The 135,321-nt window shown below is 49.3% G+C and overlaps 3 protein-coding genes across 4 annotated transcripts; 1 reads left to right on the top strand and 2 right to left on the bottom strand.

The window, feature by feature from the left end:
* The first annotated feature begins 56,676 nt into the window (after positions 1 to 56,676).
* On the top strand, positions 56,677 to 105,018 carry ACAN (aggrecan). Its single transcript, XM_088172613.1, has 17 exons — positions 56,677 to 56,985; positions 78,095 to 78,171; positions 78,696 to 79,067; positions 79,714 to 79,888; positions 80,413 to 80,540; positions 81,133 to 81,426; positions 83,680 to 84,219; positions 84,729 to 84,903; positions 85,325 to 85,452; positions 85,574 to 85,867; positions 86,746 to 86,937; positions 87,058 to 90,225; positions 101,031 to 101,189; positions 101,535 to 101,617; positions 101,941 to 102,085; positions 102,640 to 102,822; positions 104,243 to 105,018. The coding sequence occupies exons 2-17, from the start codon at positions 78,102 to 78,104 to the stop codon at positions 104,329 to 104,331; spliced, it is 6,195 nt and encodes a 2,064-aa protein (XP_088028739.1). The 5' UTR covers positions 56,677 to 56,985; positions 78,095 to 78,101; the 3' UTR covers positions 104,332 to 105,018.
* Positions 105,019 to 106,100: 1,082 nt separating this feature from the next.
* On the bottom strand, positions 106,101 to 110,431 carry HAPLN3 (hyaluronan and proteoglycan link protein 3). Its single transcript, XM_014886319.2, has 5 exons — positions 110,363 to 110,431; positions 108,650 to 108,809; positions 108,036 to 108,407; positions 106,637 to 106,939; positions 106,101 to 106,466 (listed from the first exon to the last, which is right to left on the bottom strand). The coding sequence occupies exons 2-5, from the start codon at positions 108,774 to 108,776 to the stop codon at positions 106,186 to 106,188; spliced, it is 1,083 nt and encodes a 360-aa protein (XP_014741805.2). The 5' UTR covers positions 108,777 to 108,809; positions 110,363 to 110,431; the 3' UTR covers positions 106,101 to 106,185.
* Positions 110,432 to 114,060: 3,629 nt separating this feature from the next.
* MFGE8 (milk fat globule EGF and factor V/VIII domain containing) lies at positions 114,061 to 125,168 on the bottom strand. Of its 2 annotated transcripts, none has more exons than XM_014886335.2 (10): positions 124,777 to 125,168; positions 121,357 to 121,482; positions 120,967 to 121,092; positions 120,345 to 120,458; positions 119,767 to 119,948; positions 119,228 to 119,383; positions 118,199 to 118,343; positions 117,159 to 117,343; positions 115,731 to 115,886; positions 114,061 to 115,459 (listed from the first exon to the last, which is right to left on the bottom strand). In XM_014886335.2, the coding sequence occupies exons 1-10, from the start codon at positions 124,847 to 124,849 to the stop codon at positions 115,316 to 115,318; spliced, it is 1,407 nt and encodes a 468-aa protein (XP_014741821.2). In that variant the 5' UTR covers positions 124,850 to 125,168; the 3' UTR covers positions 114,061 to 115,315. The 2 variants fall into 2 exon arrangements, with proteins under 2 accessions (XP_014741821.2, XP_014741820.2); XM_014886334.2 differs by having other exon boundaries at positions 117,159 to 117,361; positions 124,777 to 125,167.
* Positions 125,169 to 135,321: the final 10,153 nt, after the last annotated feature.

Here is a 135,321-nt window from a genome sequence, read left to right as displayed (position 1 = left end):
AAGGCAGGAGGAGCAGGGCATGGGCTCAGCCAGAGTCCAGGGTCTGGGAGCAGGATCACTGTGGGAATGTGAGCTGTGGCATGGGCTGCTGCCATGGTGTGGGGACAGGGTAATGCCCATCTGCAGTAACTGCCTGTAGGTGACGTGTAGGTGATCTGTGGCTGCAGAAATGTGCCCCAGCTGGGTGTGTGAGCACCAGAGAGGGGTTTGGGGCTGGACACAGGGAGTTACCTGATTCACCAGGGAACTGAATAGCCATGCTTTTTGAAAAATTTATATAGATACAGATTTTTTTTTGCCATGTGCCTTAATGGCAGCCCTCTGGTGCATCCCTTGAGCACAGTCCCACTGCCTGGGCTGTGAGATGGGAGGTGGCAGAGCAGGCTGGAGGGCTGCCAGCACCCTGGGAAATTGGGGAGCTTGGTGCAGCACGGGGTAAAACAGCCAGCACTGGAGTGGAGTCCGTGACCCCATCAGCCAGGCTAGACTATCCCAGGCTCTTCCCAGCAGCCAGGGGAAGGTAAGGAGAGCTCAGCCCCAGCCTTGGGAAGCGGCCAAGGCAGCAGGGTGACGTAGACACACCTGACGCACACATCAGTGCCATTAGCAGACACATCTTGCACTTCCCATCTTAACTCCTCCCTGCCTAGCAGAGGAAACCAGGAACAGCTCAGAAATGCTTTGAAATGTGTCAGACACGTCTAAAAATCTTTGTCCTCACAGTGGCCCAAACACAACCATCCTTCAACAGATACAATAACCTGGGCTGTGCCATGAGCTTGGGGTCTGGACAGGAAAGGAAACGTGGCCCCATGGCAGGCCTTTAATTCCTGCTTGTTCCAGTTTGTCCCAGGTGTGTTCCTGATACAGCAAGCTGTAAAACAGGGCCAGCAACACCCTCTGTGCCAGCCTCGGGGTGCAGCTCAGCTGAGCTGTGCAATGTCAGCAGGACCTGAACCCCACAGGGCACACAGAGGGGTGCAGGACGAGCACAGCTGGTGCAGGTCTGTTTTCTCCTCTCTGACATCTCCACCTCCCCCAGGCTGGCAGGAGAGAAGTGAAGCTGTAGGAAAGCTGAAAGCTCTGCATCCCATTGTCAGTAGATGGTGGCATTCCAAAAGTGATGCAGCAGTGCTGTCTTTGCTCCTGGGCAAGCAGACCTGGAGGAAGGACAGAGCAGAGCTTTGCTCATGGCCATATAACCTGGCCCTTGTAACCATATGCCTCGTGTACATGAGTTTGTGGAGAGCTTATAGGGGGCAAATTATTTGTCCACCTGAGGCCCAACCTATTGCCCCTCCAGCCCCCCTGTGTCACTGCCTTGTACTAAGCCCTGTGATGGTCGATGTGAGACACAGCCTGGAGAAGGCTTTAGCAGCCCATGACTCAGTCTGCCGTGCCATCAGCCTAAGGTATAATTAAGGAAAAAAGCATTTCTGAAATCTTGACCATCCACTGATTTAACCCTCCTGCTGAAATACCCTCCCTGCTTTGGAGGCAAATTTGGAGGTAGCCATGCCACCGAAGGGCAGCTACCCTTTGGTGCTGTCATGCCCTGCAAGCTTTGGCTCTATGCCATGATCTCCACCTCTTGAGGAAGGCGAGAAAAACCTTGAGGGTTAATCCCTATTTGTATCAGATTTGAAGGGCTTGGAAAACCCCAATACTGTGTACTGCAGCCCCCAAAAATAGGGCTGCTGCTGAGCAAACCTCACATGGACGATTAGGAGGTGGTGGCAATCTGCTCCCTGCCAACAATGTTTGCTCTGAATAATCTAAATGGCAACATTCGCCCTGTTTTCAGCCTCTGAGAGCTAATCGGGATTTTCACAGGTGTTTGTGAATATTCACCTCCATGCCAGCTCGGAGTTGCCATGGCTGAACAAACTCCAGCTCATCACACGCTCTGGCTCATCTCAGGAGCAGCCTGCTGGAGCTCGTGTCGGGAGGCTGAGCATCTTTAGGCGGGAGAAGGAGAGCTGGGCTGGCTCACCATTTACGCGAAATTTTGTGATAATTGAAGAATCTGCCGAAAACTCAGCTGTTATCTCAACAACCCCTGAACAATGATTAACCCAAACCCATGAATCCAGCACTGGGCTGTTTTATCAGAGGGAAAACATTGTCAAATGAGTTTTTTCCAGCCAGCTGCGAGTGCAGGTAACCGATAAGGCCGTCATTGGAGTGGGGCTGAGCCAATGGGAGCTGATGGCGACGGCTTTTGCTTCTGTCTAGCAACAGCTTCTCCTTGAGCAGCAGGCACAATTCAATGCTTTGTCTTGCTTTTATTGAGCTTCCCTCCTGCTACATGGGGGTTTTCATGGGGGGCACTCAAAAACTGAGGCTTGTGTGGATTCTCCACCTTTTCCTGCATGTTTTGGTGTCTGTTCCTTTCCTGCCATGGTGAGAGTTTGCAGCTGTGAAAGGCTCCATCCTGCTCACACCCTGGGCTCTGCTGGCTCCCTCCCTTGTCCATGCACCAGAAATTCTGCTGTGTGGGTGTTGGACACCCACAGGGTACTTGGAATAGCACCATGGCAGAACAACAGCTGTACCAGGAGCCCTGTGGCAGGATTGTGTCTGACCTTCCTGCCCTGCATCCCCAGTGCCTGACCATGGTCCAGCACCTTTCCCAGCTGCCAGGGACTGCTTGCATGGGGAGCACGGCTGGGAGCAGCATCCTCTGATCAATCACCTGCCTTGCTTTGCTGCTGGCTCTGCTTATCACCAGTACCTATGGTTGAAATCCCACATAAAACCCAAATCACAGAATCACAGAGTTGGAAGAAGCTCACCAACACCTGGTGTTGGACAGGACATCCCTAAAAATCACAGCATTGGTGTTTTGGGGTGGAGCAATGCTGGTACCTAATAACAGCCCGGAGCAAGCTCCTAACCTGAGGCTCTCTGTCCCCTCGCTGTGGAGACACAGAGGGACGAGTCACCCTGTTTGCAGAGGCTTCACTCGATTGTTTCACCAAATATTTGGACCAAAGCAGTCCCAGCAGAGAGAGGATCCACGTTCCTGCACTCCCGCCCCATCAGCACCCCCACCCACCCCTCTCCTCTACTCCCCGAGGGTAAATTAGAAGGCAGAAAACTCGCAGCCAACTCTAAATTAAAATCTCAGGAGCCCTAATAAGCGGCTTGGCCGGAAGAAGCAGATAGGTGTGATGTGGAAATGAATAGGCACATCTGGCAGGCGCTTAGCACCTGGGCTGCAGGAGGGGTGTGCGTGATGTGTGCGTGTGCAAACCCCAGCACAGCCTCCCGGATTGGCTGCCAAACCCCTTCCCGAACAGCGCCGGGAACAGGGTGGCCTAGCAACAGGCTTTTCCTAATGAAAAACAAGCCACTTAACAAACCATCGTGACTGTGTGCATACGAGAGGGAAAGGCAATTCCCAGCAGCTCCATCCTCCCCAGGGAGCTGGCCCCAAAGGCAAAGAGTGAGTTGGACAAGGTGGGGTGACCTGACCTGAGTGCCCCTGTACCCCTCAGTCCCTGCTCCACAAATGCTTTGGGTGCATGGCAAAACACAAAGAAGCCCCCAAGGATAACCCCCCTCCATTCTCCACCCCCAGAATGGCTCACCCCACCACAGGCACCCCACAGCCCTGCACTCACAGGGTGAGCTGGGGCTGGATGCCAACAGGTCATGGGGGCCACGAGCTGCTGAAAGGGCCACCTTTAGATCAGGAGGGACTTGTGGGGTGCAGCACTGGCGGAATGTGGGGTGTTCCCCAGCACTGGCAGGAGAAGGAGGAGCTGAGGGGTTGGTCGCTGCTGTTGCCTTGCTTGGGGATGTTACCTTTCCTTGTTCCTGCCCTGGGATTCTCTCCTCCAGCAGGAAAAAGGCTCCAAGGACAGTGAGGATGAATGCATGAGCATAAGCCCATGCCATGCCTTAACCACAGCCTCTCTGAAAGCCAGATAACAAAATAACCACTAATTATGGATGAGGGGACTGGGGCTGGCCCTGGAATCAGTGGGAGCAGGAACACTTTGCAGGAGTCAGGCTGGCAACAACGGCAATGGATATCATGGCAGAGAATCGCTTTTGGGCTGCAGAAACCCATCTTCCTTGGGGAACAGCAAGTTACAGGACAGCTTTTTCCTGGCAAGGTGTGCAATTCCCAGTAAGGCAATGTGGGGAGAGGACCAGCTCAGCCCACTGGCACTGGAGACAGCAGCAGTGTGGTGTGGTGTTTCCTTCATCCCCATTTGAGGCATCATTTCAGAGAGCTTGAAGCTGTACACCAAATCTGTGGTCTTTCAGCCTCTCCTTTTGCCTTCTCAGCTCACCCTGAGGATGATGGGGAGATGTTGGAGCACCTGTGGTGCTTTTTAAATTTTCTTCTTAAAGGGAGGTTCCATCTGAGCTGAAAGAACAGCCCATGGCTCCAGCTCAGACCTGCCCCACAACAGAGCTGCCTCCCCCACTCCACTCTTGCACACCTGCATCCCCTCACAAAACTTTAGAAAGAATCCTTTTTTTTTTTTTCCCTGCCAAACAAGAAAACATAATGCCATCATCTTTGCAATGGCCAGTGCAGAGCCGGTGACCAGGGCAGAGCAGCAAGTGTGGTGTGCTCCAGGCCAATATCCCTCCACTAAGGGTGAAGTGTGGTGAAGGCTCTTCCCTGGGGGAACCTGATGGGGAAAAAAAAATTAAAATAACAGGAGTAGAGGGAAAGCACAAAGCATGACTCCTCAACGCCCTGAAGTGACCCCCGGGGAGCCCCCAGTCCCAATTTTCACTCAGTTTCTGCCTATTTCAGGTTTTTGCAGTCCCGGCTGTTCACTAGGTGGTGCCCTCGGGCTGCTGGTTCCTGAATTATCCCCTGGCAGGCTGGGATGGGATGGGATGGATTGGGATGGGAGGGGGCCCGGCTCTGCCCTGGGTTCCCAGGATGTATTTAGGAAGCTCACAAGCACGAAAACAGCATGAAGGCCACTTATATCACTCAGTAAATCCCTGAGTGTTTTGGGGTCTTTGAGGTCTGATAACGCACTGCGAGCACTGGCCTCTCTCCCATATCCCAGGTCTTCCTGAATCCATTAGTATTTTAAAATTCTACTGCTATTATAGTGACAGCCCCAAAACAGGAGGAGGAAATGGACAGAGGCAATTCCATCGTGAATGCATTTGAGTAAAATAGTGACTAACCATCCATTAACTGTCACAAAAAACATGTACAGCTGTAGTTCCTGAGCACCAGACGGGGAAAGAGGAGGAAGACAAGCTAACACCCATTAGTGTTACTCAGAGGGTAGGAATTCATTTAGGAATGTAAAACCAGGGGCATAAAGTAATATTAACTGTGTCTGTTAGGGAAGAGCCCTGCCATGGGCAGGAGGATGTGGTGGGACAGGGATGCAGGACCACCCATGGACCCAGGGCAGGAACAGCCAGAGATGCTCCAGGGCAGCACTGGGGTCTGTTTGCATTTGGCCTTCACCTGGCTGGGATGGAGACTTCTCCCTTTTATTGGAAACCACTCCTGCCTTTATAAAATGGGGATCCCAGCCATGAGTGGCAACTTCCAGGGGCCAAGTCACACAAGGCCACTCTGTGGTGGCACTGTGGGACAAGACACAGTCCCCGTTAATCCTCTGCTCTCCTAAAATAGCTGAGTGATGGAAAGCATCAAAGCCAGAGCTACACAGAGCAGCACTTGTTGTCCTTTTAAGATGACATTAACATGCAGTTGAGGGTAAAAATTTTCCCCCCAAAAATGGTTTCTCATCTCTGCTCTGCCTCAAGCAAACCCTGAGTGCTGTCCATTCACAAGGATTCACTCCAGGTCCTGCAGAGCCATCCAGACATCAGGGCTGGAGCAACAAAGGCCAGGAACTGTGCCAAGTTTTTATCCTTATTTTTATACTGTTGTTTTTTAAGGTTAGGGTTTTTTTGGTACTGGGCAAATCAAGCTGGAAATAATGGAGAAGAAATTATGTTTGCCTTCAGCATCAGCAGCCTAAATGTCCTGGAGGGAGACACCTTTTCAATGAGTTTTGAGGAGCTAATGTCAGCAGGAGGCAGGAATGGTCCTCTTGGCCTCTAGCATCACTGACTGCTATAAAAACAGGGCAAAACAGCACTCAGAGACCTCCTTAGCATCTCTCATTTTGGGGATGAATGGAGAGAACGAGCACATGAACAAAACAACTGCCTACAGAGCCTCCTTTTGATCTTTTAGGGCCCCTTCAGTGAAGCAAAGTTTGACCAAACCAACCCATTAAATTGGGAATTCAGTCCCAGGCTCCTCCATGGGAGCTGCCCTCCAACAATCAAATGATGCTCCTGCCTTGGACAATGCATGTTTATGTCACATCTAGGAATGGCACCTTCCTCCCTGGCAAATCCCACCCTCAGAAACCTTCACCTTCACCCTTTCTGCCTGGGGACCTGACAACCCACTGCCTCCAATCCTGCAAATAAACCCCCAAATTTTACAGTTATGTCCAGTGTCAGGAAAAACACCTCAGTATAGCTACACACCCCTGTCATATCCAAAATTTACCTTTGTGCAAACCTGGGTTACCCCCTTGTGAGGGAAGTGCTTTGTATACCATGCTACATTGAGCATAGCTGCATTTTCCACATTTACTTCTCACTCAGGAGAGAAAATTTCCTGCAGAGAACCAAGTCTCAGGTGGGCTCTGTCTCCTCTCAAACCTCTTTTGTTGGCACCAGGCAAGCACTGAGCTTTGAGGGGACCACCAGGAGGGGACAGGGGCAGTAGCTGTGGGGAGAGAGAAGATGGAGCAGCTGATGGGAATTTAAGGGGAGGGAGTTTTCCTCTCGGACTTGCCTCTCAAGCTTCTGTTGCTTCCCCCAGGGGGCCCATTGCACTTCCCAAAAGCTTTGCTCATGGGAATTGGTGCACTGGGAGCCTATGGGGCTCTGCCAGCCTTCAGCAAGGATTCTGGGCACTTACTCACTCCCTCACCAGGAGCAGGCACAAAGCCTGAAGGCAGAGAGAACTGACTGCACCCCCAGCCCTCCAACAGCCCTACCAGGCAGGACCAGCATCAATCCTGACTGCCAAAGCCAGGACAGTGTGTGTGTGTGCACCAGTTTGGGCTGTGTCTCTGTCCCCACAGTGGGGCTGACCTGCTCAGCAGGTCCCAATAAGGGGTTTTGAGCAAGAGCCTTATGAAACTGCCTTTCACAGGCAGCACAGAGGGCAGTTGTTCCCAGGGCCAAACCTCCTTCTCCCCTGCTCCTGCTGCGGGATACTCGGCTGCTCGAAACCCGCAGAGCCCGTGGCAGGGGAGCAGAGGTGGGAAAGGGGATTTACAGCTCACTGAGAGGCAAGAGGGGCAGCTGGAGGAGCCGAGGCAAAGCTCTGGGGAGAGGGAGGCATCAAGGCAGGGCTGCAGCCGGCTGACGCCAGCCCTGCTCTGCGGCCTGAGACCCTTCCAAGGCGCCAGCCGAGGTACAGATGTTCCCATTGTGCATCTTGGGAGCCTTCTCGGAAAACTCCAGCAGCTCTGTTCCTCAAGCTGCCTTTTGAGCTCCAGCTTTTGGGGTTTTTTTCTCTTTTTTTTTTTTTTTTTTTTAATAATATATATAAGTTTGGAAGACAGCCTTCTCCCTACTGCATTTCTTTGCCTCATGCCAAGCCCTGCAGCATTTTAAAAGCTCCCTCTCCACTTCGTGGCCCCTCCAGCTGAACCATCGTCACCATCCTGGGGCTGGCACTGTTGGACTCCTGTACAAAGCAACCACAGCCTGTTTGGTACTGCAGGGCTGGTTAGGGGGGTGAGGCAGAGCAGTGGGAAGAGTGGGCTGTGCAGTGGGGATTCTGCAAACTGGTTCTGCTCTGGTGCTCCCGGGCACTTGACACCTGAAATGCACATGACCCCATCACTGCTCCCTGACTCAGTTTTCCCACCACCAGAACAAGCAGCATCACGGTAGGGACAGAAGAGCTTTGCATACCACTTTGAGGTTCTCAATTACAGGGTTTTCCCTCCACCCATGCTTCCTATGGGCAGAAGCAGCTAAGCTGGGACAAGAAATGAGATGTGCAATGAGGATGTAAGATGAGCCCTCAGGTGCAGTGGGAGAGGCTGTTGTGAAAATTCAAGCTGAGAATGGAGCTGAAAGTTTGTGGAAGCATTTGGAGAAGAATCGGTGTCTTAGGGCAGGATGAGGACAAGGAATCAGAGCTGCAAGGTGCCTGCTTCTGCCTCAAGCTCCATCCTTATTGTGTGCTTGGCCCTTGCAGGGAGAGGGACTGACCAGTTCCTTGGATTCAGTCTAGATATGAGGAGGAAGAATTATAAACCCTGCTTTGGGACCTGCTTTGCTTCTCCGTCTCACCCTGCCCTTGCTTAGAATTCATTTGGGCCAAGCCACAGACCACTGTGAATTCCCCACAGCTGAAGTTCCTGATAGCCTCCAGGTACAAACACAACAAGAGGGCAAGGAGAAAGCCCTGCAGCACTCTCAAACCCTCATCCTGGCCTGAATCCTCTCTCAAGTACAGCATCCTTAGTGGTAGATTCAGGTGTAATTTTAGTTAGGAAGTGGAGCTTAGAAAGGGGGAAATTACCCCATCTCTGCTTGCCCGCCTTAGCAGCTTATGGATAAGAGGGTAATAAACAAGAATCAGCTTACAAAGAGAAAAACAACACTGCTTAGAGCCAGAGAGCAGCTGAAAGGGCACGTTTGTAACAGGAAAGATGTTTACAGCCCACTAGAAACAAGAAAAGCCATGGCTTTTAACGGGAGTGGGAGCAGAGGGCATCTGTCTTTCAAAACAATCAGGAAAGGGAATCTGAAAAGCAAACACAGTTCTCTGAGACATTAAAGAAAAAGGCAGCAGCTGGTGGAAGTCACCCTCAGATCAGAAGGACAGCCAGAGCAGGGATCACGTCAGAGGCACAGCAGGGCAGGGTGACAGGCAGGGCTGGCGACAGGAGGGAGGGCAGGGCTCCCTCGAGCCCCTTGCTGGAGCCAGTCTGCCTTGGGAAACTCCACACCAAGGGTTTAATCTGCTCCTGCAGATAGGCTCTTCCGTATCAGCTTCCCTTCCAGCCACAAGGCCCTTGGGATTCTTGGGCCAGCGTGTCCCCCCACTCTGTTGGTGGCAGGAGGCAGAGGGCAGCAGGGGATGGCACCAGCACGGTGCTGGTTTCACAGTGATTTGTCTCCTCGGATCCTAAAAACAGAGTGGGTAACTCCAGCCAGACCCCCAAGCCATGAGCACAACCCAGAGCAGTGTCTGCTATCCTCCAGAATAAAAACTTAAGTTTTACAGAGACTCTTCCACAGCCTCTAAGTTGCGTTTAAATCACCCCAAGCGTAACCTCCACCCTCCACTTCCACCTTCGAGGCCCCTGTGCCTGCCAGGAGCTCTGGCCCATCCACACTGTCTGTGCACCCCAGGCAGAGCACAGGCACCATGAGGTGCCAAGGACAGCAGCATCAAAAGCTGCCCTGCTAAACAGGGAGTCACTTAGGCAAGGCAGGGGGAGCCCCAAACCTTTGAGTTATCAGATCTGAGAAGCTGAGAAGCACCTGTAGGATTAAGGAGCAGTGCAGAAGCTTTGAGAACACCTTCAACTCCAAAAAGATGAATAGGAGCCATCTCCCTTCCTCTGACACCTACACCCCTTTTGAAGTCCTGGCTCGTATGCTGAAAAGCTAATAGTTATAAAGAAAAGCAGAGAGAGAGGAAAGCAAAGAGTAGTGAACGTGCACATCCTACTGCTGTTCATTAAAAGTAGCTAATAATCTCATTTTTTTCCCGCCCAGATAAAGCACTCTGTGTAAGTAGATAAGAGGCTTACATACCCAGGAGGCTCAATTAACGTTCTTAGTTCACATGGCCTCAGGTTGGCAGCATTGCTGACCCCCAGCTGCAGCTACTAACTGTTTAAAAAATATCTTTCTTTTAAGTTCTTAGAATTCAAAGATTTTTATTTTTAGTTATTCCTATTACCCTCCTCGTCTCCACAGCACTTCAGCACAATGTTCCCTGGCTCTACAGGTACTGCTGGCTGTACACCAGCAGCCTGACAAAAATTCTCTTCCCTCCCCTGTCACCTAAATCCTCACACAAAAGGAAGAGGCACTGATGAGTTCCTATTGAAACCTGATGCTGGGATGGGCAGGCAAAGGTAAGGGCTGCTCTGCCCAGTCCTCTGTCCTGTAGAAAGCTGGAGCTGCCTCTAGTGCAATTTTAAGTGGATTCTAAGAAGCATGTGCCTGTTTTTCCCAGTTGTACCCTGACCCGCCTTCCAGGCTTGGGTTCCCTTCTGGCATCATTGGTGACCACATGTGAAGGTGACTTTTCAATGCTTTTAATTCACAGCCTTATACTCCCCTCACCACTCCACTCCACCTTGCAGCTGACATCTCTCACAGGGGGATGAACCTGTCACAGAAGTACAGGAGCTCTAAAATAAATACTTTGTTCATCCCTAGGTGAGGTACACACTATCCCAGTGCTCCTGGACACAGCGTGCTCTTGGTTTCATCCTGCATGTATAAACTGGTGCCTGTTTTTGGAGCCAGCACACACCCTTCCCCTCCTGCCCTGCTCATGTCTGCCAGCTCAGCCCTCCCCTGGGACTGTCAGAGGACAATATGGGTGAGCTCTGCTGGCTATCATGGCAGGGAGGCTTCAACAGCATCTGCACTCAATGGGCTAGAGAAGATTAAGTGCTCTCTTTGCTTCTGAAAGGCCCATTTAATTCACTTTCACCCTCTCTTCACCCTCCCCCAGACCTCCCTGGCATCCAGGACACAGGGACTTTTATTACACTACTGAAAATCTTGAAGAGGATTGATCTAATTTTTTTTTTTGCCACTGTTCCACTCCTTAGAGAAATATCTCCTGCGATGGGCCACCAAGCTTTCATGCTTGCTGTCACACACAGGTGGCTCCAGTCCCAGTCCCAGTGTGCCAGGGGGTCTCAGCCAGAATCTGCCTTGGGCTCAGATGGCCCCAAGTGCAAAATTTAAAGCTTGGCTATGGGGAGGTCTCTGAGAAATGCTGTATTATCAGCCAGGAACAATTGTCTCTTCCTACTTGGTCCCCTTCAGTGTTTCAGAGGGACGTGGCAGAGCCCTGAGGTGCTGGCTGGGTGGCAATAAGATGGGCAGGAGGCTGCAGCTGGCACCAGGATGGGACCAGCCTGCCCTTGGCCTTTCCACTTCTGTTTCTCCTGTGCTGAGCTCTCAGCTTCTTTCCTGCCAGCCCTTAGTACTGAGCACCTGTGGCTGCTTTATGAAGTAGCTGAAATTCCAGAAATGTCTGAAATTCATTTCGTTTCCTCAGCTTATGCTGGGGCTGCCGAAACCCACTTCACTCCAGATTATCCTGCTGGATGTGAGCTTTCCTCAGCGTTGCACAGGCAGGAAGCTGGGCTGGGTTTATGGAAGAAAGCAGGCTGAAGGAATGAGAGGAATTTGCATGCATGTACCTTCCTGTGGCTCAGCCCAGTAGCAAGTTTGCTGTGTCCATGGTGTAACAGCCCCAGGGACAGCAGGAACACGGGTGGGAATGCTTTTGCTGACAAAGCAGCAGTTGCAGCTCAGCATCCCTTGACCTGCCAGGTGTGAGGGTTTAACTGGGAAGAGGTTGGATCCCCACCAGGGCAGACAGCTGCAAAATGTGCTGGCTGTTAGGTGCTTCATGTAGGCCTCTCTAGACCTACCTCATTAAAACAAACTGGGAATCCAAAGATTTCTATTAGGAGATACGTGAACAGGGAAATGCACATCTGCCTGTTTGGTGAGCTCCCCATGCCAGAGTGGCTTCTCTCTCTCCACTGCCCTTTACCAGGAGGGTTTTTGGATTCATCCTGCATCCCATGCTTGCCTTTAAAGTCCAGTACCCCTCCAGCCCTCTCATGACAGATGCCAGTGCCTGATATGGGTGTGACAGTGACTCTGCACTGCTCTGATCTCAGCTGCTGCAGTGGAGGAGAGCACCTGCAGAGAGGGATGGTGCTGCCTTCAACCCTGCTCTCAGCCCTTTGGGTTACACCAAGATTGTGTCCTTGTCGAAGACTCTGGCAAAACTCCAGCTGAGCTTGAAGGTCTCCAGTTTCTTCTTAGGAAAACTTGCTGAAAGAATAGTGATAAAAACAGTATTTCTGAAAGAAAATCAAATGCTGAGCAAGAATAATATTTTCTCCTAAAGATGAGCCAATAATGAGAAAATCCTGAGTCAATAAACTGCAAGAGAAATGCTAAGCTGCTAGAAATCAGGTGGGGCTGTCTCCAGTCAGCCTGTTACCATGTGAATGCAGCACATCTGGATTTTCTTTTGTTGCTCTGACATTTCTTTTCCAAAAGCCATAAATGTCCAACGTGATTTTGTTTTTTGGTTTGTTTTTTTTTTTCCCTCCAAGACAGTCCAGCCTTTCCCAGTGCTCAGTCCTCTGGCAGTGCTTTCCTACTGTAAGCAGGTGAGGTGCCAGCTCTCACCCCTGCTGGGCTCTGGAGAGATTGTCCCTTGTCCCAGGGAAGGTCTGGCAGGTGAATCTGAGCTGTGTAAGAAAATCTGAACCTGGCACAGCACTGCCAACGTGCCCTAAAGCAAGTTTTGCACATCTTCTGACCTCCACTGTGTGGGAAAGGCAAAGATGTGAGTAAGGCAGGGTGCAATGAGGCTTTCTGTCTCGAGACAACTGCAGGCTTTGAAGGTCAAGGATTCTTCCATAAAGTGCCTGCCATGTGCTTACTCAAAGGCTCCTGTAACTCTTGGCTCTGCCATGGAGGTTGCAGAGGGGACACTTTCCACCCAATAGGCTCTTGAAGGATGAGTCAGGCTATGAATATGGGCAGAACTTTAGAAAATCCTGGCACACCCACAGTTTGGAAAAGGCATGTTTGCCAATATCTTCCCTTCAGTCAATCAAAATGGGGAGAAACCTATCAGCCAGTGGGTCGCTAAAGTTTTTGCCTTTTTGCTTGCTCATTACTTAAGAAGAAAACACATCTTTCTGCACCCTATGTGTTTATTCAAAATGAGTTCTTGAACTCCTTCTCTCCCCAGGTTTGGGACTGTAGGACCTCTGTGGTGACAAAGCTAGCATTGCTTGCTCTGATGGGATACAGATCAAATTTATTTCTCAATCCCTCACTCCAAACACCTCTCCAATATTTGCTTTTAAAATCACCCTTTCCATGTCCATTCTGCCAGTAATTGCTCCTACTGGAGTCTGTCATAGTTCAAGTGCTGTCAAAAGAAGAAAAATTGCCCAAATAATCTTATTCCCTTAGTGTTATCACACACTGACTGCTCCATCCAGAATGTGTCTGCAGTAAGGTAGAGGTGGAGTCACCATAATAATTTCTATAATGGCACAGCTCAAAGTTTTTAAAGGAACAGTGGTTATGGGCAGGAAAACCTGCAGCTAGCAACCAGGTCCAGTTTATGCAAACACAACCTGACTCACAAAAGCTGTAGTCAGAGGAAGAGTTGAGAACTCCCTCTGTCATTCCAGGGCTCTTTCCAGCTTTCACTTGGCTGGCCAAGCTTTAGGATGAGCCATAGTCTGGGCTATGCTCTGTCCCAAAGCATGCTGTGTGTGTCCCAGCAATGCAAGCCCCTCTGTCCCTTCCCCAGGCCAGCCTGAGCTTGTCTGCACAGCACAAAGTCCTCTCACCACCCAGCCAGCTGCAGGGCAACACACAGGCCTGAAACTTGGGCACTGAGACCTGTCACCATGCTAGGAGAGCAGCAAGAGAGCCCTGAAGGATTGTTCTTCAAGTAGCATAAGCATCTTTCAAGCCTCAGTACAAATGGAGGATGCTTCTGTTCCCAGGTCTGTCCCATCATGTCAGGGCTGGGGAAAGCTGGGGTATTCTTGACCTTCCTTGGGCACAGTCCTTCAAGCCCACACCTCACCTGTTCACACTGTCTGTAGCAACAATTATCTCAGTGATCTGGCCATTCAGAAACAACTGTCTGATCTTTCTTTTTAAAGACACAAACTCCAGAAGGTGCTAGAAAGAAGACCCCGAGCTTTCTTTACAGCACAGCATATGCTGATGTGCTCTGAGCAGCACCCCTGCCTTGAGACACTGCACAACACTCATCAGGTGATGGGTGGTTAGTGCAGCATTTGTACTTGTCTCCTGGCCAGCCTATCCTCTTGTCCAACACCAAGTACAATCTCCTCCTGGTCCTCTCTTTTGTTAGGTGTTTTGGGTTGTTCTTTTTTTTTGGGGAGTGGGGGGCGAAGCAGAGGAAAAGCCAGATGAGCTTGTTCAGCTCTCATGGCAGAGATGTGACTACCAGGTGCCTGCAGCCTGTGTCCACATCAGGGATGATCCTGCTGGGCTCCCTTCCTCCAGACATCCCTGTTACTTTGATTATTATCCTTGCAGCCAGGCACATTGACCTGTCAGGACCTTGTTCCTACCTCTTGTGCACATCTCTCTGTCTTCCCTTCCTCTGGGAACAGAGCTTTTGGCTGAAGGGTCAGGGGAGATTATACACCATGGAAGTCTGGGGCTCTTATATTTAGATGAGAATTTAATGTACACGAGTTTCAGAGCCATTATCTAAGCAGGAGAGGAGTAGGGGTTTGATATCAAAATCACCTGCCTCTACTTTTATCCTGCTGCTTTGCTGCCCAGGCCAGGCAGCCAGGAGAGGGATGAAGGTCTCTAAAAAGACCTCCGTGTGTGTGTGCAGCTGTCAGAAGCTGTTGGCTGGTCACAGAGCTGTTTCTGCTGGTGAACTCTGTGAGAAGGGGTAAAAGGTGATGCTGAAGGCAGCACTGCACCCAGGGCTGAACCATCCATGGCTTGGGGGCAGACAATCTTGGCGAGGTCTGTGGTGTTTCTCTGTGTGCTGCATCATGCCAGAGACTCCCTGTTCACGAATGAGGGGACAGCTACCAGGACTCTAAAACACACCACTGCCATCTTTCTCCCCAGACATCCTGGCTCCAACCTCCTCAGGTTACCATGGAAGCCACAAAGCGCTGCCAAAATTCGCACCTTATAAGAACTTTGGAGTGGAAACTCCAAATCTGTGCAATTTCCACACTTCCAGTGGCAACCTCTCCATCCTTCTCCACACCCGCATCCTCCCTCCCAATACTTTGTTATCCTGCAGATCCACAGACTGGGCAGGCCCCCTCATTTCAGCATCCCTGCCCTGCAGCTGCGTGCTCTGCCTGCCCCAGCCCTCAATGGAGTCATTGATAGCAAACCCTGGTTTGCTTTGGCCTCTGGTTCAGCTCTGAAAAAGACACCAGCATTTCCCCAATGTATATCTAGGAATTAAGCATTTCAGGAAGGACACACAGCCCCAGGCCTAGAGGTGCAGCAGGACCCAGAGGATTTGACTTCATCTCCTCTCTGTTCCTTCTCAGAGCTCCTCAGGGATGAAGAGCCATCACTTTCCCAAAGCAGGCATCACAGTGTCAGTACTGTGGGCACAGAGACTCACAGCTACTGATCTCCAGCCCAGGCTCTCCACCACTTGTTGGCCAGCTCGGGGGCTGCTCTAATTTAGGGACTATCTACATGTGTAGTGGGACACCTCCAAGTCCCCTCCTTCTTGCCCCTGAAGTGCCCTGGTGTAAAGGCACGTCCTGCTGGTTCACTGGCTGATGCTTTTGGCTTTATGCTAATGGAAAGTTTTCTTTCACAAGGCAATTTTTTCCCCTCCAGCCAGTCACAATTAAAGTCCAGTCCTCAACTTAGCAAGGACAGAGCGAAGGTCTCTGTATATGACTTGTGGGTTCTGGCTGGCAAATATTAACATCATATATGGTTGTTGACTTTCCAGGTTTACAAATGTACAAGTCACACACTTTGTAGACCAGCTGGTGGGAGATATTTTCTTTAAGCTCTTTGAGAGCACCAGTGAAGAACAGTGAACGTTTCTTATCCCCAGGCTACATACTTATTTTATCCTTAAATGTTCTTAGTAACTATTCACAGATTAACTCTTTCATTTTCTTGAGGAGGAAAGGCCAATAGATCATAGATAGCCAGAACTACCAACAGAGATAGGCCAGCACAGGTGAGAGCCTTTTTTATCACTACAGGGTGATGCAGAGATTTTAACAAACTGCATGTTGCAAACTGAAAATTACACAGACCAACATTTTGATGAGTCAGGTAAAGATTTATATATCCATATTATATATGTGTAAAAGCGCACATACATGGAGAAAATGCACTTAGCCAATGGTTGAGCCTGGCATTTACATTGCCTTGGTCATATAAGGAGCCAAGAGTGTTTTTTCATGCTACACGAGAGCAGTTTTCCCTCACCACTGAAAAATGGGGGGAGTTGTTTCAGTTTTTCATAGCAACAGCTGGAAAGGGAAAGCACAGTGTCCAAGCAAAGCTGCTGGCTGGATTGGCGAGGCAGCTTTGTTGGAGGCTGCTAGTGCAGAGTTAGTGCCTTTCAGGTGCCAGGGAAGTTTGAAAGGTATTCACCCCATGTGTCTACAGTGTGCTAGAGTCCAGTCATCCCAATCCTGCCCAATGCCCCACTGTGTTTTGTTCTTACACAATCAGCAAAAACTCCCTGGGTTTTATTCCACATCGTGCCATTCCTCATGAAGGATGATGGTTGATGGAGTTTTGGTGTCTGGATGTTCAGCCTAAGCTGTTGCTGCATGGACCAGTGTTCTCCTAACCCTGGGGCTACTACTCCACCCCAGGGAGCAACTTTCCATCATCTGGAGAGCCATGTGGTGCCCACAGAATGAGACCATACCGCTGGTTCTGTCTTCATCCTTACTGTTGCCCTCTTCTCAATTCTAACAGTTGTTCCTTTTTTTCCCTGCTTGGTTCCCCTTTCCCTTCCCTCCCTGTCTCTTCTCCCCATGCCTGCTCCAAGCCATCTCTTCTTACTTGCCTGCCTGTATTTTTTTTAAATGAAAGAGCTATACAAACAGAACCCTGTGAGTGCCAGGCTAAATTCCTAAAACAAGCTTTCTCTTCCGGGAGGAGACCCAAACACATTCACTCATTGATTGGGCAGCTAGCTGATACTCAGCCTACCCCCCTCCTCCTGTATTTCAGATAGGTTTTCTTTTTTTATTAAATGTCTCTAAAAAGACCAACAGATTGCCTGTGAATGACCACACAGTAGAATCCTACAAAGCTCCCATTCATGGCCAAGAAACTTGTACAATCCCAGTGGTGCAACAGAAAGACAGCTCTTTATAAACCTACCTGAGTTAAAAGGTCAATGGCCATAAACTCCCCTTCCCTCCTTTCCTGCAGGGTTTGGGTTTTTAATAGTAATCAGTGCTTTTTTACTATCACAAGGAATAGGTCTTTTGAAGGGTTTTGAGGGGGGAAGGGTTATTTTTTTGCAGGAGGGCTGCAGGGAAAGAGCTGTATCATGCTGAGAGATGTGCCCCAGGACCCGTCCACTGCTGTTCCCTCTATCCAGGAAGGGACGGATGGATTAAACCTAGTTTGATTTGATTTTTGCTGCTGGGTTTGGAGAGCAGGAAAATGCTTTGGCTTGAACATAACCTGAAGCTGAAAGAACCTCCTGTAGATGATTACCATGAGCATGGTCTCTGAGAGAAATGGAGCTATGTGATCAAGAATCCTAAAATCAGGCCAAATGTTTTGACCAAGAAGAGGCAACTTTTGACAGTGTCAAAAGTACTTCCAGCAGCATCCTTTCCTCTCCATCATCTGACCATGAAAAAGCTGCTCTGGGTGCCTGAGACCCCTTTTAGCCTTCTGTTGCTTTTCTATAATGTACAGACAACATATAGGTCTCTGCACTTCAATGTGCACTAACAAGAGGCCATAAAAGAATGTCTGTAAAAGAAAAAAAAAAAAAGCAGAAAGAAAACAGGTCATCATGGACAGAACATCCAGGTGTGTGGGCAGCTAACACTGATATGTCTCTCCACAATGGCAAAGCTATGATAGAATTAGGTGCTTCCAAGAGATACTCATGGAGAGGCAGGTACAGCAGGTTAGCTTTGCTATATCTCTATGAACACAGACTCTGCCTTCTCTGAGCAGATTCCTCAGTCAGCAGGTTAAGAAGAGCCTGTGAACATTGCTCATTAAAACCTGGGGTGGATGGCCAAGGAAGAAAGCATGTGAGTACTCTCTGCTGTGCTAAGTCAGGACCAGTGAGACCCTTCAGCAGACAACACTCAAAGGTCTGTCCAAGAAGGAACATTTGCCACCCTCTTGAACTTATAGGGATTGGCTTGGTTACTTTTATATCTCTGATAGCTCTAAAAAATGTAACTGATTCTGAAATTGTTAAGTAATTTTTATAGAAATTATAAAATCCCTTTCATAAACATCTCCGAGGAGAGTCCTCCACTTCAATAAACAGCTCATGGGACCAAAAATAAGAGGACTTGCATGTGAAGTGTTTATGACTGTAGCATGTATTTCCTGTCCGAGAAACACATTTTTATTCAGGAATTATTGGGAAAGGACTACAATTCCCCATGGCTGTAGGCATAAAAGAATGGGTGGGTCTGGATGAAGGCAGGTGCATGTTTGTTTGAGGAAACTTCAAAGGCATCAGAACACAAACATACACACTCACTGTGGTGGGAATAAAAGGTTATTTAAGTTCTTCCATTAAAAATATCATTCTTCAATTGTTTTAGCATGTTTAAGATGTTTAAGCCCTTATTAATATCCTTTAAATCTCCCTTTCACACACACTGTAAAGCCTTTCAACAAAGGACTCATTTGAATGGACTTAAATGCAATCTTGTTGTTTAGCAAATAAAATTAAGGTTTCACTAATTAAAAACGTTACAACATTTAGACTGGTCTTTTCTTTCCACTTCTTTAATTAAAAGGCCTCTTGGGGGAAGGTTTTGAGAGCTGTATCAAGTTTGATTTATTAATTCTAATACCAAGGCCAAAAAGGAACAAGCTGTTCTTGTAAGAATTTCATCCAGGAGATGCAGAGGGTGAGAAATAGGAAATGTAGAGGGAGGGAAAGGCTTGGCTTAGCTCTGAGCCACTGGTTCAGGTGGTCTTAGCAAACCCTTCACAAGAACAACAAGGGGGTACGTGAGGCAGAGATGGCATTGCTTGTCTCTGTTGCCATGGAGAGCAGGGTTAAAATAGACACACTTTGGAGCTCAAGGACGAGGAATGTGCTCTTTGGGTCCCTGAAGAGCAACCATAGCGACAGCAGCTCCAGCCCCATGTCCCTGGCTATGCATCCCCCCAGCTCTCCATGGGCTCTGCAGAGCATCACCCAGCACCAGCGCTGCCTCCCTCCCAGCTGGCCAATGCAAGGACACCAGCACGTGCTTTGCAGGCTCCTTTGGCCACCCACACCACCCTGGCAGGCACTTCAGGCACAGGGTGCAGGAGCAGGGCTGAGATTTGGTGACCCCTGTGTGTTTGCTGAGAACAGGTGGGTTACCTCTTAGTGGGATTAGCTTCCTACTAATCCTAGGTAGCCTGAGTGCTCCCTCCAGAGCCCCTGCTCACTCCCACATGCACTGGGTTTGAATCCATGTTTCAGTGGAAAATTAGCCAAGAGAGGTTCTATTCCCTCTGCTTTTTCCTTCCCTCACTCAAACTCCTGTTGATGAACACCTGCTTTGTGCTCAAGATCAGTGAAATTGTCAAGGTCTGTAAGAAAGCTTATGTTTGTTCTCAAGGGCTATTTTTATACACAGATCCCTGACCCAGTTAGATGTGAGCTGGCACAATGGAGCAGGGTGGCCAGCTGCCTCACTTCAGAGAGGAAGGAGTAGCTGGAGGATGTGAACTTCAACTGGCTTTGCCTCTAGGAAAATTGCACTGGTACCACACCCTGCACCTCCACTCCCTCCTCCTCCTCCTAGCAGAGCTTGAACAAAGACCAAATTCCAGCCTGTTTTGCAATGTGCCACTCTGTGCTTGACTCCAAATCCCACTTCCTTGGCTTTGAGATGATGTAAGGAATTGGGTCAGTGTTAAATGACAGGGAGGCAGAGAGGTCCTGGAGTCCCTGTAGTGCACAAGCTTATGAGGAAAGATGTCCTAAGGGCTGCAGCTGTTGTCCCTTTCAGAGACTGGCAAAGGGTTAGGGCTTGCCTTTCCCTACCCAAGGAAGTTGGGCTAGATGATCACTTTAGATCCCTTTCAACTGAAATATTCTATTCTATTCTATTCTATTCTATTCTATTCTATTCTATTCTGTTCTGTTCTGTTCTGTTCTGTTCTGTTCTGTTCTGTTCTGTTCCGTTCCATTCCATTCCATTCCATTCCATTCCATTCCATATCATCTAAGCCTGTTTCCTTTGATAAGTGCAGAGATAGTTGCAGTCATGGCTGCTGCCTTATTCTGAGGAGCAGGAATGGGTGAAGCCAGGTGATGAAGGTGAAGCTTCTCTAGCACTGGCCTAAGCAAACACCCACAGCTCTGACCATGGCAGGGGCTGGCTCTTCCACCTCACAGCACTGAATGTCTCCTTCATCCCTGGGTGGGGGAGCCCTGAAGAACTCTTTACAACCTTCACCTCGCTCAGCACCTGAGCTGAAAACATCAAGGATGAGATGGTGGGAGTCTGAACCTCGGATTCAGCATGGCACCTTGCCACTAACTAACACAGATCTCTAGGTTCACTCCCTCATCCTTCCTAGACTATAAAAGCTATTTTCAAAGCTTGGCCTCATGTGTCTTTACTGGTGTTGAGCAATGAAACCACTTTCCAGCTCAGTCACTTGCATCTCTCCCACACATCTGTTAAAGGACCAGCAACAACTGTTAAAGGGAGTATGAGACATAATCCACTTCTGGAAAATGTTAATGTTTTCCTGTCTGATATGCCTAGCTAGGCTGGACTTATGAAAAAAAAAATAAAAATAAAGGACTTTTCCACAAGATTTCTGGGAGGGGTCTGCAAAGAGGAACTTGTTGTCAGCCACAGTTCATGACTAATGTAATATAAAAAGCAACTGTTTGGCAGGACTTTTGGCAAGGGAATGTTTCAGAAATGAGGGTATTATTTTATGTGCAAGGTTATATTTAGAATTTATAGACTGCAGAGTCGCAAGAAAATAATTGCATCAAGGAAATGTGGTGGAATCACAAACCATGAGAATGCAAAGCCTGAATCACCCTAGCCCTCAGGAGCCTGGGATTCATTCCACCAGTGCTCACAGCAGCTCATCCAGTTGTTGGAATTTCCTTAACTTTAAAGCAGTTTATGCTTCTCTGTTGATATATTTACTAAGGCAATAACTGCAGCATGTGAGAATGACTGAAGCTGTAAAATGGTTTCTAGAGCCTTAGAGAACAGATTTCAAACTGTCTAATTTTGAATTATACTTCCTCCTCCTGGCACGAGTGCATCTCAGAGGTCTGAAGATAGGAATCCTCAAGAATTTTATTATTGTTCAGATGTGGCTTTCCACACGATGATTCACACGCTCCTCATTTGTGCATCCTGATGTCACTTCTTCCTAAGAATGTGCCTAGAATACAAAATGCCCCAAGATGAGATGGCAAAGCATTGGGCTGTGACACCCTCACCCTTTCACCCCACAAGGTCCTCTCATGGCAGCTAAAAGCCCCTCAGGCAGCTGTGGGCAGTGCTGATATTAGAGGCCACAAGGAAAGCTAAGAGATATTTCCTTCCAAATTCTTGTGCTGGATCACAAAAGTGATCTGGTCTGATGGTTTCATGTGTAGTCTTTAAGACACCTCAATTGTTTGCAGTTGGCTAAATGGATGCCTGATTTTGTTCTTAAATTAAATTGGTATTTTATTGAGGTTTTACTCTGGTTGTACAATGATGGGTCAGGTATGATCCTGACAGTCACTGATCTCACCTTTTCTAACTAAAAGCATGTGTTTATCCCAGGGAAGTGTGACATGTGAATAGTGCCAAGGGTTGACTCAGGTGAACTGGCCTTGCAAAAAACCCATAATGCCTCCTCTTCACTCCTGCATCTGAGCTGAAGAGCATAATGGCTTTCAGTTATTTTTATTTGGTCAGGGAAGACAAGACCCTTGTCACAGCATCCCAAGGGGCAGATGAATACAAACTGTCCATGGCTCCCAACCTCCCTCCTGCTGAAGGGCACGTATGGTACCTAAAGAAGAGTCTCTTTCTTCACAAGTCAATACACAGCCATAGTGTCCTCTGTGAGCAGGAAGGAGGGATGGGGCAAAAGAGGGTTACAGAGAAAGAGATGAGAGTGGTGGTGACATTTATTTCAAGACCTTCATGATGAAAGGTTCCCCATGCTGTGAGGACTCATTCATGCTGTTTCAGAGCTGGCATTCAACCAGGGCTTAATCCTGTGCAGAATGAAATCAGGCATTATGAAGAGATGGATGGTTCTAATTGAAATAATAACATAAATATAATTGAAATATAAATATATATGTGAACAGACACATGCACACTGTGTAAAACCCCTGTGGAAGCAACAATAACCTTTTAGCTCTGCAAGGCAGCCAACCTATTCCTGTAACCACTTCTAATCTGTATGTTTGCACCTGGGGTTCTTTAAGGAAATGCAGAGTTGTAATTAGCTGGGGGTGTGGAGAAGTCAGATGAGTGGGATATTCACACTCTGAGACCAGAGAGTGAATGTGCACTAGGTCACAGGCAGAAAGAGCTGGCGTGCCAGCCTCATCCCAAGAGGACGAGTTACGTGCTCTCCACCATCAAACAGCCACACACTGCAACTCACAAATTTCCTCCAGTGACCATAAAGCTTTTCAAAAAACTTTCCTTCTGAGTTAGCCATTCAAAAAGTTGCTTTGTGACACTGAAAAAAGACCCTTGGATCTCGCTGGGCTCCTGCACAGCTTTAGCTGAAGCTGGTACCAAGCTGCCATGAGGCCTCACAGTGCCTACATTGTTGGTGGGAACCTTAGGGAAAGAGGTTTCTGGACATGCCCTAGCGTCCACTTTCAGGTGATAACTTCTTGGCTAATAAACACATTTAAAAAACAAAATATGAATTTCCCTTATTGCTCATGATGGAGTGGCTGCCAAGCATTGGCAATTAGGATTATGTCTGGAGAGGGAAGGGGCTTAGCCAGCACCTTTGGATGTTCAGCACAGGAGTCTTGGCTCACGGCTGAGACTGCTCCCACATCTGGCTGAAAGGGCTGGCTGGCTGTGACACTCAGGTGAAGCTTTAAACTGGGCCTAGATCTGGAGAGGAAAGGCACAGCTTGCCCCAGGTTCCTACACGCCAGTTCCTGGGCAAGTGGTTCCTTCTTTTTACTGTTTCTTTCCTGGTTTTATCTTGGGAATTAAAGTGGTCTACAGAGTCTCCAAATCCACACCAGCAGTGTCAAAAGTGTTCAGGAGGTTTCATGAACAAAACTGAGGAGTTTAGAAATCCAAATTTCCAATCAGTATAGCACAGCCCACAAATGAGCTCTTGTTTGTTCCTCTCCTGTACACTGCAGGCCACAAAGAGACTTTTGGAAGGAGATGTTTATGTTGTTTGTGAGAAGGATGGTCTGTAAACAACTGAGACCTGTAGCTACCCTGAGGTACATCGTGGTGTGACTAGTGGGGCAAGCAGAGAATTTGTCAGAGTGAATGGTGGAGCTGAGAGTAATGTGGAGACTTCATTTGGTTGAGGCAGATGTTGCCATTGGGTGGAGTGACTGGTTTGTGTTCTTGTCAGTGACAAGTCTGAAAAATGCCAAAAAATTGTCATCGGTGATTAAGCTCCCTCATGCAGGGAGGCTTTGGGAATAGCAGTCAATGGCTTTATAATTAGCAAAAATTACTGAGAAAAGTGTCGTTTGGATGCTTCTTTTCACTCATCAAAGACTTTCTGTCTCTAAGTCCCCTTCTGAGCTGGTCTGTCTCCCAGCCCATCTTTCCTGTGATGACAAGGGACAGCAGACTGCCACAGATCACACGAGGCCGGCCGGATTCACAGTTGCCAATGTGTGAATCATACAATGACTAAAGAATCTCTGCTGGAGTCTGTTCCTCTGAATGCCAGTCAGCATTTGCATTGCACCTGATCCTGGCTGGGTGGTCAGTCCCAGTTCCCTACTGGGGCTCACTCCTGCCAGCTAAAGCAGTGGATGACTCTGGACTTGGAGCTGACTAACACAGCCAGAAGCCTGTGCTTCTGAAACTCTTTTATCCTTCCTGCCTGCAGCCCAAAGATCCAAACTAGAACTAGGACCACATCAGGGCCTTCCTCTCTGAGCTGGTCTTGCTGGATGGATCATGGCTTCTGTACTGGGTACCATTAAAGCCTCTTCTCTAGCTGGACCACATATATGTGGCTGGAGGAACACGAGTCTGGCAATGTTTAGAAGCAAGGTTGCTGACATTTTAGGCACAAATTACACTCAGGAAGTATATCTAGTGTGGTTTGCATGCTTAGCTCCCCACCATACACATATGAAGCTTGGCCAGCACAGCCCAGCTGATGCACAGAGCATGCAGAAGCCTGAACTTTTCCTTCTGGAGATGATGAGCCCAGATGAGCCCCAGGGAACTGCGACAGATTCACACCCATGCTGGATGAGGCCCCAGGAGGATGCACAGCACCCCTTCCACAAGCAGATTGCTTATATTAGTGTAGGAATTTCTCAGGAAAATCCAATCTTAGAGAGAGCTGGCTTCTATTTAGCAAATACCACATGAAATGAGCTGTCATGAGACTGCTGTCTTTTATAGCATGATGAAGCCCTTTATTTCTTGACCTCTTTTTTTTCTTGAAGGAGTTCTCTTGAATATTCAGATTTTATCTTCTCCTCAGAAAGAAATTCACCATCTTTGTATCTGAGGCTATATTCTCCTTCCTGGGGGGCTGGACAAGTCTGACTCTGAACCTGAACCCAGGGAGTGTCACCAAAAAAATGTAATTAGGGTTCAAGGGAGCTGGAGGCACTGTGGTTGTGTGCTGGCCCCAGGTGATGCAGTGACAGCCAGAAGTGACATGCTGAAGTCACATGTCAGTGTGTAAAGCATGTGTTCAAACACCCACGGGTGGGCTGGCTCTTTGGATGTTAAATCAGCACATTGTAGGGGTTTGGGGAACTGCAGTGGATGGGGGAGCAAAAAGGAAGCAAAGAGGGACACAACAACACGTGGAAGTGGCAAATACTGCTTCTGCTGCATTCGATGGCTGTTCCTGTGAAACATACCACTGGAAACACCAAATATCTGGACAAGATAAATCCCTGGTCACTGCTTCAGAGACACAACTGGGAGAGGTTTCCAGAGGCATCGGTGGAGTCTGGGGCTCCCACTGGAGCCAGCACTCAGCCTCCCCGAGTCCCACAGCCTCCAGCAAGCCCTGAGCAGCATCCTGCCAACAGACTGGAGCTTCTCAAGGCTCGAAGACTGGAAGTGTTGTTCAAGGCACAAGGCAGCAGTGTTTAAGCCCCTGCTCCCCAGGGCTTTCTTTCTGGAGCTCTGTGATTGCGTCATGTCTCCAGTGAGGTCAGCGCTCAGCTATCCACACGGAGTTTCTGCCACTCCCGGCTCGAAGGCACAGGATGTGGCCAAGCCATCACCAGGAGGGTGCAGTGGGATTGTCCCTCCTCAGTAGTCCTTTCTTCAGGGGCTGGCTTCCCCCTGCACACCCATGTAAGTCCTGTGGTGGGAAGAAAGGGGCACTTGTTTCTTGCCTACCGTTAATAGAAAGGGCTGGAAGTGTAACCAGAAATGACAACCTGAGTGAAATGTGATGCCTCTGGAGGGGCCCAGAAGGCAGCAAAGTGGTGCCTTCCAGCCATGCCAGAGACCCTTTTCTCCCCCTCTCCAAAGAAGCAGTCAGCTTGGGAAATCTTGTGCTCACAAACGTATATTTTCCCTCTAAAAACAATAAATGGTGTTATTGATGGGCAAAGCTGAGGTCCAATATGGCCACACACTGTGAGGCTTGGCAGGCTTCCTGTGCTGTCAGCAGGGTCTTCGTTTCCCAAGGAGACTTTAGACACTTCCTTCTGCTGCAAAGGCCACACATAGAGATGGAACAATCCTTTGTTCCATCGTTCAATCCATTGGATGGTCTATACCCCATCCCACCCAGGATCTGGGCAGAGGATATGACACGAGCCCCTGACTGGAATTTGTGCTTCCAACTCCTTGTGCCACTGCTGACCTGCAAAAGCAGAGCCTGCCTGAAGTGTAAAGGTCCAGTCCAAGCTGACCAACCTATTTCTCGATGCCAAATTTCAGTGAACAAGGCTGTAAATTCGTGTGTACGACCATCATGTGGAGAAACAGCTCTGAGCATCAGCTGCTCTTTCAGTCTTACACACTGAATGGGCTGGGCTTACTTAGAGTCATCCTTATCGCTCAGGTACAAGTGTTCTGGGAGCTTTTTTAGGCACAGATGTTCAGGCAAAGGTCCAATTTCATCTGAATAAGGTGTAAGCAAAGAAGGAAACATTGCTTAGTGTCTGGCTTCAACAATGTACAATTCTCAAGAGCTGTCTTCACAATGTTACCCCAACAGACTCTTTGACCAGTAGTTGCCAAAATCAAAAACCCAAAAAAGTCATACCCCAGACAGATGTTAGAAAAGTTAGAGCAAATAAATGGTACCTGGCTTAATATCAGGAATCCAAACTATGAACAAAACTCAATGTCTGGTTGCCATTCAAGCAAACAAAGGGCAAGAAAACAAAAACTGACCAGGACCTGGATCTCTTCTGCACATCTGCAACACCAGCCTGCTTCCCTGAGTCACATCCCCTCCCGGGATCCCAGCACCAGGCACAACATCCCCTGCACAGGCTGACCGCTGTGCAAGCACAGGTACACTCACACACCCAGACACTCTGACACACTCACACACACTCAGACACACTGAGACACAACCAAACACACCCGGGCACACCCAGACACACCCGGCCACACTCAGGCACACCCGGACACACCCTGGTACACTCAGACACACTCAAGCACACTCAGGGACACCCGGGCACAATCTGGCACACTCGGGCACACCCGGGCACACCCTGGTACACTCAGGCACACTCGGGCACACTCAGGCAAACTCATGCACACTCGGGCACACCCGGACACACTCGTGCACACTCGAGCACATCCAGGTACACTCGGACACAGCCGGACACATCCAATCACGCTCAGACGCACTCGGGCACGCTCAGGTACACCCAGGCACACTCAGGCATACTCCAACACACTCAGGCACACTCGGGAACACCCAGGCACACTCAGGCACACCCGGACACACTTGTGCACACTCAGACACACCCAGGCACACTGAGACACGCTCAGACACACTCTCACACACTCATGCTCCCTTTCCCCTTTCACCCCCAGCCCGCAGCGCTCTGTCCCGGCCGTGCTGTGGCTGCCAAGGCAGAGATGCTGCTGCTGATTCACGTGTCGTCACCGGGGCTGCCCTCCCGCATCCTTTGGCTCTGCTGTGCCGCACGTCGCTGGCACACGGCGGGGCCAGCAGCAGCTCCTGGTGTGAAGTAGGGTACTGGGGCAAATGCCCGCTGCATAGCAATGAGGAGAGAGCCACCCGTGAGCAGACACGGAGCAAAGGTTCCCTATTCTCTTTTCTTGGCTGCCGGCACATGTGGGGCAGCGGGGATGTGGGAGAGGAGGGAAGGAGCCAGAGACAGCAGTAGGAGCTCTGTCGCACTTGGGGATGAATGCTAAGCAGACCCCACCGGGCGGGAGTGCCCAGATGAATGGGATCCTTTCACATCAGCCTGACAGAGGAGGGATTTCATAGTTCTCCGAGCAGCACAGAGCTGCCTTAATCCAGCAGATACAATGCCCTGCTCATACGGCTCAGGAAACAAAATAAATATGTTCTTGCAAGGACATCACAATGAAGCTTTTAAGGACTCAACACACGAAGGCTCTACCTGGTTCTTGGGTCTCCTTGCATGTGTGCGAGCTAAGAGCAAGGATTTTTTTATTTTCTCGCTCTCTTTGCTTTTCTCAACATTTTCCCCCATCACTGAACCTGGCCCTGGGATGGAGGAGGAAAATAACATTTCCATATAGGCTGTCCTCTAAAAACAAACAGCAGCAGTCACCCCCAGGTTAATTCTAAAGAAAGCAATCACAGATACTACTGAGAAAAAAATATATACTCTGCAGATCAAGTAAAAATAAGCAAAAAATACAGGAGCTGAAGGGACAATGTGTTGGGAGTACAAAGAAGGTGTTTGCTCCCCATGTCTACTATCTTTGCCATCCCTACCAAACAGCCATTCTAGCACCAGCAAGGATGAAGTAGTTGTGACTACAGGTTAACCATGGAGTGAAGCTTGCTGTCAAGGACCAGTGGCTATTCCTTCCACTTTCCCATTAATCCCACATGCAGGGATGCAGCCAAACAGTCCAACAGGGTGCAGTGTAGCGATACCAAAGCCAGTTTAATTCAAAAGCAGCTGTGGAGCTGGAGATGAGTCCTTTGCTGTGGCTCAGTCCTTCAGCACACACCTTGGCCTGCAGGACTGCAGGCTGCTGCTGATCAGCAGAATCTGGTACCCAGCAAACTCCAAATGCCTTTGAGACTCTTTCTACATTTCCACCCAGCCATGGATAGAGAGGAGTCTTTAGCACTGGTGGCCAACCCAGCTGCCCTACTCTGGCCACACGCTTGGCTTTCGATATTCTGACCTTTTGTTGTGTGATGCTGCTGCAGCAAAGAGCATTTACTCCATGGTATAAGAGTGATACTGTACAGGCACCCTCACTGTGCTCATGGGGCTGTTTATGGTGCTGCCATCAATGATGCTTCAGTCCATCCTTCCCTTCTAAGATTTTTATTCTCCAGGTGGCATACAGCCTTGAGAAGGGGCTGAGTGACTTCAGCGCTTAAGATATATGTGGGTAATTTCTTATTTTTGTGCTGGTTTGGGTTCTTAGCTCAAGGTGACCCTTGTTGTGCTGGGAGAGGATATATTAATATCTCTGCTAAGAGGTCATGAAGGCTCTTTGAAACACTGCAGCTGAAACCTCTCTGAGGAGATGGGCTTGTAATACCCAGAGGTTGCAACAGAATTATACCACATACATGGACAGGTGACTGTCTTCACTGGCCATCTGTGCTGTCCCTGGTGTGGAGGACCAGGTACACGGGGTTATTGGAGCAGCCTTTGGCACCTATCTGGAATGAATTTCCAGCCTGCAGGACTCTGCTGTCACACATCAGCTCAGCAAGCTTCCTGCCTGTTCTGCACATGGCAGGTACCACACAGCAGCATAAAATTGTCAAATCCACCCCTCAGATAAAGCACTTGTGTCAAACTAATCGAAGCATAAAGACATTAAAAAGCACAGAGGCAAAGGTTTTACGACCAGAACTGGTGGCTTTCCCACCAGACCTCCCTGAATAGACCCAGGCCATAAAATGTGACAAGGGCAGAAATTGTTCTTTCTATCAATGAGCAGAGACATATCTTTTGGAGACAAAGCTCTGCTTTCCACAACCTTAGCAGCCTGCTAGCCCACTGCAAGACTTCTGGTCACATTTTGTTTCCCAAAGCATTAAGCTCTGTTGAGAACCATTGCTGATTCCCATTGCTGGTGCCCATCGCTGAAACAGAAACGCTCTTCCCAAAATGAGCCAAACTGTGGCTCTTGCTGTTGGACGTGTGCTCGCTCCCATGCTCTTCAGCCTGTCTGGATGCAGAGTGAAATGCCCATTTTCCTGCCAGCTTCCCGTGCCCCTCTGTGTGCGAGCACTGCCATTCCCGTGCCAGAGCTGCTGGGATGAGGCGGTGGGCTTGGCTGGGACAGTGGCAGCCCCACCATTCCCCAGGCCCACGAGGTGCCAGCAGTGCCAGGCTGTGTCAAACAACGTGTGAGTCACCACTCAGCTCTGCTCAGCAGCAAGGCAGAAATCCACAATTCTGGCAAAATTTAGGCCCTTTTATTATTCTCTCTAGCAGCCTTACCGAGCTGGCTTCTTTAGTCCCAAACCAGAGTTGAATAGAGCTGCCAAGGGCTGTCATCCCAAGTTTCTGTTTCTAATTTCCTTGCAGTGGAGATGCTGAGATGGCTGAGAATATTTCATTTTACCACCTGGCCGCCAAAAGGCTGGGTCTGCATTTTGGGTGATGTCACATTTCCTGAGCTTTGGTTGTCTCTCCTTTCTCTTTTGGCGCAAAATGAGCTCAATCATTCAAAAAAAAATCCCTTATGAGCTGCCAAGGAAATACCAAAGAGAGAGACAGGAACAAAAGCACAACTGTAAAATCAGAGGAGACAAAAGGATTCAATAAATCTGATTTTTTTTTCCCACACAGACTGTAGCATCCATGTCAACTAATGACAAGAATTATTTGGTGACGTTGGAAGGAGCTGAAACTAATCTGCTCTTCCTTAACAGCCCTGTGTCTAAACCACCCATCCCAGTGGGTTTGTGGTTAATCTGGCTGAGGTCTGTGCCCTCTTGGACACATGCTGTAGCTCCCATACAGCCCTTCCTAGCAGGATTCATCTCAGAGATGTCAGGGATATGACTAATAACTAAATGTGCTCTCAAGCCCAGAGACTGAATTCATTTGTGTGGCCAAAAGCCCCATTAATAGTCTGCACACACAATATATATAGTTACCTTTTAAATATAGAGGCTTTGTCCAGAGGTATTTCCATTAGCCCTGTTTACTCCCAAACCACTTGGGCTCAGACATCTCGACGGCCTGAATCTAAATGTGGATAAAGTGCAAGGCAGCTATCCAAAGGGTGAGACAGAAGGGAAATCACTGTGCCAAGCAGCTTTAATGGAAAAAAACATTTGGAGTTGCCACAGTTCAGTTTTGTTTTTTTTAACCTGTGTAGCCCAAAAAGTGCAATGTCTGGGTTACATCAGAGCTAAGTATTAGGTACTCAGGATTACCACCACATTAGGTGCTCATGGAAAAGGAAGAGATATCAGTCACAAAGGGAAAGATTTGGTTATTTGAATATCTCCCTACTGGAAAAGTTTGGAGTCTGATTTGCTGGGAATTCCCACAGGAGCAACAATCTCCTCTTTGTCATTATTTGCTGGAGCATGGTATTTTTATCACTTTGCTAGTGAAGTGACCCCAGCTTCTTTAAGAACATTTTCAACTCCAAAGCACCTATAAAAGAACCTCTCTTCAGTGATTTTTGGGTTAAGAAGTATTCAATGGCTCCTTCCTGTTTGCTCCTTATGCTGTGCCACTCTGGAGCTGAATTGCATGAAGTTTTGATTTTGGTTTGGGTTCCGTTTTGTTCTTGAGGGTGTTGACTTTGGTTTTTTCCCCTTTCTGAATTAAGAACAGGAAATCAGTTTAAAAGAGCAACAGCAAAAAATAACACCTCTATGGTGAGGACATGTGAGTAGAGGACGGGTAATGCTTAATGAATACAGGGGTTTGCAAATATTTTCACCCAGAAACAACGTTCCACCACCTGTAAATAGCAGCAATTCAAACAGAGAGCTCAAGCTCAGAAATAAATACATGAATCACTGTTTTTATTCCTTAGTCACATTAGTTACTAAATCCTCAGGAACTCCAGATCTTCCACTCTCCTGGTTGGGCTGGGAGAAGCAGAGGTGTAAGGCCAAATGCTGACTCAGAGCAGCAAAGTATACATGTGACAGGAGGGCTTTCAAGAGCCATTCTCCATGAGGTCTGCTTTGCTCCTGATAGAGTTCTTCTGAGGCTCTTGCTGGGGACTCACAGCTATAGAAGTGAGGTTTGGTTTGATCAAAATAAAAATGAAGCTTTCCAGCTAAAGGAGAGTCTGTGGCTCTGGGGTGGTTCTGCTGGCTGGTGGAAAAGGATGCAGTAGGGGTCTGATCCCAGCCATGGATGGCTGTGGGACTGCACTCTTCTGTGTTGCCATCACTGCCTTAGACAGTCCTTTTGGCTGGCTGATCAGTGCAGGTCCCAGCTCACCAGGGAGGCTTCTGGAGCACCTCCAAACGTGCCAGGAATGGCAGCCACAACACAAGCTTTTATTCCCACATTTAGCCCCATAGAGAAGCACTGTTGGTGGTTTTGGCAACAATGAAAACATATGGGAAAAAAAAGGATTATTGGGAAAGGAAATGGGGAGAAATTAAAAGGAAGATCCTGAGACTGAATCTCTGTCACCTAAGGGATAAAGAGAAATAGGCATTGCTAATTAATGGGCGTTTTTCAACATTATGTAAAATGTTTTATAAAGTCTCCTTTGAGCAAGAGCTGCCCTGATGTGCTGGGGGATGTTTGAGCCTTTTCAGGTCTCAGCTGGCTCGCTCACACCTCGGCCCTGCCGAGCCTGCTGGCTGCTCCTGCAGAAGTGGGGCATTCATGCTCCGGGAGTGTTAATGATTTCACCCACCATAAACCCGGCCACTCAACCACGCACTCCATGGACACACACCGAGATGAAATGCTCCTTTTGAGGGCCAGGACAGGACTGAAGTTTCTTCCTGGGAGAGTTTCATCTCCATCCCCAGGGAGGTGCCCATGGGAAGCATTGTTTCGTTCCTACCAGCCACGGGAAAATCTAACCCTCTTAGCCTCACTGGTATTGATCTATTTTAACATATTTAGACAGCCTTGGGCTCAGGAGGCTGTTAATGCCTGACCTAGAGTATTTTCTTGGCTCCTGCACTGAGAAAGGGGTATGGGGGCTCTGTACAGCAGCAATGCCAGCATTGAGGGGCAGAAGACCTTCTCATTGCTGAGCTCTCCACCCCAGACACACACAGTTAATTTCTTCCTCAAGCACTCTGTTGACAAATTTTACAGGAGGCTGGGAAAGTAATGAAAATAGTCTGCACTGCATGTTTATTTGAAAAATGCTATAAAACCCCCTGAATAATTTTCACACTGAGGTGATCTGACCAGCCTGACATGGAATATTTAAGTGGGTAACAGCCCCGGGCCTGACTGCATCACTCATCTGGGCACGATGCTCTCTGCTGCTGGTGCTGCTCCAGCCGTGCCTGGGGGTAAGAGAGAGTCTGCTGCTGGCTCTGGGCTGCTCCCATTTGCATCCAGCTGTGGGATTTACCATGTCACTGTCAGGAGGACTGGTGCACTGTGGTGCTCCATGATCCCTCACCCAGAGCATGGGATACAGGGATTGAACCTGAACCAGGAATGCTCCTGCACTGGGAGATTCTCATGTGGTGACTTAGGGTAGCCAAGCATCATCCCAAGGTGAGGTGAGTCAAGGGGAAAGGAGGCAGCAAGGAAAAAACAGGATTTTCCTTCTCTTTTTATGGAAAGAAAATGATAAAACCATTTAGATGTTGTGAAATAAATGTGATCCTATCTCAGGAGCCATCCCTTCAGATAAAACTTCCTCTCCCTAAAAATTGGACATTTGCAGCTCAAAGGAACTACAGATTCCAGTATGCAATGGTCCCTCTCTCCTTCTGGAAGGTCTGAAGGAATTGTGGATGCTGCTGGACTGAAGTGTTTTCACTAGTAATGCTCCATTCCACTGCAGATGTTTCTCTAGCTTTTATCCTCACTCCATCCACCGACCTCAGAAGTATTTCCCTCTGTGATACACTAATGCTTTTCCCACAGATGTTAACAGCAGGAAGATCCAAACCCACCATCTCCACTGGGACATGATGGCTCCCTTCCACCAGATCCTTCATGGATATGCTGGGGCAGTGAGAGGTGGGACTGAGAACTGGTGAAGAGATCAGAATTTGCACCAGTGTATAAGACAACAACTCAAGTTGTCCTGTGCTTCAGGAAGACCCAGCAACGCTTCTTCCAGTGACCAAAGCTCTTTCTACCTCTTCTGTAGCAATGAATGCCAGTGCTCTGCCTTCCCATGTCAGCACCTCAGCCCCCCAGCCTCGGGAGGATGGGTGAAATCCCTTGGCTGCTGGCACTGTGAACAGGACGTGTCACTTCAGTGCAGGAAAGGGACACACACTGCAGACTTCCTGAGCAAACAGGGAACTCCATCCTGTGCCTGACACAGCCCCTCCAGCCTCCTTTGCATGAGCCACCCTCTCTCCTCCACGAGACTGACCATCTGCCAGCCTTCCTGCCTGTGCCTCCCATCCCCTCCTTCCTGCCTGCCCAGATAGGCTCTCCCACTGAGGGAAAGCAAACAGCTTCTATTTATTCCCTTTCCTCCATCTGCCAGGGCTTAAAATGAGCCCACTCCACCATTTTTCCCCTTCTTTTCCCCCTTTTGCCTTGCTGAAGGAGCCATTCTCCACTGAGCCAAGGGACAGCCACCTGCACTGCTCCACTGTCCACACTGAGACAAAGAAGATCATCCTTGGTCCAAAGAAGAAGATGTAAAAGCAAACAAAATCTTTCATTTGGCTTCACCACCTTCAGATATTTGTCAAAGGATCATAAACACAAAATACTGACGCAACATGAAAAGTATCTCTTCTATTATTGACCTTCCAAGGTATTTTTAAAAATTATACCTATCACCCAAATTAATTAAGAATGGACTTTTCAACAGAAGGAAAATTTTTAAAAACCCTAATAGTAATATCACTCTGTACTGAGCTGGACAGCCTCATGCTGGACACTGCAAAGCTGTGTGGGATTTTGGGTCTGGGATGCAGTAGGAAAACATCACAGCTCCCTTGCACAGCTCCTCCAGCACACAACACCACTGTTATGGACTCAAAACACGACACTTGTGGTGTTTGCTCTGTTCCTACACAATTATCTGCAACTTTCTGTGGAGCTCAAGCATGTTAGTCCTGCATAAACACATAAATTGGTTATTTCATAACAAAGCGTTCTGCTCATATTTTTTCTAGGAAGAAATGGCTCAAGAACAGCTGGGGGTGGGGAAGGCTGAAGGTTCATTCTTTTTTCTTTCTATTTACCCAAGTCATATTCTCTATATGGAACATCAGATTAAGGTGTCCCTTGCAAGACTAGAGCAGGACCCCAGCAGGGACTTGCAGCAGAGCCACATTCAGCACAACAGTATTTCTGTGACAGTGTGACATCTCCCTGGCTGGATGTTCCTGCTACACTGTACGTGAGTCCCACCTCATATATTTCATTAATTCTCCCTGCAAGCCTCACCCATGGGAAGTTGGGAGTGTGTTTGTTACATCTAGAGGTGGCAAAACCCACCCCAGCACCTGGGAGCAAAAGGAGCTGCTGGAAGCATTTCTGCACTGCACAGGCAGCTCCCAAAAGCAAGTAAGGAGCCTAAGCCTCCTAAAATTAAATTTTTTTTGGTAGTGGGTGGAGGTGGGAGGAGCTCTCCCACCCCTGCTGCGAGTTATCCAAGGTGAGTCTCAACTATATTGGTCTGCTTCCAAATAAAAAATATCATTGCTTACACATAGTATTTATATGTTCCTCCACCCTGGTTTTGGCTCTTTCCCACTTTTCTTCAGAAACTGAGGCTGAAAAGGGCCATTCAGGGAGGCTCAGCAATGCGAAAACGGCTCCAGCCCCTCTGCCAGCTCCCTGCTCCAGAGTGAGCACAACAGATTTTCAGCAGGAGAAAAAGCTTTCTTGGCCTGTGTTAACATTTTCACTTCTCACACTCAGACTAAGTTCCCTTGAGCTTTTTATTTTTCTTTTTTCTCTCCTTTCCTCTTTTGATACTAATCATTGTAATAGAGACCATAGCAGCAACCAGGCAGCAGAGCTGCAGCCCATGTAAACTCCAGCTGAATTCTGTATATCCACATAAGCCTGAGGAAGCAGCACCTTCTTCCCACGACCCTGCTTCTGAGATTACACTAAACTGACGTAGGTGGCCCTTGATTTCTGCTCCTGAACCATATTTCTAGCTGGTTCACTACCAATAAGTGCAAAATGGAAAATAAATATGCATTTCCCTGTTGTGGATTTGGGCATATGATTCCTTTGTGGGGTTTTTTTTCCCTTGTTGGAAACTGAATTTCTTGCTCTCTGTAGTATATTAACTGTGTCCTAGTGATCAGATCTTCAGCCAGGACACAACAATGTGGTCTCACTCACTGGAGCATGGCTGATTTGCATTTCACAGCCAATTCATCTCTCAATTCCAGTCCCCTACAGGCTTGTATGAACACACTTCCAGTGTCTCCATAATTGCTATGAAGCTGATTTTTATGGGAAATTTGAAATCTCTTCACTGTACATCAACTCTCTGAAGATATTCTTAGACTTTAGGATTGATACCCTCTGGTTATCAGTGCAGACAGTCTGGGCAGAACTGGGAGAGAAGCTTTTCATTGATCAGTTCAAAGATAAGCTGAACCTGGTGGGAGAAGCACATGGAAAACTCTGGAGCACACACAGTGACCTTGATCCTTTTGCCAAATCACCAAGCCAGGCAACACCAAACTCCACAGCTGCTGGTTTTTAAGCATGTTGTCACTGGGATCAAAACTGGGATTTCCCAACTTCTGCAACCAAAACTACTACCAAATTGTAATGGCTTTTGGACATAGCCAGTGTCAAAACAGAGGATGCTGCTCTAGGGAAAAGCTGTGTTCCTCTCCCAGTACTTCTGCTGGCTGTGTAGGAGACAACTCTTCCCCCCTTGCCACGAAGGCACCAGGGTCCATTTGCTGTGATTCAGGGTCATGTTTATTGTACACAAACACTCCTCCAGCCTTTGGGAGCCTGCAAAAAATATTGAGAGTGCAATGACAGTACACACAGCATCACAAATATCTACCTGTGAAGGAAATGTCTATGGAGAAGCATGACATTATTGTCCTGTTTTTTGAAAATATGCTTTATACAACCAGGGCACTGGACTCTGGTGGCCAATTGCCAAATGTAGATGCCAAGTGAGTGAAGGATGCAGCACACAGATTACCCATGAGCTGGCTGGGGTGATTCAATAACTCCTTAAAAACATGAAGGAGAACATCCTGAGGGCCTGATGCCATGCCAAGGTTTGTGGTGAGGATGCCAGGATACTGAACAGCCATTTCCATCAATTCAATCCCAAGCTGCATCTCCTCTCCAGGTGGACTGAGACAAAGAAGCCAGAAAGTAAAGCAGGGTTTATGCAAGATTTTGCACGGGAAACAGGGAATAATGGCAAGCTGGGGGTAAATTCTGCAATAAACAAAACTATGGGATAGACACAACCCTTTTTGCTCCCATAGCATCACTCAGAGCTACACCATCCCCTGAGGACTGTCATAAATCCCAGCCCATCTTCATTCTTCATAACATCCCTGGAGCAAAGAGTGCTGCTACCTGCCCTGATGTAACCTGACCTTGTCCTGGTGAGCTTGGCAGAACAGCCCCTCAAGAGCAAAACCAGGCCACAGTGTCTCCTTGGCATCTCCCACAGCACTCCAAGTGCTGCCCAGTTTCAGGGATCTTACAAGTTTTTCTTCTCCCCATGCGCTTGCAATGTGTGTTTTCTTTGGCTGCCTTGCCCCAATCTCCTTTTCATTTCTAATTTTTGTATTCAATCACTTTACACACAGCAATTGGCTCCAGTTGGAGCAGACACAGGTCCTCACTTGTTCCAGGCAGAGCCATAGACCACGGAGTGTTCTGAGTTGTGAAGAGAAGGAAAATTATGACAGAGAAGAAGTGACTGACAGACCCAGGTAGATAAAGGGTAAGGTGAGTGGAGGGGAAAACTCCACTGGAGGGAAAGCTCCACTTTCCTCAAACAGCTGCCTGTTGTCCACCCAAAGGAATATCATGTTTTTTAAAAACCCCAGTAAATAACAAGTGCCAGTTGAATACAAAATACAGTGTTGTTCATGGTTGGTTTTTCATCCAGGACTGGTTTTGACTGTATTTTTCCTGTTGTTTATTGTCACTTGTGGTGTGTGCGTAAGCTGGTGTCGGCATGCTCCAGTGAAATGAGACACTGGTGGTTTGGTTTGCTTGCTCTTCCCCAGGAAATGTGGCAGCCTGGTCCTGTTGCTCTCTTCTGCCTCATCATGTAAATGCAGAGGTTTGTGATGGTGTGTGTGCTAAAAGCCATTACAGAACTGGATGGAAGGGATGTACCCGAGACCATACAGAGGACTGTGGTGAAGGTGGGCACAGGATCCAGCTCTTTGCCTCAAGTACAGCCTCTGTCCTCACACGGGGACACGAAACTCATTGCCATGCAAGCCACTGAGGGAACTTTGAAGGGGAAAAGCTCTGGAGTGGTGGCCATCCATACACCACACTCTGCCTCCCACCCTGCATCTGCACTGGGACAAACCTCATAGTCCAATGGCAGTGAACAAGGTGCACAGAAATTGGCTAAAGAATTATAAAACAGCCTCTCTCCTCTAGGAAGTGCTTGTTGCTTGTGAAATGTCTACTGTGAGACACTGTCAACTTGGTCAAGCAGGATTCTATAATGATCTTCACAAACATCAGTGCTCCCATCTGTAATGTCACCAATGTCCTTAGGACTAGGGTAAAAATCTCCAGGTCTTGAGGCTAACGTGATTTCTCAAGACCTCTTTTCAATTTTGCTTTGACAAGTGACTTACTATTAACTTCTATTGATTTTACAGCATGGAAGGGTCCCATTATGAAATAAAACACCTCTGACCAAAGACACATATTGCTTCTGAAATGATGCCCAAACACAGGATAAAAACTGTCTCAACCACTCAGAAAGGCTCAGAAATGAGCCACAGAGCTTTTCTCTGCCCTTGGGGAAATTCCCAACCTCCTACTTTTATCACCACCTTTCTAAACCTCGTGTCACAAGCAGATGAAAGGAGATGCCTTTTGAGAGGGAAAAGACCAAAGTCACCCCTGTGACTGTGATAGCCTGGCTCTGGAGGAGTTAAACCAGCAGCACCTCCGAGGGGCTGGAATCCACAAAGGTGTGTAAATGGCAGCCAGCCCATCAGAAGTGCTGAGTTTGCCCAGGGACTGCTAAATTCCTGCCTCTCCCCATGCAGTTGACATCTCCATCCCCACCAGCTTGCTGGCTGCCTTCCCTTCCCTGCAGTGCTGGGAGAGAGAAATGAAAACACAGATGACTGTGAGGGAGAAAACGCTCTGAAAAGGTGGTTTCTGGCACAGGGGGGTTTGCCACGTCATGGGCACTTCTTGGCTTCAGCCCTACAAATAGCTCCCACCGAGGTCGCCAGCAGCCTGTGAGGAGGAGGATGGAAAAGTACCAGGGAGTGCTCACTCCCAGCCTTCCTCCTCCCGTGGGGAGCTCTGCAGACACCCCACACACACACAGCCCTGCTGTGGTATTTAACACAGAGCTGTGGTGCTTTCAGAGGGTCTCGAGGGGTCACAGACCCCTGCAGTGGGAGCAGGGGGAGCACAGGGAATACATGACCCGGTGTTTGCAAAGCTGCTTTGGAAAAAGGTCTCCAGCTGGCCCTATTCCCACAGCTGATCCAGTACATTACAAGGACAATGCAGGGGTCACTTGGACAGTCTCAGGATTTCCAAGCCTGTCTGCAGGCAAAGGTGCTAAATCTTTAGACAACTCTTACCAAACTCTTAAGCCCAAGAAGCAGTAGATGCCCCAGAGAGGACAGACAGCCTGGTCTGAGAGCTGGATGAATATTTTGCAGCCACTATTTAAAAACGGAACATGAGCAATTTATAATGAAGCAGTGTCACCAGCTGGCATCTGAAAAGCATTTCCTCTCCGTCAAGAAGCAGGAGAGAAATTGGAGGGAATTGTGTGAAACCAAATTTCATTTTCTTTTATTTATAAAATTATTCCCCAGCTCAGCAGCTGAGCAGCCTCAGAATCGGTTTTGGGATCAGGGTTCAGATCAGTGTCCCCTGATCCACCTGCAGCAAGTGCCTTAAGCCCTGTTTGTGGTGTGGCATGATGCAAAGTTTGCCAAGACAGCACCTGTGTATGAATATTGGCAGTGGAGTCATACCCATATTTTCTTAAGCTGATGCTATGTAGGAGATAAGAAAATTCAAATCTCATGTTTGTGGGCTTCATGCAGCCATGCAGAGAAACAGCTTTTCTCTACCTCTGAATCTGATTTGCCCATTATCTCCCAGCTCCTGTCCTCCAGCCTGGGGAATAATTGGGAATACAGATCTCTTTATAATTCTCCTCCATAAGCACATGAGTCAGAGCTGCTGCCTTCATTTGCAGGTAATCACACTAGTGAATGCAGCCACACTAGTCCCTCGCCTTTTAGCATCCTTAGAGGGGGTCTTTGAAGTTTTAATGCTTTGGATCTGAATTACCTCTTTCAGCTCATTATTTATGGTCATTTCTCCCAACCTGAAATGGGTCCCACGAACTCTCTGATAAGCTGGATCAGAGATCATCTAATTCCAAGGGAGTTTCTGGAAGTGTCACTGCCTTCTACTCAAAACAGCATCATCAAGAACATTCAGCTTCATGATTTGCCCATCATTTAATGTCACAACTACCCATTCCATGCCTCTGTAGCTATCAAGGAGTCCTGGGGCCTGTGCAAGTCACCATTCTCTGTCACAGAAACACTGTGCAAAGTGTGTCCCCTCTGTCTGGGCAAGGGGAGGGCATTGCTGCACAAGTGAGAAATCATTAAACTGGTTCCCTGTTCAGCATCACCGGGCAGTAGACAGTCAGTTCTGAATTCACTCCTCAGTTTTCATTACTCCTGTGGCTCTGCTCTTCAAAGGCATTTTCATCACATACCTGTGCTAGGGCAGTGCTACCACTCCTCTTTTGTCATAGGAAATCCAGTTACTGAGAGGACAAGACTCGCCAGAGGCCACAATATCCATTCAGAAGCAATGCAGGGAACTGAACAGGTCAACACTGTATGACACAGAGCATCCTTCCTCCTACCAAGGTGTAGGTAACCCATGGAGGGAGCAGCACTGCAATTTATAACTGCCCCTAAGTACAAAGCACTTAATGCAAGTTGCAGCCTGACTCATACCAGTCCTTCAAGTCATTTATGAGTGGTGATTTGCTGTCAGGTTCCTGGTGCTGGATACCAGGAAAAATTTCTTCACCAAAAGGACTGTCAAGTGTTGGAGCAGGCTGCCCAGGGAAGTGGTGAAGTCGCCACCCCTGGGGGTATTTAAAATCTGTGTAGATAGGGCACTAAGGGACATGTTTTAGTGGTGGGCTTGGCATTGCTGGGTTAATGGTTGGATTTGATCATCTTAAAGGTTTCCAGCCTTAATGATTCTGTGATTCCATGATTTCCCAGTGCCATCAGTGATCCTGCTCTTGTGTCTGAAGATCCCTGTGTGGTGACATGGGAGGGGAGGGAATTGGAGACCAGCACTCCTCACACCTCCCAGCACTCCTGACACCTCCAACCACCTCACCAAGCTTTCAGCTTTGCTAATGCAGGAGAAGCAGCTCTGTCTCCATTAGATGCCATGGGTGGCTGTAGCCTGACTTTTGCATTGCCCAAGTGCAAGGCTGCTCTCAGAGCCCACAAACAACCATTTAACCCCGGATAACAGTTTAACTCCCACTGAATTCCATTAAAGGATTGAACAGCATGTGTCTGTTGAGTTCTACGGGGAAAAATACAAAAGCAGCAAGCAAAGGAGCCTGTTGATTTAGGAAAGGTGACAGGTAGAAAACAGCTGTCCAGCCAAGCTGAGGAGCATGCAGCAAAGTGCAGGGCCCACTCTGAGCCTTGCTAGACAAGAGTGCTCTGTGCACAGAGAGCTGCAGGACTTCCAGTTCTTCCACAAGTCCAGGTCTTCAGTCACTGCTCCCTGCCAGATGCCTGTGGTCACCAGCTCCAGGGCACTGGCAGCCAGGCCAGGACAAGACGACCAGAGCTGCCTCTTCTCTCCTCAAATCACAGAGTTATGCAAATTGCACGCTGGCTTAACAAACTGCTTTAAATTAAACATAGATTTTTATATATTTTTTTTTATTATTTTTTTTTTTTTTACCTGAAGGTTGCAATGCTATCTGTGCTACCACTAAGACCAAGAGGGTATGTTAAATTCTCATCCTCTTGCCCAGGGCCTGAAAGAAAATCATGAACAACAGGCAGAGCTAAACCAGTTTGTACTCTAAGCCTACGCAGTCCTCAGTGGTTTTGTTTTATCACCCAGAAACCCATCTCCATGCACTTCCATGCTGTTTATCTGATGAATCTTAACCTTTTCCCAAAGGACCTTTTCATCCTGCCATCATTGCTGGGAGCCCTGGGCTCATTTGTCCTCATTGGTACCTTCAAACCCGAAACACGAGTGTGTTTTAAGGCCACTTCTTGTGCTCCCATAATATTTCTGCTGCTTTCCCCACACAGGCACTGTTTAATGAGACTGCCCTAAAACCCCTGTAGATCTCTGGTTAAGAGCTTCAGAAGCTTTGGCCATTTTCACTCCAGAGCACCATACTGCTTTAAGTTCTGTTCCTGACTTTTCTGAAGCTGGGGAGTTTACCTCCTCTCCAGCCAGGACATCTCATGATAACCTATTATAAGAGACTCACTGATGTTTTTAGGAAGATTCACTGATGAGTTGCTGGAACAAATGCCTGGCAGCTGGAGCAGGGCCTGGAGAAAAGACAACCTCCATAAAATCCCTCTACAGCTGATTAGAGCTCAGCTGGCTTTTCTGCTGAGACACTAATGCAATCCTTGGTCTCAAAGAGGGACTTTTCAATAGTCTGAAGTGGATGGTTTAGTGAACTAAGCACTGGGCTGGGAACAAGACTCCTACTTTTCAGCCCCAGGGCTGTCTGCAGCTTTGGTCCCATCCTTTAAAGCCATTGAGGCAGTTTTTCATGAGTTTCTGTAAAGAGGCTGCTCTCAGGCCATGTGTGCCCTGCCAGCAGCACATCCAAGCACAGTTATCCCAGGAAGCTTTAAATGAGTTACCAGGAGTGCTGAAAGGAGCCCAGCCCCAGGTGTGCAGCTCGCAGTGCTGTGGGCTCAGCCCTCTCCCCCCAGTAATGAGCCAGAGTCCAGGCTCACCCCAGGGAGCTGTGAGTGTCACCAGAAGAGACATCCCACCACACCCCTCAGCCCTCGGTTCACATCACTGCAGTCTGGGGCTTTGACAGTCAGGGCCACCTAAATTAAGGGCCACCTTAATTTAATGTGTGAGTGCAGTAATACAGACCTACCCAAATTCTGCTGCCTGCTGCACCTTCAGCCCTTCCTCCCAGACATGCACCTGGCCAGGCAGGTGCTTCTCCAGCCTACTCAGCAAGGGGAAATGCATCTCTGATCAAATCTTAAAATCTCTTTTTCTCTTACTCTTGCTTTCTCTCTGCTGGTATTTTTTCATCCCACTGGATGCTGGAGCTTGGTGCAGAGGTGTCTGATGTGTGAAGTAAAGTATGAAGGCAGCCACAGGCCCTGCAGTCAGAATCTGTGAGTCTCCAACAGCAGCAGGTTGGCAAGTTCTCAGAAGACAGCACTAGCAATCTCCCCAGGACACAAAATTCTAAGTATGTTTGAGGTCAGTCTGCTCTGAGCTCTGTCAAGTGTCCCATTGAGGCTTCAGCTCCTATTAACCAGTTCCTTCACTCCTCTGTAGCTTATGGTCATGCCTAGAAAGGAAATCTCTTTCTCCATCTTTACACACTGAATTCCCTCAGCAGGAGCTCCCTGCAGTGCAGACTAAGCCCCCATGGAGAGGTTGGATCCAGGGTGGGGGAGGCAGATGTATTGCTGTCCAGAAAGCCAGAAGCTATTATACCAGACCAATCTCTTCTCCATCCAGCCTCATAAATCTCATGACATTTCTTTTGCTGTACTGAAAAGTGACCATTTATTCCCAATCAACCCAAATTCTCTCATCTGGATTCTGATCCTGGATCTCTGATTTTGATCTTAAGGCAGAAGTTTCCCCTCTCTCCAGGCTTGCTGCTTTGAGAGACCTTAAAATAATTGAATTGTTGTTTCATATTATATGCTTGTATTCATTTGCCAAGTGTTTTTCAAACAAGTTTCCTGCTCAAAGTTGGGTTTCAGAAAGGGTCCTTGAGTCACTCCTTATCACATAGAAAGGAGGCAGTTTTCCTCCTGTGCTCAAGCTGCCTTTAAGGTTAAAGTGATGCAGACAAACTAAAATTAAGATGTCTTTCTTAGGAGACTGTCAGAGAGGACAGAAGTGAGAGAGTTTGGCAGGGCCAGCAGCAGGGAGGCAATGCTCTCAGCATCCACTTGAATAAATGGCAGGGAGTGTGCTGGACTCTTACTCTGAGTGGTTAGGGACCACGAGCCTTGAGCTGGGGCAGGGATCATGCACCTGGCCCAGGTATTCTGGAAGCAGGGAATGCCTGAGCCCAGCACTGTGGTTTGTGGTTCTGTGGGAAGGACCCCTGGGGTGTGGAGCAGCCTGATCCCAGGCACTGGGAGGGGAGGATGTTCTGGGGCACTCAGTTTGCTGCTCTCCCTTTCCCACCATTCCTGCTGCCCTGTTTTGCTCTGGTGCCTGCTCTCTTCTGCATGTGGTGTGCCACACTCTGCATGGCTGTGGCAAAAGTGCTTTCCTAAATCAGAGACACACCAGCAGCTTATTTGCCCACGTCAGCAGAGAAAAAATTAATGTCACAAACCAAGCTGAGTACTAACGGACATGGAAAATTGGCAAGGAAGAGAGTGCCATAATTGCAGTGGCTGCAGCAACATGGAACAGTGCTGCCCAGAGACACACATCAAAGGAAAATCCCTGCCGACCTGGCTGGCTCTGCCATCAGCTCTGCTTCCCTCCTCCATGCTTTGTCTCCTGCCCTGAGGCTACCATGAGCCAGCCCTTCACCTCTGCATCCAGACTGGGGCTTTAAATAGGGGAAGAGTGGCAGTGAAGAGACTGACACTGCCTGAGTGTCTCCGGTACTCCCAGGGATGGGTGCTGTCCTCCCCTGCACCCCAACCACCTCCCCACAATCCCATCAGTGTTAAATAGAGAAGCCTCTTTGGGGACAACTGGAGCCGGGGCTTTTCCAGGACTGGCACGAGTCAGGGGACAACGATGAGAGCCACACACAGGGCAAATGGAAAAATCCAACCAGCACACCTTGCTAGTGGCTAACAGAGAGTTATTCTTGGCCACCTTCACCCTGTGCCAAGTGAATGCTGTAAACACTGTGCCAGGGTCTGCCCTGCCTGCTGGTACTGCTTCCCAATTAATCAGCATCCTGAGTTACAGGCAACAGCTTAGTAATGGGAATAAACACTCGTTTGCTTCATCATTTTCCAAGTGCCCAGCTCTCCTTGGCCAGCAGGGGTTTGATGCATGCCGTGTTCCTCAGGTCCATTTCAGCCCTGGCAGCACCAGTGCAGCACCTTCACCTGTCACAGGTGAGTCCCCAGGGCAGATCCTCCTGCCTAAGCCCGAGTACCTTTCCAGTCCCTGCACTAAGCACCAGGCACTGCTCCTCCCTAATGGCTAATAGCAACCACCACAAATAGGCTTCACTCCTCTCCTAAGCAGAGCAGGAAATAAACAGCATCAGTATATTTTTGCCTTCTGCTGTAAAGCTGGCACATGGAAAAACAGAGAAAACATGAGCTGGGAGTCAGGGATGTGCACAAAAAAAATGACCTTACAGATTGGAGAGAGACCAGAAGCTTCAGGAGAGCCTAAGAGATATTCCAGCAGGGAATATTGTGCAGAAAAAGGTATAATGTCAAAAAGGAGAAGAGGACAGTTGAGCTCACACAGAAAAAGGGATAGGCACAACTTGAATGTAGTGCAGAGTGGCTTTTTGCATTGCTTTACTTCCACCGTCCTCCCCTAATGTATGTCCCATGCCAACCACCACTATACAGCCAGAGAACACTCAGTGACAGCTGAGGTGACACACAAACAACTGAGCTGCTGTTGAATTCCTGAATTATCCAGGTGCTGCCAGCTCACTTGTGGAATAGTTAAATATACTGATGTCCCTGTCAAGGATGAGGAGCCCAGGTCGTGTCACTTTGCCCCTCAAAGTCAGTGGCATTGCTGTGAATATAACCCAGGAGCCTGTGCCCATCCCTCTGCCAACCACCAGGCACTGCTCCTCCCTGATGTCTAATAGCAACCACCACAAATATGCCTCACTCCTCTCCTAAGCACAGCAGGAAATAAATGGCCACAGTATATTCGTGCCTTCTGTAGAGTTGCTGTTCAGCCCTGGCGTTGCCCTCAGGTAACCTGGGAAAAAGTGGCTCTTGTATGACACCCAAGACATTGCTGGCCACGGAGTGATGTAAGCTTTCAAAACCAAACAAGCAGAAACAATAAGGAAGACAAACCAGCCAGCAGCAAGCACATTATTTTCATAGCAAACAGCAGGATTTGCGAGCAGCAAAGTCTAAATGCTGCTTCCCCTGCCTGGGAACAATTGTACCAGGGCACTGTAGTTGATTTGTAGGCAGCTAAATAAGTGTGAAGCAGAGATTTTTAACATGGCCTTGGGCAGGGCTGTGCACTTCACATCTCTGCTTTTAAATAATGGTACTTCTGTGTGTCTGAGGTTAAAGTGACACCTCAGCATGGGTGGAGAGCTCAGACAGTTCAACAGTAGGTGCCATGCAGTGAGATACCAGTGTGACACATGGACAGGGACACATCAGTCCTCTACTCCTGTATCAGTGTCCCTCAAACTGGAGTAAAACAGAAACTAAAGTTCTTCATTTTCAGACATCTCACTGAGCCCCAGGGATCAAAAAATGCCACCTGAATAAGATCATACCTCACTCACATAATTCTCTTTCTGGATGTAAGCAAGGTCCACCAGGAAACTCAGAACTCCAGGGAATGCAAAGATCCCAATGACTGGTTTCATGAAAACACCCAGGGAGAGAGAGGCCTGTGATGAGCTTTTTCACTAGAGTATGGACAAGGCTGAGCAACTTGGGTTTATCTTGGAAGTTTTTGCATTAAAATAACTCCTGTTCTCTTTGGAGTGAGTTCAGCAGATGGAGGAAGCAGGCGAGAGCTCTTCTATTATGTTGGAGAGGTCTTCCAGGTAGGACTGGCTGGTTTTATACACTGACACGGGTAAAACTGAAATTGGGTGGCTATAGCTGAAGCAGACACCAAGGATTCTGATACTGAGCAGTAAGTTGGGCTCCTTGCTGTCCTCCATCCATGGGAGTGGAGTCTCCCCCAGAGCTGACCACCCAGGCTGGCAGCCTGCAGCCCTGGCAGGGGCTGGGGGAGGGAGGCAGGAGCATCATGGCCCGCAGTAGCTTAGTTTAATCCCAGCCCCTGATGCACATGCTGCCCTCCTGAACAGTTTCTTTCTTGCAGCTTGAACACTCCACATTGTCCTTCCCCACCGTTCTGCAGGCAAGGTCCTTCTCCTGGCTGCTAGTGTTAACACAGGTTTCCCTTGTTCTGTCCCTTGAAATTTCCAGTAAAGCACCTTTAATACAATCTCTCTGTGGCTGCGCTAATTATGTGTGAAATACTTTCTTCCCCCATAAACCAAAGAAAACAAATCAACACAGTAAGATCCTTTCTCTCGGGCTGTTTGGCAGGTCTCACAGTCGTCAAAAAAGTTACCAAAGGTCCACACAGTCTCTGCTGTCTTTTCAAAACAGCTACTTTTGGGTTCCTGTAAAAGGACCCAACAAAGGAAAGGGTAAAACAAATCACAAAGCTCTGAAAGACTATTTCCCACCTGAGTAGTCCCAAGCCAAAGGCCAGGCTGTCTGCTGAATGTTTGTGCTACGTGTGGGGGCTGAAGAAAGCAGGGAAAAGGGGTAGGGTAGCACATCCCCACAGCCCTCACTCCCTAGTGTGAGGATTTCCTTGGTCTGCTAACTGTGCTTCCACCTTTGCAGCCTCAGTTGCTGCTCAGTTCCACTTTCCCATGCAGTGGATCTGCCTTTTCCTCACCACCCAGGAGATGTATCCAGCCTTTTTCTAATAATGAGGAAAAGAGGGGACAGAAGGTGAAGCACAAGACCCACAAGATGAAGCAGGGATGCCACTCCTTCCATGCGAGAAAACATTCTTATATCTCTTTGGTTTTTTCTCCAAAACCAATTCCAAACAGTTACCACTTAAGGGAACACTATGGGTGGGTGGGTGGGTGGGTGGGAGGGAGGAAGGGAGGAAGGAAGGAAGGGAGGGAGGGAGGAAGGAAGGGAGGGAGGGAGGAAGGAAGGAAGGAAGGAAGGAAGGAAGGAAGGAAGGAAGGAAGGAAGGAAGGAAGGAAGGAAGGAAGGAAGGAAGGAAGGAAGGAAGGAAGGAAGGAAGGAAGGAAGGAAGGAAGGAAGGAAGGAAGGAAGGAAGGAAGGAAGGAAGGAAGGAAGGAAGGAAGGAAGGAAGGAAGGAAGGAAGGAAGGAAGGAAGGAAGGAAGGAAGGAAGGAAGGAAGGAAGGAAGGAAGGAAGGAAGGAAGGCATTACATCATGTTTGGGCTCCCAGCCCATCCTCTCTGAGGTGAGGTCCCCTCCTGGGGACAGTGACATTACCCTTGCAGCCTGACATCAGTATCACTACATCAGGTCTCCTTTCTTGCCCACTCTCAGCTGTCCCAGGGCAGTGATAGTCATTAATAATTTGTCCCTCAGAGGAAGCTGTTTTGACACGGTTTTGGCACAGTAACTCTGCTGGGGCAGCATCATTTCTGAGCAGATATAAAGGCTCTTGCCTCCAGGCCCTCAGACCACTCTGCTGCAGTATCAAAGTCAACTCACTCGTGCATTTTGCTGAAACTACAGCATCAGAGCAGTGCTTGCTGTCTGTTTCTCTGAAGAGCAGGATAAATCTCACCCAAACCTCCAAGGGGCAGATTAGGGCTGTGAGTAGAGCCATCCCTCTGCCTCCCCCAGCCCCACAAGGCAGGACTGGCCAGGGACTTCTGCAGCAGTGTGGGGTGTGCCAGGCTGAGCCCCAGCAGCTGTGCACAGAGGCTTGTTTCTGGGAATGCTGCATCTGGCAGGGCCCTTCCTACTTCACAAATATTGACACTGGGATCTCAACATCCCAGCCGAGGAATAACATTTCCAGAGAACTCTTGATCTGCAGAGATGCTCTGATGAAGATGGGGGAATTTGGATTTTAGTCCTTTGCTTTCCTCTCCACTGTAGCAACTCCTCAGCTCTCATTGTAGCAACCTGTCCAACCCTGACCCAGATTCAGGCACCAGGAACCTCTGGAGAGAGGCACAGAAATGCCTCCTTGGATCTGCAGCCACCTCTTTGCAGGCCAGTGGGGGATGTTTCCCAAAAATGTACAGATGCCAGGAGGCAGCAGTTGTCAAAGAGAGACCTGTTTAGAGCTCCAAGCACGGTCCCAGCTGGGTTTTTAAGAAAGCAGCAGCAGTCAGTAAAGCAGAATTGTACAGATTGCTGGGAAGGTGTTCTGAGGACTTCTCCCCTGCAGCCTTACTTGGTCCAGCATTTGGCAGTGAGTGCAGATCTAATCCCAGCATGGACACAAAAACCTGGGGCAGTTCAAAATGTTCTCTCCTAAGACAAGCACAAGCCAAGGCAAGTTTTTCTTACCAGCCACACCACATGTGCCTCAACTCAAACCTCTGTTGTCCATCTTTTCCACCTAGAAACTCAGCAGAGGGCAGAAAGAGACATCAGCCTGAGGGAAGGGCCCAGCAGCACCGAGCTAAGGAAGAGGAGGAGGCTGTCTGGAGGGGTGTTTAATAATGGAGACCCATATGAGCATCTCCTCACATCTGGATGCTTCTCTGAGAACCCCAGTCCAGTGCTGGGGGAAGGATGGGAAGGGTCACAACCTCCTCTCTAACCATGGTGTTATTAATGGAAGGTTTATCTATTCCCCCTGAGTACTCAGAGCTAAAAGGTGAGACAGGTTATTCCACTGACAGAAAAAGCAGAGGTGTGCTATTAGGAGTAACCCTGAGGATATTTCTGGGCCTTCTGACCTAAAACTCCAGCTCCACCTACCCAACCTACAATACAGAAAGAGAAATATCCTCTCTTCTACAGCAAACAAAAAGACACATTTGCTGAAGACTGGAAAACAAAGAGAAATGATGGAATCAGAGGAAGAGATTTCATAGTTAAACTGAAAAAGAAACAGAAAGACTAATAATAAATGCAAGAGAAGTGGAAGAAACAAGCTACCTACTCACTGCCAGCCCTGAGGTTGGATAATTTATCAAGGTTTTCATGTGTCATGCCTCAAGAAGCCCCCTACACTCTTTTCCATTTGTACACGTTTGCAGCTGAGTTCTGACAGCTCCAGCAGTTGCAGATAGCAACATCCAGCACTGATCTTACATCCACATCTGTTGTATGTGGGTCTGTGTAATTACTGTCCAGCTGACTGAAGCTTTTTGTGGAGTCTTGGTTTTGAGATTGACTTTTTTACAACATTTTCTTGTTTACCAGAATGAAACCTCTTTCACTTGCAAATTAAGAAGTGAGATATAAATGGGAAAGGGAAAATGAATATTCTGGGCAGGACTGAGAGGGTTAAGAGGCTCAAGGGGATTCTTGTGTTAATGGGATGACAGGAGAGGCCAAGAGATGAGTATACACTCCTTGCTGAGGACTGAAAACCAGTTAACTGCTGTAAGAAAAGCCCACTGCCTGCTGTGAATGTTCTTGGACAGTCTGCTTAAAAAATGACCTCTGGGCAGTTGTATGCCAGCAGAGCCAAGTCTCCTTGTGATCCCTTTATTACTGAGCTGAAGCTGCTCAGCGTGGAGGATTCCTGGAAAGCTCTTTGCCACCAAGTGCCTTGGCCTAATCCTCTGCAGAGGCTTTAAATTACAAGCACAGTGGCTGTGACCTTCAGGGTGGCAAGTACAGAAGGTGTTTCTTCCAGCTTTCAGGAGAAAGCCTTTACCCCTCCAGAAATAAGTGGCTCTGGGTAGGGAGCACCTCAGTCACCCCTCAGCACAGGGTCATTCCTCCTGTTTCTCAGCAAAGCCTGTCCAGAGGACAAACCATACCCCGAGCTGTGGAGCAGCCCTTTCCATGGGTCAGGTTGCTGCAGGTGTTTCTGTTGAGCTTTATTTTCACCATCAACAAATCAGCTCAATATTTCCTTGTGAGGGGGCACTGGTGTGCTCAGGTCAAAAGCCTCTCCTGTGACCTCTCCCACCTCCAAAGCACCTGGCACATCCCACCAAGCCCAGTGAAGATTTTTGAAGAAGGCAGATGAAGCTACACCTGCTACCAGGTCCTATTTGCTTCCTGCTCTTTGCACTCCCACATCCTCTCCCTGCCTCTTCCTCACTGACCTTAGACAAGCAAACACTTTCTCCTGGAACAAAACAAATGCCATAAAAAACCTTCTTCCACAAAAAGAGCAAACAAAGCTTCAGGAGAAACTCTCTGCAGAATTCCCCTGAACAGCAGATTTCATTGGGGGTCAGGGAGAGCTCCAGGCTTCCCTGCTGCCACAGGCAGAGGTGGCCAGTCCCCCTTGGGAGCCAGGCAGGGAGCTGGGAGTGCTCAGTGTACATCACTTCTTGCCAGAGCAAGGGGGTGCGAGACTGTAAATACCCAGCCCAGCAAACCTGCCGGGCTTGACGTAACCCCTCCCCAGCTTCCAAGGTCAACAGCAGCCTGTTTATACTGTGCAGGGTGAGAAGAGGCATTCTGGGAGAAAAGCAAACACAGGAGATGTCCCATGCCCGTACAAAAGGGGCTGTATTCCCGTGTTGCTCCGTCCCAAGTTGGGAGGAACATAAAATTAGCACTGTTTTCATTTATTCATTGTACAAACATTCTGCATGGTGCCCACCCCCACGTTCCCTTGCTGAGCCTGCAAGTCTCCATCAGGGAGGCTGGGAGGGGGGCAAAGTTAGGCTCAGTCCAAGCAGCTGATTAACAAGGTGAGGTGAGGGCATGAATGTGGCAAAAGGGGAAAAAAGGAGAAAGGGACAGGCGTGAGTTGTGTGTGAGGGCAGGGAGCTGTGCACAGCATCACCCTGGCCAAGGGAGCAATCCACACTGTGCCTCCTGTACAAAAGCTGTTCCACTGTCACCCAGGGATGGCCAGGAAGGCTGGACATGTGTCACACAGTGTGAGCATGGAGCTGGGCAGCGGGAGGGAAGTAAGTCCCATGTGCACCATGGACTGTGAAGTCATGTCTCATCCCATTAACAGCCCTGTGCCACCCCGGCTGCCACCTTGTCACTGCCCTCTCCCCTCACCTTGGAGATGTCAGCCCTTCCCTGCACCTCAAAACACAAGAGCAAGTATGCCTGGGGAGCCCTCCAGAAGTGCAGAGGGATGAGCAGCCCCAGGACACTGGCCATCCCTCCTGTGTGCAATGCTGGTGTGAGCCCTGATACCACATATTTTAAGCTGGTGGTGCCCATCACCTCCAGACCTTCCCTTTGGCCATCCAAGGATAAAGATGAGATACTGGGAAGCCAGGATAAGCATAAGAGGCCTAATCTTGGTAATCCAGTGTTGCCAAATCTTTAACCAAGTGTGTCCATCCCCACTCCCTTCATACAGCCCTGTTGCGCAATAGGAAAGACACCAAGAGGACAAGAGGAGCAAAAAGAAGAAAATATTTTTTAAAAAATGCCCTGCCAAACAAACCTGAGTCTGTGTGCACCATCCCACCCTCCAGCCTGAGGTTCTATTTTTGTCAGGGGATGAACAAGCCACAATATGGGGGTGGGGGCGAGCCCCGCTGTTTACGTCTGCCAGCACTGGGACGGGCTGAGAGCAGAAGGCAGCTCATTCAGCAGGAGCTGGAGCCTCCTGGCCACTGCAGGTTCAATAGGTACTTTGTCCAGCACAGGAGGTGCAGGAAGGGCACTGTTTCCAATCCTGGATGCAAACAGGGCTGGGAGAAGTTGTGTGTGTGTCTATGGGGTTGGCTTTTTAAATGTGGGGTGAGTTTTCCACCTGCACCGACAAGGCTGATATTCACACTGGAATAAAGGGGCACAGGTGCTGTGTTTGGTGGGGAGGTTCTTCTTTGTCCTTTTTACCCCCAGATGTTGACTCATTTCTTTTCAGTCCCCTTCCATGCTTTCAGGATAAATTTTCAGCAGGCAAAGCCTCCCCTGGGAGGTTTTAGGCCTTTCCCAATTTTTAGCTAGAGATGTGTCAGCACTGTCCCTTTTCATCCCTCCAGTGGGACTCCAAAACCATACAATGACCTCCTCATGGACCCAGCGACAAAAGCCATGACATGGACATTTTTATATTACACCATGCTTTCCCCATCATGGGATCTTGGCTTGGAGAAATGCAGAACCCAAATGTGAGGGTCAAAGCTGCCATTTTGAGGTGGCAGCTTCACCCTTACAGAGCATCACTGCCCAGAGACACAGAGCAGCAAACACACTCCTGAGCTGCTGCAGCAGATAAGGGCTTTGCTGGCTTTGAAAGAGGGAAGAGGGTTGGGAATGGAGATATTCTGGCTCTAACACTGGCTTCACCCATAGCCTTGAGCAAGGCACTTTGCTTCTGTGTGCCTCAGTTCAGCGTGGTGTCAGAGCTTCCATAGCTCTGCAGGGCAGGGAGAGCACAAGTATCGATCGCTGAAGGAAATCGTGGCAGCTGATCAAGGAGTGTCTGTTGGAATGTCAGACAACTGACTGCAAAAGCATGAACAACACTATTGGGACACAAGCCCAAAGGTCCTGGATTGACCCTAAATCTTCAGAACCTGAAGAGTGTTCATAGACTGAATTCGTGCACAGATTGAATTTGTGCATTAATTATTTAAAGACTGAAATCGTGCACCCCACTCAACTACCTGTGCACAGAGTAGCTGGGATCCCACAGCCCCTTCTCATGTCCCCAGTGGTTTTTTAAAAATGCCAAATCAGCTTTAAATAGAATACAATAATTCCAGAAATGTAAGTGTTTTAGGGAAACAATACCCTCCTTTTCAAGCTGAGAGCTGTGAGATGACTGCTCTGATAGTTGTAGGGAAGGAGCAGCAGTTCACAACCATGAGTGGTTTGATTAGCACAATTTTTCAAAGCAATTTGAAAGGTTTATTGTTTATTCTACTATTTTTCTATTTATTTTTTTCTCTCCTTCTCTTGACTGACAATCCACTCAAGCCCACCTTTCACTGGTTTTGAAAAACTGCAGCTATCACCTTAATTGACACAACCTTCTTCTGTCTGATGTTTTTCCCTTTTCTGGACATTTTCATTCAGTGACTACTTCCACTATATAAATTCTGGATATTCAATAGTTTTCACAGAAAAGCTATTATCCACTTTTCCTTGGCCACAGGGTTTGTTCTCTGTTCAAATATTCATGCTCCCTGAAGGCTAAACTTGACTGGGAATAGACATAAGCCTCTTTTTAATTTTATAATGACATGTAAAAATCTCACCTAACTGCAAGGACTTTTGCAATGTGTCACCTGTATTTCAAAGAGCCATTAACTGTTGCTTTCCTTCTTTAAACAATAAACAAAAGTCATCTATGTAACTTTTTATTGACCTGGCCACTCCTCAGCTTAAAGAACAAGCAAACACAAGTGCAGTTTATGAATCACAATTTCTCTGAACATATTTAGCTATTTTTCCAATCCTTCCTGATGCAGACAAAAAACTGGGACAGCCAGCAGGTACTGAGCAGTTTCTATCCCTTTTCTGAAGCTGCTAAGAAACCACTATGTGTGGAGCATCACATTTTCCTAACTGGTCAGCTCTGAAGTGGAATTTTCTCTGTTCCCTGGCTTAAGCTCACCAAAGGTTCAAATGAGGTTTTCTTTGCCAAACCACGGCAGCAGCAGAGGGTACAGAGGGCTCAGTTATTCCACAGCAAAACAACTAAACATGTACATTTCCCAAAAGATCTTTATGTTACGGGGAGAAAGGGCTGTGGTCAGGCATGAGCTGTTTCAGAGTGTCTCACGTACGTGAGTCTGAGCAAAATCAGCCAGGTCACATTTTATAGATCCTGTCGCTGTGTCTTTTACACCCAGCTGGAAATACCAAGTCCTGCCTAGAGCATGAGCTGTCATGCCCCATTTGCAGTGTGTTTTGCCTGTCTCCTTTCATTGCCATGGCTACGCTGTGCTGCCCATGAGGAAACACCCCAGCTAGTGATGGGGGGAGGCAGGTGATGATCCAGCACAGCCCTGGCTGCCCCAGCCCACCCAGCACCTGCAGGTGGTGGCAGCCCTTGGATGGATCCCATGTGCTTTGAGTAGGTGAGAAGGGCCCTGGTTTATCTCAGCAGATGAAGAATTAAATTTGATATGAGCAGATAGCACTCGTATAGACTGACAGGTTTGTGAGGTGGGGGAAGCAAGCACAAATACAGGCTGGGCAGAGAACAGAGTGAGAATTTATTCTCACTGAGGAGCAGGACTTGGTGGATAAGAAGCTCAGAATGACCCAACTTGCAAGTGCAAGTGTGCACTTGCAGCCCAGAAAGCTAAACATGTCCAGGGCTGCATCAAAAGCAGTGCTTCAGGTGGCAAAGACACTGTCCTTTGGACTTTTAACATATGGGCACCTGGAAAGTTTTGAAATGGATATCTAGTGCTGCACGCTGGGGAAGAAAAGAATGGGGGCGGGGGGGGGATAAGGGAAATCCACAACCAAGGTTTGTTATTGAATCTCTGAAATGGAATAAGGTACCTGCAGGAAGAAGTGAGGCTCCATGCTCTGTGGTATGGGAGCATTACCTGTCAGGATGATGGATGCATGGCTGGTGGTTATGAGCCTCAGGTTAAAAAGTGAGGCAGTCAGGGAAGAAAATTTTGAAGTGAGGCATAAGACAAAAATAATTTATGGGGAGAGGAGAAACTATTATATCGCAAATCAGACAGAAAAGCAGGATCTTGGGAAAAGAGCGGGAAGTGCAGATATTAAAGGTTGTATTAAAAGAGAAATGGAAGGAGAGATACTGAGGGCAGCTGTGTGGTTTGGGTGCAAGGAAGGCACAGGGGGACCTGCCTGTCCTCAGTTTCAGACTTTACCTTTACCTTAGGCTGGTGGTGCTCTCTACAAAAGTGCTTTTCTCAACTGTGAACACCTCAGCAGTTTCTCACCTGCTCCCAGCTGTCATCTGGCCCCTTCACAAGCCAAGGTGTAGGTCTGCAGTGACAGACTCATTTCCTCCTCCCCACTCACAGGTTTTTATTCATCTCAAAGGTACCAGCAACCCCACAGGGAAAAAAAAAATACAGGAAAAAACATTACAGTCCTCTCAGCACTTCCTCACAACTTCACTACTGCCAAGGATTCTGTTATGGAATCCTCCTCAGTTTTGGGGTAGCCTCTTCAGACTCCCCCATTACTAGGTGTATGTACAAGCTCTCCATTTCTCCCCAGTTCACCCCAAATAACCTTTATGCAAACTCATTCCCAAACTCCTCCTTTCTCTGCCTTTATATCACTTATCAGTTACTGACGCTCCAGGTGCTTCCCTTTTCCTAATGCTGAGCATCCCTTCCTTCCCTCCATCACCTGCCTCCCTACCTCAGCAGCAAGTCCCCTGAACTGTCCTGTTTGCTGCTGTCTTTGGGCTTCCCAGTGGATCTGCTCCTTTCTGCTCAGACTGCAGTGATATTGACTGCACTGCAGACACACATACTTTGCTCAGGTTCCTTAATTAGCTTCATCTTATTTTAGTTTGCATAAACCACGTTCTCTTTTTATTAAACAAACTATTTCTTCTCTCTCAACCACTTGTGGTGCCCCAGCCAGTTTGCTTCCAAACCAGAGGGCTAAATTTAATCCCCCACTCCCCATTCGGCTTTCTCCATTTACAGGTTTTTTTTCAGTAATGCTTTTTTTTCCCCCTTTCTTTTCTTTTCTGGGTTGGGTGTTTGGTTTGGTGGTTTTGTTTGTTTTTTTTTTTCTCCTTCTTTCCAAGAGGCTGGGCTTCCTTTTTGGTCCATAAGCCCTCCTATTTCCCCCTGCCCCCTGGATGCCTGCCTACCTTTACTCTAAAATCCAGAGGAGGATCCAATACCCTTAGAGTGCCAGCTCTTCAAGAGGTATCTAAGGAGGCTGACAGGAGTTTGATGGTCTCTTTTGCAGCCAGTGGCAGCTAATGTGGTCTGAAACCCTCTCTCTCTTTTTTGCCATTCACACACAGTACTTACTCTTCAAGCTTGCTGCTGCTGCCACTGCCTGAAAGGACCTGAAATACCACATAGGGAATTTTGATTTCTTCTGGGGAACCGGGGAAGGAAAAAAAAAAATAAAAACGCAGGAAAACTCATCTGGAGATTGTGAAGAAGACATACAGTAACAGCAAGAAGTGGCAAGCTCTTTACTTCTTGAACATCGAAAAAGACCTCATTTCTCTGCCAGGTGTATGGGACTTAGATTCTGGAAGCACTGCACTGAACTGTTAAAGGTAATGTATCGCACTTTCCTCCCTTCTCTCTCTTTGGTGTCTTTTCCTTAACTTTCTTAAGTGCTCTACAGAAGCAGGCTCTCATTCAGTGGATTGGTTGTTTCCCTGCTGAGCAACCAGCAGAGAAATGTGAGATAAGTTGTAAAATTGATTGAGCCAGAGCTTTTCCCTCCTGCAAGCAGCGCTGCTGTGAAGGGGAGCCTGTGCCTGAGGCTTCACCCGGGCAGGATGGGTCCTCACCAGCATCCCACACCTTATGGGGAGCAGACCTGCAGCCAGGGGCAACAACTGTGTGCCAAATTTGTTGGTTGGCTTGGGGAAGAGAGGGAAAGCAGGGACAGGTTCAGAGATCCTATAGTCAGAACCATGAGGTGGGAGAGCAGACAGGGCTATCCTCACTCTCCCTCCCCACAGACCCTCCGACACATGGGTGTTTGTTTGTGATGGATTTCAGGAGCTCAGGTGATGTGTCTGATCCTTTCCCGAGCTCTGGGGATGGAGGCTGCTGTCCTGCTGATTTGTGGCGAGTGTCCCAACCAGCTCTGGGATTTCCTGTGGTCATGGCTTTGCTCGGTGTCACTGCTCTGCCACAGGGCAAGCAAAGGGTGACCCCTGAGCTGGAGGGTGCTGAGCTCCGGAGGGGCTGACAAATTCAGAAAGAGAATGAAAAGAAGCAGGGTGCCCGAGGGTTTGACAGCTCTCCCCGTACGTGAGGATGTCAGGACTGGCGGCTGGCAGAGTCCCCTGGGCTGCTTCCAGTGAGCTGCTCTGGGTGTTCCTCAGTATCTGCCCGTTTTCCAAATCCATTCGCAGATGAAGCGTATTTTTAGCAATAGTTTTCAGGGAGCTGAGCTCTTCTCCAGAAGTAGACTGAGAAAAAAAAAAAAGGTTTTATTTGTCTCTATCAGAAATTACTTCTTTCCATTCGTTTACTACTCTTTAAGACTTCTTATTTAAATCTGCTCAGTAGAGCTCTGCATGCAGAATAAAGAGTGCATTTTAACCTTTCCCTTTTGAGTTGTTTAGCCAAAAAAGTGTCAGTTTGTAAAGCTTTCCTTGGTTCTAAAATAGCTTTGCCAGATGTCGAAAGGGGGAAATATCCCACAATGAAATAGTTGGGAGAGAGGAATTTCTTAGCATTCCTCACTACTTTGGTTTTCATCTATAAGTTCCTGGTAAAGGACGTCAGCTGGGCAGAGGGGCCAGTGGTTTGGGGACTAAAATTTGTACGATTTCAAATCCTGCAAAGGAGCTGTTGGAAGCTGAACTATCTCTTTCTTTGCTTTGGTTGTTTGATGTTATATTTTCCTTCTGACTTGAAGAGACTGTATCTGCCTGACGGGTCAAAGGGGACACTGCCCCTTTCTGAGATGTTTCAAGTTGTCAGAATGGAAAAGGGGAGGCATCACCTCCCACCACCACTGGACGGGACAGAGGCTGAGCTCTTTCTGCAGCCTGAGCAGCCTTTGGGGGGAAGCTCCATCTGTTCCACTTGAACTGCTGTTTAATGTTTCATATAATCACCTCTGTGTACAGTAGCCAGGTTTGACAGCAGCATGAGGCCTGGAGGATGAATGGGCAAAGAGAGCAGACAGGATAGGAAATTGAGGGTGTGAAAGAGGCGGAGGGGAAAACTTACTAAGGAAAAGAAGACACTAAACAAAATTCAGCAGACTCAGATTCTATCAGAGCAAACAGCAGCTCATCACTGTAAAACACTCCCAATAAGTGAGGAACATTAAGGGGTTTAAAGGAAAAGATAATGGATGATATCACTTAAAAGACAGAAACAATTGAATATACACGAGGAAAAGGCTAGATTTTTGTTTAGTGCTCTGGTCTCACCCAGGAATACACATAATGATTAGGAACCCCAGAACTCCAAAATCCACTCCATTATTGGTCTTTCCTCTTCCCTCTCCGGGGCAGATCCTCTGCAAGTGTAAGTTGCACGGACCCAGTGACTTCACTGCCTTCCCTGACACCCGGCGGCAACGTGGGCTGGTGGAGAGCCAGCTGGTCCCATTTGAAAAATCAACGGGACCTTTCTTAGCTGCCTGAGGCATCTTTTCCACCACCACCACCACCCGCCTCCGTCGCCTTGCTTCCCCCTTTCCCTTGCCAGCGGTGGGATGGCTGCTCTACCACAAGACATCCTACCCCAAGCCGCTCTCCTCCTCCTCCTCCTCCTCCTCCTCTCCCCCCTTCCCGAGCCCTGTGCAGCCTCCACGTGTGGAACAAGCCGGGCTGTGTGTGCCGCTCTCCGGCAGCTTCCCAGCAGCAGCAACAAAAGCCGTGTTCATAGAGCCCTGGACCACATAGGGAGCCAGCGCACGCCGGCTGCCGAGAGCCCGGAGCAGCCGGGGCTGTTTAAAGAGCGAAGGAGAGAGAGGCACAGCAAAGAGAGGGAGCTGTTATATATTTAAAAAAAAAAAAAAAAAAAAAAAAAAAAAATTACTTGAGCCCAGCGCAACAACGGAAACCTTAGAGTTTACTTTGAAAAGCTCAGAGGTTCCTTGTGCGCGGGCAGAACAGCCCAGGCTGTGTGTGCGGGGCAGGGCTGCGGGCTCTGCTGTGTGCACAAGGGCGGTGTGTGAGCGCTGCCTCCCTCCCCTCCCTTCAATGGGCTCACAGTATCAACCTAAAGAAGCTTTTTGTTGGCCTGATGAATAGCCAGGGGGTTTTGTCGCGCTACCCGCGCAGCCTTTTTTGAGACTCTTCACACTGAGATTTTTTTTTTTCCCCTTCTGTGTGCTTTTCACTGGACTTTCCTTTTTTAAGAAAAATTTCCACGTCTCGCTTGCATGACATTCCCCCTCCCCGATGATTGCTCCATACAGAGCAGAGAGCTGAAGGGTGGGGGAAGGATGAGAAAGACCAGAATCATTCTGCTTGGGCACCCCAAGACCCTCCATGTGCTTTAGCTGCTGAAATGCCCTGAGGTGCTAAGCAGCAGCCCCATGGACTGCCTTGCTCCCACTTCCTTCCCCTGCTTTACAAGCCCAACTGCTGTGCCATCGGCTGGAGTGATCCAGTGCTCCCAAAGGCTCCAGCACATGGATGGAGGCAGCTGGAGCCGTGTCACTGCTGCTGTGACCAAGCAAGGATAAGGGACATGGTGTGACTTGAGCATGTTGGTCACACAGCGATGTCCAGAAGCCACCAGGACCCCATTCCTGCTGTGCACACTGCATGGAAGTAGCCTGGAAGCTGGCTTTGCCTGTGGGTTTCTGTAGTTCTGGCAGTTCCTGAGGCTGGCTGAGGGGGAAACCTTGCTGTGCTTGGGAGCTGGGCAGGAGGACAGCCACAGAAAGAGTTCTGCTGAGAGAAGGGAGCAAGAGATGAAAAGTAGGGTAATGAAAGACCTCTGACAAGCATAATCCTCTGGGTGTTCACCTTTGTAGTTGCTCTTTTTGTTAACCAAGGCATAGCAACTCATAGCTTTTCCATAAAACCCAGTTTATAGAGCAAGCCAGAGGGCACTTGGGACAGTTGAAGTAGGGAGAACTTTGGGCAAGGCCCAAAATTAACTCAGGTGAATGAATAGCTCTACCTCACTGCTCAGTTCCTGGCAGGTTGTAACTGTGTCCTGATTGCCTGGGGGATTGTGATGGAAAGGAGCAGTGACTGCTGTGAAGAACTTGGGTCAGGGGATGTCCCTGGCAGAGGCAGGTCTGGACAGCTTGACCCCAGTGCTTGCTATGATATTAGTGAGGCACCCTGAACATGTGGATAGTCCTGTTTGCCACCATGTTATCAGGGAGCCACCTGGGAGCCAGGGATGTCCTGACACACCTTGGTGTGGGGGAGCTGAACCCAGCCTTCCTCTGTGCCCAGCACTGGGTAGGGCAGGTCCTGGAGGAAAGGGACTCACTTCAACAGAGCCACATCAAGTGACAAGAGACAAAAGGGCATCTGCAAGAGCAGCCACCTCATGTCATGGAAATGAAGTGATCAAGACAGGAAATTTCTTCTGGCAGGGTAATGCTCACGGGTTAGGCCTGAGAGGAGTAAAATTGTCTATTAAGCCATGCCAAATAAACCTAGTGTACATTAGTGGGAGAATATGGAATGTAAATACTCATGCTTCAAGGCAGAAGGTAACCACTAAATGCCTTGTGTTAAAAAGAAACTTCCTCCTCAGCAATTTACTCCCTATTTTTCGATGATGAGAACTTTGCTCTGAAGTTGGTTATATGGGTATATGTCTAAGACAGAATACTGGTCTCAACACACACCATTGGTTTCATCTGGTCTGGCAATTCCCATGTGCCTACACCATTGGTTTCATCTGGTCTGGCAATTTCCATGTGCCTCTGGCTTCTCCAGTGCCCTTGGTCAGCAGTAGGCAGAAGACTTAGAGACTTCATTATTTGTTTATTTAGTAGTGTAGACAACCACTGAAAGACAAAAGGAATAATTTTTCATGGGCTGTAGGACATACAGATTTGACATAATAGAATAATTTGATAGGACACAAAAATCTGTAGGGGAAACTAAAAGGAAATAACCAAGGAACATCTCTTGCCTGAGGTTAGATCACAGACTGGATGAGAAAGGTGTGTGGAAAAAAATGCAAAGGCCAGCAGCTGATAAACAGATGAAAATGTTGCTGATCCCTTCCAGCAGGAGCTCCCATCCATCATTTGCACCTCTGCTGAGAGAGCAGTCGCTGGTGATTCAATAACCTGTAATCCACAGCAAAACCTGTGGCTCCTGCTGGGATCTTGCACAGGGTCAGGGATAAACACCCCTGGAAATCCCCAGGCACCACAGGCTTTGCACAGGGCAGGGCAGATTCAGTAGTTTTGCTGGCATAAATCTACTGACTGCAGAAGATTATTCCAGCTTAGCAGTCCTGTGGTACAGCAGCTGTAGATCTCAGTATAATTAAGATTACATCATCCATACCACAGTTTCAAGGTTGAAATAATAATGTGGGTTACATATTGGAAATTACAGAATGGCATTCATAGAAATGATTAACTGTCACTGTTACTTACCTCCCAAAAAAATAGTTTCTCTGGTGTTTGGTGTATAAATAATACCCTGTACCTCTAAAGTGCTCAGCTTCAAAGTAATACTTCAGTGCTCTACCACCACAAACACCCTCCCATTCTGTAATAACCAGTCTGAAAATGATGTCTTTTCCTCTGTTGTAAATTATACCATGCAGTTACTGCCACTGCTGCTATTGCATTCGATCTGGTTAGTAAATAATACTCTTTCCCTACCATTGTATCTGGGGTTTAAATAATAACCTGTCCTCATACACTAGTTGGCATGAAAGCATCACCCTCATCCTGCCTGGCACTTTGGAGTGCACAGAACATCCTGCTGCTGCAGAACAAATTGTAGCTTTCCTGTCCATAGTATTTGCCCTCTAAATATTGCTCTGCTGTTTTGTATAGCACTTATTGTATAAATAATACCCTGCTGCCTCGTAGTAATTCATATGTAAGTGATCCCATCAGGCTGCAGGGTTCTTACTCTGCCAATATTGCCTACTACACCAGCACTGTGCAGAGAGGGACACTGGGCTCTCAGCTTAGCCCTCCACCACTGATACTTGGGCTCTCTCTCAAAAAACAGGGTGGTCAGTGGCCACGGAGCTAATGCTACCCTGCAACCATCAGTGTGTCAGCAGGAAAAGGGATAACCCCTTTGCTTATCCAGCTAGCCCATGGGATTGTGGTCCTTCCCAGTGTCCTTCAAGATCAGCAGTCACTTTTCCAGAGTCAGGACAAAATCCTTGTGCCTTCACGATTCCCAGAATCCCTGCAGTTTGTCTCCTGAAAAAAACCCTTGATGCTACTTATAGCAGAGATCCCCTGCTAGTTCTGTAGTGTGGCTTCCTGCCTGTTACAGGAGACATGAAAGGATTCAGCACCAGCAATAACGTTGAGCTGTGTTTAGCAGAGGACAGAAGGGTCTTCATTGCTCAGCTCTGAATCTGCCCAGCATTTTGAAATGCTCCAGACCAAGCCCAGCATGCCCTTGATCCCCTCTGCAGTGCTGTACCCATTTCACCTGTAAAATCATTCACTTATCCACACAGAGATAGGCACACACACCTTCCTCTGTAACCATCAGCACAGGAATGTGTTTTGAACCATTTTGGCCATTCTTTTGCCATATCCAGGTAGGAAAATGGGTTATAGACATGAAGAACTCAGAGTCAACCAAGATCTTCATTTCAGCTCACCTTCAACACTGTGCTTCCAGCTCTCACTGGCACATACAACATACCTGAATTATCTCAGCCAGGTACCATCACCCCTCTGAGAAATACAGCTTCAAGTTCAGTGTGGGCAACAAAGCCTTCCTGAGAAGTAAGTTCTCAAGTGAGCTGGCCTCTTCTGGATATCACACTGCCCTTTTTCCAGCTTTTAAATCCACACAGGATACCTCACTTCTGCTCTTGTTTTGGTCATTTGCATACAATTGCCATTGGCCTCCTACTTGAATAAGCACATCGAACTGACATAAACACATGTACTTTATGAATGTTATGCTCAGCCCTTTCTTTCCTAGATGCTAAGGTTCTCCTCTCGTCCTGCACATTCCTTGGCATCTCATCTGTTCAGATATTGAAGGAGAAAGGGTGTTTTAGCAACATCAGAATCACAGTCTAGCAGAAAAGACAAGAAGGTTGGGGTTTTTGTGCTTGAAATGGAAACTTTCTCACACTGCAGTCTCAGATTAACACTGAAGCTTTACTCATTTCTCCATTATGTGTATTGGCAAAAGTGAAGATAAATCATTGGTTGGCACCTTCTCTTCAACCCTGGCACAGTTCATTTCCAGTTTCTTCTGTTCTCCAACTGGATTGCTTTCTGCTCTGTACCATCAAGTGCAGCTGACTGGTTTTCTGTAAATCTGCATGCAGTAGCTCACCCATCAGAGATGTCTCTCTTCTGTGCTGTTGGGTATAATTAAATAATAATATTACTAAACTGGTTTGGTATGAGGATCATTAGATGCTCAGATAGTTGTGGGATTTATCTCCCGTATGAAATCAGTCCTTTTCCAGAAGTTGCTTTAGGGATTCAAAGCCAGTTTTACAGCAGAATATCCAAAGACAGAGAGAAGCAGTTCTGCAAACTCCATTATGTGCCTTGCTCATCCACTTGCATCTCTAAATTCTGAAATACTGTGCACAGTTTGGCAGACCATCTGAGTTTTACTAAAATTTTGACATTCCCAAAAATCTCACAGCATCTCACAAGAGAGCACCCTTTGCTGTAGTGTCAAAACTTGTACTCAAGATCCTTGAAAGCACCACATAGAAGCAATCTGTTAAATTTGTCAATGACCAGTGGGTCTGGTGTCTCTTGATTTCCAAAATACTTGCTTTTAGTTTTCATTCCCTTTTGCAACATCATTTTGGTGGGAAGGAGATTCACTGAGTATTGCAGAGAGCAAGCTCAGGGCTCACAGCCTGAGGGGAGAGGATATCCAGCATGGATTTTGTACATTCCCAAAGCCCACAGGAGGCTCCAGGGACTCCAGGGACTCCAGAGACTGGCTGGACAAGGCTGGAGTGTATGGGCCAAACTTAAGGGGCCAAAATGAATATCACTGTAGGCCCTCACCTTCCCATTATGCTTTCATTAAAAATCGTTAACTGAAAGCATGACTCATTCAACCATGTTTGCAGGAATGCTCATCCTAAATGTTAGAGAATATTTTTGGTTTGGATATTTAGCTGTCAGCTATTTTTCTGAACATCTCTCCTGTTGTGTGGTTTATTTCAGGGGTGCATCAATGTCCACTAATGCAGTGATGGTCCTTTAGTTGCAGCTGTAGAATTTGCATGATCTGCAGGCTGCTGTGTGACAGTGCCCAAATGTTATGTATGATTTCATCCAATTCTCACATTGTGTGTAAAAGCCATAGAGCATTTTCCTTGCTATATTGTCTTAAGGAATCAATTCTTCTTCTGTCTGAAAGCAGTGTTCTCTGTGCCAAATTGTGAGGATTTAGACATCTTTTTGAGGGTTCTCCCTGCTGTCTTTTCAGGACCTGCAAGCTGTTACCTGTCTAGACTAGGTTTTAATAGAAGAATTTGGGATTAATGTTCCCAACCTCAGAGGTAAATGGCATCTTTACTACTGATTCCAGTGGTAACTGGATCTGGCCACCAGAGAATTTAGCTGCCCATCTTATTGGAAGAATGACAAGATAGGTTAAAATAAATCATCATTATTACTTGCCTTTGAATTGGTCATTTATGCCAACAGTACAAAACAAATTTACTTTTATATACTTTCCCTTAGTATGGTTGCATATCTGAGTTAAAATACCAGCATAACATGCTCCAGGGTTCGTTTTAAAGCCCACATCTCCTCCATCAATGCTGGACCATATTGCAGATTTATTTTTTGCAGGCAGTTATTCTGCTTACAAAGGAATCTGTGTTGGTGCCTTTCTGTTCCTCAAAATGTGGGCACTGTTGGTTTTAAGGTGTTCCACACATCTCTGTAAAAACAACATTTTCTGTTACCCTTACAGAACACTTCACCAAACACTGGACAACATTTTGGAGCTCTCCCTCAGCCACATCTTGTACATAGGAATTTATTTACCTCTCAGAAAACTTGTTTTTCCCATCTAATTGCTGTTTGAGTTTCCTCCATACCTCACTTTCTCTTTTTGAAGGTATGGCATATGGACTTTGCTTAGCAAACTGCAAATTTGGGCTTAGCAGCAGCAGCTCTCCAAATGTCTGTGGCTTGCGTTAAGGTTACATTTCTTTCCCTTCACAGTCTACACCTTACAGAATAATTTTATATTTCATATAAGAGCCTTGCTTTTATTCAGGATTCCCGTGGTCTCCCCACATTCACATTTGGGCTCTCTAGGCTTGGCCAGCAGCACCTTTCTCGATTCCAAGATCTCTGAGGCAGAGACTGTCATCTGTCTGTGCTGGGGTTATTCAGTGGAGCCCAGAGATGTGAGCTGTAATGAAAAGATTATTGATATTCATTCACTGACCCTAGACTAAAACCCATTTTGGAGAGGGTAATTGTCTTCCTCGTGCTCTCTCTTTCAATGTCACATCCACACAGTTTTCTCCTAAGTTATACCATACCTAAACCCATTTTTAAGATTTATAAGATTAAAAGATCACTATATACAAAATATACATTCAGGTCACAGGATTTGGCTCTATTTCTAGTGCAATGTCTCTGTTCTTCAGGGTAGTTTCACCATGTTTTTGAAGGGAACAGACCTTTCAGTGTGGGCAGAGTTTCAAGAAGGCACTGAGACCTCCTTTGGAAAAAAAAAGGAAAAGGCTGTGATTGAGTTTTGGACTGAGCAATGGGTCCTTAAAATTTTATCCGTTTATCTTTGTTGATTTTTTCAGGAAGTGTTTGTTTGAAGGGTTTTCTTGGTTTTTTGGCCTGAGGGAAATCTCAAGATGGGAATCTCAGGACAAGAAATTGAAACTCTTCTGCCACTTATTCTCTCTCTTATGATGAGGAGCCCCACTATCTTTCCTCCTGGGTGGGTGAATACATCACCCAGAGAACAGCATCCACTGCAGGGAGGGGTCAGAGGCTGAGAGAGGACAATTTCTTAGGCATATTTTTCCATCACCTTACTCCTTTCTTTCTAGCTCCCTTGCCTCATAAAATAGGACTTAAAGCTTTTGAGGTCTCTGATGGATGGTCCTTCTCTGTGGCAGCCCCAAAACAAGCTTGCTTGGCTGTGAATCATTTTGTCATTATCTTCTTTCTTGTTGTGGCTTGTTCTCCGCTGTACAATTTGGCTTCGTTCTAAAGCATCACTATAGTAGAAAAACACAAGAGAGAGATTTATTTTCTGCCTGGAATCCCTGTTGGTTTCTTCCCAAGAAGAAAAGGACAGTCTGAACCAGAGGCAGGAATTACTGTTTGGACAAAGTGACCTGACAAGTGAATAGGAGCAGTGGATGAGTGTCCATGCCCCATGGAAGTGCCCCTAGCACGGAGAGCTGATCATCCCTTGGTGTTCCCTGCTCAGTGAAATCCCCTTGGAATGACTGGTGCAGGACAGGACAGCTGACTGCACTCTGTTCCCCAAAAGGAACGGAGCAGTGCTAAATTAAACAGAGAACTTATTGAATGAGCCAGTTAAATTATGTTAAACACACACTGTGTGTCTTAGTTAAGAGTGAGGAGAGCCCTGCACACCAGAGTGGTCTCCTGGTACATGAACAGTTTGAGCACACAAAAAAGGAAGGAATTGTACAGGAATGCAATGCTATGAAGATGCTAAATGATCTAGAGCACTTCTTCTTTAGAGACTGGCTAGGAGTGCTGGGATTGCTCAGCCTGGAGAAGAGAAGGCTCCAGGGAGACCTAAGAGACCTTAGAGCACCTTCCAGTACTTAAAGGGGGTACAGGAGAGCTGGAGAGGGGCTTGGGACAGGAGCATGTAGTGACAGAACAAAGGGGAACGGACTCAAACTGACAGAGGACAGTTTAGATTAGATATTAAGAAGAAATTCTTTCCTGTGAGGGTAGTGAGACACCAGTACAGATTGCCCAGGGAAACTCTGGATGCCCCATTGCTGGAAGTGTTCAAGGCCAAGTTGGACAGGGTCTAGTGAAAAGTGTCCCTGTCCACAGCAGAAGGGCTGGCACTGGATAATCTTTAACATCCCATCAAACCCAAACCATTCTATGATTCTATGACTGCCAGGTGCCATGAGTTGGCAATGACTGGAGGAGTGACTGGGGATGAATATCAAGGGAAAACATGAAAGAAGAGATTATCTGCTGAGATTTCAACAGGGCCTTAAGCCATCCACACACTTACAGGAAAGGCCCTGGTTTGTACAGCCAGACAGCAGCCTCAGGCATTGCCCCTGCTCAGCACCCACTGGCTGCTTGGCTCCATCCCTGGACAGGACCAAGAGGCAGTGCTTTGTCCATGGCCCACAAAACCTTTCACCACTGCTAAAGCTGTCAAGAGGGGGACAAAGTGGTCTGGGAGAGCTGGTCAAGGAGGAAATGAGAGGAGACAGCAAACCATTCTCCTGCTGTCATGCATGAGGCAGTTTGAGGGGATGCAATGCCCAGCCATTGATTAAGTTTTCCTAGAACCAGAGATGGGAGTGAAAAGCTTCTTCTCTTCCTTAATCCTTCCTGTACCATTCAACCTCCTAGAGAAATACAAGCTGGCATGGCTGTTTTGTGCTCAATTTAGTTGTCAGAGGTTTGCTGGCAGAGGAAATGGAGAAGTAGGAGAGTCTTGTTTTACACAGCCAAGGCAGCAAAACCCTCATTTATAGTCTGAATGTGAAGCTTGTGGTCTCTTTATACTGTGTGCCCTCTCCATAAGGTGGAAGGCAAAGTGAGCCCAGTACCTTCAGAACTGAGGGTGACCATGTCATTCCCAGACAACAGACCATTTTGTTGAAAACCCACCCCAATGCTCTGGGAAAGACCCTTCTTTTGACACCAGTGTGTGAGATCTTTCAGCAGCAGTAGCAAAACTCACACTCGCATTATAGTTGGGGGTTCACATTGCTGCCAGAGAAATTATCTGAAGTCCCAGTGAGTAGAAGCTGAGAGGAAAAGCTCTTTTACTCCTAGGACTTCCTCTGCTTGCCTTGCACAAAGAATGTGTGTGAACATTTGATATGCATGTGCCTTTCTAAGGAGTCACAAATACTTTGAGGATCTGGATACAGGAGAAAATGGTCATCCCTTGCTTCTCTAATGAAAATGCCAGTGATCTGCTCAGTAAGAAAAGATTGTTCTCCATCTTCTTGAGTTATGAAGGAAAAAAATATGCCAAGAAATTGGTAGATTTCAGAAGTTGCAGATTATTTATGGCAAATAGTAACAGTCTCTTGGAGCACTGGCACTACATCCTGAACACCACATGGCAGGATGGCTCCCCTCTTTCAGCCAGTAACCAGAAAACCCCAGGCCCTCTTCCATGCCATTTGCCCTTTTGTCTTCCAGGTCATCCCAAAGAGAGTATCAGTCTGAGATTCCACCTTCCTAGCAAAACTAAACTGTTCATGTCTTGAATTTATGAGACAGGAAATCTACTTGGAGGAAAACTGGGGCTGAAACAGCCTCATTTAAGTAAATCTAAGCACAGTGTTTACACAATGTCTGGAATTAATGCAGAGAAAACTTTCAGGTGCCAACTTTGGAAAGAGAAAATGGGGAGCAAAAAGAGACAGATACTGAGACTGTGATGAAGCTGGAAGCTCTTCCTCCAAGTTGGATGAAAGGTTGCTTTTACTGCTGTTAAGCAGCAGCAGCATGCTGTACTCTCTAAGGCAAGGCCCAGATAGGATATGATTGCTCACCTATCTCTTGTGTCCAAGATGTGGCACTAGGAGGAGGTTTAATGTCACCATCTGTGTGTATTCCCAGCATGGACAGCCTCACCAAAGATCATGGTGGAGTCTGATGAGTGTAGCACATCAGTGGAAAGTGTCCTTAGCAAGAGGCTGCTGGAGTTTTGTGCCTTGTGAGAGGTGCCCATTCCCATGAAGGGACATTAATGCAATGGGGCCATGTGGTCACAACATGTCATTAGTGTGATCCAGTGTGTAGAGAGACACTACAGCCACACACGGTCCTGAGGCTCTCACCTTGAGTCTCCTGAGGTTGTTGTTATTCCAAGCTAGCATGAAGCTTTCTGTCTACCTGGAAAAATCATTGTGAAGTTGGCAGGAACAGCTTTGCAATGTCTCTTCCAGTGCCACCCAGTGCCCTGTTAGGTGAACTTCCACATGGTATTTGTTAGGAGCATTCAAGGTGATTTTGGGTAGCAGAGTATTAACAGTTACCAGATCTGGGCAGTAATGAGCAGAGTCTGTGAAGATTCAGGTCTCCATGCCTACAGATTGTCTAACAAAACACGGTTTCAAACACTTTATTACTTTGTGGAAAGTCTTCCTTCTGAAGGGCTGAGCTGGGTCAGAGCAGAAGGGTTGGCCATGAACTCTCTAAGGGTTGTTCCAACCCAAACTATTCCATGGTTCTTTGGAATCTTCTGCCAGCAAAGAAGCATTGCAAAGATTTGCTGTTCTGCAGTCACATTCACATCTTGTTCTGCAGCTAGAGAGAGATGATTTCTCATTGTTAGGGCTACATCTTTGCACAAATAAGGTCTCAGCCTTCTCCTGAAACAAGTGAGAAGTCAAATAATGCACGAGGGAAAATCTCCAGTGCAGGCTGTGCATCATCCACACACTCCAGCAGAGCAATAGGATATCCTGTGGTGAGTACAGTGGATGCTGCCACTCAAATGAGCTTTACCCATCCTACACAAGGTTCCTCACAGGATTTTCCAGGTCCCTCAATCTTTTCTTCCTCCTCCTCCATGCTGGGCTTTGGTAGCTTAGATCCTAGGTGCACAGAAACAACAGCTTTTGTGGTTTTCATGGGATTTATAGTGAGCCAGTGCATTGGATGGAAAAAGTTGTCAGTTGAAGGATTTGTTATTGACTTTCTTGGATCATGGCCCAAGCTGCCATCTTCATACCTCATGTCTGGGGAGGATCTGGTTTCTCTTCTTTTGTGTTGTGTTGGTTTTGCTTCCCATGTCTGGGGGAGTTTCACTTAAGGCTGACAGCTGTTCTAGGAAAAAAAAGTGTACAGAATATAAGAAGACTTTATGAAGTGCATAATCACCCACCAATTTCTAAAAATTAGATATCTAACAGTGCTCCATACTCCCTTGCTAGCTGACAGAAAAGTCTGAACCTCTCTTTAGAGGTTCTCAGCTGAGACACCTATTTTATAAGGAGATTAACTGCTCTTCAGAAGTTTCAGTTCCTCCTCTTGGACGAGAGAGGATTTTGAGTGTGAGCTTCAACCAGTCTCAAAGGCTCATTGTTCCCTTGAATTCAGAGGCTCCAGTGCCTGTTTGAGTGTAGCTCTGGCTTCCCATATCAAGCAGACACTTGGAGCCATGGCAGCCCAGGGCTTAGTGCTGATCCCACACCTTGCCTGAAAGGCTCCAGCTGTCATCTGCCTGCCATAATGGGTATTTTGCAACCTCTCTGTCCTTGAAGGATAGAAGAATTACCGTGGTGGGTGTTGCTAGTGGCAGACAGTTCTGGTTTTCCTGCAAGAGGGATAGTTTTGGAATGGCTGGTGGTATGGGCTTCTGCTGTCTTGGTGTTTTACTTGTTGCTGAAATCAAAGGACATATAATGTAAAATCAATGTAAATCAGGGAAAAAATGAGAGCTGTTCTGTGGCAGATATCAGAAAATATACAAATGCTTGGGAAGCCTTTTGTGTTCAGTAGTTTTGTTCCAGCCCATCTGTCTGAGCTTGGATCACCAGCTGAGCCTAGCACAGGACTGTTTAGGTTTTGTTAAGATTTCCTCTGGCATCTTGCTCGTTGAAAGCATGAGCCTACAACCTTGAGCATTTTGGTTTTTCCTGTAGTGTGTGAGCAATATAATCAGATAAACAGTCAAACTACAACAGACTTTCTATTGGAAGAGAAGTCATGAAGACACAGAGCAGGGTAGAGCATAGCACCAGCTTTGGGTGTCTGTGTCAGAGGACAAAGAGGAGCTCTGGAGCTCATGCCATGGCTAAATGCACCCTGCTACCATCACCAGGGTGCATCAACAGAGCACCAGGTGTCTGACCATGTCCATACCTGCAGTGGCGAGGGGTGCTTGAGGACAGGAGCCAGCTGAAACCTCACATTATCCCTAATCTTCAATAAATGTTCTCTGTTTTGTGCACTTAAAAGTTCCTCAGTGCCACCAGTTTGCCACCCCGTGGAGCAATCCAGGCAGCCAGTGCCACAGGTCAGGACCACATCCCTCCATGTCAAAATATCTAAAATATCTGAGCAGTTGCTGCCATGTGTCTTTCTGATTGGGAAAAAAAAGAAAAAAAAAAAAAAAGACTTTATTGCTGCAGGGATGGTTTCAGAAATTGAGCAGGCAGGAGCAGCATCCAAGCTGCTCTGCACATAAAGACCTTACAGAATGGTTAGGAAGCCAGACAGAATGGAATATTTCTCCTATTTTCTTTACAGCTGAAAAAACATGAAAAATCACAGGAGTGCATTTATTGCCATATTTCTGTTCCAAAGCTTTGCCGTATTTAAAAAGAGAAGAAGAAATAAAATGGGTTTTGCCCACCTCATTCACTTCACTCACCCCCCCTTCCTTCCTTCCCATTTCCTGGACCTGGCTGAGGTTTTTAACTGAAAAACCCTGAGTCCAGCACAGAGGCTGAGAACGCACAGAGGGACAATAAAGTGTTTCTTTGCAGAGATCACAGAGGAACAGACTGTAGGTTTACACCGTTTGATTCTGAGGCCTACAAGGACATAGGATGTGCTCTCCTGACCCCCCTGCGGGGTGATGGGGTCTCCTCAGACCCCATCAAATCCCTGCTCTCAAGTGCTGGTGCCTGAAAATAATAATGCTGAGATAAGGCTGGATGGAGGTGACCACATGTCCTAGAGAAACTAAGGTCCATTCCCTGATGGGGAATAAACTGGGGTGGAAAACCAGAAAAGAGAATCCAAGGCTAAATAAACAGAGCTGAACTTGACTCTTGCTCAGGAGCCTCTTTATATCCATAATTTTAGAGGAAATATTGTCTTTGGACACTCCCTTATGTCCAGGCATATCTTCTAGGTAATGAGTGATATTTTATTAGCTGCCAGAAGCAAAATGTAAGTGTACTAAAGGCTTTCCAAAACTGAGAAAGAAGGAAGCTTAAAATGACCCATCTGCCCCTACTAAAAAAATAAAATTAAAAAATAAAATAAAATGTTAAAAATACAACAGTTGCAAGAAGGGTGATTAATATGGTCTGGAGCAAGCAAGGGCCACAGCAAAAACTGCAGATGGGACTCAATTAAAATAGAGTAGAACAGAAAATGCTTTCCAGCAAGCAAACATCTTCGGCTGTGCTGCAAACGGGCCATCTGGCTATTTTCCACTGTACAGAATGGATCTCTGTGTAGGTACCTTGTTGAACTTCCACTGTAGTGACTTTTCATTTTCTTGCTCCCTCTACATTCTTCAGCCCTATGAAAAGCTGGGGATGTGGCTGGAAGAGCAAGGGATTAAACCTGTCTGCACATAGGTACACACTTCTCTCCACACACACTTAGATTCTCAAATAAACATATTTATATGCAGCCAGTTTAGGACACTGCACACAACCTGATACAGAAGCACAGTCTTAGGAGTAAAATAGAGTGGCAATAAACTTCAGTGAAAGGGAGAGTTGTTCTCCGGGGTGGGGAGCTCCTGAGCATACCAGCAATTCCCAACCCTGTCCTTTTCAGGAAGGCAAGAGTTTTTTTCCTGAATTCTTCCTGGCCCAGGCTGAATTGGAGAGGGCCTTGTTTCTGTCTTAGGCACTGGTTAGAGATGGCAGGATGGCTGGAATTTTTGTGGCAGTTTGGTTGGATTCTTGCTGCTCCAGACTGCTCGGTACCCCACACAGGGACAGTCATCCTGTGACATCCCTGACCTTGTGTAACTCGTCCTGCCTCCTCCTCTCTTCTCACCACAAAATCTGCCTGCTCCAGCTGCTCTCTCAGAAAGTGTAAATGGAGTTTTGCAGGAGAGCAATCTGCAGGGATGGGAGGTGTTTTTGTAGCATGGACCTGGCAGAAGGCATAGTGTGATCATTGCTGCCTGTCTGTGCTGCAAGAATTACCCCTCACAGTGCTCCCCACTAGAGCCTGGACAAACTTCTCTTTTTGGCTCCACCAAAGTGTGTGCAGAACAACTTCTCTTCAGGGTGACTTCTGCCAGAAGAGAAGGACCTGGAACTGAACTGGAGTTTGCCAGCAGTGATCTGGTTGTTCCTGTGGGTATAGGAGCTCACCTTTTTCTAGTAGCCAGAATACCTCAACGATTTTCAAAGAAGTAATCAAAGGAGGTGATGTCCAGAGGCTTGTGGTATTTATGACACAGATGGTAGGGGCATTGACTGTATTCCCAGTGTGTTTCCAAGGTCCACTTCTCTCCTTAGCCATTCAGCTACAGCTGCGGGCCAGCTACAGCTGGGATCTTGAGCAGGGAATGCTCCTGCCACTGCTCAGCCTGCTGCAGACTGTACTATGTCTTTACTCAGTCTGGCAGCTCAGCCACTTATCCTTGAGCAGTTTTCCTCTGTGCCAGATCCCACCTCAGTGAGCACACACTGATACTCCTGTGCACTGAACTGCACCTTCCTGCACCTTGGGCACAGCCCACTCAGTCTGAACCCACCCCTCTGTAGGAGACAGCATCCACACTTGGGCTAGTCACCCTGCTCTGCCCCCACAGTCAGTGTTTTTACATGTTGCTTTGGAATGACAGGAACAACCTCCCCAGTTCCCTTGTCAAGACAAACTGGGTCTCATCATCCGTGCTATCCATATCTGCTCACACAGACCTCCCTCTTTACTCACCTGCTTCCAGAAGTGCTTCTTCAAGCAGCTGTTTACTCATCAGCATGGGCCTGGACATCCCACTGGAGACACCACAGAGTAGAAGTATTGCAGCATGGAACCACTGCTGTGACAATGGGGCATTAATCAAAGGCATTCCCAGCACAGTGAATCCCAACCAGAGCTGCGTGCAGACTCAGGGTTGGATCTCCTTGGCATGCTTCAGGGGAATGAAAAATTAAGATCAACATTGCAAACAGCACCCTGAGGAGTAGGTTGGGTTTCTTACTGGCAGGGACTCAACACTTTCGCAGAATACACCCAAACATTGTTATTCTGATTTGTTAACCACTACTCACAAGGAAAATCCATTTCCTCTGGGCTTCTGTGGGAGAGGAGGAGGTTGGGTTTTTTCCTCCATAGCTAAACCAAACTGCAAAGATACTGCTGGTCCCAGCTGCTGTCATATGAGGCTGTTTTTGCTTTTGGAAGATCGTCATAAACATTGAATAAGGCTAAGAGTACATGAGCTTGTCTTAGCTTTTGGGATAAAGAAAATTTCTTCTGTTTAGGGTATTCTGTTCTGTGATGTCTACCTGATGGGCAGATGAACCTGCTCTCCTCCTATCTACTGTCAATGTACACAGAAATATCAACTCAGAACAATACCAGCTTGTTGTAGCCAAGGACCCTAAAAGCCTTTTCATCAGTTAACTCCTGTTATATTTAAACATATCTGTCTCCTTGCTCTAGGATGTTTCCATTCTTTAGTAGGTAACACAGGTCTACAACTGCCTGCCTCTCTTGGCTGAGTTTATCTCATGATACTCAGGAATATTCAGCTTACTTGGATACTGGCAAAATGCAAGTAGGTGAAAGATAACTCATCTGAGCGGTCTGGAGAAGGAAGAGTTTTTATTTCATACTCAAACAGGTATTTTGCTAGTGATTAGGAGTGTCATCTACCCAAATCCCTCCTTCTCTGCAGGATCCACCCTGACAAACTCCATCACTTCCTTTGGTACCAGTTTCAGTGATCCATCACCCGCTGTGCAGAATGTGGGCTTTGTTTCCCATTTGAGTTTACTCAGCATATGTCTCCCAGCTATTAGTTCTGGTCATGAATTTCTGCTAGATTAAAGAGCCCTTTAGCACCAGCAGCCTCTGCTTGAAACAGGATTTGTGCATAGTTGTCAGCTTCTCAGTTTTTCTTTTTTTTATTTGTCACAATAATTAGGTTCAATCTCCCTACTTTCTAGTCTTTCTCCATACAGCGTTCTGCCAGCCCTCAGATCCTTGCCAGGGGATATTTCTTCAGCACCTTTTTCTGATATCTTCATGACAGCCCAGAGGTGTGCAAAGTATTCCCATTGTTCACCTCTAATGCACAGAAAGGAATTCCTGTTTGATTTACTGTTGGATAACAGCAGTAGTTCTCTTGTGTGACTTCTTTCTAGGACTCAACATCCCATTGTCAGGCATGCATCTCTTGTACAATTTTATATTTGATTCTATTAAAATACAGTCTATATGGAAACCCATTGGATCTAATACCAAACCAGGTAGATGCCCATTAGGAATATTTCCCTCGAGGTCCCTCAGATGGATCCCATTAGGGACCCACCAGCCTGGCTTCTGCTAAGCCATTTTAATGGATGTACTACTGACATTACACATCTTCATATCATAGAACCCTGAAAAATTCAAGCCTTATCAAAATGTAATTACATTGTGTTGCAGCCATGCAGGCAGCTTTATCAAACAAGCTTAGAATCATGCCAAATAATATAAGGTTGGAAGCACCTGTTTTATACACAAGTGCCTTAACTAAGATTAGTATTACCTCTATTCTTCGGTGCTTAATGAACTGAACTCTGTATCAGATTTTCCATTATTTTGCCTGGAATTTGTGTCAATCAAACTAGCACGTATTTATGAGGCTCATCGTTGTGTATCTTGGCTGATTGTGCACTCAGTGCTCCAGTCCTTGGGCCCTGCCCCAGCGCTCCAGCAGAGATTATGTACAAACATCAGTGGGCCAGCAGCTCACTGAGCCAGCTCTTCAAGGACTCCCGGGCACAGCTGCTTGGCCAGGCTGATTTCAGGCTGTTTGTCAGTAGCTCATGGTGCTTCCAACTCCCCTTGCTTTACTGAGGAGCAGAAGGCACTTCATTGCCCCCCACAGCCCATCCTGTGGGCACAGCCCCCTCCCACTGACCCAGTGCTGCCTGCCAGACTCTTTGACCTCCTCTGCAGAGGTGCAGTCATCTGCAGAAGAGGTTTGTAATGCAGACATCACCCCTCACCAGAGAGACACCCAAACACACCTACAGCTCTCAGAGTTCTTCCTGAAGTTAGCCCTTACCTGAAATTTTATTTCCATGCACAGCAGAAAATGGGGTATCTCCATTTGATCTCATTCAGCCCTACAGCTGCAAACTGAAGCCTCCACACTCCTCTGCCAATGTGTTCCATCCCTGTTCTCTCCTATTTTCTGCCGGTAGAGCTGTCTCCATTCACTAAAGATAAGGTTTTGTGGTGTGTCAGATTCAAATGAATGAGTGCAGCTTTTTCATAAGTGAAAGGTTAATGCTGAACTGTACAGGATGGGCTTTATTTTTGACCTTTTCTTGTGCCAGTGAGGACATGTAATGGAGTTTTCTACAAGTCCAATAGGCATATACCTGGAATGTTACCTGTCAGCCGAAGTCATCTGGAATCTTTCTAGATCACAGGAGAGAAACAGCCAATATTCAGACCTCAAAGGAAACACCAATGATTCAATAGGTGTGGTCCTTCCTTCTGAGTCAGGGCTGAAAAGTGATGCCAAACTGTGTTGGCCAGAGGACCTGGTTTTTATTTGAAATATTGAAACCAACTTGAGTCTTTGTGTTGATTTAAATTGGCATGATATTATACTGGTTGGTAATCCAGTTAGGATTAAATTAGCTGGCCTCCCTATATTGCTTCTGTCACTCAATGTCAGCAGGATGATCCTTTGCTCTCTTGAAATCTTCAGACGAAGCAGGTTGCTCTGACTAATTGAGGGATCTCAAGAAGATATTTTTAGGGTGGATTTAAAATGTCCAGAACTGTATCTTGTGCATTTCTTGTATTAGTAATGGATCAATTTGCACTTGAGGATATGCTGAGGAGCTCTCAGTGCAGGAGTGTTGGACAAAAGAGTTGTAACATTTGACTTTTCCCCCATGCAGAGGGCAAATTTCCCTTCCGAGCATTTTAAGGAATTCTTCCAAAATTCTTCCAACCATCTGGCCTGAGAGCCAGTGCTGGCTTGATTTGGGATGCCCAGTGAGGGACAACTCCTGTTCTGAGACAAAGGCTTAGTGGATGTGATGGTCCCTCTTGTGTAAATACGCAATAAGTGTGTGGACACCTGTTGTAAAATGGTATTTCTGCTCTGCAGGTAAGACTGAATCACAAGAGAGAGTGGGAAAGCAGTATATTAAGTGATGTATAATAGCACTTCAGACTATTGTGCATAGCAGAGCATCTTATTTATTTGTCTCATGGACTGATTTCCCAAAGCAAGCTGCACTTTGAGGCAGAATCCTTCCCCAAGGACAGGTTTTCCCTGCTGGTGTGAGGAGTGTAGGAGGCTTTAGGGGCAGCTGAAAGCATTGCACTGTCCCACAGCAGCATCCATAGCACTCAGCTCCCTGTGAACATACACAAATCCTTTCTCCCTGTGTTGTCTCTTGCAGGTAAATTATGACCACTTTGCTACTAGTGTTTGTGTGTTTGCAAGTCATCACCGCAGCCGACTCTGTGGAGCTCTCAGGTACGTGTCCAGGGCATGGCAAGGCAGGGCTGAGCCATGTGCTGCACTCTGGTCCCATCCCCAAGGAAGGGCAGCCCCCAGAAATAAATGTGCCCAAGATCTGTGCTGTGCACACACAAGGCTCCTCTGTTTGCATGGCTGCTGTGCTGCAGCCTCTCACTGCTCTGGTGCTTGGGAAGCCAGGGAAATAGCTGCAGATTTGTGGGAAAACTAAGAGACTTCCAGCATTCTCCTTTTGAAACATTATCAGGTGTGATCTCGAAGTGTGGGCAGCAGCTAGGCTGCAGCAGAGCCCTTTGTTCCCTTCATTCACATATCCAGCACTGGTCCAAATCCCAAAAGCAGCCATGGTGCAGCTGTCATTGCCATAACTTCCTTCTCTAGACTAGACCAAAAAGGTCATGTCTGAATATGTGGGCACAGGTTTGCACAGCAGATATAGGCACTGGGTCATATGGAAACATGGGGTATTTTGTGCTACATGTGTTATTGGTGTAACCACTGCTTTGTTTGGGAAATGGCAGACAGCAGTGATGGCCTGGAAGTCAAGATACCTGAGCAGTCTCCCCTGCGTGTCATCCTGGGAAGCTCCCTGAACATCCCATGTTACTTCAACATCCCAGAGGAGCAGGACACCAGTGTCATGCTGACCCCACGGATCAAATGGAGCAAGCTCTCCAACGGGACCGAAGTTGTCTTGCTGGTGGCCACAGGTGGGAAGATCCGGCTCAACAGCGAGTACAGGGAGGTGATCTCCTTGCCCAACTACCCTGCCATCCCCACGGATGCCACGCTGGAGATCAAGGCACTGAGATCCAACCACACTGGGATTTATCGCTGCGAAGTGATGTACGGCATTGAGGACAGACAAGACACAATTGAGGTCCTAGTGAAAGGTGGGGTCCTGCCCTTGCTCTTTTCTCTCAGTCTTGCTGCTTGGCCTGGGCAGAAGGGAGGAAGGGGCACACAGGCAGGGAATGCAGTGTTCTGGGATAAGGGATAAGGGATAAGCCCTTTCTCTCAGGTCCCAGATAAGGTGACGGGTGGAGAAGCCATGGGCCAAGTATTTATTTTAGCAGGCTAGAACCAGACTAAACAAACCAGTAAAATGACTCATGGCAGAATATGGCAAGAAAATGGCTCTTCTAGCAGAAGGTGAGTTACAGAGACATCCTTGGCAGGAGGTGGTACTGGATACACTGGGCTATTACTCAAGCGGGTACAGCTGGAACAGGACCCTTATCAGACCTTTAATTTTTTCCAAACATTTTAGGAGAAGGGATGCCCTCATCTGGAGAATTTGGCTGTTCTGGAAAAACTTCCATTGCTGTATTGCAAAGCCTGTCCTAGTAATAGGTGGATAAAATAATGAAAGTTTTGTACAATACTTCTCTGTTTGTGGTTTTTGCTTTCTGTATAAGACAGGAAGATAGTTTCCACTGCAGGACTGTATAGGATGAGGTTTAATTTTGCCTTTTTCTTGTGCCTTCTCTGGAAGGTAAGGGGCTGGTGATTGTGAGTGATGTCCATTGTCTTTTCCAGGCATTGTGTTCCACTACAGAGCAATCTCCACAAGGTACACCCTGAATTTTGAGAAGGCAAAACAGGCCTGTATCCAGAACAGTGCTGTCATTGCTACCCCTGAGCAGCTGCAGGCTGCCTACGAGGATGGGTACGAGCAGTGTGATGCTGGCTGGCTGGCTGATCAGACTGTCAGGTGAGAAACCACACAGGGGAAGGGAAAGCCACAGCATTGCCACAGAAGGACTCATAAATGAAGCCACCAACTGAAAAGGGTCGCTACATCGCAGCTGTTGTAATTGCTGGTGTGCAGGGGGGGTGGTGGATTGCAAGCCATTCTCTGCTAGAGGGGAATCTCTAGTAGGAGAGCAGAGTGACCACTGTCCTTCTCAGCTGGTGGTGACAACTGAGTGGACAATGGCTTCATCCTGATCGTCCTTCTCCCCTGAACAAAACCAGTGCTGTGCCAAGATGCACAAATTTGACTCAGCCAGACTGAGCTGTGCATCCCTCTGTGGGGAGGCACCTCATCCTGATGTCTTTGGTCAGTGTTCCAAGGACACTCAGAGTGAGGGCAGAACAGCAGATCATCTTTTCCTTTCTCCATAACCTGGGAAAAGCCATAAATCACCACAGTGGGCAGTGCTCTGCAGCTCCCTCCCAGCTTTCTGTGGTTGCCAGGGTCCTACCCCCCCTCCTTATCCACAATCTCTCCCTCAGGTACCCCATCCACTGGCCCCGGGAGCGCTGCTATGGCGACAAGGATGAATTTCCAGGAGTGAGGACCTACGGTGTCCGTGAGCCAGATGAAACATATGATGTTTACTGCTATGCAGAGCAAATGCAAGGTGATTTGGGGCTTTTACCATTACTAGATGCAGAAGCAGCTAAAGCCCTGATCATGCCTAGACTGGACAACAGCAAATAGAGAAAAGACAGGTTAAAGCTGGAAAAGCACATATCCTGGCCAGTCCAGATGTTCTCTACAGTCTTTTTATTAGACCTTTGACAATTTTAATGTCAAGTGACTAATGCAGTACAGAGGGTGGAGTCTGTCTAGCCTCCACCAGAGTCCACACCATCCTGCCTGGTCAGCCATTTGAGTGTGTGACATTCAGATGTGTCAATCATTCATGCTTATGACAGGGATCCATTGAAATATTCAGCACAACAGAACTGCAATCGTCCTTTATCTCCCCCTTGCCCTGTGGCTCCAGCTGGTGTAGTGTGTTTTGCTCAAATCTACATTTGGTCTGTAAGACTCATTTTCTTCTAGTCTTTACAAAGTCACCAACATGGGCTTGCATTTCAGATCTAATACCCAGGACTATTCATCTCATCCAAACTCTTCGGAGTGGGAAGGAGACAGAAAGGGAAACGAGGTTAAAATCTAGGTAATTACACAGGTAATTCCTGTGCTAACGGATGCTGTGATTGCAGGCAAAGTCTTCTATGCCACTGCCCCGGAGAAGTTCACCTTCCAAGAAGCTTTTGACAAGTGCCGCAGTTTGGGAGCGCGCTTGGCCACCACGGGAGAGCTGTACCTGGCCTGGAAGGACGGCATGGACATGTGCAGCGCGGGCTGGCTGGGCGACCGCAGCGTCCGCTACCCCATCTCCAGAGCGCGGCCCAACTGCGGGGGCAACCTGGTGGGCGTGAGGACGGTGTACCTGTACAGCAACCAGACGGGCTACCCGCACCCCGACTCCCGCTACGACGCCATCTGCTACAGCGGTGAGTGCCCGCGCCGGACACCGAGCAAAGAGCCCGCCCACACACAGCCTCCTGCTTCTCTGCTGTTGGGTGTAATGGTTTGAAAGCAAAGCCAGTGAGACACTTCAAGTTAGAAAGACAATTTAATAGGGAAAAAAAGAGAAAAAGTAAAATACGTGCAATAGCACAAAAGGAAACTAATGACAGAGTCAGAATACAAGCTGACGTCTCGTTAGTTAGGGTGGTGGTAGCACGGCCACCTAGATGAAGTGGTCTTGTTGTAGTAGTGATCCTGTAGAAAGGTCTGGTAGCTCTTGTCCTCTGGAAACCAGTGGGAAAAGGCTGTTTTGGTGTTCCAAATCTCAGTTTTTATCTAGGTAGGAAATGTTTGGCTCCTCCCCCTGAGCGGAGCATCTCCCAATGGGATGATGTAATTTTATCAGTCATGCAGACTCAATGGCCCATTAACAGAAGAGATCTTCCTGGAGGAAGGATGGGTTGTGGAAAAGATAAAGAACACTGGTTTTAACACCTGGTTTTAACAGATGGCCCATTAGCAGAGGATATCTCCCACAGAGATAAGGATCACTGCCCCACCTGGTTTCAAGAGATGGTGATAGAATACAGTCTTTGGGCACATCTTTACATTGTAACCTAGGACACTGGGTTTTTAAAAAAATAAATAAAGAGAGGGGAGAAAGCAGGTTTGCAAGGCACTCAGTCCTCTGCTGGTGTTGAGGTAGAAAGCAGATCTGGAAAGGCTGCTCGACCTGTACACGGGGGGCTCTGCGGAGGTAGGTGTAACACAATCCATGTCTCTCCAGTCCTCCCACACCCTGCTGCTTTTAAAGCTCTCCTGAAGACAGGAAGCAGAGTTCAGGTGCTTCATATACAAGACTTTGAATGCTGGAGAAGGAAGTGAAGGAGAAAGAGAACAGGTCTGATGCTGAAGATGTGTGTAGTGATGAGATGTGATGTGGTACAAATGCGTGACTGAGTTTCCATGCTGGGATAAATCTGAGACTGATGCAGTCTCTGGGAATTGTGGATTAAAATAGCACCCAGGAAGTGAAGAGCATCCCAGCTGTCCCTCTTTCTTCTAACTGCACACTTCTCCCTGCAGCAAGAGGGGAAAACACAGTGATATATGGTCTATTCAGGGCAACCAGAGGCCAACATGCAAATAGGATTGTGATAGTTTAAAAAGTAACAATATTTTAAAATATATGTTGAAACACTTCTGATCAGATCTGTTGTGCCCAGATACATCTCCCAGACCCGTGTAGGTGCCCAGTTATGTGGCCAAGCTATGTGGCTTGGTCCACCAAGCCACAGCCTTCTGGTTATCTCAGGGTTTGCCTCTGAAACTGCTGCATATGATCAGCCCTTGTCTGAGCATCTTTATAGAAATCTCTGAATCCCTTGACATCTGAAAAGTACTGGCTAAAATGAACTAGCAGTAAAATGGAATTGGAAATAGAACAGGGAAAGCATTATTAGAGGAAAAGCCACACACTGTCTCGCACATTTTCCCTCCCCAGCCAAGACCTGCCTTGCTGCACATCTGAGATGTGATCCATCCCTCCCTTAGCTGCCCTCACAGTTCTGTTTTATGCTGCTCTGCAAACCACTGTCAAACCTCGTCAGCTGAGCTGCTCAGTGCCATGTTAAGCACGTCCTCCTAGGCCCAAGGGATGTGTCTTGAGCAGGAAAGTGATTTGGAAGGGGAAAGGTGGGAGCTATTTGAATGTGTTTGGTACAGCAAGTGGCTGTCATGGCCATGGGTTAAGGTGCTTATACGGCATGAGCTCTCAAGCCATCGCCTGGGCAGAGCACAGGGAGATCGTGAACCTGCTGAGGTTTCACACACCGAGTGTGAGGATCCAGTTATCCTTTTCCCACGGCTCACACAGATCTGCCGTGGAGGTTATCCAAGCTTCCCGAGTTCCCACCTAAACTTCCTTGCAGCAGGCACTAGAGGTCAGTACAGACTTGGATATGGGCAAGGTGCTCCCGGGAGGGAGAACAGTCAATGTCCCGCTGGTTAGCCAGATTTGGAGCGTGAGATGGCTCAGTGCCTCCTGACCATGCCCTCCGTGCTGAGGCGTTGTACAGAGCCACAGTGGAGGAAAGAAGAACATTTCTTTCACCAAACTATCACGATTTCCCTCAGAGCCAGAGATACCCAGCTGCTTCTTGGAGGCAGCACCAGCGCAGTTCACCTCACCAGACTGACATTATCCTCTCTGACTGCTGCTTTGTGTCCTGATGCAGGGGACGACATGGAGAGCCTGATCCCAGGGCAGTTCATCGACGAGCTAGGGAGCGAGCTGGGCAGTGCTTTCACTGTCCAGACTGTCACCCAGACTGAGGTGGAGCTGCCCCTGTCACGCAATGCCACGGAGGAGGAGGCCCGGGGCAGCATCGCCACCCTGGAGCCCATCGAGGTCACCCCCACGGCCACCAGGCTGTACGAGGGCTTCACTGCCCTGCCCGACCTCTTCACCACCGCTGTCACAGCAGAGACAGCTGCCACAGAGGAGGAAAATATCACCAGGGAGGATGTCACAGCAGCATGGACTCTGCCTGAAGAGGCCACCACCATAGATTTAGGCACTGCCGTCACCACCATAGCTTTAGGCACTGCTAGTACCACTGAAACAGCAGAGGTGAGCTCGGTGGAGGAGGTCATAGGGGTGACTGCCACGCCAGGACTGGAGTCTGCCTCGGTGCTCACAGAGGAAGATCAGCTCGTGCGAGTGACAGCTGCCCCCGGTGCTGGTCACCTTCCCGAGCAGCCCATCTCCCCCACAGGTAAGTCACCAGGACTCTGAGAAGCCCAAAGGTCAGTTCATTCTAGAGGTAATTGCCATTCAGTTGAAAACAGCCTGAGTTTCTGCCATCACATAGGGCATCCAGGTCCCTGGAGGTGCACAGGCCTGTTTGAGGTCAGGGACAGGCTGAGTGCCTCCACACAGTAGGGCAGGAGGAGAGAGGAGAAGGCTGTGGGCCACCCCATCATGTGCTGACCAGGGCTCAGTTGGCTGATGCTTGGGCTGCAGTGGTCACACGCTGCTCTCCCATGTCCATCTGACTCCAGGGAAGGGGAAAGTCAAGGCAAAAGGACCTTAGAGAAGGGCTAAAGAGATCCCCAGAACATCATCCTCAATGGTAGCAGAGCTCCATTAATGAGGCATTTCCATCAAAAGGGATTTGAGAGGGCCTGGTCCTTGCACTGGTTTTGGGAAGACCATTTCTGGTCACACATCTCAGTGCAGGGGACTCCTGTACCTGCTGTCTCACCACAGCTTCTGTTCCCCCAGGTGCGGTGTTTCACTACCGTGCAGCCTCCAGCAGATATGCCTTCACCTTTGTGCAAGCCCAGAAGGCCTGCCTGGAGAACAATGCTGTGATTGCCACCCCCCAGCAGCTCCAGGCTGCCTACGAGGCTGGCTTCGACCAGTGTGATGCTGGCTGGCTGCGGGACCAGACAGTCAGGTAAGGTAACACTGACGTGGGAAAGACATCCTTCAAAATTATTATTCAGTCATGAAATTGAGGCTTTTCTCTTGTCCTGCTGCTCTCCTCATCAACATCGAAAGCTTTCCTGACCCAAAATTTTCTCCAGACCATGATATTCAGTGGCCAATAGACATGTTCTTGTCCATTTCCTTTCCTCATTTCCTAGCCTTTGTATATACATCTTGCACCAGTGAGCCCTTCTGGTGTGTAGGAAGAGTAGCAGGATATTTGTATTTATTGCCTCTAGCTGTAAGTGGACTTGTCTCCAAATTACACTGGGGGCTCTGAGCACCTCAAACAGTGAAGAGTTCATGTCCTGCTCCCAAGCACACTGAGGTTCTTCAGTCCTGGCTACATAAGACTGACCTTGGATCTCCTCTCTTCCTTTTTTTGGTAGGTATCCCATTGTGAATCCCCGAAATAACTGCATAGGAGACAAAGAGAACACTCCAGGCGTGCGGTCATACGGCATGCGCCCAGCCTCGGAGACCTACGACGTCTACTGCTACATCGACAGGCTCAAGGGTACATCCTCCCCTGTCCCCTGGGCACTGCTGTGGAGCAAAAACATGCTCCACACCTCCACCTGTGTCTGAAGATGGCTGGGATGCAGGGATTCACCAGTGTTTTCCCTCCCATCCCTCAGGTGACGTGTTCTTCGCAACGCAGCCGGAGCAGTTCACCTTCCCAGAAGCGCAGCAGTACTGCGAGAGCCAGAACGCCACGCTGGCCTCTGTTGGCCAGCTCCACGCCGCCTGGAAGCAGGGCCTGGACAGGTGCTATGCAGGCTGGCTGGCTGATGGCAGCCTGCGCTACCCCATCGTGAGCCCGCGAGCCGCCTGCGGTGGGGACGCGCCGGGAGTCAGGACCGTGTACCAGCACCACAATCAGACCGGCTTCCCCGACCCGCTGTCCCGGCACCACGCCTTCTGCTTCAGAGGTACCGCCCCTGCAGGGCACAGAAACCTGTCTCATGTTGGGAAAGATAAGGATTCGACAATGTCTTGGGGTGACTGTATGATGCCTGTATCCCCAAATCATCTGTTTGGTTGGTGATGAGTATTGAAGGTCTCGTAGATATGTATGAATAGCAGAAAGATCTTTGAATGTAGAATCTGAAGAAGGAATAGAAATGACAGCAATTTTTGATATAGAAGAAAAGAATGGCTGAGCCAGTCTTACTGGATAACTAAGAAGCCAAAGGATAAAATGAGTTGGAAGGGATTTTTATGAATCAGAGCAAAGGATAAATCCACCTCCAAAAAAAGATGTTTTTACCAAGCAAAAAGATTTTCACAACCAAACAAAAATGCCATGTTGCAAGTAGAAAGAAAGGTCTCAAAATTTTCCACTGCAAGAAAACTGAAAAACAACTTCTAGCTTAAACTGTAACATACTAACTTTTTGTGGTTGGAAAATAGTAACATGAATATGGTAATGTTAGTAGTTATGATAGGCTATAGGTAATAGTAAAAGTATTGATGGGTTGCCATGTATTAAGATGCTCTAGAATGAAAAGTATGTAATGCATTGTAACCAGAACTAGAGTTGGCTTCAGACGAACCTACAGCTGTGGCTGAAAAGGCTGTGGGCTGGGCTCTTGTCACCCACGACCCGTGAATTGCTGTATCATTTGGCTACAATAAACAGCATTTTAAAGAGCCACCTGGAGCCCCTCGTTTGGGCTCTTTCATCCTCGGGGGAAGGGGTTTCCAAAGGGAGGCTGGGCATGTTGGGGTGCCGGTTTGAGCGAGGCACTTCAGTGGCATCTTGGATTGTGGATTTTTGGCAACTCCCTCCAATGCCTTTTTGTTCCAGCTCTGCCTCCTGTGGAGGAGGAGGGGGTGACCCCGTTCTTGGAAGATGTGCTGGCAACACAAGTGATCCCTGGAGTGGAGGGGGTGCCTTCTGGGGAGGAGGTGACCATGGAGACAGAGTCTGCCACTCAGCCCGAGAAACAGACAGCCTGGGGTACAGAGGTCTTTCCAACCGATGTGTCACTGCTCTCAGGTGGGTTCAGAGCTTCCTTGTAGTCTGTGTCATGCTGGATTGGTGGTGTAAGGTTGGGACCCTCACAAAGTATAAATAATTTTCCCAACTCCTTCTCTTTGTCTGCTCTTTCTTTTCCAGTGAGTCCATCTGCTTTTCCCCCATTTACCATAGTACCAGAGGAAACAAGTACCAATGCTTCTGTCAGCGAGGTGTCAGGGGAGCATCAAGTCAGTGGTGAATCTTCAGCATCCGGGTGGGTACCCGGAGCTCCAGATACAAGCGGAGAACCAACTTCTGGAGTTTTTGAACTTAGTGGAGACCACTCGGGGACTGGAGAGAGCGGATTACCATCAGTAGACCTGCATGCCAGTGGCTTCCCACCTGCAGAAAGTGGGCTGCCCTCAGGAGACCTGAGTGGTGTGTCTTCTGGCGTTGTTGATATCAGTGGCCTGCCTTCTGCAGAGGAGGAGATATCCGTGTCTATTTCAAGGATACCAGAGATCAGTGGGATGCCACCTGAAGTGGAAAGCAGCGGGCTGCCTTCTGGAGTGAGCGGAGAAATCTCTGGCACTGAGCTAGTCAGTGGCGTGTCATCTGGAGAGGAAAGCGGGCTCGCCTCTGCTTTTCCTACCGTGTCTCTTGTGGATACCACATTAGTGGAAGTTGTAACAGCAGTGACAGAACGGCGAGAGGAGGGAAAAGGCTCCATCGGAGTCAGCGGAGAAGGAGATCTGTCAGGGCTCCCATCCTCTGAGTGGGACGGCAGTGGTGGAATCCAAGGCTTGCCCTCGGGAGCTGAGCCCAGCGGGGAGCCCTCTGGGGTACCCGAGCTCAGCGGGCTGCCCTCGGCAGGGTCTGAACTCAGTGGGTTGCCCTCAGGACTGGATGCCAGTGGAGAAACATCTGGAACACATGAGATCAGTGGCCTGGTGGACCTAAGTGGCCTTACCTCTGGTATTGATGGAAGCAGTGAGGCCTCCGGCATTACCTTTGTAGATGCCACCTTGGAGGAAGTGACAACAAGCCCGCCAATCACAGGAGCAGAAACAAAAGAGATTTTGGAAACCAGTGGATTGCCTTCAGGAGATGAAGATGGATCAGGCATGGTATCTGGGGGTTTAGACATCAGTGGTGAGCCTTCTGGGCATGTAGACTTTGGTGGGAGTGTTTCTGGAGTGCTGGAGATGAGCGGATACCCGAGCGGAGTGACGGACAGCAGCGGAGACCTCTCTGGAACTGATGTCACCAGTGGTCTGCTGTCTGGAGAGGAAAGTGGACTCACGTCTGGCTTTCCCACAGTGTCTCTTGTGGATACCACTTTGGTGGAAGTTGTAACACAGACATCAGTGGCACAAGAAGTGGGAGAAGGACCATCTGGGATAATAGAAATCAGTGGATTTACTTCTGGAGACAGAGGGCTATCTGGAGAAGGATCTGGAGCTGTGGAGACTAGTGGATTTCCTTCAGGGGCAGGAGACTTGAGTGAAGAGCCATCTGGAATCCCGTACATTAGTGGAGACTTCTCTGGAGCCACAGATCTAAGTGGACTGTCTTCAACAGCGACTGATATTAGTGGGGAGGCCTCAGGGCTTCCAGGAATCACTTTAGTCACTTCTGATTCAGTAGAAGTGGTGACAAGACCAACAGTATCACAGGAACTCGGTGGGGAAACTGTCACATTCCCCTACAGTCTGGGTTCAAGTGGTGAAGCCTCTGCATCTGGTGAACTAAGTGGGGAAACATCTGCACTGCCAGAAAGTGCTCTAGAAACATCAACAGCTTATGAAATCAGTGGTGAAACATCTGCATTTCCTGAAACTGGTATAGAAACATCCACGATGCATGAAATCAGTGGGGAAACATCTGCATTTCCCGAATTTAACACAGAAACATCAACAATTCAAGAAATAAGTGGGGAAACCTCTGCATTTCCTGAAATTTTCACAGAAACATCCACAAGTCAGGAAGCCAGGGGTGAAACATCTGGGTATCCTGAGATTGTCATAGAAGCATCCACTGGTCAAGAAGTAAGTGGGGAAACCTCTGCATTTCCTGAAAGTAGCACAGAAACATCCACAGTACAAGAAATCAGTGGGGAAACATCTGCATTTCCTGAAATTAGAATAGAAACATCAACAATACAAGAAATCAGTGGGGAAACATCTGCATTTCCTGAAATTAGAATAGAAACATTCACAAGCCAAGAAGCCAGGGGTGAAGTATCTGGCTATCCTGAAATTAGCATAGAAACTTCAGCAGTCCACGAAATCAGTGGAGAAACATCTGCCTTTCCTGAAATCAGCATAGAAACTTCAACAGTGCATGAAATTAGTGGAGAAAGTTCTGCATTTCCTGAAATTAGAATAGAAACATACACAAATCAAGAAGCCAGGGGTGAAACATCTGCCTACCCAGAAATTAGCATAGAAACTTCAACGGTCCATGAAACCAGTGGGGAAAATTCTGCATTTCCTGAAATCAGCATAGAAACTTCGACAGTCCATGAAATCAGTGGGGAAATGTCCTCCTTTCCTGAAATTAGCATAGAAACTTCCACAATCCATGAAACCAGTGGTGAAGTATTTCCTGAAATTAGAATAGAAACGTCCACAGGTGAAGAAGCTCGAGGTGAAACATCTGCATTTCCTGAGATTAGCATAGAAACTTCTACAGTCCATGATATCAGTGGGGAGACATCTGCATTCCCTGAGTTTAGCATAGAAACACCAACAAGTCAAGAAGCCAGGAATGAAACATCTGCCTATCCTGAAATTTTCATAGAAACATCCACAGTTCAAGAAGTCAGTGGGGAAACTTCTGCATTTCCTGAAATTAGAATAGGAACACCCACAAGTCAAGAAGCCCGAGGTGAGACATTTCCTGAGATCAGCATAGAAGCATCCACAGTCCATGAAACCAGTGGGGAAGCATCTGCATTGCCTGCTGCTAACATCAAAACAGATGCCACATCTTTGGCCAGTGGGGAGCCCTTTGGTACTTCTGTGGAAAAGGAGATTCCTGACACAACATCTGGAGCTGTGACACACTCTATCGCAGGCATTTCAGGGGAAACCTCTGTCCCAGACATCATAATTAGTACCAGGACTCCAGATGTTGAACCAACACAGGGACTCAGGAACCCTGAAGAGGCTCAGCTTGAAATGGAGCCTTCCCCTCCTGTGGTGTCAGAACAAGAGACAGAGACAGCTGTTGCTCCAGACAATCCCCATCTGCTGGCCACCACCACTGCTGCCCTGCCCCAAGTCTCACAAGAAGCAATTGACGCATTAGGACCCACTACAGAAGGTATTGTGTCTCATATGGAAGGGAAAGCTTTGTGGGAGGGAAGGAGGGGGCATAGCTGTCACTTTTTTTGTTTTTTATACAGCAGAGAACATTAACACGGAAGCAAACTTGAGTTCTGCTGGAAAGCCATAAACATGGGGTTTTCCACAGGTCATGATCACAGACTCATAGAATTGTTAAAGTTGAAAAATACCTTTATGGTCATCGAGTCCAACCATTAACCCAGCACTGCCAAGTCCACCACTAACCCATGTCCCTCAGTGCCACCTCTATATGTCTTTTAAACCCTCCAGGGATGGTCGTTCAACCATTTCCCTGGGCAGCCTGTTCCAATGTTCCATTGTTCCACCTGCCAGAGTTTTCTACTCTGCATACAGCCGAGAAGTTGGAGAAGATGGGCTGCTAGTCTCAGTCCTGTTCTGTTTCTCTTTCCATGGTGGGCTGACTTGCTGCCTACAGCCCCAAGTATTGCTCAGCACGTGGCCACCCTCTGGTCTGTGCCTTATGCTGCTCTCTGCAGCTACAATGGGACAAACGTGTGAGATAATGCTCAGAGCATCCCTAGCTTTTGTCAGCTCTGTTGATAAATGCCCTTCCCTCCACCCTGCCTTTTCAGTGTTTTAGTGTTCTGTCTTTTGTTGGGCCCCTTTGTTGCCAAGTACAAACAGACACAATATTTAATCCTGATTAACCATTTATGGTGAAAACACTCTCCTGGCATTCTGACTAGCATTTCCTGAGAAGAGTTCACATGCTGTGAAAGTACTGCAGTGAGAAAAAACACAAGATGTAAGACATTGTGCCTCTTGGCCAAGGGAGATACTCAGTCCAGCTAACACAGGATGTCCTGCAGCATCCCTGGACACAGCTTGGTTTCCCTTTGCTGCCATCAGGAGCTGGCACCTGAGGACAAACCTCGTAGGAAAGCCATCAGTGCTTGTGCTGTTGTATGAATGTCGTGCATGTGCTCAGTTCTCAAAGGGACACATGTTCATGTAGGGCCACACGTTGCTTAAGTATGGTACAAAATGTATGTGCAAAGAGATTTGCTCACTTCCTTCTGGCAAAAGCGTCATCAGTTCTACCCCTTTCCACAGCACCTCCTAAACTGCTTCTTTTGGGTCAATTTACACCGTTCAGCATAGCTAGCTCTTGTCTCAGTAAGGGTCTGTAAGTGCAGGGCTTTGTGGCGCTCAGCCTGGTTTCTAACGTCATTTCCATGCCCAAAGTGTTTCCAGTGAGTCACTGCCATTTCCCTCTCTGAGAGCACAGGTAATGACAAACCTTTGTTCAGTCCTGCTCACAGCACGTCTGCAGTCCCCTCTGTCTGTGCTGAGCAGCTGCCCCCAGGGTGCTGCAGGAGGGGATGAGGGCAGATCAGCATGGTCATTCATTCCCACAGCACTGGTCCAGCCTGGTATAGGAATTATGGACCACCAAAAATCCTTCCTGCAGAAGTAGGCTCTGCTTTTGGGCCATGCCCACTGCCACATCCAAGCCCAGAGACAAAAATAAGCCAGCAAAGGCAGCACTGAGGAAAAGAAAGGAAGCCAGTGAGGCTCAGTAAAAAAAAATAAATAAATAAATAAAATATATTGGCCCCAAAATATGGATTTTATTCCACTGCGTTTTCTTTTTAAAAATTAACCACAAGGCCATTGCCAGATTCCTCAGACCATTTGTTAGCCAACATTTTTGTGAAGTATTTTGAAAGAAAACCATGTGTTCAGCAGCTCATGTGTGAAGAATCTTGAAAAATGTTCTGAAATTGGAATATGTGTATTTGCAAGTCACAGAGAGGACAATGTAACAGCTGGGGTTTCTTAGCAGGAGACAGCAAGAGGTAAGCAACCACTGCATGAAGTTTAATTGTACACTTTATAAATTAGAAATGGGCTTGAATGCATGTGTGTGGCTGGTACTCCAACCAGGGAAGATATTCTAGGGTAAACTTCTCAGTTTATTGGTAAACTTTATTACAATGTCCCTACAGAGTTAAATGCAGTCCTGGTCAGGGTATTAAGGAAGCACATCCAGGTAGCAAAAAAAAGTTTGTTGGTCATGAACTCAAAATGCCCCTACAACAAGGCAAAACTCTTCTGGAGAATTACAGCAGAGATGACAAAAGAAGGGGGAAAAAACACAAAAAAAGAAAGAAAAGGAATCCTAGGTTTCCTTTTTTGGGTTGTTACTTTTTACAGAGCTCTGGGGATTGTGAACATGGAAAGTCTACAAGGAAGAACTGTAGGCTGGATCCCAAACTGCTCTTTCCCATGTTGTGGCTGATTTTTCACTTGAAGCTTCCCAGTCTTGAAATTTAGCTCTTGCAAATAAAATCAGCTCCCATATGCATGTCTTGTGCTGGGCTCAGGGTTTGTAGGTGCAGTGGGTGTCTGTGCAGCACAGGGGATTTTGACTGACACTAAAGCACGGGTGAAGCTGGTTCAGCTTTACAGGAGCTTAGAGTGGGGAACAGGCAGAAATGTGGATTCTGCCCTCTGGCCCTGTTGTTGGAGGGTTCCAGTTAGATCCAGCAGTCTATTTAGTGGGATGATTTAAGAAGAATGATATTATTCTGCTCTGCTGGAGCCTAAAAGTATCTCTAAAATCCAGAGCCAGAAGACCGAAGATTAACACTTGGAGTGCCAGTATGTTTTAGTGTTTAACCAAATTGAAGGCTGTGCACGTACATGTCTTCAGTCAGCATTTGATTCCTTCATGAGGACAGGAACCCCACAAGCTGAAAGAATGGTCCATAGGCTTGGCTTCCTCACCCAGGGTTTTGCCAACTCAGCAGGTCTTTTTGTTTCTGGTAGAATTTGAAGACAAATAATTATTAGCTGAAAATACATGCTGGCGCTTCAGTGAAGAGCTGCGGTTTGGAGCTCTCAGACCAGTCAACGACTGAAAACTTCACTCCAATTGTGGGGGGAAAGAGAAATGTGCTGAAATAGCATCTTTTTATATAAAGTTTTGCTTGTCTCTGGTGAAACAAGTCCATGAAGTCTGTTGCCTATGGCCCCACACAGCAGAAGGTTAGAATACAAATGAGAAAAGGTCTTAATGGGCTTTCCTCATGCTTCACAACCTGGAAGTCCAAGGGATTGAGTTTTGTTGGTTCAGAGAAAATCATCCATTAAAAAAGTCAAGAAAATATTCTCCTGATTCAGAATGTTTTACCCAATGTGGAATGTAAATTATGCTCTCAGGAAGGAGATGGAGGTCCCAGTCCTGGCTGAGAGGTACAGACCCTTTGTGGCTGAGCAGATGATTTGATGTCTCCTGGACCCTCTGCTTTGCACCAGAAGTTAATTTGCTTAAACAAAACCTTCCTCTGCAGATGTAACCTACAGACTTGGACTAGTGTTATTTACACATCCATTTACTTTTACACATAGTATTTTGGAGACAGAGATATCCAAATTTCCTGAGCTCTTCTTCCATGAGAGCATTGGACAAGTTTCCAGCAGATCAACAAGTCCTCCTGGAGATTTGATGGTCTCTAGTAAAATGGAGTTTTTTTAAGGCTGCAGCAATGCCTGCCCCTTCTGCACGGAGGCTTTGGTTAAATTATCACAAGTTAATTATTTTAATGACTTAATTGCTCATTGTAAGTCAGTAGCTGGCTATGTATGTTCAATACTAGCATTTAACTTACAATGTGAGAGAACTGGTTTCCCCAACTCCTCCTATTCTTTTCTTCTAGGAGTCACCTTACAATTGCTCCAATGTTTTTCTTTGATGTTTGAGCTATCAGATCAGTAGTTCAAACTTCCCAGCAGACTCTGAAAAGCAAATTTAATTTGTACCTGGATTTTTTTTCTTAGTCTCTAGGAGATAATTATCTAGTTGGTCTCTGATTCCTGTTTGGATAATTGCACTTACAAGGAGGCCTAGAAAGAAAGGGTGAGGGGCACAACAGGCACGGTTGGGCATCCTGAAAATGCCTTGCCCTTCTCTCCGATCCTTTCTGCTCTGTAGAACAAAAACAGGAGGATATAGAAATATCATAGAATATATTACTAAACCTGTTACTCACAGCTTCAGGGAAACTACAGTTTGTTCGGGGTTTTGGTGGTAGCATCCTCTCTGTTCACCAGCTGCTTCTCCTTAGTAGATGTTTTAAACACAAAGCTGACCTTGTTTAAGGGATATTCTTGCTCATCTTCCATACAGGCAGCCATGGAAAGAAATGCACAGACTGTACTGTTCTAGGAAATGGTAGCATTGTTTCTGGTATTGTTGTCTCAACTGAGATGAGAATTTTAAAAGCATTTCCTTCTCACCACTGACACTGCATGTTCATTTTTACATGCCATTTGCCTTCTGAGCAAAACCAGAGCCAATCTATTTTTCTTTCATTTCTTCCAGGTTTCTCTTTCCAATTTCCATGATCTAGTACAATTTTTTTTTTTCAAAGGCATTGGGAGAATCATAAAATGGTTAGGGTTGGAAAAACCTTAAAGATGATCTAGCTTGAACCTCCCCCTACCATGGGCAGCAATGACAATAATATTTCTCTTGTTTTTATTTGCACCAAAATAAAATTATTCTGACTAAATATAGTGTATATCTGGCAATGGAGAAGAAGTCTTAGGAAGAAAATGGTGGAACAAATTCAAACTTTGTGTTGCAGCTGTGTAACTCTCCTTGCTTTCTCCAGCCAACAGTTTACATCTTCCAGATGCAAAACCTGGGTTACATTGGCCATTTTGTTTTAATTGGTTTATTTAAGAAAGAAAAGCATCTAAAAGTTAGACCTTGGGTCCCGTTAATAGCAAAAAATAGAAACTGTTGTGACAGTAGAATTGAGGAATTTTTGCAACTTCTGGGCAATATTAAGTGCAGCATGAATCCTCTTTAGGAGAATTGCTAATTCTGCATTATCCTCAAGAAGCGAGTTAATAACATGTTCTAACTGGGTTTCCTATTCTTGGCACCGCGAGGCATTTTCTCCCCGTCTTTGTTTTACAGCTGCAGCTCTTGAAAGCGAGGGCTGCCTCCCTCCTGCATTCCTCGACTATCGCTGTCCTTTGTTAGCTCCGGGTAATAATAGCACTGGTCTTGTCTCCTTGTCAGCTGATAAGCACTTGAGTTGCATCGCAAAGCAGAGCTGACTTTTTGGATGACTGCTCAGCCAAGCAAATAAATAGCTCGTGTCTAAATCCTGGAGTGTCAAGGTACCTGGCAGCTGTGGAGGTGGGGGCTCAGCTCCGTGCTGAGCAGAGCTGGCACACCTAGCGTGCTGCGGGCTTTGCAGCTGCTGAAGAGGTGTGCGGTGATTTGCTAACCTCATCTAGCTCTAGACAATGTGGAAGTAGACACATTCATAGTATAAAAAAGGCTATTAAAAAAAAAAAAAAAAAAAAAAAAAAGACCCAAACGCTAAATGTTGTGTGATAGATGGGATTTTTTTTTTTTAATGGAGTTCTCACCTCCTGTAAATCGTGTTTGTGGCTTAGATGCCTTATCCTAGAAATACCCACAAACCAATTTGCCAGGATTTCCAGAGGCAACGTCAATGCCAATTTTACCATTTAGACCTTTCTTGATTTTCTGGGAAGACTAGAATCAGCAACGCTTTCTCCAACCTGAGAGATATAGTTGAGTTTTCCAATATCAGCTTGGTGAGGTGATTCTACATCTAGATGGAGGCAGGGTCACTGCCTCAGCAGCCCAATAGGCTGAAGGGGAGTTTGGTGTTTATGATCATCTCATGTTTAAAATATATTTTCTCCAGACATTTGAAGCACAATTTTGGGGGAAAAAAAACCTCTCTGTATCTCACTTGTATTTGTTGTTTGTTTCTCCAATATTACCTACAAGTACACACCCTTTCTCTGCGTGTTATATATAAAATATATATGTATATGTATGGAGAGACATAACATATATATTATAACCAGAGATTTGTTTTTACTGCATATATAATATGTGCAACCATATTATATGCAATATCTGTAAAAGGAAACTCTGTTCCAGTCTTATTTCCCAGCTGGAAATGTGTGGCAATGACTTTGCACATGTGTGCCTGCTCCCCCCTCCTCCAAGCCTAGGGATGGCAGCACACAGCAGGTCTCCTGCATCTCAGAAGAGATCTTGGACACGCCAAGTTTTATTCCACATGGCCGAAGACAGCTGAAGGCTCATTATCCCCAGCTAAACATCCAGCTTTAGCTCTTGTGAGTGCTTCACCCCCACCTCTGCAGTGTTCTTTCCACTTCACGGAGCCTGACGAATGAAGGAAAGCCTCTCCTCACATGTTCAGCTGGAGCCCACTGGAATCAACATGAACTTCTGCTGCCACTGCTGTTGGGAAGCCCAAAGGGCCTCTTGAGTTGCAATCACCCCTCAGGATACCTCGTTTTTCTTTATGCTCTCTGTCTTCTAGGAACTCCAAGTGTGACTAATAAGCAATACTCAGCCAAGTTCAGCTCCTCTATTCTTCCTCTAGGCTTGTGACTCCCATTTTGTTCTGGAAAGTCTCAGAGTATTTACTACTATCATGGAAACAGGAATTATCTTCATTTTGCAGTGAACAAAGAAATCCAAAAGCTTTCGTGAGATTTAGAAGGGCAATCTGGAGTGAAAAATTCCTTCTCTCAGAGAAGAACTGCAAAACTGGAGAAAGAGGCTCATCAGCCATCTGAGGAATGATTTCATTGCTCACAGAGATACAGCCTAGAGTAAAGATGACAATCTCCTTGCTCCAAAGCACACACAGATTTACCATCCAAGGTCATAAAAGATTTTTTCCATCACTTAGGCACGTTACAGAACATGTCAGCTTTTAGATGATGTATCAGACCTTGGCCACTGAGTCACTAGACAGCCACAGGGGATATAACGCCCATCTGTTCTCTTGTGCCTTGGGACACTGAGCAGCTGGGCCTCAGCTCCAAGAAAACAATATCCAACCAAATACACCCCAGTCAGAAGATGAACACAGATCTTGGGGAGTCGCTGCTCTGCTATTTCCACAGCCAGCATGTTTATCATCTTTGAATGTTTCCTCGCTAGCCCTGTTATCCACAAGAAGAGCATGAAGTGTTAGTCATTACTTTTAAAGCCTTACATTTCTCCTGAGTGTGAAAGAAATGCTGGCTCGCATGAGAATCTAAGTAGCCATTACTTAACCCAACCTGTGTGGATATGTTCCCCCTTTCTTCCTTAGTCTTTCTTGTTTCTGAGTTGAATGTGTCGGAAACCTTTCCATTCTGAATGGCCTTTCTTCTGATTCCAAAGCTCTCTCCACTAAGATGGAGCCCACATCTGAAAAAGATGTACCAGCTTCTTCCATCCTCATCACAAGCAGAAGAGCACATAGTGGGGACAGGTCTGGAGAAAATGTCACTGCATTCCAGTGTCCCTCACCAAGGAATTAGTACCCATAGCCAGGTGTAAGATCGTCAAAGAGAAAACGTTGAGGGGCTCTGAACCACCTTTGAACCCACTTTTTTTTTCTTCTCTGCATCTTCTTCATCTTCACTGAGAAGAGATTTCTTGATGCAGAACTTCATCTACATTACAGTTAGGAAGAAACTATTAGTGAGGACGGAAAACCAGGAATGCTGGTTAGGCGATAGAGATCTCTTTGAGGACGTTTCCATCACTTATGGAAGAATTCCACATGCTTCCTCATAGACCTTTAGCTGCTGGAGATACAGACCAAGTTTGCATGTTTGATGCATCAGGTGGAGGCAGAGGAGAAAAGAATTGCCACAGCCAGTGCTGTGTGTTGGACGCATCCTGCTGAGCTTTGTTCTGATATCTTCAGAGTGGTGTTCAACCATCAGAAAAACAATGCCTTCCTTGTAGGGTGGGTTGGGTCTCTTGCCTCCATTCTTCCAGCAGCAGCAGTGGCAGTATGTTATTAAATACAACCCTCTCAAGTCCCCCCAAAACAACTGACATTCCCTCCTAAACAAGCAAGGAAACAAGTTCTCCTGTTGGTGGAGTTGCCTGCCCAGAGCCCTAATGGAAGCCCTTGATTTCTTGCAGACACCGATGTGTGCCACTCAAGCCCCTGTCTGAATGGAGCCACCTGCGTTGATGGCATCGACTCTTTCAAATGCTTTTGCCTTCCCAGCTACGGAGGGGACCTGTGTGAGATCGGTACGGCCTCCCTGGCTTCAGCTAATCCTACTAACTGCTCACCACCTTGTCCCCACAATACCCCCCAAAAAACCCCCAGTTCTCCTGCCAGTGCTGCCCTCATCTCACTGAGCTAACCTCTAACAGCAGCTTAAAACACAGACGGGAAAAGCTTTGAGGCTTTTCCATATCTAATTTGATAAGTTTGTTCTTCTCAGCATCACATCCTCTAAGATTCCTGAGCAGGAGCTTCTGGTGTCTTCTTCAGCTTTCTCTTTTTGAAGTGTCTCTGGTGAAGCTCCACACAGATCATAACAATGTTGATCATGGAAGCTGCTGTCTTGTTGGGTCAAGGGTCTTTCTGTTCATCTGTAACAGTAGGGAACTTTCTGAGTACATCTTCACCTTAGGCAAACTTTCTCTGCTAGACTGGAATTCTGTGGAAGGATGCTTCAACTGAGCCATGAAAAATCATTGTGTTTCTCTCGGGGAAGATGCAGCTGAGAGAAGCATCATTCACTCCAGGAATCTCCACTGATTTGACACAGCATGACATTTTTGTCATCTCCACAACGTGGCTTCTTGTGGCAAAATCAGCAGGGAATGTATCTTTGAGGAAACAGGAAGCAACCTGTATTTCCATCAAAATTAGGCATTTTGACCTGTACTAATACTTCTTTTTGTTTCTACAAGGAAAGAAAAAGAGTTTTTTCCTTGAAGTTGATGAAAGTCCAAACTTTTATCAGCTTATCTGAGGGGAAGCTCTCCTGCCTTGCTCAAACAAAAGAGAAATAAGGTTGCAGTATCTTCTTCACTTTGGCATGAGTAATGATAATATATGTTGGATTTTCTCCTTCCCTTTTTCCACATCTCTTACTACTTCCAATATGAACATATGGAGTAGACCATAAGAAGAAGGCTCAGGATCATTGGACCTGGCAGGAATTGTGCTGTCTTAGCATCAATTTTCCAATGCAACCTCATCAGTTCTCAATTTATGCATCCATGATAGCTGTTGTTGAACATCCTTGTAATGCAACCAGAGATTTTCCACCCTGTGACTGCTTATGATCTTGTTTCATCCAAGCCAGACTTAATTTTCTCTTTTCTCTGAATCATGGGCTCTGATGCCTGGGAGATGCAAGTGGAAGCCAGTGCCCCAAAACTAATGGGGAATGTAAATCTTCATATTCCCATGAGACAGGCCATCCTTGCTGTTGGTCTCCAAGAACAACAGGACACTGTAGGTGAACAATGCACACAGACACTCCCTTTTGTCACCATGAGAGTGTCCTTACCAGGGAACAAGATTTTCATAATTCTTTTCCAAGAAAATTGTTGCCATATTTACCTATAAGAAAAAATTATGTAGGAAAGCCTTTCTCCTAGAAAATGGCCTGCTGAGATTCTTTATCATGTGCTGTCCCATCTCCAGTCTGTGATGACGTGGGATGCCATTAAAGATATTGGAAAAAAAGTCTTAATCTCAAAAGATAGAGTTCTCTGTTAACTTTCTGCAAGAGATCTGCCAGCAAAACCCAAGAATCCTTCCAGCTTCACCTACTTCCAGATAACCCATAATCTGATGAAGAAGGCAGGAAATGCTTTTAATGTCTCAAATAACTACCAAGCACTCCAACATCTATGAAGTGCCTGCAATCTCCAGCTGGAAGAACACCAGAAAGGTGGATTAGGAGGAATTAGTGTTACTGAAAGTGACAAGTGTTTTGACCTACCAAGTTTAACCAAGGAGAAAGAAACTGAGTACACAAAACCTTACTGAAAAGGGAGAGAGGCATGAGGGCTCATGGAAGCCCACCACTCTCAGAGCAGCAAGGGCCTGTGAAGGGATGGCAGATCAGGCATCTGAAAGGCTGAAATTAAACACATTTCATTTTCTGTTTCCTTCAGTCACATGTAGCAGACAGATGTGTGGTGTTGCATTACATGGGAATTGTTGAAGGTCTTTTCTGGTGGTTTCTCCATTTGTCTCTACTTTCCCCCATCTGTGGTTTTATTTTTCTTAATGAGTGTGTTCAGTTCCTCAATATTTCTCAGATAGTAAAAGGCCTCCCGAAAAGATGAGAAATGTTTGTACTTCTTTAGCAGCTTCCAAGCTTTTTCATTGAGATTTAGTTGTCTCTCTCCACTATGGTAAGTTTTTGTCTCCATTTCTTTTCACCAGTCTTGGTCAGTTTGTTTCTCCTCCAGAGTTCCAGAATCACACCAAGTGATGGAACCAGACAAACCTGGTGGTCCCCTCTTTCATTTTGAACACATATGTATTGATTCTGGATATCTGGATATGGGGTTTGGAGGGTTTTTTCCAAAGCAAGAAAACTCTGCAGGCCAGCACAAGTGAGAAGAGAGGTGTTCTTGCTTGGTCAGTTCCTCAAAGCAGACTTCAGGAACATTACACAGTGATTGAATTTCTCAGGAATGAGTCTGTATCATTCAAGCTTTCTAGCAGCACTGGTTGTGTCACTGCAGGCACAAGGCCTTCCACATAGGCTGCCCTCTCTGCGTGTCTTGGATGCCTTCTGAACCATTTTCCCAGGGAATTCCTACAGGCAACAATGTCAGGGTGTGCTTTTTAATGAAAGTGACCATGTGTTGTCCCATGCCATGGGAGCATGAGCTGCTAAGAGGTGAGCTGAAAGCTTTCAGGCACATGCACCAATGCCTTTTCATCCCTCTTCTGTGTGTTTCAGACTTGGAAAACTGTGAGGAAGGCTGGACCAAGTTCCAGGGCCACTGCTACAGACACTTTGAAGAGAGAGAGACTTGGATGGATGCAGAGACCAGATGTCGACAACATCAAGCCCACCTGAGCAGTATCATCACCCCAGAGGAACAAGAATTCGTGAACAGTGAGTGCTGAGGGCAGCCTAAGACTGGGCATGGGTCCAGCCATTGGGCTCTGACTCTACAGGTAGATTTATCCAAAATAGTGTAAAAATCACCATTTGCCCCAGTGATGCCCATATGAATCCTAACAAAGCCTCATCCTAGTACGGGTGCATCCATTCTCATGGCAGGCCGAGTGGGGAGGGAGCTGGACAAACATGGAAAAAGGGGATCAGGGAATATTGACTGGGAGGTAGCTGAATGACCCAGAGGCTCCAGGGCCAGGGACAAAGCTGAGATGGCAAAGAAATGCTTCCAGCAACGTGTAGGACAACCATGACTCTTTTCTCCCCCTCCTGCTCTTCCAGGTCATGCACAGGACTACCAGTGGATCGGCCTCAGTGACAGAGCTGTGGAGAACGACTTCCGCTGGTCTGACGGGCACTCCCTGGTGAGCCTGGAGCCCACAGCACGAGCAGGCAGCAGCTTTTGGGGGGCAGAGGGAAGGGCCCCATGGCTTACATGTTGAGTGCTTGGGTTGGGCATTGAGTGGAGGCAGCCCTAAACTTTGTAGAGCTCATGGTTTTTCCAAGCCTCTAGAAAAGCTGGTCGGGTCCCAGGCAGCATCACAACAGGAACAACTGGTGTAGGGGCAGTGCTGGCAACCCACGGGCTCTGCTGGAGAGAGGCGTGGGAGAGGTGGAGTGAGGATGACCGTGGGAGTAGGACAGACCAGGGCCCAACCTTAGCTGAAGGACTGTCCTCTCTTGGCAGCAATATGAGAACTGGAGGCCCAACCAACCCGATAACTTCTTTTCGGCGGGCGAGGATTGCGTTGTGATGATCTGGCACGAGAAAGGCGAATGGAACGACGTTCCCTGCAACTATCACCTCCCTTTCACCTGCAAGAAAGGAACAGGTCAGCACCCTGTGCCATACTGGCAAGGATGAGAGACTCAGTAGGTGGCTGTGGGTTTAGAGCAGTGCCCAGTGCCCAGGAATATGGGCTTTGTTACTGCACAGGGTGATCAAAGAGATAGAAGGAATTAGAAACAGAAGTTGGCCAAGACTCTAGGAGAAAATTTCACAAGGACTTGAAAATAAATAGGACAAGCCATTAAGATTCAACATCCCCAGGCAGAGTCATACCCTGGCTGCAGCATCACTCCCACACACCAGCTCTGTGCTCTCCCACAGACACCGGCCACTGTTGAGATGCTCAGCTCTCACAGCCTCTTCAGGAGGCAGGAGTGGATCACTGAGGCAGACCCCTGCTTAATTTCAAATCACAGAATTTCCATATCCCCCTGCCACTAAGCTTGGTGGACAGAGGCAATCTCCAAGGGGTTGAAGGTTTAATTCATGGAGGAGTGACGAGGCTTTACACACCCAGCCTGCCCTGGGTGTAAGCTGCCTGCTCAGCCAGGCAGGTGTTCTCTCACTCACTCTCCAGTCTCTGTCCATCTCCCACAGTGGCCTGCGGGGACCCCCCTGCAGTGGAGAACGCCAGGACCTTTGGTCGGAAGAAGGAGCGCTATGAAATAAACTCCATGGTGCGGTACCAGTGCGACCAAGGCTACATCCAACGCCACGTGCCCACGATCCGGTGCCAGCCCAACGGGCAGTGGGAGGAGCCACGGATATCCTGCCTAAACCGTACGTCAGGGTCTCCTTACCTTCCGGGCTAGGGCTGATGGCTCCCTGCAGCTGGAAAGAGCTGGGAATGCAGGGCATCATCTCAGTGCAGGATAGCTCTGAGCCAGGCAGAAGGGAACATCATGGTTCCCTTGACTTCTTGGAAGTTTCCCCTGTGATGGGGCCATGGGAGCTGACATCTTCTGGGGTAGGTGTGGACCACAGAGCCTGGCCTGCAGGACTGCCCTGGAGACCCACCAAGACAGAGTAGGGGCAGCTCCAGAGTCAGGAAAGGGCAACAAGGAGCTTACCAATGGCCCAGGCTACTCAGAAAGGACAATAAATGGCTTCTGAAAGGGTGAGTTTTGGCACAACCTGCAGCAGCAGAGAGAAGAGGATGGTAGAGCTCTTGGGCCCCAAGCCCTTCTCCAGTGTCCCTCTGCCTTGGGAGCAGACAGGAGTCCTGCAGCAGATAGAAGCCAAGGAGCAGGGCTGGGTTCCTGATTCTCCTGTCAGGCCTCCAGCTGATGGCAGTCAGCCTTCTTCTACTGGTGTCCCAGCCCACTCCCAGGCCTGCCTACACCCCTATCTCATCCCTGATTGCCTGCAGCTTCCCAAGAATTTTGTTGGCCTCAGACAAATCACATCTGTCCAGTGGCCTACTTGCCAGGTTCTAGTCTGGCTGGGCAATTCCAGATAAGGCAGATTAAGCAATGGGAAAGCCAGGGAAAGCCGATATGGGCTTAAGGGACAAACCTCTGCCCCAGGGAGGAGATGAAAAGAGGAGAGAGGGTGGAGGTGTCCAAGGGCGGCTGCCTGGTGCAGACCAAGATGCTGATTCCTTTGGCTCTGCTGTAGGTCTGGGGAGGTGCAGGCTGTTCCCAACATGGACTGCCAGGGACCAGGAGACCTGGTCTGCTCCCAACCAGCTTTTGCTGCTTCCACCACGACCCTCCTGCAATTATCACACCAGAGCATGCCAGCTTCCAGGGAGACTGGCAGCAAAGATCAGGCAGCAACCTTGTCCCTGCCAGCCAGACTGGGCTGTTTCCCCTCCGGTGCCCTGAGCACACCGCACTCCTAACGCATATTGGGGCTGGGGATTTAGGGATTGATAGGGCAGTGGATGAGATGGGAAAGAGCTGCCCTCCTGGCTGGGCACAGGGAAGGGATGGGACAAGCAGCCGTGCAGATGATGCTCCCGCCCAGGCTGTCGCCGAGCCCCGGGCACCTTCTCCCCTGGGTGAGCAAGGGCGAGAGAAGGGCCGATTGTGCGGTGTGGGCGGGCTGGCGCCGGGGCACGCACAGCCGGCCCCGGGCAGCGCTGCCTGCGGCTGCCCGTGTTTTTCCAGGCAGCCAGGGGCCGGGGCGGCCAGCGTGGGACAAGCAGCTTCTCTGTCCTGGCTCCTGCCAACAAGGTGCCTTTTCTTCTCCTCCACAGCCTCCAGCTACCAGCGCAGGCTATACAAGAGGAGCCCCAGGAGCCGGTCGAAACCCAGCGGCAGCGCCGTGCACAGACCCACCCATTAGAGCGGGGCGAGAGACCGAGGGGGAACGCGAGAAAGAGAGATTTTTAACGGAACAGTTATATTAACAGAGTCGATTTCTTCTTCTTCTTGTTGCTTTTTTTGTCATATAAGGAAAAAAAAATTATATTAAAGACAAACCCACCTTTGTGTATATATATAAAAAAAAATTGTTTTTCCAAGCACCAAAGCAAAACGAATTAGATCTCAGTATTTTTACTAACCGTCCGGTTCCAATTATCATCGTGCCTTTGGGGACAGGGAGGGGGGTGGGTTTGCAAAGGGCAGGGGGTTAAGTTAAATAATAAAGATGATTATTTTTTCCTGATTTTATCCACGAACAATGTAATTATTTCTGTTATTTAATCTCCAGGGTGAACAGCACCTTTTGGGGTTCTATTTTATTTTTTTTTTCCAGAATCCTTCTACTGCTGCAGCACGTCAGGACGGGTGGGGAGGGCCGGGGGGCTGTGGTGGAAGGAGCTATGGGAGGAGGGAGGCGAGGGGATGCTGAGACCCGGGATCCGGGTGCTGGAGGCTGTGGCCCCTCTCTGCTTCCCCACTGCCCCCTCTGCAGCCTGTCCCGGGACAACGTGCTCTTTCCAGGGGACCGTGCGGGGCACCAGCGTTCCCTGCACCTATTTATATTTTTGAACATATCCTATTTTGAAAGAATGATAAATAATAAAGAAAGCGAAATCGGAATGGGCACTTTGTCAGTGTTGGTTTTTTTAGGGAAGAGGGATGTCTGGTGGGCTCGGAGGAGAAGGGTCTCCCATTGCAAGGCAAAAAGGAAGGAAGGGGAGCCCAAAAAGGGTGCTCTGAGCTACACAAGAATGGTGCAGCCCCAGGCAGCACCTAAGGGTGGGAGGGCTATCCCAAGCTCCCACTGAGGAAGGACCTTGGAGTAGGATAGTGTCCTCTCTGTTCAGCTCTCAGTTTGGGAGGGGTTTAACCCACATACCTAAAACCCATGGCTAGCAGGAACTGCTTCACCTTCCAGCTTTCAGTCCTGACACCCAGGGGGTCAATTAACATTCACTAATGAGGGAACACAAGGCCCTTGCAGGAGCTGAGCTGAGCCAGCACTAATGAGACGATGCTCAGCCAAGGATGAGACAACCAGGGATTCCCAAACCCCTTCTCCATAGCAGACCTTTCTCTTGTGTTGGGGCAGAGATGGGGACACAGCCATGTCACTCCAGGGCTTTCTCCACCATTTTATTAGAAGATGTCCAGAAAAAACACATTTTCATAGCCAGTGCTCAAAGAAGGCACCAGAGTTCAAATGGAGTCCAGGCAAGGGGCACATAGAGATAAGGCACTTGTGCTCCGGCAGGGACAGGCACAATGGCATCCTTCAGCAGGACATGGGTGGGGCTGAGGGAAGAGGGGCCAGGATGCAATGGAGATAACCCGCTCTCTGCTCTGGCCAAGTCCAGCCTTGCCTCACTCCCTCATGGCCTTACCTCGTGAGCTCAGAGGCAGGACCAGCCTGGAAGGGCAGGTGGGTATCAGTGACAATCTGCCACTGCAGGAAGGGGCCACCACCCATGGGGTGGCACGGCCAAATGGGGTGGCAGCAGTAGCCCATGGGGATCATCCTTGCACACATCCCACAACAGGGACTGTCCCACGCTGCTCAGCTGGCAGCCACCCCGAGCAGCTGCAGGTGCCAGCTGCTGACCAAGATGTGGAAAATAAAAAGGAAGGAAACAAAACAAAACAAAAAGAAACGTCCCCCCATCCCACCCACCCCCCCCCCCAGTCACCCCCAAAAAAGCCCTTGGAAAAGCCCAACGCTGGGCGCTGGCAGGCTGGAAACATCCTTCATCCAAGAAGGATCCCTCCCGGCTCCTTATGTCTCTCTGTAGCAGAAGACTCCAAACCTGCCCTTGCTGGGGAAGCCGAAGCTGCGGACACCGGGCTCCGCGGGGCCACAATTGGCCCGGGGCGTGACAATGGGGTAGCGGACACTGCCATCTGCCAGCCAGCCGGCACTGCAGCGGTCCAGCCCCAGGAACTTCCAGGCAGAGTAGAGCTGCCCCACCCGGGCGATCTCGGCCCCTGCATCCTGGCAGCTCTGCTTGGCCTCCTCCAGCGTCATCCCAGCCAGGCGGTCCAGGTAGAAAACCTCTCCTAGGAGAGAAGGCGGAGCGTGAGAGGGGAGCATCAGTGCTGAGCACCATCCCAAGCATCCCCATGGGGAGCATCACTGCCTGGAACAACTCCACCCCATGCCCTAAGAGGGAGGGATGTATAGCCCCCATCCCCAGCATCCCAGCCCCCATCCCTGGCCCAGAACCCACCTTTGAGCGCAGAGGAGAAGCAGAAGGCATCAAAGCGGTGGAGATGCCGGTGGCGCGGGCCGTAGCTGCGGATGCCCGGGGCGAGGTGCACGCCCCCGCAGGGCTTGCGGGGCAGGCGGATGGGGTACTGCACCGTGCCATCGGCCAGCCAGCCCGCGTTGCACCAGTCCAGCCCCTCGCTCCACGCCTGGAAGAGCTGGTTAAAGCTGGCGAGGATGGCACCTTGGTCCTGGCACACTTGCTCGGCTTCGTGGAAGTTGAGCCTGTACTGCCCGCGGGGAGGCTGGTAGGGGAACACGATGCCTGGGGGCAGATGGGACACTCAGCTGGCTCCGTGGGCAACCCACTTAACCCGAGCCCAGCCCCAGCAGGAGCCATAGGGGTTCCGTGACTCGTGTCAAATTCAGGCTCTGGGACAGGGACCACCTCAGTGTGGCGGAGACAAGGCTCAGGCATGCAGGGATGGGGCCGCTCCGGACATGCAGGCGCCAGCAGCGAGTTGCCAGCGACATCTGGTGGCACAGGGACACACGGGCTCGGTCCTGGGGACACAAGGACCCCCTCACGGGGACAGCACCTGCATATACAGGGATGCACAGACTATAACGGGGACGCAGGGACCGCCACCATGGGTTTGTATAGACCACGGTCCTGGGAGCACACGGACAGTGGTCCCAGGGAGGCATGGACCACCCCTGCGGGGATGGATAGTCATGGAGATGCACAGGCTTCTGGAACAGGGATATGAGGGTGAGCATCATGGGGACAAATCCACCATGATCCCAGGGGATCTATGGACCACCAGCGTGGGGATGAATGAACCTCTCTCGTGGGGACGGATGGACAACAGAACCACGGGCATCACCACTTTGGATACAGTCACAAGGACTGGTAGGGACGAGTCACTGTGGGGAGTAGGGTCCAGGGACCAAGGGGGTGGGGCAGGAGCAAGCAACGGGGACATTTCCACAGCTCTGAGCTTGAAAGCAATGTCAGAGCTGAGTCACGTCCCTCATGACAAGTGAGCAAAAGAGGCTGGACCAGTCACCGAGGATCATCACAAGATGCATGGGGATATCCAGAGCTGGGAGGAGACAGCTCCACGTAACACAGCACAGTGGGAAGATGGGTGGGTAAAGGCAGGAAATGCTGCGGCCATGGGGTCACTCCCAACTCTGACTCCAACAGCACTCCCGGTGTCCCAGCTGGGCAGACAGCTCTAGGCTCACTCACTCCCGAGGCCACTTCCCCATCACAGCAAGCATCCCAGCCCCTTTGTGCCGTGACCAAGCTCCCTAACCCCCTTGCCTTGCTATGTCCCCAAAGGAGAAGGTACCACAGGAAGACCAGGCTCACTGGCTTGGCACAGGGGGTCATATGGTCCCCAGCATGCCCCCACCTTGCAGCCGGAGGTCCACAACATCGCTCTCATCCTCCAGCCCATCGATGACCTCGCAGCGGTATTTGCCATCGTCCTTCAAGCGCACATCGCTGATGACCAGCGAGGCCTCGTGCCGGCTGGCCTGACGGATGTGGGCACGGCCCTTGAAGTCCCCAAAGGCCATGTAGGTCTTGCCAATGGCCACCAACACATCTTGCTCTTTGGTGTAGTCATCCCGCAGCTTGGACCACTTGATGCGGATTTTGCGCTTAGGTCCCTGGTCAGGCTCGTAGCGGTAGTGGCAGGGCAGGGTGACATTGGCACCATTGTAGCTGTAGACAGGGTCTTTGGAGGTTTCCACTACTAGTCTGACTCCATTGAAATAATCCACTGAGGGGGAGAAGGAAGGTGTGATGGACAGGTCAGGATCCAGGGCTGGGCAGCATTCCCAGATCTTCCCTCCAGCCACCACCTCTTCTACCATGAGCATCCCCCAAGTATCTCTGGAGCATTCCCACCTGCTCCTCTGGGCCCCACATCCCACCGAGTGATGGGTCTCCACCCCACCCAGAGGCAGGGGGATACTTCAGCCTCCTGTGACAACCTGCCAGCCCCCATTGTCCCCGATATACCTTTGTCCTGCCCGTCGCCATTGTCATTCATTATGTGGTTGTAGTAGAAGCCGTTGTAGAAGGGGTGGTAGGAGCCACTGGCCAGGCGCAGCAGGGTGGCCTTCAGGAGGAGTGGGAGCAGCAGCATGGCTGGGAAGCGAGGTCGAACCCTGAGCCTGGGCTGCAGAGGGGGAAAGGACTCCTGTGACACCCCCAAATAGCCAGGAGAAAGCCAGCACTGCCTGGAAGTGGTGCCAAGCACTTCATACCAGGGGTGCAAGGAGAGGGGTGGGAAGAGCCAGTAGAGCAGCTCGCCTGCCCGCAGGGGAGAGTCCAGGCAACTTGAGCCGTGCCCCTAGATCCGTCCCCCAGCCGGTGCTCCCAGTCCCTTCCATCCTCATCCTCCCGCCTGGCTCACACCACACACCACCCCATTCACTGCTGCTGCCCAGTGTGGGGGTGCCTACTGCGGGGAGCACCTGAGAGACCAAGTCGGGGACGGGGCACCTGGAGAAGTGGGACCCCAGGGTGTCCTTCGAACAGGGAGTACTGGGAAAACGTCACGTAGGGGTGCAGGGAGAGAGAAGGGGCTGAGCCCCACTGTTAAGCAGCAAGCTTGGTTTACAGAGGCAGCCGAGCATGCAACCCGAGCAAGGAGTGAGGAGAGAGCTCGGGCTGCCTCGGCTGCCCCGGCTCCGGACAAAGCCCGGCAGCACTCCCCGTCCTGGCTAAGGACCTCCTAGTCCAGCCCAGGGCTGCCACTCTGCAACACAAACATGGCTGGCACCGACCCCATGCAACACATGTGGCTGCCAAAGCACGTCCCATGGGTGGGGGGTAGCCTGGCTACCCCACGGCACCAGAAATGTGCACTGCCCCGAGCTCTGGGGGCCAGGACACCCAAGGGTGCCCTGCACGGGGCTCACCCAGGGTGCCACCAGCTGAACTGGCTACCTGTGAGCATTCCCGGAGCCGGCAGAGGGGGCCCGGCACCCGGCAAGCCTCCGGCAGACCCCTTCCAACACCGGGGTGAGGATCTGACATCTGTGCCCTGCTCGGACAAGGCTAACGAGTGCCTGCAAACATATCCCGGGCCAGGGGGCTGGGGGAGAGCAGATGCTCAACCCGGAAGGGCCCAACACGGGGTGCGGTGGTGCTCTCCAGGGTCCGGGGAGTGAAACCAGCTGCTCTCACGGCAGGTTGCTCAATCCCAGACTTTCCTCTGCAGTCAGTGCCTCTGCTCACCATGGGGTGCAGCCACACTTGCCACCCACCGGGGCCAGCAGAGCCGTGCCCGAGGGTGCAGGGTGCACCCGCTGGAGCGCCAGCACAGCCCCAGGAGCTGTCACAGCGGCGTGGCACTGCTGGCACCGGAGTGCAGGGACACCGACACAGCCACGTGCTGCCCACACGCCGCAGGGTGGGCTCGAGGCACGGCAGCTTCACACCTCGGGCTGCAGGGCACCAGCCCTGATTCCCCTGCACCCCAATGCCTGGAGACCCCCCCAGAACCCAGCGCTGCGGTGACATGCAGTGTGCCCGGTGTTCTCTACTGCAGCACCGTGAGCATCGTGCTGTAGCACCCAGCACAGCGACGCCTGGCACCTACCACAGTGATGCCCTGCTCCCTCCATGGCAATGCCATTCCCCCTGCCCTTCGTGGCAAGCAAGGTGCCCATGACCCCGGGGTGCCAGCCCTCCCCAGTCCCGGCACTGGGGCCAAGCCCTACTCACGCTGGTTGCGGGCAGGCTGCAGGCAGGCGTGCAGGCAGGCTGCAGGCAGATGCACTGTGTTTAGGGCTCTTACAGGGCTGAGAGGAAGCAGCTCCAGGGCCTGCCTCTTAAAGGGAAACACACGCCTTTCCCAACCCCCTGCTCGCAGCCCGGAGCTGGGGTGGGTGCCCCCGGCCCCCCCCGCCCACCACGCCCGGGTGATGGCCTCACTGTGTGTCCACACACTGCCCACATGCTGCCCACACGCTTCACACACCTTATCTGCAGAGTGCCAGCTCCCTGCACTGCCCCCGACTTGGAAGGGACAGCAGTGGGGAGAAATGTGCCCTGTTGGGGCTGGTGGGATCCTATGATGTTCTAAGCAAAGCCTTGGTGAAATCACAGTGCCAGGGAAGAAGAGACATCCCTTGTCCCACATCCCACTGGAGGAGACCTGGCCACAGTCTCCAGACAAAGGTGATGTCCAACACAATGTGGCAGGAGCACTACAGGCACAAGCAGCTCAGGACAGGTGGGCTGTGGCACGGAGTGATCAGTGCCCAGGATGTGCGGGCAGTGCCTGCCTGCTCTGGAATTCAGGAGAGACAGCTGAGCTGCGGGGTTCAGCCTCTTCAGGGTCTGCTTGATGCTGCGAGGACAAAGCAGAGGCACAGAAACCAGGGCAAAAAATCTGGAGTGCCCAGTTGTAACCATCTGAGGGGGCATCATCCCCAAACTTGGGCGATGCGCTCCATGTCAGCTCCCACTGGCACACAGACAGGCAGACCCAGCTCCAAGAGGATCGAGTCGTCAGGAAGGGCAGCACGGAGGCGGCGCCGCCAGGGGATGCCGGTCAGGGGATAGACAGAAGGGACAAACAGAGGAACCACGATGCTGCGTGTGCCCTGACCCATCGACCCGCTGTCCCAGTCCAGCGCGCTGCTTCACCCCCCACTTTGTTGTTTTATGGCAAGGAAATGAGGCGTGGGGGCCCCGGTCCAGCTCTTGCCGCCGTGCAGGATGGCTTCAAGCCGGAAAGAAAACAACCCGTGTAAAAATAAACGGCCCGAGGCTGGCTGGGGGGTGAAGGGGGCCAGGACCCCTTCCCGACAGCGCCCAGCACGGAGCGCTCGGGGTGCGATCCTGTCTGTCCGCCGCCGGCGGCTGATAGCGAGCAGCCAGCAAGGAAACGGCGTTATCGGCCGCCAGCGCCGGCACACAGCTCGGGCTCCCCGCGGGAACCCCCGACCGGGGATGGCTGTGGGACCCGCGGTCTGGAGGCACTGCTCTTCCTTGTTCTCCTTTTCCCCGCACACCCAGCAGCCCTGCCAGCCCTCCCCGAGGAGCCGGGCTGCCCAGGGACACGGGAGTGTGACGGCCGGGCGCGCCGCCTGCTCGCCTGCCCGGAGCAGCCTGTCCCGCAGCCCACAATGGAGGGACAATTATATCTTCCGGCATGGAGCCGCTGCACTGCCTACATCCTGGTCGAGGGTCCCTGCTGCTCCCAGCCCTGCCACTTTGCCGGAGGGGATGGTGGGATGGTGTCCCAGATGCACCCTGGCCATCACTGCCCCACTGCAGCTGCTTGCCCAAGTTGGTCTAGTGATCCAGCAATTGAGATAGTTCCCTCCACCCCCGGGCTGTGCAGAAAACAGACAGCCCTGTCGGGGCACGCTGCTCCCTGGCATGGCTATCCCATTGTTCCAGAACCGAGGAACAAGCCCCACAGTGTCCTGCACTGCCTGCACCACGGTGCCTGCAAGCAGCCATCCCCTGCCCGGCCCGAGGAGGGGAGCAGCAGCACGGAAGAGGACGGGGATGCTTTCGGGCACCTCTTTTCAGCAACAGCTCCTGGCTCACCTTGGGCCACAACTCTTATCTGGATGTGGCCAATGATTTCTCCATCTCCTCCTAGGGTGCAAAGGCATGAGAAAGTATCTGGCCACCAGCAGTCCTTGAGGAAGAAGGAATCTCCTTATTTTCTTCCCACCTCCCACCCTCTTTTTGCTTTCTATTCCCAGAGATTTACCCTGGTTGTGACCACAGGTTTCAGGTTGAGCAAAGCTATGCAGGGTCAGGGAAGCTCTGACCTGGGAGCACATGTTTAGGGCACGTGTCTAGGGCTGGCTGAGCATTTGGCTGAATGGGAGCCATAAAAGTGTCATCCTCGTCTTCCCCACCTCAAAGCCAGCGCCTGACAGCTCTGCTGTGGCCTCACCAGAGATTTGTCCATGAAATCCTTGCACAGGATGATTCCAGCAGGAACACTCACATTCCTGGTGGGATGGAGGAGCTTGTGATCTGTGCTGGGCTTTCCGGGTGGTGGTGAGAGGATGCTCTCACTGACGGCTGCTTCCTGAGGAACCAGCTCCCAGCAGCTGGCAGCACCGGCAGCAGAGTCAGCAGGCAGCAGGGTGCCACAGCATGCCGGCCATCCCAGCCTTCCTGCCGACCCAGTAACCCAGCCACGTCCGGGAACAGCATCCGAGGGACAGGGACAAGTCATGAGGGACACTGGCTCTCCCAATCCCCCCATCCTGGGGCTCTGGGGGGATGAAGGAAATGCCACAAGGCTGGGAAGGGGCTCAGAATCCCTCGGGGGGGGGATTGCTTAGGGGGTGGCAATGGGCAGGGGGAAGCAGCAGCCGGGGGCTGAGGATGCATCCCCGGCTCTGATGTGCAGCATCTGCTTCTATCACCCTCCCCATGGAGCCTCTGCCATATCCCTGGCTCATGGCTGTCTTGGCTGGACTCGAAGCGAACTGCTCTTATCTCTGCCTCAGCTTCCCGATGATAAGGGTGGCATGTCTGGAGGTGAACCAGGCAGACTGTCCCCCCTGTCCCTGGCTCTAGCTGTAGCTGCTATTTGTCACCAAGCAGCTGCAGACATAGCCACAATGAATTCACAAGCAGATCCCCAGCTCCTCTGATGCCCACAGCTGGCACTCCCAGGGCAAGGCATGAGCCCACCTCCCATAGACAAGGCCCAAGGAGGAGATGCCTGGCTGAGCAGGGCACTGCTGGCAGCAGGGAGGTGCAGGAAGATTGTCCAGAGCAGCAGGGACAGAGAGCTGTGGTAAGACATAGGTGACACTTGGCTATCCATGCCAACTCCAGCATGACAGATTCTGGACACGAGCAAAGCTCCTCTGTTCTGTGCACCACAATGCCCTTTCCCTACATGGGACCACATCCTCAATGCCAGGCAGATCCTGCTCCAGCAGTATCCATGCCCCAGCCCTCCCCGGGAGGGCTCTGCTGGGAATATCCCCACGGGTAGCCCTCGCAAAATTCACAGCTCCCTCCAGCCCTGGGAGCGTGCTTGGGTGTAAGAGCTGATCTAGCTCCAAGCTGGGGATTTGCTCCAGGATCAAAGCCAAAGGAGGAGACACAGGGTGTGGGGTGCTGATAGAGGCTTCCCCTCCCCAAGTCCCATCCCGCTGCGCCCGGCCAGCTGCGAGCACTCTCCAGCAGCTGCGACAGGGTGGAGACAGTGGGAAAGATGCACACAAAGCCCTGAGATACCCTGTTTTTCAGGCAGGGAAGGGAGCTAGGAGGATCTGTGAAGGCAGGAGAAGTGCAGGGCCAGTACAGCAGCTGGCTACACCCCAGGATGGAGGAGTTGAGGGGCTCAGAGGGAACCCTGGAGAATCAACAGACCAGTCAGACTTTTGGAGATGGCCTCTGGGGAGGCACAGAGCAGACAAGCCAACACTCCCAAAGTTTCAGCTGATTTTAATACTGTCAGAGACAGCCCAGAGTGGGGCCATCACTGCCATGCCACCCGGGCTCCCTCAGCCCTTGCCAAAGCGAACCCACTGCCAGCCCAGCCCCACGGCTGCCTCACATCCCAGCAGGCAGGGGAAGCATCACTGCCAGCCCGGGACAGCCTGCCCGTGCTCCCACCTGGGACTCATCACCTACTGCTAATCCCAAGGGCTTGAGCATTGCAAGAGGCTCCCCTCCACCCCATGGAAAGGGAAAAAAAATCAGATTACAAAAAGGGTGATGGCAAGGCTCTCTGCCCACTGCATTTGGGTGGTTTAACTACCACCTCTCCCATCTTTTCTCCACATCGTTGTGGCTACAAATCAACTCTCCCCACTATCAGATCGTAGTCTCCCTGGTCACCACTGGGCTCTGAGGACAAGGGACGGCCAAGCACCCTAAACTGCAGTAAGCTGGGGATGATGGCAATGCTGAGACTTGTGAGGCTGCTGGAGCTGGCATCCCAGGAAGTGGAATGGGCAGTGCCTGCCAAAATGCTCACTGTGGTGCCTGCCAGAGTGCCCAGCAGGTAGAGCCACCGTCAGTGGGGATCTGGTGCCTCTTGACAGGAGCCATCTCATCACTCCACTCACACTATGTGGTGCTGACATCGCAGGCAAGGAAACTCAGGGCCTGGTAAAATGGGCAGGGGACAACAGCTGAGTTTTTTCAGAGGATTTTCACAGCCCCTGCTTGCAGACAAGCAGGGAGCAGGAGGGATGTAGGAGGCTGCAAGCCAGGGGAGCCTGCCCTAAGACCCTGAAAACTGCTGAGCCCCAAGATATAGTTCAGGCAAGGGACAGCCACTGGCTGCAGCCTCTCTGCTGGAAGTAGAAGCAAGGAGAAAATTCGTCTCCAGGCTTAGCAGAGAAGATAAAGCCAAACCCTGGTTGCAGGACAGGGTCCCCCAGCAAGGCCTCATTTGCAGGATGGTGCCCCCAAGAAAGCCCCAGTTGCAGGAGGGGGTCTCAGCCCTGGCTGGAACAACAAGAGGGCAGGAGCCATCCCCACATCCCACCTCTAAGGGCCCCATAAAATGCAGTGCTGCAGCCCCAGCACCAACGTGGGGCAGGGGAGCCCTCTTGGCCGCCTCCTGAGTGTGGGGACATGGAGAGGGGAGTGTGAGGTCAGAGCAGGAGCGGGCAGGGGCAGGCAGGGTGCAGGCTGGGCAGCGGGGAAGAGCAGCCCCGTCCTTCTTCCCCGTGCCTACTCGTCACAGCCCAGCAGCTCCACGCGCAGGGTGATGCGGTTGTTCCAGGCCACGGGCAGGATGCGCACATAGCGGGCGTAGAAGGGCACATCGAACACGTTCTTCTTGTGTGAGTAGTTGTCACTGTTGCCGTGGAAGATCTAGAGGAGAAAGGTGGGTATCAGTGCTGCCAGGACCCCAGGGCAGCAGTCACAGCACCGACTGAGAGAGTTCAAGAAGCCTTTGGACAACACTCTCAGACACATAGTGTGACTCTTGGGGAGTCATGCAGGGCCAGGAGTTAGACTCAATGCTCCTTGTGGGTACCTTCCAACTCAGTATATTTTTGTGATTCTGTGACCTCAGCCCCACCACTCATCCCTCCCCACCATGGCATCGCCTGGGAAATCGCCTTGCCCTCCCCACACCCACCTTGGTGCTGTTGGTCTGGGCATCCCGGTACAGGGTCCAGGACGTGCCGTTGTCACTGTAGGCCACCTTGTAGGCTGCCACATACTGGATGTGCCCAAAGTCACGGGCTCCTTGTGTGATGATGCCTGTCACCTTCTTCTGGTCCCGGAGGTCAATCTGGCAGAGACAAGGCTCATCACAGCTCCTTGCAGGAGCAGTGCTCCCACCCTACAGCACCCTCCATGCTCCAGATGCAGCCAGGAAGAGCTTGCCCTCATGGGTCAAGAATGGAGAAAACACCACTTGACCCCCATGTCAATGCCAGACAAATCATAAAACACGATTGTGAAATATTTGATCCTTCAACACTCACAGCATCCCTCAAAGCAATCAAAAGTGAGTACAAACCCATCTCAGCTCCCTTGCCCACCCCTGCAACCTCCACATTTTTTTTCCAGAAACATCAGTGTAGGAAGGACAGCAAAAAATCTCAACTCAAAAAAAAAATACAGGATTCACAGAGGAAATGCATTTCTACTGGAAAGTAATTCTGACTGAGAAAATATGCAGTTCAACGTAATCTGACATTTGGGTTCTAAGTGAGACAGTTTCTATTTTCTTTACTCTATTACACTGTTTACGTTACAGGATAAACCACTGAAGGAGCTGAAAGCCTCATTAATTTAGTTCTGTTTTCATGCTCATAGAGGGCAGTTCCAGCTACATAATACACATAAATCTTGAGTGTACATGTAAATCCATACACACATACACAAACAGTCTGTGGTGCAACAGCCCAACTCAGCGTGTCATCCTGACCCCATCATCAGCCAACGTCTCGATAAGCTGGTTTATTTAGAGTTGGGAGGCAGCTGCTTTTAATCACTTCCCAAATAAAAAGTGGGACAAATATCTAAACTGCTTTGTCCTATTATGTCATGGAATCATGTGAAAAGTACAAAAACAGGGGAGGAAAGGAAACTGAGAAGGAAATTTCAAAACTATTTGTTTCTATTCCAGACTGGGAAGAGAAAAGCAAGCCTGATTTTTTCCTGCAAAGCAGAAAACATGGTGTTCTGGGCAGCCAGAGGGTGTTGGGACAGTCACTTCAGGCTGGGATGGTATTTCCTCAGGGGGTGAGACAGAACTGGGGTGCTGCAGGCTTGATGCACCCACCCTACAAGAAGGTGCAGATACAGCACCACCTTGTCCCTATGGGCACTGATTCTGACCCAGAGCTCCAGGACTGCTGTTAAAACCAGTGGCTGTGGTGCCGTCTTGACCTGCCCTTGTGATCCCAGCTAAAGGGATTGCTGGACTTTGTGACCCACAACAAGGCTCTGGCCGCACCAATCCAGCTGACCCAGTTACCCTGAAACAGGAGGTGGCCCTAAGCACAGCTGGAGGAGCTGGTGAGGAGACAGGAGGTGACAGAGACCAGAGACCCACCTGCAGCCACTCGGACTGGTCGTTGTGCTGGGCTGTCCAGGCGTTGGTTTTGCCTGTCATGTCCAGGCGAGCGTAATGAGGGTGCCAGGTAAAGGCATCGATGCCCCAGGTCTTGAAGACACTGGAGGCTGTGATCTGCTGGTCGGAGATGAGGCGGGATTTCATGCCCAGAGGCTCCGAGCAACCTGCCGTGTTGAAATACACTGTAACACAACGGTTTACACAGGCGGTGAAAAGGAAAGAGACAACAGCACGGCTGCAAGTAAAACCCCGCAGACCTGTCAGAAGCCATCCCCACATTCTCATTCCACTGCCCAGAGCGGCATCAGGGCCAGGCAGGGAAATGCTCAGCAGACGTGCAGGGCTGCCTTTTCCCGGGATTTTTAGCTCCCAGCTATTCCCTGGCTCACAGTGCCTCCTGCTGCAGGGATGAGTGGATGTCCCCACAGCACAGCACAGCCCAGCCCTAGAATACAGAAAGCTTTGGCAGGAGGCAGAGAAGGATGAGGAAAAAGCAACGCAGAGATATCCCCAGCCAGAAGCACGGATGGCACCACACCCACGCAGCAGCAGGACAGGACTCAAACCCCCACAACATCCCACTCCCACACCGACACGGAGTCCCACTCAGCTCCCAGGAATGTGCTACAGGGCAGGAATGCAGGAAGGACAGGGAAAGGGCTCAGGCTGACAATCCCTTATATTTCCCAGAGGACTTTGATCCTCCACTACTTTTCAAGCTCTCTGGCAGGAAAAGCAACGGGTTCACAGCTCAGACGGGGAGGGGGCACAGTAAAAACTCCTGGCTTGGGAAGGTGTTAGCAGCATGAGAATGCAGCTCGAGCTGGTTGAGCCGATGGGATTAATGGCTTGCACTCCCCAAACACACCCCTGCGTATTCCCAGGCATCAGCACGAGGAAAAACAAGCACTGACAAATCCCTTGTCCTGAGGGACCAGAAGCAGGCCAAGGGGTGATGCCCTGCCCCGTGTCACCCCCTGCCCTGCAGCCCCCGGGAGGGGACAGGCACTGGCATTTACCGTTCATCTCGCAGCCGATGAGCTCGAAGCGCAGCGTGCAGGCACGGCGGCACATCACGGGGTAGATGCGGATGAACTGGGCCGTGATGGGAGGGTTGAACATGTTGGTCTGCATGGTGCCATAGTCCGTGTTCCCCTCAAAAACCTGCAACAGTGACCAGGGCTCAGTGCCCCCACTCTCCCACAGTCTCCTGCATCAAATCCTTTGCACAGCAGACAGAGAGATCTTGGCACTGCCAACGGCAAAAGAGCATAGGGGGGAAGCTGGGCTCTGTTTTTCTGCTCTGGAACAGTGCAAGACCTTGAAGGAGCTCCAACACTCTCAACAGAACTTTGCAACATTCCCTACTTCACTTTGCAACATTCCCTACTTCGTCCTCACCCCCACAGAGCCACACACCCACTCCCACTATGCTCCTCAAATCATGACAAGCACAGAGGTGGCTCCCTTCTTTCTTTTTAACATAATAAATAGAATCAAATTGTGTTTCATGCACTTTTTCCATGCTGCAGAAACAAGAGGAGTTTTTCTATTTTTTTTTAAAGCAAAGCAGATACTCCCAACCATTCCTCAGATGCTCAGAAAGCCAGCAGGAGACAGTTGCCATAAAGAACTGGGACTGAAGAGTGCTGCAATCTGTAAATATTCCCACTTTGAGAGACACTGTCAGCTGGTGTTTGCTGCAGATACAACACCGAGCTACCCAAGCTTCTCAGCAGCACTCACAGACCAAGCCCAGTTCCCACAGTGTGTCAGTGATAAAGATACTATCTGAATGACCTAAATCAGTCAGTCCTGCTTCTTTAGTTATGCTTATTATGGTCAATTAAACAGAGGCAGGGAGTATTGCTTGGCACTGGAACTGCCTGTGCCATCTCACTGCTAGGAGAGTTCCCATCGGTTCCCAATGCAGCTTTGCTCCAGGTCAAAAGCACTTTCCCACACACAGGGATGCAGCTCACAGGCACTCACAGCACCACTGGATGGGGGGAGCTGGGACATCCCCTATACAGAGCACGGCAGCCCACCTTGTCTAGATTCAGTTTCTCATCCTTGAAGAAGGTGAACTCCCTCCCGTCCAGGCTGTAGGCGACTTTGTAGGCGCGGACAAACTCCTGCTGCCCTACGCGGCGCGCGCCCTGCGTGATGATCCCGCTCAGCCGCATCTTCCGCAGCAGGTTCACCTGTGGAGGGAGAAGAGCATGAGTAGGGTGTGGTGAGGATAGGGTGTACAGCCCTTGCACCCACCAGGACCACCAAGTCTGTGTGGGAGGGTGGGCACTGGGACAAGGATAAGGGGCTGCCCAGGGTGGTGGAACTCCCTTGAGGAGGAAGCCCTCCATCCCTGCATCCCAAGGTGGGCAGAGCAAGGGGGAATCATCAACCCATGTCCCACCTTCCTTCTCCAGGCACATCCCATGATGCCCCTGGGTGGCAACTTGATGCAGAAATTTAGCCCCACATTTGCCACCAGAAGCAGTGAAATCCCATGACAGCAGCACTGCAAGACCAGCCATGGCTACCGGGGCTGCTCTCTGTGCTGGCATTCCAGTCCTGCTGCAGGTACCTGGATCCAGGGGCTCTTGTCGTAGTTGCTGGAAGTCCAGGCATTGACGATGCCGTGGTTGTTGAGGCGGGCGAGCTCTGGCCCCCAACGCTGGAGGCCAAGGAAGCCATAGTAGACAGAGGATGCTGTGAGCTGGGCATCAGAGATGGCTCCTCCTTCCATGCCGAGGAGAACAGCACAGCCTGGGGGCAGAGGGGAGATCACGATCAAAGAGAGACAGTAACCTAGGTGCAGAACTAGAGGTCATTTGTTTCTTGTCTGGGGACAGAGCAGGAGAAGGAGGCCAGCCCTACGGCCTGGCTGTCCCCAAGGTGTTCTCTCCTCCTCATCCCTCAGCCAAAACCACACCATCTATCAGTCCTCCTCACAGCAGAGGTCTGGAGGAGAAAGAGCCTTCCTTGGGCACTCCAGAGAGGAGAAAGCACCTTCCTGAGGATGTTCTCTCCATTAGGACCAAGCCTGCTGGCATCAAGGGCAGCCACAGCTGCCCTCCAGATCCCCTAAACCAGCTGGTGACATCCCTCCTGGCAATGAGGGACAGACAGAAGGGAATTCAGCACAGTTGGTGCCAGACTTACGGACGTGGCAGGTCTTTCCCAAGAATGGAGAAGGACACTTGCAGGTATAGTCACCATCCAGGTCCAGGCAGGTGCCTCCATTTTTGCAAGGTTTGGAGGAGCACTCATTCTTGTCTAGGAGAGAGAGAGAAGGAGCTCAGGGGAAGTCCCAAAACCAGTCCCAGAGAGAAGACCCCTCATTCAGTGCAGCAAGAAGAGGGGGAGGCATCCCCTGAACAAGGGCCAAGACAGGGTCCCTGATGATAGGGTGGCACAGGTTGAAGCTCTAACCCAAAGACCAATCTACACCATGTTCTCACTGAGTGCAGCCATGTAGGTACACCAGGACACACAGTCACACCAACGCTGGGAACTTGTGTGGAGCAGACTGAGCCTTGAGGCACCCCTTGAGTTATTACTTGAGGCACCAAGTCCCTCCAGAGATGCAGAGCAAGGTTCAGACATTAACTGTGCCCACACCATGGTCCTTCCCTCCACCCTGCAAGCTCCAAAACTGCCCATGACCCCTGACACAGCCTGGTGCCCCACACAGTCACAGCTGCACACGCCCCCCATTTGTCACCCAAGAGGTCCCCAAGCTCTCAGTGGACAAGCTTCCCCTGCTCCCCTCCACTGTACTCACTGTTCTGGCAGTGCACCCCATCGTACCCCGCAGGGCACTTGCAGATGTAGTCAGTGAAGACGTCGCCTCGATTTGGGACCAGCTGGCACTCACCATTGTTGTGACAAGGATTGGGGTGGCAGGGCCCTGGGGAAGGGGAAAAAACAACAGTAATACAGGCATGGGTGCAAAATAAGAGCATCCGGTGGGTTTCCACTCCCCACAGACATTGCATTCCCCTCAGTGCATCCCATCACCATATTCCTACTCAGATCTCTGCTCTATGTGTCCCTCAGCCATCAGAAGGGCTCAGCCCTAGGGCCAGTGGTGCAGGGCCAAGACAAGGGCACACTGACTCTCAGCAACTCTCTGGCTGACATGGAGCACCTGGGAAAGAGGTCAGCTCCTCACCTTTCTCCGTCTCATTGCAGTCAATCCCAACGTAGCCCTCCGGGCAGATGCAAAAGAAGGGAGCCTCATTAATCCCAGTCAGGCAGGTGCCCCCATTCTGACAGTGATTCACATCACAGAAGTCACCTGGAAGAAAAGCCAGGTGTCACTGCAAACCATCCCTAAGGCAGGCATCCACCAGAGCCCCCTGCACATGAAGGCATCCCAGCCCAACAGCAGGAACTCGTCTGCTGCAAATCCCACAGTGAAGGGAGCACCTGGCAGGGATAGGTTGCTGGACTTTGGACAGGGCTGCTGGCTGCTGTCCTGTGCCAGCACATTAAAAAGGGGGTTTAACAGACACTATATGTCCAAGTGAAGACAGGGGAAATGCAGGTTTTGGTGCATTATGTTTTTGACACTTGACTGGGAAATGTGAGTGGCCAGGCTGGGACTCTCTCAGGCACAAGAAGGACAAGATGATTCAAGAGAATGGGGCTGGTGCTGTTGCTGGGTTTTGCTAATGTAAGTTTGTACTTGTAAGAACACCAAAACAAATCATTGTAGGGGGAGCTCGCACGCCTCAGTTCCCAGATGCTGGAGTCTCGCAGGGAGGAAGCACAAGGTCCATCTCTGCAGGACGCCTGCCAGACCTCCATCACACTCCAAGCAGCTCCCAAGAGGCAGCCCTGGCTCACAGGGAGGTTCCCCCAGGGAGCCGGTGGGGCTGCACTATCTTCACTGCCCGTTCATCCATCTCCAGCATCTGCCACGGTGTAGGGTTTATGTAGCAAGGTGATGGTGGCAGGGGGCTGCAAAGATGGCTCAGCAAGAACAACAGGAGCTGCGCCCATGCTGGAGACAGCCAGTCCCAGCCATTGCCAAAACAGACCCTCTGCTGCTCAAAGCTGGTGCCCATCACGAGCACTAGGGCTGCTTCTGTGATAATATATGCAAGATAAAGTAAAAAACACTGTGTAGCAGCTGTAGAAGAGGAGTGAGAAAAATGTGAGAGAAACAGCCCTGCAGACACTCCCAGCAGAGAATAAGGAGGGGAAAGAAGTGATCCAGGTGCAGGAGCAGGGATTCTACTGCAGCCCATGGAGAAGACCTGTCTTCTTGAAGCCTGTGGAGAACCATGGGGGTGCAGATATCCACATTGCAGCCCACAGACAACTGGATCTTTTCCTTCTTTTCCCCACCCTATCCTGTTGAGGAGGGAATTGAATGATGTCAACCCACTGCACCCTCCAACCTTCTACGCCCCATTGCAGGGCTGAATCAGATAGCTAGAGCTGGGCTGAAATTCCTCCCACCCTCAATTTATTCTGCCTAAAAGCTGCAAAGCATCAACGTCCCATAAACCTAGACCAGATTTCCACAGAACTGGGTGAAAGCCTCAGTAACTCCTCACCAAACAGGACAGCACATCCCTTGATGCCAGGCATTTCTCTGCCACGCTGCAGAAGTCAGAACAAGGGCTGAACCCAGGTGGAGACCTAGGAATAACCCTTCACTACCTGTATGACCTGGAGAAGGTAGAAGTTGATGAGCTGTGGGCTCACTGCCCAGACTCACACCAAACAACATAGTTGTCATTTGCCTAAGCTACTACTCAGTGAGCTCCTACTCATTAGTCCTTTAATAGCAGGACTCCTTGGAGTTAATCCTACTCTTCCTGACACTCCACATGTGTAGGGTACACGCTGGTGGCAGGCAGGCCAGCATCAGGTGGAGGTTTCCATGAGGATGCTGTAGCTCCCTTAGCCCAGCCTCAGGAGGCAGAAAACTTGGGCACCAGTTCAAGTCACTGTCTGTGCTGCCCAGCCTGTTCTGCATGACCTCATGCTCCATCAATGCACTGCCATGAGCTACAGCATGGGAGGAGAGGGCTGCTGCTGATATATGGGGATGCCTTTGCCCCACACCCCTGTGTACTGGGCACATCCATCCACCCTATCCCAAGGATCTCTCCCAGCAGCCAGTCAAGACTGCACAGACTGAGATACTTCAGTTCAACAGTGGGATGGCTGCTTCCCGAGGCACAGAGTGTCAAGGAACGGGTGCTCCCCAGCATCAGTGCTGCCTCCAGCCCAGGAGTGTCTGGGGTATGACATGGCAGCAAAGCAGCAAGGTCTCCTCCCAGGGTTGGGGCAGGAGGGGTCCAAGTTTTATACTTTAGCTATTGCAAGTACCTGGACTTCCTTTTATCCTCTCACAGGAATAATCCCTTACGTGGTGGGTGTCAGTAGCCAGCCCCCTGCCTAGCAGTGAGGCACATAAGTCACTTTTTCCACTGTAGCAAGCAGTTTCGGATGCTCCTGTTTCTGGGCTGTTTCAGGCCTGGTTTCAGAGCTGTTCAGCATCTCCATCCTCCACACACACATTTTTCTCCAGTCAGGGACTGTCACAGGCTGAACACTCAGGAACCAAGGCAACAAAGATCAACCACTGCTTTTGGAAATGTTTGCTTATATGAACCCACAGGCTGGCTGGAAGGCAAAAATAACATCCTCCGAATACTGAGACAGCTCATCCCAGCGGGGCTGAGGGAAGTCAGGTCTCAGGAGGGCAAAAAGGGCACCTCACCCACCAAGGGAGAGTGAACATAAACAGGGCCTTCCTCACCCCTTCCTGCTGCCCTTTGTCCCTTGACTTGGAACCTGCACTTAGGCTTTGCTCCCCTTTTCCCTGGTCTCGTCCATCCCTTTTGGAGCCGAGCGCCCTAGGCATGACCCACGGGATTAATGACGGAGCTGCTACTCCCCGGGGTTGCCCTGGCCAGGCCAGCTGGGCGCGCAGTACCAGGCGGTCCCAGGGACGCTGTTTACATTTCGAGCACGGTTATCTGAGCCTGAAAGCACAGGACAGCCCTGCTGAGAGACTCCCGACTCGGGAGAAGGGACGGGGCCGTGGACCCGAGATCCTCGGCTCCTGCAGCAATAGCCCTGGGGCTGCACGCTCTCTCACTCGCACTGCGACCCGCACCGCAGCCTGGACCCACTCACCCTGCACCCCAGATCCTCTCGCTACACGTCCTGGATCCCTGGCACCGCGGATCCCTGGCATCTCGAGTTCCCCTGCACGCTGGACAAACCCTGCAGCCCGGACAAACCCCCACCCCAGATCCCTTGCACTACACACCCCAGCATTCCGGGCTTCCTCGTATTGTAGATCCCCTGAAATTCACCCTCTCCCGCACCGCGGATCCCCTGGACACCGGACAACCCTGCACTCCAGATTCTCTGCACTCCGGCTGCCCTGCACCCCAAAATCCCTGCACACCGGACAGCCTTGCACTTCAAATCCCCACCACTCCGGATCCACAGCATTCCAGCCTCCCTGGCACCCAGGTTTCCCTGCACCCCGGATCCCCGGCACCCCAGATCCCCGGAATCTCGGCTCGCCGGCACTCCTTATCCCCGTCTCCCCGGCACTCACCGGACACGACCACCAGCAGCAAGAACACCACCGGCAAGGCGAGCAGCACCCGAAACAACCTCGTCGTCCTCATGTTGCGTGCCGAGCCGTGCCGAGCCTCGCCGTGCGCTCCCTCCGAGCCGCTCCGCTGGACTCCGCTCCGCTGGGCTCGGCTCGGCCCCGCCGGGCTCCGCTCTGCTCGGATCGACTCCGCTCCGCCGCGGGGCTCGGGGCGGGCAGTGACTCAGCCCGGCCCGGCTCGGCGCGGCCCCACGTGCTCCCCTGCCCGCCCCCGGGGCGGGACCGGCTCCGCCGGCGGGACACAGCCCGGCCGAGGGTCCGCGCCCCGGGGTGCAGGCACCAAGGCAGCAAAGGGGTCTCTGCAAGTCAGAGTCACCGCGGGCACGCTGATGATGTTTCAGTGAAGGGCACCGCTGGCTCACCCCACGCCACATCTTGGCCCCGGGTTGGACTTCCTGAGCCTGGCACTGCCCATGGCTCCTGGCCCTGGCTGGCAGGCAGAGGGTGCAGAGTTGGACAGGAATGTACTGGGGGCTGCCAGCACTTGGCAAAGGAAGAGCTGTTTTGCAGTACAAACCCCACTTTTCTCTCCCTGGGTGGGATGAAAGCTGGAGAGGGCTTCCCCTCGATGGACAGTGAACACAAGTGCCCCGTGCCATCCTTGTCATCCAGCATGCCAGTGGCATGGGGTTTTCCCAAGTTCCTCCTAACTAGCATCAAGGAAAACAGCTTGCAGCCAGGTCCGGCGAGTATGTGAAAGGGATTGGGAGTGACATAACAGCTTTCTGCCCAAAGCACTGCACCACAGCTCCACTGGTTTGGCCACAGACTAGCTCCCTTTTGAGCTGTGCCCAGCCACCAAGAAAAGCCCAGCCATGCTCCTGAGAGGAACTGATGCCCTGTGGGGAGCTCTGCCCTGGAAGGCAGAAACATATTTAGCTCTGGAAGGCTAAAGCATATTCAGGCTAAATTCGTATTCAGCAGCAAATTCTTTGGAAAAGAGCACTGCATAGCACAGGAATGCTGGACCATTTGACCCTGTAATGGAAATCCACTCCAAACTCTCCTCCTCCTAAACGTGAAGTTGATTTTATCTCTTCTTGCAAAACCCTCCATTTCAGTATTAACTAACCCACCTAAGACACTTGGGCTGCTCATATTTATGTGTTGACTCTGCCCGAGTGTTGCTACATTTCTGCCTTTGGCAATGCAGCCACGCAGCCATCTGTGAACTTGGCAGTCCAGCTGCATGCCATGCACTTTGACCAGTCTTCTCATCTCCACTCCAGTGTCCAGCTAAAGCTTTTGTCGGACACAGTCAACCCATTACAGTACCCAGCACCCCAGGGAGAGACCCAGTGGCAGGTCCAGCTGTGCTGGTGACTTCTCAGGGCACCAGAGAATGAGAAACACATGGAACTGGACACGTATTCCCACCCACACCCACCACCCTCAATGCTGGTGTTTCCCTAAATTAGTAACAACAAAGAAAACTCCAGGTAAAGTTTAACGCCAGTGTAGAGAGAAACAACAGCTGGAAAGGAGGGAGCACACAAGACTCAGTACTTGCTTTCGAATAACCCTTCAACCTCAGGGTAATTACTGCTGTGGTGTTCTGAGGAAAACAAGGTCAGGAGGAGGAGAGCACGGGGCAAGATTCCCAGGGCTGTGCACAAGCAACTAGGACAAGGGTGTTTGTTCAGCCTTTTGAGGGGCTACTGCCTGGATTAGTCTCGGAGAGAATGCAAGACCCAGAGGGAGCTGCAGAAAAAAGCGTCAGCCTCTCTAAAAACAGAAAGCAAAATGTTTTCTTTCTGTCCCCAGAGGCATGAATGCCAATGTCCTAGGAACGTGCATGGGAAAGGATATTAAAAAGCGAATTGTGGAGGCCAGATGGAGCAGTGCTCTCCACAGGGACAGTGCTTATTGCAAGTACCAGTGGCTCTTTGAATGGAGACCTATGATGGGAAGGGCATCCCATGAGAAACTACACTTGGAAAGGGTCTCTGCTGTTCCAGTGGGCAGAGGGAAGCTCTGGACATGGGGAGCAGAGAAGAGAGAGTAACAAACTGTCAAGGACAGGAAAGAAATGAGGAGCAGAGACAGCTCCCACAGGCAAACACCACGCCCGGGCTCCTACAGCCAAGTTTTTTGCAAGGGATGGCTCTACTTGAAAGAGTTGGGTAGGTCGAAGGTCAGGCATAATTTCACTCCCTTCTGCAGGGACTACTTAGGCCATGCTATTGCAGTATTTACCACTGGGTTTGGTTTCTTCTGCACAGAAATCTGCCAGATTCTGCTGTGTGTAACCCTTTCCAAGCTGTGCTGATAGCAGATAGCCTGGTTCCCGTAGCTGGGGTGATAGAAGAAAATAGGTGAAGGTGGGGGCCATGCATTTGTCTGATGCAATCTTATTTATTTTCTAGCTTATACAAAGGTGAGCAAGAGAGGTGAACAATACAGAGGTGATCTCTTGCTCAAGCATAAAGCCCCCATCTGCCATAAAACTGACCAGGGCGCGTCTCATGGCTGATGAATGTGCAGTGACAGCTTTGGTATCAGCACAGCTTCATGTTCCTTCCCTCCACTCCCTCTCAGAAACTCACAGGACCTCTCCCCACCACAATCAGTTAGCAAAGATGCCCCTCCACCTCCAGCAAAATTCTGCTCAGCTCTTGAATGGATCTTTTTTTAGGTAGCAACTCCTATTGTTTCAACTATCTGTTCTATAAAGGAGTTCACTGGCTTAGGTCTATCTCAATAGTCAGCTGTTACACCCCAGAGGAATTCCCCACCCAAAACGTTCCCACAACACTCCTTGCAACATGGTTTTCCTGTCTCACTCCAGTTTTGAGAGTCCCCAAAAAATGCCTGACAGAGGTAGCCCCTATCCTTCACAGGCACAACTCATTTTTAGGGTTCAAAGTTATGGTTCAGGCCACAGCACAGGTCCTGGGAAAGTTTTCTGCTGCGTGGGATCAAACCTCCCATCCTGCCACATGTGTTAGCCACTCCGAGTGGGAAGGAGAAACGATCTGCGGCACCAAAGCAGTGCATTAAGCCCCAGTCTGCTCTTAATCCCCCTAACAGGATAACCAAGGGCTTGTGCCAGCATTTCTAACCTCCTGCAGCCCCAGCCAGCGTCACTGCCCGCTGGCCTACCAGCACGTGGTTTCCTACTGCTGCCGAAGGCATCCACTGGCTGGGACAATCCTTGCATGTAGCCAGACTTCTCTGTTTCGTTTCTTGAGGAACAAAAGGCTTCCACACTTTCTGCCCTTTCCACCAAAAGGGTAATAGTTTCTTTAAACACATCCCTAAACACTTAGGGATGTTAATGTTTAGGAATTGGGAACTTCAGGAATAATCTGAATATCCTTGGGGCATGGAAAGCTCCATAAGGCTACTGAGAGCCCTTCAGGATATCTAAAACTTTCTGTTTTAAAAGGAAGAAGGCAAAGGGCAGCACCATCCCCTGGTTTTGCTCTGCTGCCCACTGCTAATCTTGTCGGAGCTCAGATGAGATTCCAGCCAGTTTAACTTCAAGTCCTTTGCTCTAACCTAAATAAACAAGATTATACCCAGCTTAGAGCTGGTATGTCTGTGTAAGGTACTTAATATAAGCACCTTTATATAACCCCCCTCTCTGAATCCTTTGCAATCTTGAAGCATTTATCCATGCTTATCTCCAGCAGAAAAGGTGTTGCCTTCATCTTCATTTGGCAGATGGGAGGCCGAGGGCTGGAGGGGCTCGAGGGAAGGACATATCTCCCTTTATTTTTCCATCCAAAAGCAAGACCTGCAGGCTTGGCCTCTTGGTAACAGCACCACTTCCAAAGGTCATTTGTAAATGTTATAGCAGGAATTACCCTGGGAAATACCTGTCTCCTCCGTGATGATGGATTAGCATCGACCTCAAGGCAGGATTAAAGCCCTGCAGTGGTGGTGCTTCCCTGTGGTGCTCATCTCAGAGCACTGCCCAGGACAGAAGGGGCACAGTCCACGTCCCAGGCTTGCCTTGCCTGTTGCTTGGGAGCACCAACCTGTAACTGGAGCCCACAGTCCGTGGTACACCACTGTGCTTAAACGAAACCCCTGATGGATTAGAAGCTGTGAGAAGCCTGACCATGCCTGAGCACCGAGCAGATACCACAGGAAGATAAACCATGGCTCCTTTGTCCTTTTTCAGGAAGCTCTTTGCAAGCTCCTGCCTTGACACAAAGCACTAAATTGTGTACTTGATAGCTTTATTATCCAGGTTCCTCTGATAACCCAGGTTTTTGTGGCAGGTTTCTGATCCTCAGCCTGTTACCACGCTCACAAGATCCTTCCTTACTCAAGCCACCAATTTGGTGCCTGTGCTTTTGGTATATGCTTGATGGAAGGTCCTCCAATGCCTGCAGGGCTTAAGGCAAGCTCACAGTCTGATTAAACTCAGGGCTTGATGGCGCTAATGCTGTATGAATATGGAACAACACTAATGAACTCTAATGAGCTAGACCACAGGGTTTGTTTTCAAGAGCCCAGAACCTGTCCTACCGGCTGGTGGAGAAGAGGCAGTTTGCTCATTACTGCACACTCCCCTCCCGCCCATCCATGCCGAGAGAGGCTCTGCCCAGGTGGAGACCTTATTAATTTGTAAAGTTGTCTTTTGATCTCTGTATCTCGAAGCATAATGAGAATGTTTGAACTCCACCTGTCCCACCCTCTCCGTACCTCCCACTTGCTCTGATCCCCCAGAATCTGGCAGGAAAGGGGAGAGTTGCCACAGCTCTAGGATTCACTTCTTTCTGGAGAGAAGCATATTTGTGGCCTTCTAAAACACCTCAGTAACCACAACCATGGCTGATGTAGCAGGAAGGCACCAGTCCCTGCACACCTTCCTCTCTGTCACACACACACACGCACCTGACCCTATGAGGGAATCCAGGGTGACCACACCTCAAAAGCAGCTCCTTATTCCCCTGGTTTCCCCTGGCCAAAGCAGCTCTCGGAGGCCACCTGGAGCCACTTGTGTCCCTAGGTGGAGAGGCTGGTGACCACTGATGCAGGATATTGGCTCCTGTAGGACCTCTGCTCTGGAAAGAAGTTCCTGGTGACCGATGCCTTCCGCTGGAGCTGCTGCAGGAGTTCCTGTACAGGCAAAGAGCCATACATCCCCCTCATCCAGTGACCCATCAGAGTCTTCCCCTTATCATTCTGTCTCTCTCCCATCCCGGATCAATCCTGCACTGCTGGCACACCAGCTGAAGCTCCTTCTCAACCACTTCCTGCCCCTTGGGCTGCAGCCTCCAGAGCCGCAGCAGAAACCACAGCAAGAGCTCGTTTGGCACCACACTCTGTGTCCAGGAGAGCCGGCTCAGCCGCTCAGTTCCTCCTCTCTCATGGCTCCTCCTTCCCTCAAAAGGAAATAAAAACAAGCTCCAAGCCAGACATGTGTCCTCCATGAAACCCATCTGTCAGAGCCATCGCACGGTCCCACTGGGCAGTTGCCTGGCCAGGGTGTCCAGCCCCGCCATGGACAAGCGCACGTAGCCAGTCCCAGGGGCAGCACGCACCCAAGGGGACACGAGGCTGGAGCAGGGCATGCCACGGGATGGCCAGGCAGGCCAGGATGGCCAGCTGTGTCCTCCCCAAGCACTCTGCCTGGGGCTGTGCTACCTCCTTTCTCAGCAGTGACAACAACTTCCAGGCAAGGAGCCAGCTGATAGTTCTGCACATCCACAGATGTCTCCATACAGTTCCCATACACACTACTTGGAGTGGTGAAGGGCTCCCTAGAAGAAACAAGAGTGGGCTGATGAGCAGGGGTATCCCCCCCATCACCCCTGCCTGCTCCACAGATTTCCTTCAAGGGATATTTGCTAGCTGTTAGTTGTGTGACCCTTGTAAAGACTCCCCAGTGTTTTTCCCTCCCTGCCAGGAGGTTTATACTAACATGTTTTTACAACATGCATTCAGTTAGCTATACTCCATATGTCCTCTGCAATCACCCCTCCTTCTCAGTGGGATCTCCCATCACACCAACTACTTTGTCCAGCTTCCAACAGAGCCTTTATTAGAGCATGAACCCATTTGCCTCCTGCCATCAAGTCCCCCTCCAGGCATTTTCACATCTCACTGCTCCCTCCCACCTCCTTTTCCTGCCCCACAGATCAGTCAATAAGAGTAGATCCCACCTATTCTGCATTCATCCAGTGGTCCTGGAGAGTTAAGCAGCTGCAGCTCCAGTGCTGAGTCCCTCTACATGTCCCCAGCTGGCAATGGGTTGCTGCTCTAAAAGCCCCAGCAGTAAAACCAGTGACTCTTGCTACAGACATCCAGAGTAGACAGAGTGAAAACATGTGGGTTCAACAGCCCCTCAGCTCCTAACAGGGCTTTGCAGCCTACCACAGCATTCCTTTTGGTCCATGTTCTGGGCCAGGTTTGTTTGTACCTCTTTAAGATGTCCCTCAGGGACCTATGGGTGCAGCTCCAGCACCTCCTTCAGGATGTGTGGTGAGGCTAGGGCAGTCATTAGGGGCTTGTGTGGTAATCCGTGTCCAATTTAGGAAGCTCTCTTCCAGTCCTTGCTAACCCACCTCAGGACTGAGGGAGAAAACAGAAAGGAGGTCACCTGCATCATGATTTGATGTGGCTCATTTCTATGAGCAGGGCTGGCTTCTTGACACTGTGCTGTACACACCACTCACCTGAAAGAACCCCAGAACCTCCCCATAGCCCAGAGGGAGGTGCAGTCTCTTTAGCTGTGAATGGGGCTCATTTGCAGTCTTCCTCTTCTGTTGTCTGCCTGCATCTTCTCACTTTTGGTAGATTGTTTTCCGCAAGACCTGAGAATAAGAACATATCTACCTGTGCTTCCTCCAGCTACACCTGCACATCTGCCCCACGTGCTGCAGGCAGGAAGAGCAGCTGTTCCAGCTGTGAGGACAGTGACCCCAGGGCGGCAGGGTTGTGTTTTGCAGAGCACGTGCAGCCCCATGCAGAAGGCACGTTTGCTCCTGCTGCCTGTGGTTCCTGGCAGCTTTTCCAGGGAGCAGCCCTCGGCTCACAGAGCTGCTTGTTCGGCAGCATGTCGTGTTTTTGCCTGGGCTTGCAGCTGCCTGTTAGCTGCTGTACAAACACAGCCCTGTCTCCCGTGCTCCCCCCGGCCCCTTCTCACTCCTCAGCTCTGCTCTTTGCGGTGCTCAGGATTAGCCACACCTCAGCTGGGTAAACAGGAGCTGATCCTGCCCCATCAGCCGGGGGCTTTGCAGCCTCAGCTGCCGCAAGCAAGAGGTGCTCCTTTATTTTTCTCCCAAGTAAATCTCCCTTTCATCATTCAGCAGATCTGAAGCTCTTAATTGGACCCAGCAGTGGATGTGATCCTCTGCATTGGTTTAATCTTCTATTTTCTTTCTTTATCCTTTTGTTTTCTTTCTTTACCCTTCTATTCTCTGCTTTTGTTCCCCTCAGCTTTCTTATCTTCTGATCTGTTCCTCATTTACTCACTTATTTTAACCACTTTTTGCTTTTACACCCATCTGAGAAAAGCCACCCTTCCTTTCTGTATGTCACCTTCTGGGTGCTAAATAATGAACTTTTCTGGTATGAAAAAAAGCCCTGGAGGTTGTTTGTAACTCCAGCCAGCACCTTAGTCTTCATCTCAGCTCAGAGGCAGCATTTCCTGCAAATTTTTACCTGGCTCTGAGGGATGCTGAGCAGGGAGGAGGAGGACACCCATTCCCTGCAGCACAGCACCCTCTAGCCTCCGCCAGGGCGGTAGCTCTTTCCTGAGCTGGAAGGAAGGAAGGACCTTCACCATCATCACTCATCACTCAGCCACGCATTCTCCCATCCTGCCACAATCCCTACATGTCCAGCCCTGCCTAACTCCGAAAAATCCTCCTGCAGCATTACTGCCAAATTCTAGGATGGATTTCATGAACTCCGGAGGTCAGGATCTTAAAGCTGGTCCACTCTGAGGAGACGTGTGGCAAATCAAACGTCATTTCCCAAAAGTTGAGACATCAGTTTTGCAAGGTGGAGTCAGCCTGGAGATGGGGTCATTACAGCACTATTTCCTCCAGCCCGTGCAATACTTCAACTCAGAGGTGGTACAAAGGGAAGTGCTGGTTCTGCAAAGCCAGGTAAGGTAGCCAGAGGAACGGAGTGCAGTAGCTCTCCAGTTGCTTTGTTTTCTTTGGGACACCGATCTGCAGCCTTCCAGGTGCCTGTGCATGGAAAAGGGTGGTCACCCCCAGCTCACCCCTGGCCACGGTGGCAGACCTTCAGTGCTTGGCTGTGACTGCCAGTGCATCTCCAGGAAACCATCAAGCAGATGGAGATGCTCTGGATTAGCCTTTCATCCCAGCCATCCCACTGCTCTTTGCAGCTTCCTGCTCACCTACCCACCTCACCAAACCATACTCCCATGGACCCCAGTAGCCTCACCCACAACTCTCCTCCCTGCACCAGCATCAAGCCTGTTTTCTCTCACCCCTGCTTTCTTCTACACCTCCAGGAAACAGAGCTCTGGCTCTCTGCTCCTAAACACCATCACTCATTCTCCCAAATCACAGTTGTAGCCATTTCTTTTGTACTCGCCATCATCCAAACACTGTTGTGTTCTCCCTCCCTCCTTTCCTCCCAGATCTATCCCAATTCCCACTATTTTGGCACAAAATCAATCTTCCGCCTCCACTCAATTTATTTCTATGAATATTGCTCTCTAGGAAAAGGTCCTTCCCCATTCCTCAGGCAATACTAAAATTTTGATTTTTACAAGGGGCTGCTAATCCAATTGTTCAGTTCACTGAGCATTTAGGTTTGCAAGATTGTAACCCTGCATTCTCCTCAGGCACCACTACTTCTATGGAAACTTTTCCACAGAAAGCATTTCGCATGCAGCCACTGAAGAAAAAAAAAACCAAAACAAAACATAAAACTGTGGCCTTAGCAGACTTCCTTGCCAGCTTTCTGAGGCAGGACAATCACCGTCTTTCCAGACTCCAACCTCAAGAACACATTATAGTGGCAAATGTCAGACAGACCACTTGGGATTAAACAGAAGACCAGCGGTTTCCTTTATTCAGTGTGACATCTTGGAAACTCTCCAGGAGAAGCTCATACATTTTCCTGGCTCTAGTACATCCATTTGTCTAAAACCACCTTGCTTTTCCTCAGAGACGCCTCCTTTCCCTGCTCTCACTGCCTACCAGACCTGCTGCTCTGATGCCACCTTCCCTGCACAGAACCCCCCTGCTTCTGCAGGTGGCTTTAGGGACGGTGCCACACCAAAGCACTGCCTGGCTGCTGCAGCTGTATCTTAAGTTACCAAAATGTGTGAAAGGGGCAGAAACAGCTCTAACTGAAGAAGAGGTGGCATTAGAGGTGGCTGCAGGGAACAGGTCTGCTCAGCCTGTCAGCTTTTGGTGCAGAAGGTATCCTGAAGGTAGGAATTTCACCTAACCAGACGCCCTGGAAAATTCAGTAGTGTTGTGGCACAGATTCCTTTCAGATACAGATGCATCCTCCTCCCAGACCACCGAGTCTGCTTGTGGAACCAGGCAGGGTTCAAGTGCCATGGAGAAATCAAAAGCAGGACCAGCAGCACTGCTGATGCCAGGGAATGGTTTTCAAAACCTCTTCCTCTGGCCAGCATGTGGCTGGATGTGGGATAAAAGCAGTGAGCTGGCTGCTGGGAAATTGTGGACAGAAGCAGCAGAACACAGCCTGGTAAAATGCTCAGCTCAGTGGCATTTCTCTTTTGGCCTAAAGAATTCGGGAATGCAATAGCCCATCTGCTCTGAAATGACCAGTGAAGCCCTCTGTATAAGCAGTCTGAGCCTTCTCGGGTCTGGGAGAAAAACAAAAAAGTGAGTCAGAAAGTCTCTTGCAACGGCTTTGAGCCATTAGAGGAGACCAGAGCCTGTGGTCTAGAGGGGACAAAAAGGTGGACAGCAGTACCCAGAAGGGCTGAGGTCAGTCACTTCAGTTCTATAATTAGGAAATAAACAGCATGCTAAATAAACCCAGAGTAGAAGCTTTTGAGGAGCATGACAGAGCTGGAAGTTGGCAAGGAGCAGCTGAATGAGAATGTGATGGAAAAATACTGATCAGGTGGGCCACGTGCCACCTCCCCAGCTGGTTTGTATGATGCAGCCATTCTCCCATCCCTGGCACTTGCCTCTGTACTTTGCCAGCTCCTCAGGACAGAGGCTGGTCTATTTAGAGCTCTGCAAAGTGCCCATTACTCTTTTAGACATCATTTTCAGAAAATATGTAAGAGTCCAAAGAGCACTGTGTCTCCAGATCCAACAGGCTCTGTAACAGCATGGCTCTGCAGCCCACGAGCCAAAGTCTCACTGGCACTGCAGGGAAGGCAGAGCAGGAGAAGAGGAAAAAGCATTGCCTTTATTTCCATCTGCAAAGCTTTTTTGTGCTCACATGTCACTGACAGGCACTTTGCTTATTTTCAGCTGGCAATCAAACTCTGCCTAAGAGGTGTTTTCCTTTTTGCTCCTTCTACACACTGCCATAGATGAACACCCTGATGTTTCCTCT

This window comes from Sturnus vulgaris, chromosome 13 (genome assembly GCF_052056855.1).
Source record: "Sturnus vulgaris isolate bStuVul1 chromosome 13, bStuVul1.hap1, whole genome shotgun sequence".
In the NCBI taxonomy this organism is placed as follows: Eukaryota; Metazoa; Chordata; class Aves; order Passeriformes; family Sturnidae; genus Sturnus; species Sturnus vulgaris.
The sequence above is the reverse complement of the archived record's forward strand: the minus strand, read 5'-3'. Positions and strand labels throughout refer to the sequence as shown.

Bases quoted from the DNA above. Each gene is read 5' to 3' on its own strand.
- ACAN (XM_088172613.1), top strand. From the start codon at position 78,102: ATGACCACTTTGCTACTAGTGTTTGTGTGTTTGCAAGTCATCACCGCA. The intron at 78,172-78,695 runs GTACGTGTCCAG...GGGAAATGGCAG, and splicing joins CGACTCTGTGGAGCTCTCAG to ACAGCAGTGATGGCCTGGAA. The intron at 85,868-86,745 runs GTACCGCCCCTG...TTTTTGTTCCAG, and splicing joins CCACGCCTTCTGCTTCAGAG to CTCTGCCTCCTGTGGAGGAG.
- HAPLN3 (XM_014886319.2), bottom strand. From the start codon at position 108,776: ATGCTGCTGCTCCCACTCCTCCTGAAGGCCACCCTGCTGCGCCTGGCC. The intron at 108,408-108,649 runs GTATATCGGGGA...TCTCCCCCTCAG, and splicing joins TGGCGACGGGCAGGACAAAG to TGGATTATTTCAATGGAGTC. The intron at 106,940-108,035 runs GTGGGGGCATGC...ATCTGCCCCCAG, and splicing joins TGTGGACCTCCGGCTGCAAG to GCATCGTGTTCCCCTACCAG.
- MFGE8 (XM_014886334.2), bottom strand. From the start codon at position 124,849: ATGAGGACGACGAGGTTGTTTCGGGTGCTGCTCGCCTTGCCGGTGGTG. The intron at 121,483-124,776 runs GTGAGTGCCGGG...CTTTTCTTCCAG, and splicing joins GCTGCTGGTGGTCGTGTCCG to GTGACTTCTGTGATGTGAAT. The intron at 118,344-119,227 runs GTGGGCTGCCGT...TCACTGTTGCAG, and splicing joins AGAAACTGAATCTAGACAAG to GTTTTTGAGGGGAACACGGA.